Consider the following 144,179-nt stretch of genomic DNA (forward strand, 5'->3'; position numbering starts at 1 on the left):
TAATTGACTGTATGTACATTTGTAAAGTTGTCATGAGTAGTTGTACGTAAATTGTAATAATATTATTTTGGATTTTCTCAAGTAAATTTAATCTGATGTATGTAAATTAATTTTTCTTTAATGGATTGTGAATGAATTTATTTAGCATTATTTTTGAAAATAATTGAGTTGAAAATTGACTTGAATTGTGGAGTTTGGAGAAAATTGTACTGATTTGAGTTATAGTGGTGGTTGTGAGTTGATGAAGTGTTATATTGGAAGTGTTTTCTACAGGTAAAATTTTCGGTTTTCTCAAATACACCTAAGATCAATGAAATTTTTCCAAAATTTACTAAAAATAAAAATGGACAAAAATTTTATCAAATCTTTAAACTTCAAGTAATTGTTTTTAATACCTGCTGAAAAAGCTCACCACTTTCAAAAAGTATGAAAATTATTTTAAAATCCCTTGTAGTGTGTTTAATGGGTTATCGATAGACGGAGTTGGTAATTCGTTAGGTATAGTATGGAATCATGTTATGCCTTACAGAGTGATAAGGTGTGACATTATCAATGGGCAAAGCCAAATCCTCAGCAATTGGCAAAGCCCCTCTCTACAATGTGTGACAGCCCCACTCCATCGATCAAAGCCACTCTCAATGGGCAAGCCACTCTCTTCAATTGGTTAAGTCACTCTCTACGGGTGAAGCCAAATAACTTTTTTACCATTCTCTTATTTATAGTGTTAATTCCCTCAATTTTAATCTGACTAGGAGTCCTACTCAATTTAGGAGTAACACTAACATAAGAGTTCTACTCTATATAGGAAAATGTCTCTCTCCAAATCTCTCTAAGATTTTGAGTCATAATTCTAACATCTTGGTTGTAAATGTTGGAGATGCCTCATATAAAAAGTTTAAAGGAGATAAAAGATTATCTTCAATTAAATTGAAAAGATGCTGCTAACAACTTCTATCATGTTTTTTTTTTTTAATTTTAAATTTCTAATCTTCAACGAATTATTAGAATAAATTTCATTATATAAATGAATAAATTTTAACAACTATCCTTGAACTTATCTAATTGTAACACTAAAGTCCCTAAACTTAAAAATGTAACATAAAACCCCATCAACTTTTAAATTTTGCACAGTAAAATCTCTCTAACCTCAAATTACCAATTTTTAAGTAAGACGCTGACCTGGACAGTTTCAGCATGGAGTTTAGTCAGTATTTCTCTTTTCTCTCTCAAGCCATGTGTAAATTGAATCCTTTTTCTCTCCATAGATAGAATAATTTTTTATATGTAAAGAGAATAATTTTACACTTTGCATAAGGGAGGAGAGATAAATATTGACTAAGTGTCATGTGGGAGCTATTCACATCAGTTTCTAACTGATAAATTAGTAATTGAAAGTCAGAGGGATTTTACTGTGCAAAATTTAAAATTTTAGGGTGTTTTATATTACATTTTAAAGTTAAAGGACTGTAGTGTTACAACTATATAAGTTCAGGGACAGTTGTTGAAATTTATCCGATCAGTTTTGTTCTTACCAGTTTGAATTGTTTTTTCAAAGCTCTTGTGTGAAACAAAGGTAACATCTAATGGCAATAACTTAAATGTCATACGTATCTCCAATAAGCTCTTCCATCCAAACTACAGCATTACTACTTGAAAATATTTCAAAAAGAATCATTAGAAGAACAGCAGCTAAAAGCCATCCAAACCTGCTGAATTTTGACCTAAAAGTTCTAAGTTGAACTTGAATCACATGGCCATACTCAATTAATTGATGAAGCTATTGACCCCATGCAATAGAAAATTGTCATTTAGAATGAATATTACATTAAGTCTTTACCTGATGACGAAACATGATGTACGCAAAGGCAAAGAAAATTATTATGAATGGAAGGAGAGTTGGTGTCACTATTGCATATACAAGACCTAATAGAAAATAGAATTGTACAACGAGGTTCTCCAAAGATGAAACCAATGCTTCTTGATCCGCTGCCTCTTCCCTATCCTTTTCACCTTAACCAGGAAGATCTTCAGGTGGAATATTATTAGTGTTTTCAAAATTAAAACTTCTGCTATTCCAGACCATCCATCAAACATTATGTACGTTAAGAAGGAGGTTACGTTAAGAAGGAAGTTGCCTTCATTGGAATAGCCACACCAATTGTTTTAGGAATTCGACGACTAAGAATCATCAATGAAAATGATGAGCAACTATACATAGAATATTTAATCTAATAAATTTAAAATGGTCGTACCATTATTCAATATGAGCAACTATACATAGAAATAGTGAAAAAAAAAATTAATTGCAAGAAAGCTTATACGTTCATGCTTTGATTACCATATATGATTTGTTTAGAGTTAAGCTTCTCTAGGGAAATTATTGTATAGGATCGAGTATTTATTACTATACTAAAAGTTTAAAATTTTAAATTTATGACTTTAATTTTAATTTCAATTTTAAGATCGAACATTTATCACTGTGTTAAAAATTTAAATGGTTGACAGAGATAACTTCAACTCTTTACACAATAATCTAAGCATCATAGATCAAATGTAAAAAATTTAAATGGTTGACAGAGATAACTTCAGCTCCTTATGCAATAATCTAAGCGCCATAGATTAGAAGAATCTAGGCAAAATGTTGGCCTACTAAGCTATCTCACTTAGTGCTAAAAATTAGAATTTTTTTTTCTTATTTGAGATTGTTCCCACCCTCATTCCATTAACTCATCTTAATTTGTATAAAAGAGTTTATGTGTGATTGGACACTGCAGCTTTTTCAAAGCCTCAAGAAAGCAAGAGAGCTGTAGATGATAATTAAGAAGACAGGAAAAGAAGGTTCATTATTAGTTTGTTATGTTTTGCTTATTTGTTAAATGATCAATTTTTTTTCCCTCACTTTTTTTTTTTTATCTTTTTGTTTTCTTTGATTTCCTCTTTGGACAGCCACTGGTGAGTGTTTTCATTGTTGGCAATCCTTTCTCTTTCTCTTTTTTTTTCCCTTTCTCATAAATCCCATATGCGCACATGTATGGAATAGTTTTTGGATATATCTTCTCAGATTTATCATTAATGATAGATTTTAAGTGAATAAATCTTCATATTTATTTTTATTGATAGATTTTGAGTTTTTGTGGTGTTTTTTTTTTCTCTTTTAATGGAGTTATTATATGTTGTACGAGGTATAGATCTTTCATTCAATAAAAGATCAAAATTTGAAGGTTATTTGACAAGCTCATAAAAAGATTATAAAGTCAAAGGATGGAGCAAGCCCGCTTATTGACTAATTTACATACTTTATTAATAATATTGAATATTTTAAATTCTTTATATTATTTTTTAATGAGTTATTAACTTCATCTATATAAAAATATAATAGGTTAGATCTAATTAATAAAATATTTTTTTTTCTTCTCTTTAAAAAAAACCATTATTAAGATTTTCTATTTTTGCAGTTTCTAATATTAGTGTGTTGATCCTTGCTTAAAAAAATATTAGTTGGTTGATCTTTGTAATAATTTATAATCATTAATTACAAAAAAAAAAATCATAAAGTATGAGTTAATTGAAATTTAAATATCATTATTTAAAAATTATTACAGGCATCATAAATAACTATAAATATTAATTTATTAAACTTCAAATAATTTTATTCTCTTAATTAAAATTGTTTTAGATCGTGAAGTTGCTAAGTTTCATTTTCTATACAATAAACTTTAATTTAATATATGATTTACCTTTGATAATTCATAAATTAATATATACAAATATTTTTAAAAAAGTTAAATCAGGATAAGTTATTTTTTGCTTTTTTCTTTCAGATCTCTTCCTTGAATGGTCACGGGTAAATTTTCCACTTATGGCTATCCATATATCAATTATTTTATTTTATTATTTTTTATTAATTTTTTTTCAATAAATTCTCAATTCTATTTATGTATATGAGTTTTTCTGCTCATATTTATATCCATTAAGAATAGATCTAAAGATTTTTCTTTCCAATATTAAAGTCTTATTCTCACCTTTGTTGGGGTTTTATTCTCTCCTTTTATTTTATTTTTTTTTTCCGTATATAAATAGATTATTTGACAATTTAAATTATAGCGTGGATTGTTGATTTCTTTGATCAAAGACTTTGAATCTTTAATGATATTTATTAACAAAGCTTGATAATTCATCTTATTCTTTTATTAATATTCAATAATTTAATCTTTTTCATAGGTCACATAAATAACAAGTTTCAAAAAGAATAATATTATGAAAATTTTTAATTTTTCAAAATTAAAAAATTACTCGGAAGATAAATAATTCTCGATCCAGGACAATGATCTTAAAATTTTCATCAAATAAATAACAATAGAAACATAGAAAAAGAGAAATACGTCACACCAAAAATGATATCAGGCCTCGTAGTGTAATCAGTAATTTTTATAACTATTTCCTTTCTATAATGTTGGGCCTTAGCCTTAAAATGGCTAATAGTTCAAGTGGGCTTTTGGAGAGAGAGAACTGCTGATATTTTTGAGATTCATGATATTGAACTCTAACTTTGTTTGTCAAAATAGCTAAAGGCCTGTTTGGCACTGTTGTTAAAACTGCTGTTAAGAAAATCACTTTTTTAAATATACTGGTTAGAGAGTATTTAAAAATAATTAAAAATTAAATTTTATCAGTTTTAGTCATAAGAACACTAAAATAACAAAACAGTTTTTTTCAAACTACTTTTCTCGACAGCGTTTAAAATGATGCTTTTATTCAGAAAAACAGTTTCAGATTCTAAAACTTAATGCCAAACAGGGCTTAAATCGTTTGAAGTTTTGCCGAGCTCTATGTTTATGGCCTTGCATCTTTTGGTTTCCCAAAACTGTGCCAAGAGCAGGTCATCAAATTCAGATTTGAGAAAGAAATGAAAGGATATGATGGTGGATTAGAGATAATCTTGCACCTGCTATGCCAATCATCTCTTCAGTAGCTGAAGAAAGATCCACTGGGTCCATTTATAATATTCTGGTTCAATAGTCGAAATTTCTTGATCCCAGTAATAGAAAGCTGGTGCATTCATTTTGAACGCGTGTAATAGAAAGAGGTGAAGAAGAGTTTGTGAGAAGAAATCCCTCTTGCTGATAATGTTTGGCTCTGGCTATTGTTCTTGTTGTCGTCATCCATTTTCTTGATGGGCTTTAACATGTATGATGAAGAGTGAAGACTGATGATCAACATTAGGGGTCCAATATTTAAATTATAATATTTTAAATTATTAAAATTTCAAATAAAATTGGCTTGTTAGTTCCATTTTTTTATAATTATTCCTAAATCAATATGGTAATCCTTTTATTATATGCCATCTAACATCATTATAACAACTCTCATCCTAAGACAATTTACTATAATACTATTTTATTGTAGAATAAGCACTTATATTAGAAAGGTTATCTAGAATTCATATTACTACTTGAAATATTAATAAAATATTAGTTAAATAGGTTAATCAAATTTTATTTGGAAATTAAATTTAATATTTTTAATTATTAAGTTTTAAACTAATTAAATAATGGTTTCAAATTACTTTTCTTATCATAATTAAATAGGTTTTTTTTAAATAAAGTTTAATTACACTTAATTTATCATATTAGTAAATACTAATGAATAATTGAATATTTGTATTATCTTATGTTAATGAGACTTTCATCAAATGATAAAATAAAAATCAAGAGGTCATCTTCTATATCCCACTCTTATTTGTTCTTAATAGATTATTATTTTAGCTATTATCTTGAATCGAAAAACTTGATTATGCTAACAGAGTATTTAAGTTAATTATTTGGCCATTTGACAGGAAATACGCTTCATTTGGTGGTAATCTATCATAGTTCAACTCCATAGTTTTTCTAAGAGCCCAATTTGAAAACCATTAAATCTAATATTTTATGAAGAGAAAATATATACTTCTTGTCATTGCACTCCTATTTAAATAACAAAGCATAACACCAAAATTTCATGATAAAAAAGAAAAAATAGACTAAAGACAAATATAAATTTATTCTGAAATGATAAAGATCTGAGATTGTTGAGAGAAATATAAAATAAATATAAAAATAAAAAAAGAAAAGGTGAGGGGCAACTATCGGTTAAAATACTCATCGGTGGCTACCTCAAATAGCTTGCAAGGGAAAGAAGAAGAGAGAGGAAAGAGAGAATTTATAGAGGCAGTTAGAGTTAAATTTCATTCTTTACATTTTTTTAAAAATTTTGATTTTGATTTAATTATAATTTGTTTGTTCCAACTTTCAAGTTAAAAGCTACTTAATAGTTACTTAGATTTTGTTTAGATGAGGATGAAGAATAGGTAAATAAAGGTAAGAAATGATAAATTAATGTATGTTAATAGTAAAAAAAGGTAAATCATACCCTCCTTTACTCCTCAAATCTTAATTTTTATTAAAGAGGGCATATGAGAGCTATGACTATTTAATTTATTGCACTATTAAATTTACAATTTCTTCACATCTTTCCAAATATAAAAAATTATACATTACTTTTTTGTACCTTTTTATTAATTCACTTCTTTACAAATATGAAAATTATTTTATTATAATTTTTTTTACTCTTCCACTCCTTCCCCTTTCATTAATTACCCTTTGCTCACCCCATTAAAACATAGCCTTCTAAGAAGCCCACCAACTTAATTATTTTACAATTATACTCAAAGGGCTAATCATGTCATTTTATGTAGAGCCAATAAAGACTTAGTTGATGTATTTTGGACTATAAAAGGGGATGCGTGGCTTCCAAAAGAAAAGAATTGAGAAAACAATAGGTCTCCCTTCTTCCAAAAGTGAAGGTCATGAGTTGTGAGGTTCCTCTTGTTGAATGAATGAATGGGAAGGGAGAGGGAGATATACCATACCAATTGCCAAGGTTACAAGTAGCAAAGGTAAAGTTCAATTCTCTTATAGGTAATTTTCATTTTTTTTTTAGTGGAAATTGTGTTTGTCAAAACTAAATTAAATGAGCCCCTATGTTTTTTCTGCTAATCAAATTGTGTTTGAATAGGAGATCAAGAAGATTATAAAAGAAAAATTATAAAGTTAAAATTTTAAAAGATTTTATTATTATTAACTATGAAATTAAATGAGCATTTCATCTACAGAGTATAGAAAACTCAAAATAGAAAAGTTTAGATAAATAATTGACAATATAAAAGTTGACTTTGTTTTTATAAAAGGATGTCCCTTATCCAGGTTTTATTAGGTGCTCTAGGAGCATATGTTCCTTTTCTCACTATGAGATGAGACCCATATCCTATGATCCATGAGATAACTAAATTCTTGTGATTATATGATACACTAAAAACTAGTGCATCAAGAGCACCTTATAATTTTTCATCTCCTATCATCCCATGTCATGTATATTTTGGCTTTATTTCTTTTCAATGGTTTACCTGTCATTGTTAGTGAAGTCAGTTAGTGTTACACTATATTTGGATGAAGTTTTTGAAAATATGATATAGTGTTTTAAAATAATATAAATATTTAAGAGTAAGTATTTTTTTAGGGAATATAAATTTTTTTGAGATTTTAAAATTCAAAAACTCTAATTTTTTCATTCCACTAATTTAATACATCGGAAAGTTTTTAATAGTTTATCTTTCATTACATTTTTCATACTATTAGTATTGGTTTGTTATGTTAAAATATTTTCTTAAATACATTGTTAAATGGTATTAAAAATTAATTTAAAATTAAATTTGATATATTTTAATCACAAAAATTCTAACTCCCTATTGCATGGAATCTTGAATTTTATAAACATTCAATGTAATTAATTTTTTTTTGTCAATTCTCATGTTGGGGATGAAGAGAATTCATTTTTTTACTTATAAAAATTATTTTTAAATAAATAAAAATTAAGTATGATTGCATGAAAATTTAATTTTTTTTAAATGATTTATTCCAAATTAAACTTAAAACAATTGGATAATTTTTTAAATTTCTTTTCTCCATGTGATTTAATTTTTTTTTAAATGTCTTTTGTAGACACCATATTTTATCCGGGTCAATAAAAATTTTTTTAAGACACCATATTTCTGGACCTATAAGAACTTTTTTAAATAATAATAATAATAATAATAATAATAATAATAATAATAATAATAAAATTAATTAAAAATATTTATGCATAAACACAAGTTTAATTGAGTTGCTATTTTTACTCTTACTTTAATTCTAATTTAATTTTCAATTTTAATTTTGATTTCAATTTTAATTTTCTAACTTATTTAAGTTTGTTATTTTAATTAGGTTCCACTTTCATGTTAACTATAATTTGTAATTTAATTTTAGTTTCTTAAAATAAAATGAAAAGTTCTGATGATCAATTTTATGAAGATTTAATTTCATCTAATTTGAAAAATTTGAAGAAAAAAAGTCAAAGTGTTACTTTTAGTCCACACCCTTGATTTTCGTTTTATCTTTGTTTCTCAACAATTACATTTAGGAGAATAAAACAAAATGGTACAATTAAATCTCATCCATTAAAATTTATTAGGGTTTATTTTTTAACCATTAGATTGAAATTAGTTAAATTAACTTATACCCTTTAATTTTTGACCATTCATCTTTTTTTAGGACAAATTTTCCACAATTGAATCAAAATTGGCTAAAGAAATAAAAACAAAGTAATGTATACTTTAATCTTATCCCTTACTTTTTATAAGGATAATTTTAGATCATTTGATTAAAAAGAAATAAAACAAAATTTGTACTTTTCAATCTTAGCCTTTAATTTTTATCTATTTTATTTTTGACCCTTATATTAAAAGTAATAAAAATAAATTTTAGTACCATTAAATCTTAGCCCTTAATTTTTTTTAGAGATTTAATTTCTACCATTAGATCAAAAATTAATTAAAGTAAAATAAAGACAAAATTAATATTTTTTTTGACCTTTACCATTAATTGAATTTGTAAGAAAGAATTCTTGACCCTTGATCAAAAGAAATAAAAACAAAATAGTCCTAATTTAATTTAAATATTTGATCTTTTAACTCTTTAATTTTACCATTAGATTTAGGATTAAGAAAATAATGATAACAAAAAAATAAATAAAAATGAAATTTAATACATTTTAGATCCCAACCCTCCAATTTAAGCATTTTAGATCCACATCCTTAATTTTAGAGTTTTATTTTCCTATAAATACCACCCTTAATTGTTCATTGAAGTGGGGGAACCGTCATTTTTTTTAGGAGAAAAGCTCATTTAAAAGTTCTCCAAAACTCCATCTATCTCAAGAACAGACCCACCTATAAAGGAGACCCTTTTTCTCTTTGGAAGAACCAATCTTCCCTCTTTGCCCAATTCCATAACCTTCATTGAATCATCCTTCCTTCCTCATTGCAAACCTATCCTTTCCATGCTGTATTCTGTTTAATATTGCTTTTCTGCAAATTTTTTTTACACTAACTTTGAGTTTGGTAAAGTTGTCTACTTGATTTTGAGTTGTGATATGGCCTTCTATTCAACCTTTCATTAAATTAATAATGTTGCAACAGTCTATATTTTAGGTCATTGATGGAAATAAACCTTACTTGATTCAATTAATATCGTATAATGATGATTCTCTTATTGTCTTATTAAAACATGTATAGGAGGTGATGTGAGCATTATTATGATTTAAATGAAATATATATTCATGGTTGAACCAAACATGGTGTAACTCGGTTGACTAGGTGATTGAACCCGTGTTATCTAGTTGACCTAGCTAACTAAATTATTCAATAAAATCTTTTTTTTAGTGTTAGTATAGAGAATTAAACTCCAAATCTCATAAAAAAAATCTTTAAAATGAAAATCAATTGACCTAACTTGATAGTTATTTTTTTTATTTTAAGATATTTATTTTTTAACATATATTTAATATTTCATAAATTTTAAAAAGAAAGTTACACATTATATTACTTAATACTTTTATATAAAATTTAAAACTACTATTAAAATTTATTAAATATAACTTAATAAATGTTAAAGTTTTATTTTAAATAATAAAAAATTTAATTAATTAATTAATTTTATTTATTTATTTATTTTAGATGTTATATTTAATTAATTTATATATATTTAATTAATTTTTAATGACTTATTGGTTGAATTATTAACTCACTGGTTGAACCAGTAATCTATTTACCCAGTCTTTTCGCTGGATCAACCTCTGAACCAAATTTAATAACACTGGTTAAGACAAAGGTAATCGATTAGGCTATCCTAATTGATTTTTGACTTTGTTTTACTTTACTTCTTTTTTCATTTTATAATGTCAATAGTATATCTTCACTTATTATTATTCTTAAGTGATAAAAATATTTTTAAGAGATAAAATAAAATTAAGTTATTAAAATAAAGTTTCTTTAAAATAAAATTTTTATATATTTATAATTTTTTACTATTTGAAAGAAAGTGAAGGTTTTAAAACTATTTATAAGTTTTGAAAATAAAATCTTCATTAATGTGGTACATTGAAATTCTTGATCATGTATAGTTTGTAATTATCTTTGTAAAAACCAAAAACATGTATAACAAAATTCAAGAAACTAAGTGCGAATCCAAATAATAAATTCATAATCATATTGATTACAATAAAAGTAGTAAGATAATAATGCAGTTGGAATATTAGATTGAAATTTTATAAATTATCCCATCCAGAAACTCTCTTTAAACAAAGCAAAGCTCATATAATATAATTCCCAATGTATCATTTATATGCCAAACTAAATAAGAAAGGGAAAAAAAATCGCCTGTGTTAAACATTAAATTGATGATTTACATCCTTCAAAACAACTTCAATTAATGTAACAACAATGTTAAAAAATTGGAAAAAAAAGGGAACAATTAACTTTGGCTTCTTTGTTCTTCAGTTGCCACTTTGTGTAGAACTCAATGCTGTCATTGTATCAGTTCTTCTAAATCTTTAATTGCTTCTGCAATTGCATAGATTATCATCTTCTTGATCTGCACTCACAAAAATGTAGGAAAACAACCTTTAGGCTCAAAATGGCATTACCAAAGGTCGCTTGATTCTAAATAAATGATAGCGTAAAGGTGTTACCTCAAGTTTGTCTTCTCTAGCCCCGTGGTTCTTTGGAAGTTGTCCAACTCTTGGGTTAAGCGAAGGCACTCCTGGACATTTTCAGGAGAGACAAAATCTACGGCAACTTTTGTACATGACTGTTTAGATGGAGGAAAAAGATATTAAATATAATCTCCATCTACATATGAAGGCACTATTTCATGAAACATTAGAGGAGGATTTAAAAGAAAAATATGCAAGTCTCAATATTTACCTTGAGATTCCTAACTTGGTGTGGGCAACCAGCAGGAATAAATATGGCTTCTCCAATTCTTTGTTCAAATGTCCAAGGTTCAATACCTAGAAGTGTAAAACAATTCGAGTGTCACAATAATTTTAGAAAGAGAGAAATAGAGAGAGAGAGAATCAGCTTTCTTAATATACTAACCAAATTCCTCCTTCAACTTCTTTTTATGCTTCGAAGTTAAGTAGAAACACTGGTCATGAATTGGATGGACGACCTGCTTATAACAGGTTAGTTATTAGTGAATCATAATCGACTAGTCTGAAAAATAAGTAGTGAGTATAAATTACCTGTTTTACTGGGGAGCAGTAAGTGTGCCTAAATTCCATGGAGTGCTTTCTTAAATATTCTTCTAACTTGGAGACATCCTTCCTTCTAAAAATGTCCCACAATGCACCACACATATTATCTGTTTCACCTTCACTGGGCAAACCAGGGAGTGTAGCTCCTCTCGGCTGATTATGGGAAAGCTCAAGTTGTTCACTGATTTGGGAGGGTTGCTTCTCTGTCTCAATAATCTTTGATACACCCATCTCTTTCCAGCTACCGCTGCAGTCACCAAGTTGTTCAATGGAATGATGGTCTAGCTTATCTTGCTCCAAACGTTCTTTCTCATCCTGTGCCAAATGTTTCCTTTTGAGCTGTTGAATAGCAGTCTGTTGTTCTTCACTTAAAGCTACCTCCGCAGTATGTGTCAAAATATTCACCTAAATTATTGGACAAATTTAAGATCAGTATGAGCTCCCTAACCAACAGTTGGTAAACCACGGGGTGAAAAGGGGCAGCTATTTTCTCGTCTTTAAAAAGAAAGGGAGGGGGGGTGTGGGGTGGTGTTGGTGTTGGTGGGGGAGAGAATGTAGAAGATTTGAAAACCCATTACTTATATAAGCATTTGCTGAAAATGGAAGAGCCCATGTGAAACTCATTCTTGACATAAACGTTTAAGTCAAATTTAAAGAGTTTGTGGAAAGGGTAGAAAAAAATAGGAGACTCTTAAGCAACTTATGCTAGAATACAAGGTGCAAGGCGTAGTAATAACATGGTGGATATTTTAGGCATACCGCATCTGACATATCACAATGAAGTTTGGTTACAGAGTCCCCTCTGCCGAGCTCTTCTGTTGTACCATATGCGATGTAAGTTTTCGGACCCATGTCTGGTTTGAGCAAATCTGGTGGAAATTTCACAGCAAGGTTAAGGATACCAGCCTTGGGATCACTATATTCTTGAAATGGCAATGCACTGATAAACTCATCACAATGGCGTGGCAGAAGGTCTTCAAACTTATCAGATGGGGGCCAATCCTTCAGCTTCAGCATCTCAGGCCAAAAGTTTTCATATCTTCTTCCTTCTGTATAGCCCTTGAAAAATTGAATGGTACTAATTTCCACCTGAATATTTTAAAAATCAGCACTCGTGAGTAAAACTACAAAGAAGATACATCAGCGTAGGATAGATTACTGTAACTTGTAAAAGGAAAATAGAATATCTTTTTGATCACATGCATGATGCAATATTTTTGGGATGGAAAAAGAATTCCAGGTAGGATAATGGCGCCAAACCTCACAAGAAGACAGGCAATCAATGGCCTTCACTTCAGACATATTAGCTCTTGTCTCTCGGTCCACATTTTCGCATAATGCACGCCACATTACCATTGGTTCCCAGCTCAAATGAGTTGTTACCTCAAGGGCATCGCGAACTATAACAGGTTCACCTTTAACCCAATGCTTTTGAAAGTGAAAAAGCTCTTCAACCTCTTGAATGTCATTCATAGCAGGACAATACAAGTAATTGTCCTTGGATCCTTCTCTAGAAGCTGCGCTCCGCAGCATCTCTCTCCCTGCTTCAGAATTGTTGCACATCGAATCTGCCCTTTCCGTGTCAAAACCTACTAAATCTCGCGCCTTCTTTTTCAACTCTGAAATGCATCCCATTTGAAGGATACGCTTTAGCTCCAGTACACAATCACCACAACCACCCATTTCTTTTGGTGCACAAGAAATACTTCCATCATCATTGGCATTCCACAGCACAACCGTTGGTTCACCTTGATCCTCAGCATTTTCAAAATCACAAGGCAGTGGATCTCCACCATGCATGTAATCAGAGCCTCGGTCTACGTATCGAAACTTCATTTCAGCACGACTTGACAAGCTTCCTTCACGAATTTCGTGACAACAACTGAGACACAGTTCATAAGCACATTTTGGGCAGCTGCGGTGGAGGTCAACAATAGAAGTCGCACAATGGTTGCTGCACCAAGACCCAAAAAAATTCAATAAATAAGCTTTAAGTTCAAACAATAAAATCACATAGTTTCCACCCTTCAGCACAATAAGAGATTCTTACCAATAGACACGCTCATCATTATTACAGAAGTTCTCTGCTATCTCAGGGGAGGAACCTGATTACAAGAACAATTCATAATTTATTAGCAGGAAATGAATTTAAACATAAAAACTCATACCTGAAGCTAAAAAGAAAACGAGGATGTACCTTGAATGCTAGCCTCAATTTGCATCTCTTGAGTTTGTTCTTCACAGATTTGTTCCAGAAAGGGAAGCAGAGACTTTATCAAATATTTTAGATGCTGAATCTTCTCACTGTCGGTGATGTCCCTTTTGATGTCTGGACGTGATCAATATTATGAGCTAGTTAGAAGAAATGCTTGCATTCAGAATTTCAGTTCTGTAACAGGGTGCTCCAACTGCCAATGTAATATAAGATGCTTATTTGTCAACTTACAAGTTTAAAAAGCCAACTCTAAATTTCAAAAAACTAGCCTAATGGAGCTTTTGCTTCTTTATTAATGTCCTCACAATCAATAGGATAGAAGAGGGACAGAATAAAAACAAACCTTAATCAAACCACTGGAGTGCAAACACGCATTGCAGTTGCAATTTCTACGACAATAAGGACATTGTTCTGCAATTTCTTCTTCTGTCATCTGTGGATACCTACATACATCACAGCAGAAAATGCATATGCCAATTAAGCTTCTAAGCTTGTTATACTAAAACAATGTCAAATAGTGTAGCCAAAAAATTTACCATTGTTTGATACATTGGACACAATATATTTTGCTTTTACACTTCTTGCAAGGGACAACAATTTTTCTTTCGTTTTTCATGCACTGATGACACTTTGGGCGTGCTTCTATTTTGGCCTGCTTGAAGAAAGAAAAACTGACAACTTTAGTTACCAGAGTAAATAAAGAAAGAAACTATTCCTTTCAATGTCAAGGGAACATGTATAATTCCACTATAGCAGATAAAAAAAAAATGACCAGAGGTAAATAACCTTCAAATTTCTCATTGTACGTGTCCTGCTGCTACTGCCATTACTCTTCATATCTGAAGCTGACGAGGGAGAAGAAGATGAAGTACCTAAAGAAGCATTTGCAAAATCTCCATTTTCTAGCCTTGTATACATGTGATTTCTTTTGACTGCCTCACTATCTGAAGTTCTAGCTCTTTTGCGCGCTCTTATATTCATAATACACGCTTGCTCTAAAACTTCATCTTCTGAATCACCCTCCAAGTCTACAACTACAAAACTACTTCTCTTATTCAGCCGCTTCTTTGGAATTCCATTGCCTTTCGAGAATTCAAAAGCAGGAGTCAGTTTCACTTTCTTGGATGAATTTTTTGTTCTTGTTGGGAGTGACCACTCATCATCATCATCATCGTCCTCTTCCTGTTTCCATATCTTGCCATTAACTCTATTCTTAAGGGTTTTGTGAACTTGTCTCTTCGATGCAAGCCAAGAAACATTCGAGATTCTTCTCATCTTCTGCACATTATGATCACCATCACCTCTGTGCCGGTCTTGCTTAGAAATAAAAGCATCCATCCTCACTGCAAGAAAGAACCAGAGATAAATACCGAAACAAAAATAGAATAAAAAATTCATATTGCATGATTGTTCTTCCACCATGAACTACGATTTATAGGGAAACAGAAATTCAATAAGCAATTAACAGATTAAACGCCAATGAATTACGCATTAAAAACAATAACCATATAGTCGAAGACCATGACCAAAAGAGCTGCGGTTGAATGATAAACTCAGGTGAACTCAGCTAAAACAAACAAAAATCATCCCCATTGAAAAAGAAATAATCAAGACAAACAGAATACATATAAAGCAAAAACCAGAGACTTACAAAGCTATCAAATACAAATTATAATTTGAAAAACATATAAATTCAAAAGAAACAGAGAAACCCAAAAACGAACCTGTGAACTAATCAGGGAAAAAAAATCTCTATAGAAAATTTAGATTGAAGAATCGAACGATGATAAATGAAATCGAAGAAGATTAAATATGTCGATGAGATAAAAGTGCCTTATGAGATAATACATACAAATGGCATGGGAATTTCCCGTTATAGACCTGAACCGACCTCAACTCGTTTTGATGATGTTATCCCACTCTCTTTTGGAAACCGTGTGATGCAATCTTTTTCTCGGTTCCTTTGATTTCAAGAATTAAATTGGGATGAGCATTCGGTTCAAATCAAATCGAATCAAACCGAACAAAATCAAATCATAAAAAACGAGTTATATAGTTTAAAAATCGAATCGAAATGGATGAAAAATCAAATCGAACTACTCTATTTTGGTTATGTTCGGTTCAAACCGATCAGTTTTATTTTTAATTGATTTTTTAAGTTAGACTTGATTTCCAGGTTATTTTATTTGATTTTGACATCGGTTTGAACCTAATAACCATTAATCAATGAAATTAAACAATATTTATATATAAATATATAATTACATATAATTCATAAATTTTCCATAAAAATAAATCAATTCAAAAATTAATAAAACTATTCGGTTTGGTTTAATTGATTTTTTTTTTCTCTTTAAAACCAAACTGAACTAAAATAATTGAAATTTTTATAATATAAAACCGAATCGAATTATCTTAAAAATCGAACCAAATTACTGAATTAAGGTGGTTTAGTTCAATTTATTCAATTTAAACCAAATAATGCTCAAGCCTAGAATTAAACAGAAATTAACTTTTTTAAAAATTAATATTTATTATAAATTAGCAGGGGAAGGGGTGTTCAACTTCAAGTTGCATCACTAGAATATGCTTAGTTGTTAATACTTAGTTGATAAGGATAGAAGCTCTCCTTCCTTATTTTAAGCAGAGTTCAACTCTATTGAAGAGATTCATATTAAATGCATCAAACTTTGACATGATTTGAGAAACCATTTATGAGGAATTTGTTACTTTCTTTTCTAAATTAATTATAATACACTCACTAATTTTTTTATAGATATGTTATAAGATATAATAAAATTTTTGTTGAGATATAATAACTTATTTGGGAGGAAGATTTTATGGGGAAGGTGAGGTTTTCGAGAGCCCAAAACTTTCAGTTTCTCAACTAACTAAATTGGAGTGTTGGGAATATTTTTATATATTAAATATTAGTTATTATCAATCTCTATCTTCTCATGTCTCATCCAAATAAGGTAAGACTAGTAAACCATTATTTATTTAACTTTACCTTACCTCCTTACACTCCTCCTAACGCAGTGTAAGTATTGATTAATTTGTAAATAATTAATAAAATTAGTTCAGTGATACTATTGAAGTAAAAAAAAAAATTGTATACAAATGTTATTTTTCCAATGGTACAATACAAAACAATATGAGAAATGCAAACAAAAATTCTACTTTGTATCATACACTAAAAATAATATATATTCATCCTTGAGTAGATATAACTTTACCACAAAATCCAGAGCTTCCATTTCTTGTTGGCATATTTGAATGATTGTAACTTGGCCTCTTTTCTTTCTCCTTCCTTTAATCTACAGTGTCGCTACGTTGGCCTAGTAAGTTGCAATGTGCCTAAATGTATAGTGAGATTTGAAGTCTCATGTTGTTAAGGCTCTGGATGTTCCTTAATAACATCTGTCAAAGATAATGGTGAAGATGCACCACTAATTCTGCTAGGCATAGGTGTATTTCTTCGAGATTGGCATTTTGTAGGGACTAGCACACTCTCAGTCTCCAATTTTTCACTTATATCTTCATCCTCCTCGTCATCATCACCTTTGAAAACTGGATGCATATATGCATTTTGGAGATAGGTTTTCAAATTTAGGTTTGGCTCCCTTGCACGTTCCAGGGAATCTTTCATCATTGCTTCTTGAAACCCAACAAACAAAGACTGTTAATTTTGCAATTGGAAGATAGCAACAAACCTGTAATGGATATCTTCTAAATGTAGGTTCGTAGCGGCCTTTGCAGAAATTATTGAACCATATAGTGAATATTAGCTGGGCAATGAGAAATGGTATTGACTAAGCAGCTTCCTTTGTACTCAATAATCCAATCATAAGCACCTGTGAGATTATAAATGCAATGATAACGCGTCCATGAACATCGGGCCAAAATGCTGCACCGCTCTAGTACTCGTGTTGTGTACCTCAGAAGCGTGTAAACTACAAAGAAATAATGTAAATACATAAAGCACTAATATTTGCATGGTTCACCCTCTCAACATAGGATTACATCCATGGGCATACCATCTTTCAGTATTATAAATAATAAATCATCAATTATAAGCTCAAAGCTATACCACCCATCATCCCAATTACACCCAAAATAATCCACACTACAAAACTACTTATAATAAATACATTAGTTAGTCTTCTCAATTTTTTCTAGACATAGCTTGATATATTTACTATTTTTACTGCTACACTATAAAGAGTGTCTTCAACTATAATAAACAATAATCCCTTCCTCTTGGATTATGGTTTTTCTATATCTTAGGCCGAAGCCTCTTTCCCTTCATGAGACTGCAATGGGCAAAAGCTCCTTATCAATGGGTAAAGCCAAATCCTCAGCAATTGGAAAAGCCCATCTCTACAATGGGTGACAGCCCCACTCTATGAGCTGAAAGCTACTCTTTTCAATCGATAATGCCACTTTCTATGGATGAAGCTAAATAATCTTATTACTATACTCTTATTTATAGTGTTAATTCCCTCAATCCTAATTTGATTAGTCCTACTCAATTTAGGAATAACACTAAAATAAGAGTTCTACTCTATATAGGAAAAGGTCTCTCTCCAAATCCCATTAGGATTTTAAGTCATAATTCTAACAATCTCCAACTTGACTCAAAATCCATCAATCATTGCATATCTTGAATTCTTGGGTGTCTTCATATCATCAAATCTCCATGCTTGACTTGATCCCTTCAAATCTTCAATCTTCATATTGGGCGTAACTTGCTTCTTTCTTCAAAAAATTTTTTGTGTCATCAACTTTCTTGATTTTGCATGAAGAACCCTACCTTAATTTCAACTATCTATCATCACCATTATTGCATGTGCAACTTTCTACATGTTGCAGCAGCTTTACCGTTAATCAGATTCACCAAGATCATCCTCATGCTCTGACAATAATTATTGTGTACCACGGAAGCGTGTAAACTACAAAGAAATAAAGTAAACGCACAAAACATTAATATTTACGTGGTTCACCCTCTCAACATAGGGTTACATCTATGGACATGCCATCTGCCATTATTATAAATAATAAACCATCAATTATAAGTTCAAAGCTATAATACCCATCATCCCAATTACACCCAAGATAACCTATACTACAAAACTGCTCATAGTAAATACATTAGTTAGTCCTTTCAATCTCCTCTAGACATAATCTAATATATTTACTATTTTAACTGCTGCACTACAAAGGGTGTCTTCAACTATAATGGAAAATAATCCCTTTCTCTTGGATTATGTCCTTTCTCCATCTTAGGTCAAAGCCTCTTTTCCTCCATGAGACTACAATAGGTAAAAGCCCCTTATCTGTAGCACCCCTATATGCATAGCTTGGTATATTTCACTGTTCCGGGGACCGGTGTCAGTTTGGACAATTAAGAGGATTAGAACCACGTTTAAGACACCCAGAAAAGCCTTGAATGAAAATTAATGGTGATTACCAGATAGGTAAGTATAAATAAGAAAAATAATGCATAAAAAGTTAAATGAGCCGAGGATCACAGCATTGGGTGACCTTACCGGGAAGTGACTGCGAGGTCAGTCCTAACCCTAATTTTGAACTGAAAATTGTGACACCGCGGTCCTAAGGATTATTGCGAACATAGTGGAAAAAAGAAAATCACAGAAAAGAATTGTTAAGCAGGCCAAATAATTAGGTCAGAGATCCGGAAGAAATCTTGAATTACTTGCAAAACGGATCAGACTGACGAGGGGCAATTCAGTCAATTCACCCCTAGAGGTGATTTCTGACCTAACTATCCAATAAAATTGGAGAAACCAAAATTTCGGAATCGGGAATTAAGTTAAAGAACTATTAAAAATTAAAGAAAAAGAAAAAAAATAAAATGGGACTTATTACATCATGATGATGACATCACATACGATGTCAAAATTAATTTTAATTTTCCCACATTTTTTTACTAAGTCAAATACAATTATTACACACATAAAAACATAAAAAATTTAAAAAAGCAAAACCATTTCTTCTTCCTTATCAATCTTGGCCGAAACACTCCACCCCATCTCCATTAAAATTCCTCCATTAAAGCTTGATCTAAGCTCTTCATCTCCATAAATTAACCCTAATTTTTCAAAATTTCCCCCAAAAACCTTGTTATCTCAACTAGACAAGAAGATTTAAGAAGAAGAAGAAAGGAGAAATTGAAGAAATTGTGGAAGTGGAACATCAAAGTTAATGTTAGTAGTTTAATTTGAAATTCTAGTTTAATACTTGTGCTTTTTGTTCATTTAACTTAGAAATTAACTTAAAATCAAAAGAAAACAACTATGGGGGACTAGATAGGAAATTCGGCCAGCATTAAGGGGGTATTGAAATTTCATGATTTTAATGGAATTGAAGTGTTAGTTAAGTTGAATTGGGTGTATAGAAGTTGATTATAAACTTTAATTGTTTTAGATTGCACAATTGTGTAATTAGGGTTCTTAAGCATCTTGAAGATTAGGGAAAAATTGGGGAGATGGTCAATTAGTACAAATGACCCTAATTGAAGTGAGAAATGGTCAATTGGGACCATTTGTGGTATGTTTGAATTGGTAGAAACCAAGTGCAATTCGGATTGGTTAGGGTCACTATTCTGGCAGCTTGCACTAGGTCTGTTTCAGAGACTAAAATTGAAAATTTACCAACCCAATGGGTATGAGGTCAATTGGGAATGAAAATAGACACATAATGGCACATTTTTCATTTAGGAACCATGCCCAGAAAATGACATTAGGATAGTGAACAATTAGGTCAAACCCGATTGTAGTGCACTGCCACTGTACCAAAATGACCATTTGTTCATTTGGCCATAACTTGGGCTATACAGGTACAAATGACCTAATGTTTGTGGCATTGGAAAGGTATGACATAGCACTACAACTTCTATGAAGAACACCAACCCAAATTCTACCCATAACCAAATCATTTTGCCACTTAAAATTAGTAGTCCAAAACTGTCAGAACCAAATTAGGTGCTCAGAAATCTAGGTTAGACCAATCCAGCTAGCCATATTCAAATGGCCATATCTTGGGCTACGAAACCCCAAAAGGAGTCATTCAAAGAGTGAATTAAAGATAAGACAATAAGAAACAACGTTTATGAAGGACACTTAGCCAAATTCTCAATGTAACCAGGCCAATGGAATAGTATAAAATAGGGTATAAAAAAACTGAAAATTTGAAATTGTGCCTAGGAGTCCTAAAAATTTGAAGGGGCAACCAAAATCAACAAATTAAGCAACCAAAATATGGTATGTGGGTTAAATTGAAATTCACATACCTATTAAGCATAAGAAAGTCAACAATTTGACTTGAATAGTATCATGAATAGTAACTCCGAAATGCAAAATTCAAAGAACATTAAATTAAGCATATTAGAGCTAGACATAAATAATTATGAATTTATTATTGAATTTATTATACGTTATAATGCTGAAACACTGTAAAATTGTGTGTTTCAATTGAAAAAAATACCGGAAAAGAACCCGAGACATCGAGTCAAGGCCTAGAGGCGACTCGCACAAAGTTTGTGCACAACATAAAATTTTTCTGTAAATTATCTTGACAATTTTATTTTGATGAATAAATTGTGATTTATTTTTATTGCAAATTTGTGAATGAAATAAATATTATGCTTTTGACCTAAATTGTTGGAATTTAATTATATGTGTTTGAATTGTCAATAAATGGTTAGTAAAATGTTAAGATAGTTTTGAAACTACAGTGTCATGAAAGGGAGTTCTCCCGCTTAAGCCACTATGCAGGGAGTCTCCTATCTACCAGCAGAGAAAGATGTAAGAGGTTTGAAACCAGCTTGAAACCCAGTTTAAGGATGCAAGTAGTTGGATTCAGACATAATAACTTCTCTAAGCTCATCTCTCAAGCACTTGAGTTAAAAAGAATTGAGTCAGAAGGGGCACCAATGAAAGAGAAAACAGAGAAGACAGAGAAATCAGAAAAAGAGAAAAGTGGAAAAGCAGTGGATCAAAGTTTCAGTGGCAATACTGGAAAAAGAAAGAAATTTGGGGGATCAGGCAGAGGTGGAAGGTCTGGTAGAGGTAGATTTTCTAGGCAGAGACCCCCTTGGTCTGGTTAGCAGACATCTAGGAGTTCTCACCCTCCCCGCCCTTGTGAGACATGTGGCAAGACCCATAGTGGGATATGTTATTGGGCTTCAAGAGCCTGTTTTAATCATGGGGCACGGGCCATCTCACAAGGATCGCACTGCGTTCGTGAGATTTGGGCCAGCTCCTACCACTGCAGAAGGATCCATTCAGAGTTCTGCTACTAGAGGTTCACAACCAGTTAACAGAGGTAGAGGCAGACGTTAGGGCAGCACTTCAGGCAGTCAGGGTACAGTAAACTAGTCAGAATAAGGTAATGCTCCGGCTAGAGTCTACACTATGAGACAGCTGGAAGAAGCTAAAACTTCTGACATTGTCACCGGTACATTCTCTATCTTTGATCAAGATGTATTTGTGTTGTTTGATCCGAGTTCTACCCACTCATATGTTAGTACTAGCATTGTTAGTTCCCTTACGATTCTGTGTGCCAAAATGGATTTTGAGGTGCTAGTAACAAGTCCGTCAGGACAAGAGGTCAGGGTGAACAGAATGTATAGAGATTGTCCTTTGGTGATCCAAGAACATGTTTTTCTGTCAGATCTGATTGAAATGCCCTTCAGAGATTATGATGTCATCTTGGGCATGGATTGGTTAGCCAGGCATCATGCCATGATTAACTGTAGACTGAAAACAATCACTTTTGGTCTCCCTCTGTACGGTGATGTGGTAATACATGGGGAGAGGTAGTTATTGCCATCAAATATCATTTCGGCTGTACTAGCCATAAAGATTATTAGAAAGGGGTGTGAAGCATACTTGGCACATGTGCTAGACACCCAAGTGGGGAGTCTAGCATTGAGGGACATCCCTACAGTATGTGACTTTTCGGATGTGTTCTCTGATGAGTTGCCAGGGTTACCTCTAGAAAGAGAGATGCAGTTTGAGATTGATGTCATGCCTAGTGTGGACCCAATCTCCATAACACCATATAGAATTGAAAGTGCAATTGCAAGAGCTGCTTGATAAGGACTTTATTTGCCCTAGTGTGTCACCTTGGGGAAAGCTAGGGCTGTTTGTTAAGAAGAAAGATGGCACTCTCCATTTATGTATTGACTATCGGCAGTTGAATAAGGTGATAATAAAGAATAGATATCCATTGCCCCGCATTGATGACTTGTTTGATCAGTTAAGTGGTGTAACTGTGTTCTCTAAAATTGACCTGAGATCGAGTTATTATCAGCTGAAGGTGCAAGAGCAGAGTATCCCTAAAACTGCCTTTAGAACTCGATATGGCCATTATGAGTTCCTGGTCATGCCATTCGGGTTAACCAATGCTTCAGCTGCATTTATGGATCTGATGAACACTATCTTCAGACCATACCTCAATCAGTTTGTAGTGGTATTCATTGATGATATATTGGTCTATTCGAGGAGTGCAGAGGAGCATGATAGACATCTACGGATTGTACTACAGACTTTAGGGGAGAAACAATTATATGCAAAATCATTAAAGTGTGAATTTTGGCTAAAGGAAATATCCTTCTTGGGGCACATAGTATCGGCAGAAGGCATTAAGGTAGATCCCAGCAAGATAGAAGTTGTCCTTAATTGGAAGCCACCCAGGAATGTCACAAAAATTCACAGTTTTCTGGGTTTAGTTGGATACTACCGCCGTTTTGTGAAAGGGTTCTCTATGTTGGCTTCTACACTGATCAAGCTACTTCGGAAGGATGTGAAATTTTAGTGGATGGATAAATGCCAGCAGAGTTTTGATGAACTGAAGAGATGTTTGACAGAAGCTCTAGTCCTTACTTTACCTACACTGGGTAAATAATATACGCTTCTGATGACGCTTCTCATAATGGGTTAGGCTGTGTATTGATGCAAGATCGGAATGTCATTGCTTATGCATCACGCCAGCTGAAACCGCATGAGAGGAACTATCCGACACATGACTTGGAGCTTGCAGCTATTGTATTTGCTCTTAAGATCTGGAGACACTACTTATATGGGGAGAAGTGTTACATCTACACAGATCATAAGAGTTTGAAGTATTTTAGTACTTAGAAGGAGTTGAATTTGAGACAGAGGAGATGGTTAGAGTTGATAAAAGACTATGATTATCTGATAGACTATCAGCCAGGGAAAGTTAATGTGGTGGCTGAAGCCTTAAGTCACAAGACTATGGTAAGTCTGAGAGTTTCTCCTTTGTCTATGGTACATGAGTTGAGAGCATTGCATGCTGGCTTAGAGATTAATGATGAGGGGCAGACAGTAATTGCATGGCATATACAACCAGTGTTGATTGATCAGATTAGAATGGCTACTCAGAATTATCATAAATATCAAAAGCTAGTGGGAGAAGTCTGACAGGGCAAGAAACCTGAATTTTCAGTGCGAGAAGATGGCCTACTACTACACCAGTGCAGAATGTGCGTTCCTAATAACATTGACTTGAGACAGATCATTATGAAGGAAACACATGGGTCTCCTTTTGCTATGCATCCTGGTGGCACTAAAATGTACAGAGGGTTAAAGGAGCATTACTAGTGGATGGGTATGAAAAGGGATGTAGCTGATTTTGTCGTAAAATGCCTAACTTATCAGCAAGTGAAGGCAGAACATCAAGTACCAGTTGGTTTGTTACATCTATTACCAGTGCCTGAATGGAAATGGGAACAAATAACTATGGATTTTGTGATGGGACTTTCGAGGACACAGAAGAGTCATGATGCAGTATGGGTCATAGTGGACAGACTAACCAAGTCTGCTCATTTTCTGCCAGTCCGGATGGACTATAGCTTAGAGAAATTGGCCAAATTGTACATAGAAGAGATTGTGAGACTGCACGAAGTGCCAGTATCAATTGTATCAGACAGAGACCTTAGGTTCACTTCTAGATTATGGGGTAGTCTTCAAAAAGCCCTATGAACTAGATTGAACTTCAGCACGGCATTCCACCCACAGACAGATGGCCAATTTGAGAGGGTAATTTAGATCTTGGAGGACATGCTACGGGCTTGTGTGATTGAGTTTGAGGGAAGTTGGGACACACACTTGCCTCTGATTGAGTTTGCTTATAACAACAACTACCAATCAAGCATTGATATGCCTCCATACGAAGCTTTGTATGGCAGAAAGTGCAGAACTCCCCTGTGCTGGGATGAAGTAGGTGAAAGAAAGATGATTGGGCCAGAGATTGTTCAGCAAACAGAGGAGAAAATCAGACTTATCAGAGATCGACTCAAGGCTGCATCAGACCGTCAGGAGTCCAACATCGATCTAAAGAGGAGAAATATTAAATATGCAGTGGGTAAGAAAGTATTCCTCAAGGTTTTCCCTTGGAAGAAAATTATGAGATTTGGCAGAAAGGAGAAACTGAGTCCACGTTTCATTGGACCATATGAGGTTCTGGAAAGAGTGGGTCCCTTGGCATACCGACTAGCACTACCTCCAGAGTTAGAGAAGATACATAATGTCTTCCATGTGTCCATGTTGAGGAGGTATAGATCAGAACCATCTCATGTACTACCAGCAGAAGAGATTGAGTTGAATCCAGACCTCACATATAAGGAACCTATTGAAACTCTAGCATATGAGGTGAAGCAACTACGGAACAAGCAGATACCATTGGTTAAAGTGCTGTAGAACCATCATTCAGGCCAGGAAGCTACTTGGGAACGAGAGGAGGACATGAGGAGACAGCACCCACAGCTGTTCAGAGATTGATACCAGGTAAAATTTTGAGACAAAATTTATTTTAAGGGGGTAGAATTATAACACCACTATATGCATAGCCTGGTATATTTCACTGTTTCGGTGATCGGTGTCAGTCCGGACAATTAAGAGGATTAGAACCATGTTTAAGACACCTAGAAAAGCCTTGAATGAAAATTAATGGTGATTACCAGATAGATAAGTATAAACAAGAAAAACAATGCATAAAAAATTAAATGAGCGGAGGATCACAACGAAGGGTGACCTTACCGGGAAGTGACTGTGAGGTCAGTCATAGCCCTAATTTTGAATGGGAAATTATGACACCAAGGTCCTAAGGACTATTGCGAACACAGTGAAAAAGCGACAATCATGGAAAAGAATTGTTAAGCAGGTCAAATAATTAGGTCAGAGATCCGGAAGAAATCTTGAATTACTTGCAAACTGGATCAGACCAGCGAGGGACAATTTCGTCAATTCACCCCCTAGAGGTGATTTCTGACCTAACTGTCCAATAAAATCGGAGAAACGAAAATTTCAGAATCGAGAATTAAATTAAAGAACTATTGAAAAATTAAAGAAAAAGAAAAAGAATAAAAATGGGACTTATTACATCATGGTGATGACATCACATATGATGTCAAAATTAATTTTAATTTTCCCATTTTTTTTACTAAGTTAAATACAATTATTTCACACATAAAAGCATAAAAAATTTAGAAAAGAAAAACCATTTCTTCTTCCTTATCAATCTTGGCCGAAACACTCCACCCCACCTCCATTAAAATTCCTCCATTAAAGCTTGATCTAAGCTCTTCATCTCTATAAATTAACCCTAAATTCTTGAAATTTCCCCCAAAAACCTTGTTATCTCAACTAGACAAGAAGATTTAAGAAGAAGAAGAAAGGAGAAATTGAAGGAATTGTGGAAGTGGAACATCAAAGTTGAGATTAGTAGTTTAATTTGAAATTCTAGTTTAATACTTGTGCTTTTAGTTCACTTAACCTAGAAATTAACTTAAAATCAAAAGAAAACAATTATGGGGGACTAGATAGGAAATTCGGCCAGTATTAAGGGGTATTGAAATTTCATGATTTTGATTGAATTGAAGTGTTAGTTAAGTTGAATTGGGTGTATAGAAGTTGATTATAAACTTTAATTATATTAGATTGCACAATTATGTAATTAGGGTTCTTAAGCATCTTAAAGATTAGGGAAAAATTGGAGAAATGGTTAATTGGTACAAATGACCATAATTGAAGTGAGAAATGGTCAATTGGGACCATTTATGGTATGTTTGAATTGGTAGAAACCAAGTGCAATTCAGATTGGTTAGGGTCACTATTCTAGCAGCTTGACTTAGGTCCCTTTCAGGGACTAAAACTGAAAATTTACTAACCCAATTTGTATGAGGTCAATTGGGAATGAAAATAGACACATAATGACACATTTTTAATTTAGGAACCACGCCTAGAAAAGGACATTAGGATAGTGACCAATTAGGTCAAACATAGGTGTAGTGCACTGCCACTGTACCAAAATGACCAAATGAACAATGTTTATTCATTTGGCTATAACTTGGTCTATACAGGTACAAATAACCTGATTTTTATGGCATTGGAAAGGTATGAGATAGCACTACAACTTCCATGAAGAACACCAACCCAAATTCTGCCCATAACCCAGTCATTTTGCTACTTAATTTTAGTAATCCAAAACTGACAAAACCAAATTAGGTGCCCAGAAATCTGGGTTAGACCAATCCGGCAAGCCATGTTCAAATAGCCATATCTTGGGCTACAAAACTCTAAATGGAGTGATTCAAAAAGTGAATTAAAGATAAGACAATAAGGAACAACTTTTATGAAGGACACTTAGCCAAATTCTCACTGTAACCAGGCCAATGGAAAAGTACAAAATAGGACATAAAAAAACTAAAAATTTAAAATTATGCCTAGGAGACCAAAAAAATTGAAGGGGCAACCAAAATCAATAAATTAAGCAACTAAAATGTGGTATGTAGATGAAATTGAAATTCTCATACCTATTAAGCATAAGAAAGTCAACAATTTGACTTGAATAGTGTCGTGAATGGTAACTCCAAAATGCAAAATTCAAAGAACGTTAAATTAAGCATATTAGAGCTAGACATAAGTAATTGTGAATTTATTATACGTTATGATACTGAAATACTATAAAATTGTGTGTTTTAATTAAAATGAATACCGAAAAAGAACCCGAGACATCGAGTCAAGGCCTAGAGGCGACTCGTACAAGGTTTGTGCACAACATAAAATTTTTCTGTAAATTCTCTTGACAATTTGTTTTGATGAATAAATTGTGATTTATTTTTATTGCAAATTTGTGAATGAAATGAATATTATGCTTTTGACCTAAATTGTTAGAATTTAATTGTATGTGTTTGAATTGTCAATAAATAGTTAGTAAAATATTAAGATAGTTTTGAAACCACAGTGTCATGACCATATATCTTAATGCCTCACTAGCATGCCTAGTGGGAAGAATTAGTTTTAAATTTTGAATTCCCTCTCTGGCTGAAGTGTTGAGGTGTGTGCCAGTAGAGGAAGAAATTGAATGGGTACCCATTGATTGAGCTAGCTAGCCTTGAGATTCCTCATAAGCCTCCGGTTATTGAGATGAACATTGTACTAATGGCATGATATAATTGTGTGTTTTTATGAAATCTGTTTTGAGACTTTTGAAATGAGACTGTTTTGACAAAAATTATAAATTATGTTTTGTATTTATTTTTCATTTTCAGTACCATATGTGAACAAACGTGAATTGATTTATGCATAAGATTTTATTTTAGCATGTTGTGCACCACTAAGTCATAGTACTCAGCGATAGCGGTTTATTGCTGTCGTAGATACAGAGACTAGTAGAGCAGCAGAGTGAGCTGCTGAGGATTTCAGAGCTACTTCTGGACCTTTTGTCAGGTGTAATTTTATTCCCTTATTGTACATATTTATTTTGATGTAATTGATTGTATGTACATTTGTAAAGTTGTCATGAGTAGTTGTACAGAAATTGTAATAATATTATTTTGGATTTTCTGCTGTAAATTTAATCTGATGTATGTAAATTAATTTTTCTTTAATGGATTGTGAATGAATTTATTTAGCATTATTTTTGAAAATAATTGAGTTGAAAATTGACTTGAATTGTGGAGTTTGGAGAAAATTCTGCTGATTTGAGTTATAATGGTGGTTGTGAGTTGATGAAGTGCTATATTGGAAGTGTTTTCTACAGGTAAAATTTTCGATTTTCTCAAATACACCGGCACTCTGCTGAAATTTTTCCAAAATTTACGGAAAAATAAAAATGGCAAAAATTTTATCAAATCTTTAAACTTCAAGTAAATGTTTTTAATACCTGCTGAAAAAGCTCACCACTTTCAAAAAGTATGAAAATTATTTTAAAATCCCTTATAGTGTGTTTAATGGGTTATCGATAGACGGAGTTGGTAATTCGTTAGGTATACTACGGAATCATGTTATGCCTTACAAAGTGATAAGGTGTGACATTATCAATGGGCAAAGCCAAATCCTCAGCAATTGGCAAAACCCCTCTCTACAATGTGTGACAGCCCCACTCCATCGACTGAAAGCCACTCTTAATGGGCAAGCCACTCTCTTCAATTGGTTAAGTCACTCTCTACGGGTGAAGCCAAATAACTTTTTTACCATTCTCTTATTTATAGTGTTAATTCCCTCAATTTTAATCTGACTAGGAATCCTACTCAATTTAGGAGTAACACTAACATAAGAGTTCTACTCTATATAGGAAAATGTCTCTCTTCAAATCTCTCTAAGATTTTGAGTCATAATTCTAACATCTTGGTTGTAAATGTTGGAGATGCCTCATATAAAAAGTTTAAAGGAGATAAAAGATTATCTTCAATTAAATTGAAAAGATGCTGCTAACAACTTCTATCATGTTTTTTTTTTTTAATTTTAAATTTCTAATCTTCAACGAATTATTAGAATAAATTTCATTATATAAATGAATAAATTTTAATAACTGTCGCAAGGTATTTTGCAGTCGTCTGAATGAACCCTCACCGAAGTGGGAAAGAGTGAGGAGTCGCCACTTTAATTTTGAGGGAAATTAAAGAAAACCGTTTATAAAGATAAATTGAAATGAAACCACTTCAAGGCAGAGATTCTAGGTTCGAGGTCCGTAAACGGGTGGGGAAGGTGTTAGGCACCCCGCCTCGTCCCTTAATAAGGGTAAGTAGATTTAACTTTGCATTAGTTAGGAGGGCTTGAATGGGGATGTTAATCCTTTTGACCAAAGGAATATTTGATTTTTCACTAAATTTGGATTACCCAGATACATAAGTAAATGAGACAACCTCAGTGAATTGACGTCGCATATCATTTTTGGTTTTGGGATTATTTTTGCGCACAAGTTAAAATTTGGTGTGAGAATCGGATAAGAACTCTCCTCCGATCTCTTTTAAATATTTATTAAAATTCTGATTGGAGATCGGATAAGAACCCTCCTCCGATCTCTTTTGAAGTATTTAGAGTTTTAGGATTGAGAATCGGATAAGAACTCTTCTCCGATCTCCTTTAAGTATTTATTAAAATTTTAGCTCGAAGATCGGATAAGAACTCTCCTTCGATCTCCTTTTAAATGTTTATGGAAATTTTAGATCGAGAAACGGATAAGAACTCTCCTCCGATCTCTTTTAAGTGTCTATTGGAATTTTAAGTTGAGAATCGGATAAGAACTCTCCTCCGATCTCTTTTAAGTTAACAGGGGCCTGAAAGGGACTTTTCCGGTCTCCCAAATCTTAATTTCAGCTACATGTCTTAAAGCTAAGGATTCTGGCATTCAAAGGTGCTGGGGATAAGGCTTCTTTTAGCTAATTGATATCTTGTTACTAGACGGGGGATACTAGACTGAATGTACCGACCTCCCATGTGGTCGCCTTACCAATACTTATTAATGCCCGATCTATTCTATTTAGTTATCCAAGGTTTGGTTTTATTTTGTCTTATGACATCTCGCCTAATGACCTATTGAATTTTCCTCGTGATTTGGCTTCACCATTTTCCTGTCTTATTATTTAGACCTTTTATCATTATAAAAGGACTTTTAAGTTGCCGTTACCTACATTTTGTTTAGTTACTTCTAAGCTATTCGGGACCAGAACTCCTGTGCTAAGAAGTAATGAAGATAAATCAAAGAATAAACTTATTAACAAAGAAGTAAACTCGAGAATGACTGCCTCCGTGTTTAAAATATAGTATAAACTTGGTGAAAATTACAAACAGAAAAAGAATAAATGAAATACGTGAATAAAGAAGAACATTTGATAAAATAACGACATAGCACTCACCTGTTGGGAGTCAAATATACTAAACTAACTATGGAATCACAGAATGTAACAGGACTGCAGGTTGATAGCTGGAGGACCAAGGTTCGCCTCGAAATGAAGAATTCTTTGTTAAAATGTAAACAGGTCAAAATAACCAATCTTGAATGGAGTTGAACTTGGACAATATGAATGGAAATAGAAGATAACAAAGACAAAAGGTGAGAGTGTCACAGGATAATGAACGGACTGAAAATGAAGAATTTCAGCATTCAAAAATCCCTTTGCAAGAAAACACTTCAGAAAATTGGTTTCCAAAGTTTTTCTTATGAAAGCTAAAATAGCAGAGTAACGAACTAAATTAAGTTTCAGAGTTCTTCCACTATGGTCACTGCCTTTTTCTATCTTTTTTCCGTCCCTTGAACAGTTTTTCATGCAAGTATTTATAGGGACCGGGTGTTCTCCTTGAAGGGTCAGGATTTATCCTAAGGGAGATGGAGGGTCAAGATTTGAAGGGACATAATCCTAAGCTCAAGAATTAAAGAGAATCAGAATAGACGGCCGAGATCCATTTCAGAATATTTGTCTTCTTCCTCCTCTAATCTGACGGCCCCAAATTCTCTTGTCCGGGTAGATCCAAGGGCTAGGAGTGAAAGGCGCTGGTTTTGTCGTCTTTTTCTTTGATCCAAGGGCTCGCCTGCCCTTACAAGTTGGATCAACGGTGGAGATTAGGATGTATGCAGTCGCCCCGACGACGCATGTCGAAATGTGGGCGATTCTGGGCGTGCGGTTGAGATTTTACCCGCAATGCTTTAACTACCTCGGCTCGATTATGGTGACGGCAGAGGCGCCTTTCGCTTTCGCTCTCTCTTCCTTTTCGTGCTTCTTAACTTGGTCCTTTTCCGATCCTTCATACCGATCTCCCTCTTCCGATCTCTATTATTCCAATACTTCCCTTAACTGTGCCGGTCAAAGCATTAATTCCTCGATTCCGTTAGCTTTGTTTTCGCTAAGCAATAAATGCTTGATTTCCCCCTATATATACCCCCTGACCCAAAAACTTTCTCCATCTGATTTTCCTCTTTTCTTCTTTACTTTCCTATTCTAGTTATTCTGGCAGTCGTTCCGATCGTTGTTTCGGCAGGATTGCGGTTTTTGATCTTTTTCGATGGACCTTTTTATTCCCGATCAAAACTCATGACCACGTGATCGAATAATCGTGATGACCTTATCTCGATGATGGTGAGAGAATCAATCAATTAACCGACCGATTGCGGACTCGGTTGTGCCGATCTCGAGTCGTTCAATCGCATAATCGGCGAACCGATTTTGATCGAGCAAATTGTCGATGTTCGCCGACTTGACGGTTGCTCTTCCAAGTTTATTCACTTCTCACCACATTGGGTGTTCCGACTTTCCTCCACATTGGGTGTTCCGACGGCTCGCTCGGTGACACCCTTTGATCGATCACAATGTGACATTCCGGTCCCTAGAGATCGCCCAAATGATGTATTTTGTTTTCAATGTAATCCGATCTCTAGAGATCACAGAAATGATGTAATCCAATTTTAATGTAATCCGATCCCTAGAGATCGCCCAAATGATGTAATCCGATCTTTTGAAAATAAAGACTTTATTTTGTCGATTATCATCTTATTATTATTGCATTGATTATTTTCCGATCTCTAATGTGATTATCCGATCTGGTTCTTTACCTGAATGACACTTATCCGATCTGCAATTCAAAATATCCCTTTTAATCCGTCGATCCTTACCTAGCCGATCTCTTTGTGAGGTATCTAGAATATTCTTGGGAAATGTCAGAAACAGCTGGCGAATCCCGTTAACCGATGCGCCGCCTAGGACAGAGTGAGCATTAAATGCTCGGATCAGTATAAATAGAGGAGGGGCCAGCCATTCGCTCTCTTATGTCATTTTCTCGCATGAACAACCCCAAATCCTCTCGTTTTCTCAAGTTCCTCCGACATCGATCAGACTCCGGTAAGGGCTTTGATCTTTATTTTAGTTTAAATTCTTTATTTCCTTTAAAAATGAGCAGTGCTGAGGGTCAGAGAGCGACGAGCCCTCCCTCTATTCAGTTTTCAGGGTCGTCCGATGAGGTAGAGGTAGTCGGGCCAAGCGCGACTGAACCTCCTAGGGTCTCCGTTCCACCGGGACAAGCGACATTATCAAGGCATGCGCCTTCTTCAGGAGAGAGAACCTCCTCGACGAGCCGCCATCGGTCCTTCAAGAAACCGATCCGCGATCGCTCACCAAGAATACAAGATTCGCCCGACTGCAGACGAGCTAATTAAATGCCACGGCGATCTTCGTGCCGATCACTTCTTCGAAGAAAACGATATGATCATGGTCTACGAAGAACAATTAAAGGCCGGTCTTCGGTTCCCTCTGGACGACTTCCTCAAGGAGGTCTTAAAATTTCACCGAGTGTGCATTGCCCAAATTCACCCTAACTCGTGGCGGATCTTAGTAGCCTTCCGAGGCCTGTGCCGAGCTAAGGGAATCAGTCCTACGGCTAAGGTGTTCGCCGAATCAAGACAGGCTAACTCAGAAAGGACGACGAGCACTGGTTCTTTCAGGCGAAGCCTCATTGTGGGCTCTTTACCGATCTGCCCTCCTCCCTTAAGAATTGGAAGAACCGCTTCTTCATTCTGAGGAGCAAAAATCTGAACTGCTTTGAGGGCTTCCCCCGTAGCTGGTGGTACTAGGCGCCCTTGATTCTGAGCATCTCACTCTGAATAGGGAAGAGGGAGCCGTAGTGATGGAACTGAAAGATCAAGCGGCTAGGGAGAAGTTCTCCTGTTTAGATGCGGTGACTGCCGAGCTGCATCATTGCACTATACAGCTGATCACTGACCAAGATCGCGAGCTTCCGCTCTCTGACCTCGGCATTGGTACTTTCTACATCTCAGATCTCAGGACCTTAGCGATCTCACTGACCTCTTCTTTGTGCAGGTATGGCGGGTGGCGAGGGTTCCAAGAAGCGGAAGAAAGAAAGAGAGATTTCCCGGAAGATAAAAGAGATGAAGCGTTCGGAACTACTTCAAACACCCGGCCATGAACCTGGGGAGATACAAAGAGGCCCGCCTCGACCTTCTGCGAGGACCCCTCCTCGTGGCGCTCAAGTGCTGATCGCTTCCCTGGAGAAGAACCGGACTGTTCGGGAGAACCCAGGTTTTGCCAAAGTCTTGGGGTCTTCCATCTGCCTTCGGAAGGATCGGGACCGGCTATCTCCGGACAATCTCGACGACATTCTGACCCGATCCATGAGTCTGAATGTAGAGTGCCTGGTGAACCAGCACATAGTCCAGGAAAAGGCTCACCGCCTGGGTAAGGAGGTCGAGAAGAAGAGTCAAGAAGTGGCATCCCTTCGATCCCAACTCTCATCCGCTCAGGATTACATATCTCAAATTGAAGGGCGTATGAAGTACTATGAGGATAAGCCGCGAACAGTTCATGTTCGCCGGTGAAAGGATTGTGCTCTTGGAGAAGTCCAGGCGCTCCGGGCCAACGAAGCTGCTCAGGTCGCTCACCTTACTAAGGAGCTTAAGGCAAAAGATGAAGAGATGGTGACAGGAATAGCCGGTGCTTATGTGAATGCTCACAAGGATCTCTTGGCCGAGCTCCAGAAGCGTTACCCAGAGGAGGACTTCTCTTGGATGGCCGACCTGGCTCCCGGAGGCGAGGGTGAGGATAGTGAGGAGGAGGCTGAGGGTGAGGGAGAAGACGGACAAAATGTAGATCAGGCTGGGGGTGATCCTCCAGCTGAATAACTTGTACAAATTTTGAAATGAAATGGAATGCCTCTTTTGTTCGATGAATGGTTGTGATCGGAACATTTCTAAATTATTAAACACTTGATTGTTTGAGTATCTTGAAAGAACTGAAAGTGATTATCAACCCAAGTGTGAGAGATCGGAAGACGTAATGAGCATAAGATCAGTAGAGAACCAAGGCTAAACGGAACTTGATTAAAATTAGAAATTTGGCTTGAACATTTAAGATCGGAATCATCCTTAAACCGGAACGGAACCTTTGATTATTCTTAAACTTTTGAAAGGGAGATCGGCAATAAAACTGGTAAGAAAAGATCTAGTGTCAGTTCATTTCGTTTGTCAACAGAGATCAGGAATATACTTGACTGGTCAGGAGATTCGACAATGGGTTTGAGAGATCGGTGAGTGATTTAATAGACCGGTAAGGCCTTGACTGATGTGAGGGCTTAGCATTGATTCAATTCCTTGTGAGGAGAGATCGGAAATGTGGTTATCTAGCACAAAGAGATTTAGTACCGGTGATCGATTTCAGAGTTTATTAATTCTGGGGATCGGCCAAAATATGGTGTCGACAGCTGCCCCTCTTTACATAATTTCTATTAAAGGGAAAATTTTCCCATGTAGGAATTATGTAAAGATTCAGACCCAAATTTTGGACTATTAGGTGTTCGAAGTTAGGGAACTAAGGCATACCTAAGTTAGTGACCTAGAGATCGGCAATAGAAATTAAAACATTAGAAAATTAAAATCAACTTGGATCAGAGGTTGATAACAGGAAATTTAAATTGCAGGAAATTAAAATCAACTTAGATCAAGGAACCAGAGGTTGATAACAGGAAATATAAATTGTAAGAAAATTAAAATCAACTTAGATCAAGGAACAAGAGGTTGATAACAGGAAATTTAAATTGCAGGAAATTAAAATCAACTTAGATCAAGGAACCAGAGGTTGATAACAGGAAATTTAAATTGCAGGAAATTAAAATCAACTTAGATCAAGGAACCAGAGGTTGATAACAGGAAATGTAAATTGCAAGAAATTAAAATCAACTTAGATCAAGGAACCAGAGGTTGATAACAGGAAATGTAAATTGCAAGAAATTAAAATCAACTTAGATCAAGGAACCAGAGGTTGATAACAAAAAATTTAAATTGCAGGAAATTAAAATCAACTTAGATCAAGGAACCAGAGGTTGATAACATGAAATTTAAATTGCAGGAAATTAAAATCAACTTAAATCAAGGAACCAGAGGTTGATAACAGGAAATTTAAATTGCAGGAAATTAAAATCAACTTAGATCAAGGAACCAGAGGTTGATAACAGGAAATGTAAATTGCAAGAAATTAAAATCAACTTAGATCAAGGAACCAGAGGTTGATAATAGGAAATTTAAATTGCAGGAAATTAAAATCAACTTAGATCAAGGAACCAGAGGTTGATAACAGGAAATGTAAATTGCAAGAAATTAAAATCAACTTAGATCAAGGAACCAGAGGTTGATAACAGGAAATATAAATTGCAAGAAAATTAAAATCAACTTAGATCAAGGAACCAGAGGTTGATAACAGGAAATTTAAATTGCAGGAAATTAAAATCAACTTAGATCAAGGAACCAGAGGTTGATAACAGGAAATGTAAATTGCAAGAAATTAAAATCAACTTAGATCAAGGAACCAGAGGTTGATAACAGAATTGTAAATTGCGTAAAAATAAAAACAACTTAGATCAAGGAACCAGAGGTTGATAACAGGAAATTTAAATTGCAGGAAATTAAAATCAACTTAGATCAAGGAACCAGAGGTTGATAACAGGAAATATAAATTGCAAGAAAATTAAAATCAACTTAGATCAAGGAACCAGAGGTTGATAACAGGAAATTTAAATTGCAGGAAATTAAAATCAACTTAGATCAAGGAACCAGAAGTTGATAACAGGAAATTTAAATTGCAGGAAATTAAAATCAACTTAGATCAAGGAACCAGAGGTTGATAACAGGAAATTTAAATTGCAAGAAATTAAAATCAACTTAGATCAAGGAACCAGAGGTTGATAACAGTAAATATAAGTTGCAAGAAAATTAAAATCAACTTAGATCAAGGAACCAGAGGTTGATAACAGGAAATTTAAATTGCAGGAAATTAAAATCAACTTAGATCAAGGAACCAGAGGTTGATAACAGGAAATTTAAATTGCAGGAAATTAAAATCAACTTAGATCAAGGAACCAGAGGTTGTTAACAGGAAATTTAAATTGCAGGAAATTAAAATCAACTTAGATCAAGGAACCAGAGGTTGATAACAGGAAATATAAATTGCAGGAAATTAAAATCAACTTAGATCAAGGAACCAGAGGTTGATAACAGGAAATGTAAATTGCAAGAAATTAAAATCAACTTAGATCAAGGAACCAGAGGTTGATAACAGGAAATTTAAATTGCAAGAAATTAAAATCAACTTAGATCAAGGAACCAGAGGTTGATAACAGAAAATTTAAATTGCAAGAAAATTAAAATCAACTTAGATCAAGGAACCAGAGGTTGATAACAGGAAATGTAAATTGCACTTACAAAGCAAGCCTAATCTGGACACAAGAAGTTCTTCCCCAATGAAGTGTACTTAACAGAATCCCGAAGGCCAATGATGAATGGAGGACGAGTTGTAAGACTTGACCTATGGCCTCATTTCTTCAAATGCCCTATTTCTGTTTCTTTTGACTTTCTCCCGAAAAGCACCCTTGCAGGTTTTCACTTCCCCTTCGTCTATATGACTAGAAGCGCCCTTCCAGGTTTTCACCTCTTTTTTTTTTTTTTTTTTTTGTTTGGATAACTCACTTTTTCAGGATGCCCTTTCGGGTTTTCATCCTTCACTCATTTTGCAGAAGGCGCCCTCTCGGGGTTTTCACCCTCTTTCACACATTTTGCTAGGAGTGCCCTTTCGGGTTTTCACTCCTTTTTTTCTTTTTAGGATGCCCTTTCGGGTTTTCATCCCTATTTTCCTTTTGTGTACCCTTTTCCTGGTCATTCCCTGCAAATCTCATAGTAAAGTATGTGAGGTTATCAATTGTTAAATCCTAATCTTATGGCAAAAATTTTAACTGATTAATAGCGCATTAAATAATGAGATTGCAGAAGGATAATGTTAAAGAATAAATATAAGGGAAAGATAGAAGCATAGGGAATGAAGTATGACTTTATTACGGTTTTAATAAAAACAAAGATAGAGTTTCAAAGAAGAAGGGTACAAGGATAGATCTCACATATTCCTTGTGGTTGGCTTTGAAATCCCTTAACTGCCATTATTTCAAATTCTCTGAAGCCTCATGTCACGATGGTTTATTTCCCTTCTTGGTCTCATGCTTCTTTCCTTATTTCTCCCTTTTGGTTCTTGGGATGCCCTTGCGGGTTTTCACCCCTAGATTTTTTTTTTTTTTTTTTTTGGATAACTCACTTTTTCAGGATGCCCTTTCGGGTTTTCATCCTTCACTCATTTTGCAGAAGGCGCCCTCTCGGAGTTTTCGCCTTCTTTCACACATTTTGCTAGGAGCGCCCTTTCGGGTTTTCACTCCTACTTTTTTTTTTTTTTTTTTTTTTTTTTTAGGCATAGTATCTCTTGACGGTGTCAGCGTTCACAGGCCTCGGAAACTCTTCACCGTCCATGTGGGTCAAGATCAAGGCTCCTCCAGAAAATGCCTTTTTAACCACATAGGGTCCCTCGTAGGTTGGTGACCATTTGCCCCGGGGATCGTTTTGATTCGGCAGCACTTTCTTCAGAACTAGGTCCCCGGGTTGGAATTCGCGTGGGCGAATGCTTTTGTCAAATGCTCTAGCCATTCTCATCTGGTATAACTGCCCATGACATGCTGCTGTTAACCTTTTCTCATCTAGCAAGTTTAACTGATCCAACCTTGACTGGATCCATTCCGACTCATCAATCCCTGATTCCTGCAGAATCCTTAGGGAAGGAATTTCAACTTCAATAGGTGATACCGCTTCCATCCCGTAAACCAGTGAGTATGGAGTTGCCCCGGTTGAGGTTCTTACAGAAGTCCGATATCCGTGAAGAGCATAGGGAAGCATATCATGCCAATCCCTATATGTGACTGTCATTTTCCGGATTATCTTCTTGAGATTTTTGTTCGCGGCTTCCACCGCTCCATTCATCTGAGGACGGTATGGGGAGGAATTGAGGTGTCGGATTTTGTATTGATCACACAATTTCTGAATCTTCGGGCCATTGAGATTCTTAGCGTTGTCAGTGACGATTTCATTGGGGAGACCATGCCGGCAGATGATGTTGCTTCTGAAGAATTTGAGAAACGTATTCTGCGTGATATGGGCGTATGACGTGGCTTCGACCCACTTAGAAAAATAGTCGATTGCTACTAGGATAAATCTATGCCCATTGGATGCCTTAGGGTTGATGGGACCAATCACATCGATGCCCCACATTGCGAAAGGCCATGGTGAGGCGAGGTTGAACAATTTGTGAGGCGGCACATTTATCGGATCTGCATAGATTTGACACTTATGGCATTTTCGGAAATACTCGATGCAATCCTTTTCCATTGTAGTCCAAAAATATCTCCGTCGCATGATTTGCTTAGCCATCATGTGCCCATTGGCATGGGTTGCACAGCTTCCCTCATGCGTCTCGAAAAGGATTTTCTTTGCCTCATTTGCATGCACACATCTCAACAATTCACCGTTGGAGCTTCTCTTGTATAGAGTTTCTCCACTGGGGAAGTATCCCAATGCTAATCTTCGGATCATTCTTCTTTCGTTTCTACTGGCCCCTGGAGGAAATTCTCTGGTTCTGATGTAGACCAGGATATCATGATACCAAGGTTTACCGTCGGGTTCTTCCTCAATCATGAAGCAATATGCTGGCTCACTTCTTGCTTTAATCTTCAATATCTGAATCATCTGACTCTCTTCGATTTGAGCCATAACAGCTAGAGTAGCTAAGGCATCAGCAAATTGATTCTTGTCTCTAATAAGATGAGTGAAAGAGATTTCTTCGAATTTCTTAATCAGCTCCAACAAGTACTTCTGATACGGTATTAGCTTCGGATCCTTAGTTTGCCATTCCCCCTTGACTTGATAAATGATCAAGGCTGAGTCTCCATGTACCTTCAACTTCCTGATTTTCATTTCGATGGCCGCCTGTAGACCTATCACACAAGCTTCGTATTCCGCGACATTGTTGGTGCAGTCAAATCTCAACTTGACAACTATCGGAAAATGTTTTCCATCCGGGGATATCAACACAGCTCCAATTCCATTACCGGACAAATAGACTCACGAAATACATTTCCCATACATCGGCCGCCCTCTTCTTCGCAGTCCACTTCATTAATGTGCTCATCGTGAACTCAAAATCCAGAGCTTCATAATCCTGGATAGGATTTTCTGCTAGGAGATCAGCGATCACGCTACCTTTCACCGCCTTCCGGGTCATATAGACTATGTCATATTGGGAGAGTATAACCTGCCATTTGGCTATCCTGCCTGGCACGAATGGACTTTCGAATACATATTTGATAGGATCCATCCTGGAGATGAGCCATGTCTTGTGATTCAACATGTAGTGCTTGAGGCGGTTTGCTGTCCAGGCTAACGCGCAGCAAGTCTTTTCTAAGAAAGAGTACCTTGACTCACAATCATTGAACTTTTTACTCAGGTAATAGATAGCCCTCTCTTTTCGGCCAGTGTCGTCATGTTGTCCCAAAACACATCCCATCGAGTTCTGTTGGACTGCCATATACAGGATCAGAGGCCTCCCCGCCACGGGAGGAACCAACACTGGTGGGTTTGACAAATACTGCTTGATTGTCTCAAAAGCCTCTTGACAAACTGAATCCCATTGGGTGGTGTTATTTTTCCGAAGAAGTCTAAAGATAGGCTCAGCCTTAGAGGTGAGATTGGAAATAAATCTCGAGATGTAGTTCAACTTTCCCAGGAAACTACGCACCTCCCTTTCTGTTCTTGGGGATGGCATCTCTTGAATAGCTCGAACCTTGTCTGGATCTACCTCTATTCCCTTTTCGCTTACTATGAATCCCAACAATTTCCCTGACCTAGCTCCGAATATGCATTTGGCAGGTTGATTTCAATCGATATTTCCTGAGTCTCTCAAATACTTTCCTCAGCACCTGCACATGGCTTTCTTCTCCCCGGGATTTGATGATCATATCATCCACGTACACCTCCACTTCTTTATGCATCATATCGTGGAATAATGTGACCATAGTGCGCTGATAGGTGGCACCAGCATTCTTCAGCCCGAAGGGCATGACCCGATAGCAAAATACTCCCCATTGAGTGATAAAAGCGGTTTTCTCTTTGTCTTCCTCATCCATTGGGATTTGATTGTACCCAGATGCCCCATCAATGCATGAGCACCTGCCCAATCCCGCAGCATTGTCTACTAACACATCAATGTGGGGGAGAGGGAAATCATCTTTTAGACCTGCTTTATTAAGATCCCTGTAATCAACACACACCCTAACTCTCCCATTCTTCTTCATTACCGGGACAACGTTAGCTATCCATTGGGGATATTTGACTACTTCTATGAACCCAGCGTCATACTGTTTCTTGACCTCATCCCTAACCTTGACCAGTGTGTCAGGATTCATTCTTCTTAGCTTCTGCTTTACCGGGATTGTCCCTGGAATTAGGGGAATTTTGTGCGCCACTATCTGGGGGTCCAAACCAACCATATCATCATAGCTCCAGGAAAATACGTCCAGGAATTCTCTGAGCAAACTGATCATATCTCCCAATTCCTCACTCTCCACAACCTTAAGTTCCCTATTTACTTCTTCCGTGCCTAAGTTTATGGTGCGTGTTTCATCTCCATAAGGCACGAGGGAAGGTTCATCGTTTTCATTACTTTCCTCTGTGAGCTCTACCTCAGAATCACTTGAAGTAATGGCAGTTATGGGGATTTCAAAATTAACCAGAGGAATCTCTGAGTCTATTGGATTATTAGGTGTTAGATGAAAGGTCCTAAATGAACGAAAATAAAATATATTATAAAGATGGAATTCAAATGAAGAGCATAAAAAGGATTTGGAAATAAATGCGCTATTAATTCATTAAAAATTTATGTCATAAGAAAAGGGTCCATTTACAACGTTACACTTGCCACCATGGACAAAATGATCAAGTGTAGATAACCAAAGGTACTTTACTCAAAATTGAGTACAGGGTTGTCCTCTGCCGTCCAGTTGTCCAACTCTTGCCCCTCAGCTATTGGCGAGACCAGAGCCTCATACAAGGAATCTAGGTGGATGACGTCAATGGATGGTTCATCAGGTGATTCTTCAACCTCTGTCGGATTTTCGATGATCGGTTTAGTGAAGACATCTGTGATCCGCGGGACTACCTCCCTTTTTCCCATTTTCCGGTCAAACCTCTGATCCTGAAGTCTATTCCTCATCCAGAATCGCCCATCCATAAGGGCGTCCTCCTCATAACCCAATCCGCAACGGCCTACCTTCTGGATAGCCGATATTGGTTCCACGATTCCTTGCAAAGCGGTCCCCAAGCCTTTGCCCTCTTGATACCCATTCCTTGACATTACTTTGACCTTCCCGGTGTCTTGTAATTCGAGGGCCTGGAAAGAACTTTCCAACGACTCTTCAGCAGCTTCTACATAGGGAAGTGATTGTGGCTTGGTGACTAATATGGCTTCTTCTCCTTTCACCATGATGATTTTGCCGTCCATGATGTATTTTATTTTCTGATGCAAAGTTGAAGGAACAGCATTTGTGAAATAGATCCACGGCCTACCCAACAACATAGTGTAGGCCGGCTCAATATTCATCACCTGGAATGTAACGTTGAAAGTACATGCACCGATTTGAAGTGGTAAGTCAATATCCCCCAGGACTTCTCTTCTTGTACCGTCAAAGGCTCTTACTACCATAGCACTTTGACGTATATCTGATTGGTCAACTGGCAGCCTAGCCAAGGTAGCACTAGGCAGTACATTGAGAGCGGATCCGTTGTCAATAAGTACCTTGGCTACTATGCAACCCTTACATTTCACTGTCACGTGCAGAGCTTTATTGTGCCTTAAACCCGCAGGGTCTATCTCGTCTTTCGAGAAAGTAACAAAACTGGATGCTTAGATTTGCCCTACTATCTTTTCAAACTGCCCCGGTGTGATGTCTGGGTTTACAAAGGCTGATCCGAGATTCTCTGCAAGGCTTGTCGGTGGACTTGAGCTCGGGATCGGTGATATGATGAAATTCGGGCATGTGTCTTTCTCAACCGCTCCACTACATTATACTCACTCTATTTCATTATTTGGAGCAGTTCTTCCTCTTCTTTATGTCCTAGAGCTCTACTTCCTCTGCCTTCTCAACCTCCTCTTACGTATACTTTAGTGACTCTCCCATTTTTACTTTCCCTTTCCTCTTTTCTCTCTCTTCGTTCAGTAACACCTCCCACTTCGATTCTGAACTCGACTTCTTGTTCAAACGAGGAGGATTTTGTGGTAGTGACGGGTTGAGGATTAGTTCGGGAGTATCGGTGGTAGGTCGGCATAAGTCATTCTAAAATGCTCATGAGGAGTAAAACATGGTTTTGGTAGTGCTGGAGGTGAGGCAAGATTAGGAGTTGATGTACTGCTTGACGCTCCTTGGGTGAAGACTTGGAAATTGTAGTTCCAAGGTATGGCGTGGGTGTTGGTAACAGGGAGCTGAGATGGGGCTCGGATAGCAGATTCTTGTGGCGGCGAGCTCTTTGGGGATTGGGGACAAAGTAGGTTAATTTAGGGTTGGGGGTAGAGGTATTTTGGCCAAACCTGGCGGTGTTTACTTTGCCCTCCACTTTTAATCTCCTTTGGCATCTTAAAATTTTGAGGGACAGCAAATTCTGTACCTCTTGACGGAATCCCGCACAGTCTTGTAAATCATGATCACCTGCCCCTCCATGGTAAGGACATCCCGTGCCATTTCCTGATTCGGATATCTGAGGGCAAAGATAACCTTCACTCATTGCCATGGCAAAAATTTCCTCAAAGTGAGGAACTAACTCATCCACCTCTGGTGCCAACCTCTCTCCATCTGGCTCTATCATATTTACTCCATTACCCGCATTATAGTTGGGCAATGGGTTTGAGGTAACATTGGGGAGGGAACCATTTCCCTCAATCTTCAACCACCCATTTCGGATTAAAGCGTGCACTCTCCCTCTGAGTGCGCGATTATCGATTGAATGCCCTTGTGCTCCTCCATGATATTCACAGCAGGCGGTGGCATCATACCACAGGATATGGAGGCTGAATTGGGTCTAGGGGAACTGGTACAATTTGGTTTATACCGACAAGGTATCAGTATATTTCACTGAGTGGGAGGGGAAGAGGTGGATCAGGGTTTCTTGGGGGTCTTGGGTTGTTTTGTGGTGGTCTTGGTTGAGCAGGAGGAGGAGGTGGTCTTGGTTGGTAATTTGTAGGTGGGGGATATTGTGGGCGTGGGTGTGGATAATTAGGAAAAGGAGGTGGAATGTTTGCGATGGTTTGGCCATGAAAAGGGTATGGTCGGTAATTATTTTGGGAGTGGGGAGTAATTATTCTGTAGGGTGTGAAATGCACATCACCCTCTTTTTTCTTGCCAAAATTGGCAGTCTTCTTTGCAGGATTCTCAGCCAACTCTTACAGTCGCCCCATTCTTAAGTTGGCCTCTATTCTTTCACCGGCCTGGATGATGTCAGAGAAGCTGTTGGAAGTGTTTCCAATCATCAAGTTGAAGTAGGGAGCTTTCAGAGTCTCGATGAACAGAGCACGACTCATTGTCGATCCACGGAGGGTGTATACACCGCCTTTTCTCTCCATCTCTGGGCATACTCCTTGAAGCCTTCCCTGTCCCTCTGCACCAGGTTTTGAAGATCTCTCCTTGTGGGGGCCACATCGCAGTTAAATTTGTACTGTCTTAGGAAGGCATCAGCTAAATCCTTCCAAGACCGCAGCTTGCTCCTGTCCAACTGAATACACCACCTCAAAGCTGCCCCGGAGAGGCTCTAATGAAAGAAGTGGACCAGCAGTCTATCGTCCTCTGTCAGAGCAGACATCTTGGCGATATAGGTGGCCAAGTGAATATGAGGGTCTGAATTCCCAGTGTACTTGTCGAAATCAAGGACCTTGAACTTGGGTGGCACCACCACATCGGGAACCAATCTAAGTGATGCCACATCAACTGAGCCATACATATTCAGCCCCTTTATCTCTCTCAATCTCTCTTCTAGAGCAGATAGTTTCTCATTTTCTCTCGTCTTATTTTCTCCTCCCACTGCATGAAATGCTCCCCCAGCTGGGAGATGAAGGGTGGAGTGAACTGGAGGGATTAGAATTGAAGGGTATGGATCGGTGTTTGAAACGGTTGGGTAATGAGAGTAAGGTAGGTCATTATTCATGGTAGCCGGATTGACAGTGATTGTCGGGTCCGGAATAGGTGACTGAAAGGTAAAAGAAGTTGAAGCTTGGTGCGAATCATTTATTGTAGGTGGTGGTGGAGGTAATGGTAGGCTAGGCTCTGAAGTGGGTTTATTTTGGGACATCTCCCTCATTAGTCTCATAAGTTCTGAGACCTGATCTTTCAGCTCGGACACTTGCCCTTGTAGGTTCTGTACTTGTTCCTGATCTTCCATTATCTTCTTTGTTCGGGATCTTGTTAAGTACACTCGTTTGGGTTGAACTGTGTGCCTGGTCAGACTTGCTTTGTTTGAAGCAATGTTGACTTTCTATTGGGGTAAAAAAAGTTTTTAATGAATTTTGAGTTTCGTAAAAAAAACTAAAGGTCCTGGTTCGGACAAAGGATATAGTGGCATTTGGGAGCCAAAATGAAATCTGCGGAAGGATAATCACATAAATTTTATCATGGCATCGTTCGATAGTCTGACTGTGAATGGCTGGATTGAACGCGCATCTATGATACCTGTCCATATGGCACATCCAATTTTTCGCATAACCCTGGCGAGGGGGTTCCTACGGGAGTCATACTATTCATTCACAATTTTGCTAAACCATGGCCCGAACCGCCTCATAGGTTTAACAATGGTTTAGCATTCTGTTCTATCTAAGAACTTCTCCTGCCGACTAACTCGAGAATGCCATGTTAAAAATGGTGCTTACCCTTTTACAGACCTTATTTCGGTGATGCCTGCAGAAAAAAACTTATTAGCAGGATAAATTTAGGTAATCTTGAATTATACTGTTGGCAGAGTGACACCTACACATTTATCAAAGTAGGAAAATGTGTAGGTTTTCTTGACAGTATGATTCAAGATTACCCTTAAAAATAAGAACAAAATAACATAAACAGAATAGGGTAAGAGTAAGTATGCCCCTTTTGTCTTAAAGTAAAGGAAAATCCTAATACCAGCTGGGTGCTATCTAGTTGGACAGTTCTATCTTACAAGGTAGCTTACTACGGCTTTCAGCTATCGTGATAGTTTAGCTCAGGATCTAGTTTTCTAAAAGCCACAGGTTCCCAAATTGCCCCTACTGTAAACAGTTGAGCCTCATTCTATCCCCATGATATTGTCGGGAAAATTCCACAGATATCACAGTGAATAGAACGAGTTTCAATTTGAGCAGAAGCCTTCACGGATACTAACGGGGTAGAACCCACGGGTACCGCTACATGACCCCCTCCTACTTTCCTAAAAGGGTAAAAAAGCCCGGGTATAGGGCTGAAGTGTGTGAGGACACCGTGTGAGTGTTCAGTGTGTGAAGGGACATCTTTACCTCTTCCCAATTCAGGGGGATTTTATTTTTCCCATTTTTCTTTTTTTCCTTTTTTTTTCAAATGAAGAGCACTGTAAGAAGTAAAACAAGCAAAACAAGCAGAACAGTTAGTAGGAATAAACAAAAATTAACGCATAAAATATTACCGGGTGAGCCCACCTAACTATAATTTGATTGAAAAATTAAATCTACTTTTGGACCTCTAGACCGGGGTTAAATCTCAACTTCCCCAGTGGAGTAGCCAAGCTGTCGCAAGGTATTTTGCGGTCGCCTGAACGAACCCTCACCGAAGTGGGAAAGAGTGAGGAGTCGCCACTTTAATTTTGAGAGAAATTAAAGAAAACCGTTTATGAAGATAAATTGAAATGAAACCACTTCAAGGCAGAGATTCTAGGTTCGGGGTCCGTAAACGGGTGGGGAAGGTGTTAGGCACCCCGCCTCATCCCTTAATAAGGGTAAGTAGATTTAACTTTGCATTAGTTAGGAGGGCTTGAATGGGAATGTTAATCCTTTTGACCAAAGGAATATTTGATTTTTCACTAAATTTGGATTACCCAGATACATAAGTAAATGAGACAACCTCAGTGAATTGACGTCGCATATCATTTTTGGTTTTGGGATTATTTTTGCGCACAAGTTAAAATTTGGTGTGAGAATCGGATAAGAACTCTCCTCCGATCTCTTTTAAATATTTATTAAAATTCTGATTGGAGATCGGATAAGAACCCTCCTCCGATCTCTTTTGAAGTATTTAGAGTTTTAGGATTGAGAATCGGATAAGAACTCTTCTCCGATCTCCTTTAAGTATTTATTAAAATTTTAGCTCGAAGATCGGATAAGAACTCTCCTCCGATCTCTTTTTAAATGTTTATGGAAATTTTAGATCGAGAAACGGATAAGAACTCTCCTCCGATCTCTTTTAAGTACTTATTAAAAATTTTGAACTGAGAATCGGATAAGAACTCTCCTCCGATCTCTTTTAAGTGTCTATTGGAATTTTAAGTTGAGAATAGGATAAGAACTCTCCTCCAATCTCTTTTAAGTTAACAGGGGCCTGAAAGGGACTTTTCCGGTCTCCCGAATCTTAATTTCAGCTACATGTCTTAAAGCTAAGGATTCTGGCATTCAAAGGTGCTGGGGATAAGGCTTCTTTTAGCTAATTGATACCTTGTTACTAGACGGGGGATACTAGACTGAATGTACCGACCTCCAATGTGGTCGCCTTACCAATACTTATTAATGCCCGATCTATTCTATTTAGTTATCCAAGGTTTGGTTTCATTTTGTCTTATGACATCTCGCCTAATGACCTATTGAATTTTCCTCGTGATTTGGCTTCACCATTTTCCTGTCTTATTATTTAGACCTTTTATCATTATAAAAGGACTTTTAAGTTGCCGTTACCTACATTTTGTTTAGTTACTTCTAAGCTATTCGGGACCAGAACTCCTGTGCTAAGAAGTAATGAAGATAAATCAAAGAATAAACTTATTAACAAAGAAGTAAACTCGAGAATGACTGCCTCCGTGTTTAAAATATAGTATAAACTTGGTGAAAATTACAAACAGAAAAAGAATAAATGAAATAAGTGAATAAAGATCACCTGTTGGGAGTCAAATATACTAAACTAACTATGGAATCACAGAATGTAACAGGACTGCAGGTTGATAGCTGGAGGACCAAGGTTCGCCTCGAAATGAAGAATTCTTTGTTAAAATGTAAACAGGTCAAAATAACCAATCTTGAATGGAGTTGAACTTAGACATTATGAATGGAAATAGAAGATAACAAAGACAAAAGGTGAGAGTGTCACAGGATAATGAACAGACTGAAAATGAAGAATTTCAGCATTCAAAAATCCCTTTGCAAGAAAACACTTCAGAAAACTGGTTTCCAAAGTTTTTCTTATGAAAGCTAAAATAGCGAATGTAACTGAATTAAGTTTCAGAGTTCTTCCACTATGGTCACTGCCTTTTTCTATCTTTTTTCCTTCCCTTGAACAGTTTTTCATGTAGGTATTTATAGGGACCGGGTGTTCTCCTTGAAGGGTCAGGATTTATCCTAAGGGAGATGGAGGGTCAAGATTTGAAGGGACATAATCCTAAGCTCAAGAATTAAAGAGAATCAGAACAGACGGCCGAGATCCATTTCAGAATATTTGTCTTCTTCCTCCTCTAATCTGACGGCCCTAAATTCTCTTGTCCGGGTAGATCCAAGGGCTAGGAGTGAAAGGCGCTGGTTTTGTCGTCTTCTTCTTTGATCCAAGGGCTCTGGGCTCGTCCTTACAAGTTGGATCAACGGTGGAGATTAGGATGTACAGTGCCGTCCTGACGTACGCTTGTCAGAAATGTGGGCGATTCTGGGGCGTGCGGTTGAGATTTTACTTGGCAATGCTTTAACTACCTCGGCTCTAATTATGGTAACGGCAGTAGGCTCCCTTTCGTTTTCTGCTCTCTCTTCCTTTCCAACCTTCTTAACATGGTCCTTCTCCGATCTTTCATACCGATCTCCCCTCTTCCGATCTCTATTATTCTAATACTTCCCTTAACCAGGCCCGGTCCGGTCAAAGCATTAATTCCCCTCGATTCCCGAAGCATCCGCTTTGTTTTCTGCTAAGCAATAAATGCTTGATTTCCCCCTATATATACCCCCTGACCCAAAAACTTTCTCCATCTGATTTTCCTCTTTTCTTCTTTACTTTCCTATTCTAGTTATTAGCGATCGTTAAATGTTGTTTGGCGAGATTGTGGTTTTTGATCTTTTTCGATGGACCTTTTTATTCCCCGACTGAAAACTCATGACCCTGGTGATCGAATAATCGTGATGACCTTATCTGATGATGGTGAGAGAACTGAATCAATTAACCGATCTGGATTGCGGACCTCGGTTGTGCCGATCTCGAGTCGTTCAACTGGCATAATCGGCGAACCGATTTTGGCTGAGCAAATTGCTGATGTTCCGCCGACCCTTGACGGTTGCTCTTCCAAGTTTATTCGGCTTCTCACCACATTGGGTGTTCCGATTGCGGCTTTCCTCCACATTGGGTGTTAAATGACGCCTCGGTTCTGGTCGGTGACACCCCTTTGGATCAGTCACAATGTGACATTCCGGTCCCTAGAGATCGCCCAAATGATGTATTTTGTTTTCAATGTAATCCGATCTCTAGAGATCACAGAAATGATGTAATCCAATTTTAATGTAATCCGATCCCTAGAGATCGCCCAAATGATGTAATCCGATCTTTTGAAAATAAAGACTTTATTTTGTCGATTATCATCTTATTATTATTGCATTGATTATTTTCCGATCTCTAATGTGATTATCCGATCTGGTTCTTTACCTGAATGACACTTATCCGATCTGCAATTCAAAATATCCCTTTTAATTCGCCGATCCTTGGACTATACGGCTGATCACCGGCCAAGATCGCGAGCTTCCACTCTCTGACCTCAGCATTGGTACTTTCTACATCTCAGATCTCAGGACCTTAGCGATCTCACTGACCTCTTCTTTGTGCAGGTATGGCGGGTGGCGAGGGTTCCAAGAAGCGGAAGAAAGAAAGAGATATTTCCCGGAAGATGAAAGAGATGAAGCTTTCAGAACTGCTTCAAATACCCGGCCATGAACCTGGGGAGATACAAAGAGGCCCGCCTCAACCTTCGGGACCGCCGATCACAGAAACTGTCCGATCTCCTCCTCGACGAGAAGAGCCGCCTCCACTTCCTCCAGTTGCTCCAAGCACAGAAGGGGGTCCTTCTCAACCTTCTGCGAGGCCCCCTCCTCGTGGCGCTCAAGTGCTGATCGCTTCCCTGGAGAAGAACCGGACTGTTCGGGAGAACCCAGGTTTTGCCAAAGTCTTGGGGTCTTCCATCTGCCTTCGGGAGGATCGGGACCGGCTATCTCCGGACAATCTCGACGACATTCTGACCCGATCCATGAGTCTGAATGTAGAGTGCCTGGTGAACCAGCACATAGTCCAGGAAAAGGCTCACCGCCTGGGTAAGGAAGTCGAGAAGAAGAGTCAAGAAGTGGCATCCCTCCGATCCCAACTCTCATCCGCTCAGGATTACATATCTCAAATTGAAGGGCGTATGAAGTACTATGAGGATAAGCTGGCCGAACAGGTTCATGTTCTGGCTGAAAAGGATTGTGCTCTTGGAGAAGTCCAGGCGCTCCGGGCCAACGAAGCTGCTCAGGTCGCTCACCTTACTAAGAAGCTTAAGGCAAAAGATGAAGAGATGGTGACAGGAATAGCCGGTGCTTATGTGAATGCTCACAAGGATCTCTTGGCCGAGCTCCAGAAGCATTACCCAGAGGAGGACTTCTCTTGGATGGCCGACCTGGCTCCCGGAGGCGAGGGTGAGGATAGTGAGGAGGAGGCTGAGGGTGAGGGAGAAGATGGACAAAATGTAGATCAGGCTGGGGGTGATCCTCCAGCTGAATAACTTGTACAAATTTTGAAATGAAATGGAATGCCTCTTTTGTTCGATGAATGGTTGTGATCAGAACATTTCTAAATTATTAAACACTTGATTGTTTGAGTATCTTGAAAGAACTCAAAGTGATTATCAACCCAAGTGTGAGAGATCGGAAGACATAATGAGCATAAGATCAGTAGAGAACCAAGGCTAAACGGAACTTGATTAAAATTAGAAATTTGGCTTGAACATTTAAGATCGGAATCATCCTTAAACCGGAACGGAACCTTTGATTATTCTTAAACTTTTGAAAGGGAGATCGGCAATAAAACTGGTAAGAAAAGATCTAGTGTCAGTTCATTTCGTTTGTCAACAGAGATCAGGAATATACTTGACTGGTCAGGAGATTCAACAATGGGTTTGAGAGATCGGTGAGTGATTTAATAGACCGGTAAGGCCTTGACTGATGTGAGGGCTTAGCATTGATTCAATTCCTTGTGAGGAGAGATCGGAAATGTGGTTATCTAGCACAAAGAGATTTAGTACCGAAGATCGGTTTCAGAGTTTATTAATTCTGGGGATCGGCCAAAATATGGTGTCGACAGCTGCCCCTCTTTACATAATTTCTATTAAAGGGAAAATTTTCACTGTTTCGATGATCGGTGTCAGTCCAGACAATTAAGAGGATTAGAACCATGTTTAAGACACTTAGAAAAGCCTTGAATGAAAATTAATGGTGATTACCAGATAGATAAGTATAAACAAGAAAAACAATGCATAAAAAATTAAATGAGCGGAGGATCACAACGAAGGGTGACCTTACCGGGAAGTGACTGTGAGGTCAGTCCTAACCCTAATTTTGAATGGGAAATTATGACACCAAGGTCCTAAGGACTATTGCGAACATAGTGAAAAAGAGAAAATCATAGAAAAGAATTGTTAAGCAGGTCAAATAATTAGGTCAGAGATCCGGAAGAAATCTTGATTTACTTGCAAACTGGATCAGACCAGCGAGGGACAATTTCGTCAATTCACCCCTAGAGGTGATTTCTGACCTAACTGTCCAATAAAATCGGAGAAACGAAAATTTCAGAATCGAGAATTAAATTAAAGAACTATTGAAAAATTAAGAAAAAAGAAAAAGAATAAAAATGGGACTTATTACATCATGATGATGACATCACATATGATGTCAAAATTAATTTTAATTTTCCCATTTTTTTTGACTAAGTTAAATACAATTATTTCACACATAAAAGCATAAAAAATTTAGAAAAGAAAAACCATTTCTTCTTCCTTATCAATCTTGGCCGAAACACTCCACCCCACCTCCATTAAAATTCCTCCATTAAAGCTTGATCTAAGCTCTTCATCTCTATAAATTAACCCTAAATTCTCAAAATTTCCCCCAAAAACCTTGTTATCTCAACTAGACAAGAAGATTTAAAAAGAAGAAGAAAGGAGAAATTGAAGGAATTGTTGAACTGGAACATCAAAGTTGAGATTAGTAGTTTAATTTGAAATTCTAGTTTAATACTTGTGCTTTTAGTTCACTTAACCTAGAAATTAACTTAAAATCAAAAGAAAACAATTATGGGGGACTATACAGGAAATTCGGCCAGTATTAAGGGGTATTGAAATTTCGTGATTTTGATGGAATTGAAGTGTTAGTTAAGTTGAATTGGGTGTATAGAAGTTGATTATAAACTTTAATTGTATTAGATTGCACAATTGTGTAATTAGGGTTCTTAAGCATCTTGAAGATTAGGGAAAGATTGGAGAAATGGTTAATTGGTACAAATGACCTAATTGAAGTAAGAAATGGTCAATTGGGACCATTTATAGTATGTTTGAATTGGTAGAAACCAAGTGCAATTCAGATTGGTTAGGGTCACTATTCTGGCAGCTTAACTTAGGTCCCTTTCAGGGACTAAAACTGAAAATTTACTAACCCAATTTGTATGAGGTCAATTGGGAATGAAAATAGACACATAATGACACATTTTTCATTTAGGAACCACGCCTAGAAAAGGACATTAGGATAGTGAACAATTAGGTCAAACGTAGGTGTAGTGCACTGCCACTGTACCAAAATGACCAAATGAACAATATTTATTCATTTGGCTATAACTTGGGCTATACAGGTACAAATAACCTGATTTTTATGGCATTGGAAAGGTATGAGATAGCACTACAACTTCCATGAAGAACACCAACCCAAATTCTGCCCATAACCCAGTCATTTTGCTACTTAATTTTAGTAATCCAAAATTGACAGAACCAAATTAGGTGCCCAGAAATCTGGGTTAGACCAATCTGGCAAGCCATGTTCAAATAGCCATATCTTGGGCTACAAAACTCTAAATGGAGTGATTCAAAAAGTGAATTAAAGATAAGACAATAAGGAACAACTTTTATGAAGGACACTTAGCCAAATTCTCACTGTAACCAAGCCAATGGAATAGTGCAAAATAGGACATAAAAAAACTAAAAATTTAAAATTATGCCTAGGAGACCAAAAAAATTGAAGGGGCAACCAAAATCAATAAATTAAGCAACTAAAATGTGGTATGTAGATGAAATTGAAATTCTCATACCTATTAAGCGTAAGAAAGTCAACAATTTGACTTGAATAGTGTCGTGAATAGTAACTGCAAAATGCAAAATTCAAAGAACGTTAAATTAAGCATATTAGAGCTAGACATAAGTAATTGTGAATTTATTATACGTTATGATACTGAAATACTATAAAATTGTGTGTTTTAATTGAAATGAATACCGAAAAAGAACCCGAGACATCGAGTCAAGGCCTAGAGGCGACTCGCACAAGGTTTGTGCACAACATAAAATTTTTCTGTAAATTCTCTTGACAATTTGTTTTGATGAATAAATTGTGATTTATTTTTATTGCAAATTTGTGAATGAAATGAATATTATGCTTTTGACCTAAATTGTTAGAATTTAATTGTATGTGTTTGAATTGTCAATAAATAGTTAGTAAAATATTAAGATAGTTTTGAAACCACAGTGTCATGACCATATATCTTAATGCCTCACTAGCATGCCTAGTGGGAAGAATTAGTTTTAAATTTTGAATTCCCTCTCTGGCTGAAGTGTTGAGGTATGTGCCAGTAGAGGAAGAAATTGAATGGGTACCCATAGATTGAGCTAGCTAGCCTTGAGATTCCTCATAAGCCTCCGGTTATTGAGATGAACATTGTACTAATGGTATGATATAATTGTGTGTTTTTATGAAATCTGTTTTGGGACTTTCGAAATGAGACTGTTTTGACTAAAATTATAAATTATGTTTTGTATTTATTTTTCATTTTCAGTACCATATGTGAACAAACGTGAATTGATTTATGCATAAGATTTTATTTTAGCATGTTGTGCACCACTAAGTCATAGTACTCAGCGATAGCTGTTTATTGCTGTCGTAGATAGAGAGACTAGTAGAGCAGCAGAGTGAGCTGCTGAGGATTTCAGAGCTACTTCTGGACCTTTTGTCAGGTATAATTTTATTCCCTTATTGTACATATTTATTTTGATGTAATTGACTGTATGTACATTTGTAAAGTTGTCATGAGTAGTTGTACAGAAATTGTAATAATATTATTTTGGATTTTCTGCTGTAAATTTAATCTGATGTATGTAAATTAATTTTTCTTTAATGGATTGTGAATGAATTTATTTAGCATTATTTTTGAAAATAATTGAGTTGAAAATTGACTTGAATTGTGGAGTTTGGAGAAAATTGTACTGATTTGAGTTATAGTGGTGGTTGTGAGTTGATGAAGTGTTATATTGGAAGTGTTTTCTACAAGTAAAATTTTCGGTTTTCTCAAATACACCGGCACTCTACTGAAATTTTTCCAAAATTTACAGAAAAATAAAAATGGACAAAAATTTTATCAAATCTTTAAACTTCAAGTAATTGTTTTTAATACCTGCTGAAAAAGCTCACCACTTTTAAAAAGTATGAAAATTATTTTAAAATCCCTTGTAGTGTGTTTAATGGGTTATCGATAGAAGGAGTTGGTAATTCGTTAGGTATACTATGGAATCATGTTATGCCTTACAGAGTGATAAGGTGTGACATTATCAATGAGCAAAGCCAAATCCTCAGCAATTGGCAAAGCCCCTCTCTACAATGTGTGACAGCCCCACTCCATCGACTGAAAGACACTCTCAATGGGCAAGCCACTCTCTTCAATTGGTTAAGTCACTCTCTACGGGTGAAGCCAAATAACTTTTTTACCATTCTCTTATTTATAGTGTTAATTCCCTCAATTTTAATCTGACTAGGAGTCCTACTCAATTTAGGAGTAACACTAACATAAGAGTTCTACTCTATATAGGAAAATGTCTCTCTCCAAATCTCTCTAAGATTTTGAGTCATAATTCTAACATCTTGGTTGTAAATGTTGGAGATGCCTCATATAAAAAGTTTAAAGGAGATAAAAGATTATCTTCAATTAAATTGAAAAGATGCTGCTAACAACTTCTATCATGTTTTTTTTTTTTAATTTTAAATTTCTAATCTTCAACGAATTATTAGAATAAATTTCATTATATAAATGAATAAATTTTAACAACTATCCTTGAACTTATCTAATTGTAACACTAAAGTCCCTAAAGTTAAAAATGTAACATAAAACCCCATCAACTTTTAAATTTTGCACAGTAAAATCTCTCTAACCTCAAATTACCAATTTTTAAGTAAGACGCTGACCTGGACAGTTTCAGCATGGAGTTTAGTCAGTATTTCTCTTTTCTCTCTCAGGCCATGTGTAAATTGAATCCTTTTTCTCTCCATAGATAGAATAATTTTTTATATGTAAAGAGAATAATTTTACACTTTGCATAAGGGAGAAGAGATAAATATTGACTAAGTGTCATGCGGGAGCTATTCACATCAGTTTCTAACTGATAAATTAGTAATTGAAAGTCAGAGGGATTTTACTGTGCAAAATTTAAAATTTTAGGGTATTTTATATTACATTTTAAAGTTAAAGGACTGTAGTGTTATAACTATATAAGTTCAGAGACAGTTGTTGAAATTTATCCGATCAGTTTTGTTCTTACCAGTTTGAATTGTTTTTTCAAAGCTCTTGTGTGAAACAAAGGTAACATCTAATGGCAATAACTTAAATGTCATACGTATCTCCAATAAGCTCTTCCATCCAAACTACAACATTACTACTTGAAAATATTTCAAAAAGAATCATTAGAAGAACAGCAGCTAAAAGCCATCCAAACCTGCTGAATTTTGACCTAAAAGTTCTAAGTTGAACTTGAATCACATGGCCATACTCAATTAATTGATGAAGCTATTGACCCCATGCAATAGAAAATTGTCATTTAGAATGAATATTACATTAAGTCTTTACCTGATGACGAAACATGATGTACGCAAAGGCAAAGAAAATTATTATGAATGGAACGTCACTATTGCATATACAAGACCTAATAGAAACTTCTTGGATCCGTTGCCTCTTCCCTATCCTTTTCAGTCTTAACCAGGAAGATCTTCAGGTGGAATATTATTAGTGTTTTCAAAATTAAAACTTCTGCTATTCCAGACCATCCATCAAACATTATGTACGTTAAGAAGGAGGTTACGTTAAGAAGGAAGTTGCCTTCATTGGAATAGCCACACCAATTGTTTTAGGAATTCGACGACTAAGAATCATCAATGAAAATGATGAGCAACTATACATAGAATATTTAATCTAATAAATTTAAAATGGTCGTACCATTATTCAATATGAGCAACTATACATAGAAATAGTGAAAAAAAAAATTAATTGCAAGAAAGCTTATACGTTCATGCTTTGATTACCATATATGATTTGTTTAGAGTTAAGCTTCTCTAGGGAAATTATTGTATAGGATCGAGTATTTATTACTATACTAAAAGTTTAAAATTTTAAATTTATGACTTTAATTTTAATTTCAATTTTAAGATCGAACATTTATCACTGTGTTAAAAATTTAAATGGTTGACAGAGATAACTTCAACTCTTTACGCAATAATCTAAGCATCATAGATCAAATGTAAAAATTTAAATGGTTGTGAGAGATAACTTCAGCTCCTTATGCAATAATCTAAGCGCCGTAGATTAGAAGAATCTAGGCAAAATGTTGGCCTACTAAGCTATCTCACTTAGTGCTAAAAATTAGAATTTTTTTTTCTTATTTGAGATTGTTCCCACCCTCATTCCATTAACTCATCTTAATTTGTATAAAAGAGTTTATGTGTGATTGGATACTGCAGCTTTTTCAAAGCCTCAAGAAAGCAAGAGAGCTGTAGATGATAATTAAGAAGACAGGAAAGAAGGTTCATTATTAGTTTGTTATGTTTTGCTTATTTGTTAAATGATCAATTTTTTTTTCCCTCACTTTTTTTTATCTTTTTGTTTTCTTTGATTTCCTCTTTGGACAGCCACTGGTGAGTGTTTTCATTGTTGGCAATCCTTTCTCTTTCTCTTTTTTTTTTTTCCCTTTCTCATAAATCCCCTATGCGCACATGTTTGGAATAGTTTTTGGATATATCTTCTCAGATTTATCATTAATGATAGATTTTAAGTGAATAAATCTTCATATTTATTTTTATTGATAGATTTTGAGTTTTTGTGGTGTTTTTTTTTTTTTCTCTTTTAATGGAGTTATTATATGTTGTACGAGGTATAGATCTTTCATTCAATAAAAGATCAAAATTTGAAGGTTATTTGACAAGCTCATAAAAAGATTATAAAGTCAAAGGATGGAGCAAGCCCGCTTATTGACTAATTTACATACTTTATTAATAATATTGAATATTTTAAATTCTTTATATTATTTTTTAATGAGTTATTAACTTCATCTATATAAAAATATAATAGGTTAGATCTAATTAATAAAATATTTTTTTTCTTCTCTTTAAAAAAAACCATTATTAAGATTTTCTATTTTTGCAGTTTCTAATATTAGTGTGTTGATCCTTGCTTAAAAAAATATTAGTTGGTTGATCTTTGTAATAATTTATAATCATTAATTACAGAAAAAAAAATCATAAAGTATGAGTTAATTGAAATTTAAATATCATTATTTAAAAATTATTACTGGCATCATAAATAACTATAAATATTAATTTATTAAACTTCAAATAATTTTATTCTCTTAATTAAAATTGTTTTAGATCGTGAAGTTGCTAAGTTTCATTTTCTATACAATAAAATTTAATTTAATATATGATTTACCTTTGATAATTCATAAATTAATATATACAAATATTTTTAAAAAAGTTAAATTAGGATAAGTTATTTTTTGCTTTTTTCTTTCAGATCTCTTCCTTGAATGGTCACGGGTAAATTTTCCACTTATGGCTATCCATATATCAATTATTTTATTTTATTATTTTTTATTAATTTTTTTTCAATAAATTCTCAATTCTATTTATGTATATGAGTTTTTCTGCTCATATTTATATCCATTAAGAATAGATCTAAAGATTTTTCTTTCCAATATTAAAGTCTTATTCTCACCTTTGTTGGGGTTTTATTCTCTCCTTTTATTTTATTTTTTTTGCCGTATATAAATAGATTATTTGACAATTTAAATTATAGCGTGGATTGTTGATTTCTTTGATCAAAGACTTTGAATCTTTAATGATATTTATTAACAAAGCTTGATAATTCATCTTATTCTTCTATTAATATTCAATAATTTAATCTTTTTCATAGGTCACATAAATAACAAGTTTCAAAAAGAATAATATTATGAAAATTTTTAATTTTTCAAAATTAAAAAATTACTCGGAAGATAAATAATTCTCGATCCAGGACAATGATCTTAAAATTTTCATCAAATAAATAACAATAGAAACATAGAAAAAGAGAAATACGTCACACCAAAAATGATATCAGGCCTCGTAGTGTAATCAGTAATTTTTATAACTATTTCCTTTCTATAATGTTGGGCCTTAGCCTTAAAATGGCTAATAGTTCAAGTGGGCTTTTGGAGAGAGAGAACTGCTGATATTTTTGAGATTCATGATATTGAACTCTAACTTCGTTTGTCAAAATTGCTAAAGGCCTGTTTGGCACTGTTGTTAAAACTGCTGTTAAGAAAATCACTTTTTTAAATATACTGGTTAGAGAGTATTTAAAAATAATTAAAAATTAAATTTTATCAGTTTTAGTCATAAGAACACTAAAATAACAAAACAGTTTTTTTCAAACTACTTTTCTCGACAGCGTTTAAAATGATGCTTTTATTCAGAAAAACAGTTTCAGATTCTAAAACTTAATGCCAAACAGGGCTTAAATCGTTTGAAGTTTTGCCGAGCTCTATGTTTATGGCCTTGCATCTTTTGGTTTCCCAAAACTGTGCCAAGAGCAGGTCATCAAATTCAGATTTGAGAAAGAAATGAAAGGATATGATGGTGGATTAGAGATAATCTTGCACCTGCTATGCCAATCATCTCTTCAGTAGCTGAAGAAAGATCCACTGGGTCCATTTATAATATTCTGGTTCAATAGTCGAAATTTCTTGATCCCAGTAATAGAAAGCTGGTGCATTCATTTTGAACGCGTGTAATAGAAAGAGGTGAAGAAGAGTTTGTGAGAAGAAATCCCTCTTGCTGATAATGTTTGGCTCTGGCTATTGTTCTTGTTGTCGTCATCCATTTTCTTGATGGGCTTTAACATGTATGATGAAGAGTGAAGACTGATGATCAACATTAGGGGTCCAATATTTAAATTATAATATTTTAAATTATTAAAATTTCAAATAAAATTGGCTTGTTAGTTCCATTTTTTTATAATTATTCCTAAATCAATATGGTAATCCTTTTATTATATGCCATCTAACATCATTATAACAACTCTCATCCAAAGACAATTTACTATAATACTATTTTATTGTAGAATAAGCACTTATATTAGAAAGGTTGTCTAGAATTCATATTACTACTTGAAATATTAATAAAATATTAGTTAAATAGGTTAATCAAATTTTATTTGGAAATTAAATTTAATATTTTTAATTATTAAGTTTTAAACTAATTAAATAATGGTTTCAAATTACTTTTCTTATCATAATTAAATAGGTTTTTTTTTAAATAAAGTTTAATTACACTTAATTTATCATATTAGTAAATACTAATGAATAATTGAATATTTGTATTATCTTATGTTAATGAGACTTTCATCAAATGATAAAATAAAAATCAAGAGGTCATCTTCTATATCCCACTCTTATTTGTTCTTAATAGATTATTATTTTAGCTATTATCTTGAATCGAAAAACTTGATTATGCTAACAGAGTATTTAAGTTAATTATTTGGCCATTTGACAGGAAATACGCTTCATTTGGTGGTAATCTATCATAGTTCAACTCCATAGTTTTTCTAAGAGTTCAATTTGAAAACCATTAAATCTAATATTTTAAATATATACTTCTTGTCATTGCACTCCTATTTAAATAACAAAGCATAACACCAAAATTTCATGATAAAAAAGAAAAAATAGACTAAAGACAAATATAAATTTATTCTGAAATGATAAAGATCTGGAGATTGTTGAGAGAAATATAAAATAAATATAAAAAAATAAAAAAAGAAAAGGTGAGGGGCAACTATCGGTTAAAATACTCATCGGTGGCTACCTCAAATAGCTTGCAAGGGAAAGAAGAAGAGAGAGGAAAGAGAGAATTTATAGAGGCAGTTAGAGTTAAATTTCATTCTTTACATTTTTTTAAAAATTTTGATTTTGATTTAATTATAATTTGTTTGTTCCAACTTTCAAGTTAAAAGCTACTTAATAGTTACTTAGATTTTGTTTAGATGAGGATGAAGAATAGGTAAATAAAGGTAAGAAATGATAAATTAATGTAGGGTAAGAGTAAACAAAGGTAAATCATACCCTCCTTTACCCCTCAAATCTTAATTTTTATTAAAGAGGGCATATGAGAGCTATGACTATTTAATTTATTGCACTATTAAATTTACAATTTCTTCACATCTTTCCAAATATAAAAAATTATACATTACTTTTTTGTACCTTTTTATTAATTCACTTCTTTACGAATATGAAAATTATTTTATTATAATTTTTTTTACTCTTCCACTCCTTCCCCTTTCATTAATTACCCTTTGCTCACCCCATTAAAACATAGCCTTCTAAGAAGCCCACCAACTTAATTATTTTACAATTATACTCAAAGGGCTAATCATGTCATTTTATGTAGAGCCAATAAAGACTTAGTTGATGTATTTTGGACTATAAAAAGGGATGTGTGGCTTCCAAAAGAAAAGAATTGAGAAAACAATAGGTCTCCCTTCTTCCAAAAGTGAAGGTCATGAGTTGTGAGGTTCCTCCTGTTGAATGAATAAATGGGAAGGGAGAGGGAGATATACCATACCAATTGCCAAGGTTACAAGTAGCAAAGGTAAAGTTCAATTCTCTTATAGGTAATTTTCATTTTTTTTTTAGTGGAAATTGTGTTTGTCAAAACTAAATTAAATGAGCCCCTATGTTTTTTCTGCTAATCAAATTGTGTTTGAATAGGAGATCAAGAAGATTATAAAAGAAAAATTATAAAGTTAAAATTTTAAAAGATTTTATTATTATTAACTATGAAATTAAATGAGCATTTCATCTACAGAGTATAGAAAACTCAAAATAGAAAAGTTTAGATAAATAATTGACAATATAAAAGTTGACTTTGTTTTTATAAAAGGATGTCCCTTATCCAGGTTTTATTAGGTGCTCTAGGAGCATATGTTCCTTTTCTCACTATGAGATGAGACCCATATCCCATGATCCATGAGATAACTAAATTCTTGTGATTATATGATACACTAAAAACTAGTGCATCAAGAGCACCTTATAATTTTTCATCTCCTATCATCCCATGTCATGTATATTTTGGCTTTATTTCTTTTCAATGGTTTACCTGTCATTATTAGTGAAGTCAGTTAGTGTTACACTATATTTGGATGAAGTTTTTGAAAATATGATATAGTGTTTTAAAATAATATAAATATTTAAAAGTATTTTTTTAGGGAATATAAATTTTTTTGAGATTTTAAAATTCAAAAACTCTAATTTTTTCATTCCACTAATTTAATACATCGGAAAGTTTTTAATAGTTTATCTTTCATTACATTTTTCATACTATTAGTATTGGTTTGTTATGTTAAAATATTTTCTTAAATACATTGTTAAATGGTATTAAAAATTAATTTAAAATTAAATTTGATATATTTTAATCACAAAAATTCTAACTCCCTATTGCATGGAATCTTGAATTTTATAAACATTCAATGTAATTTTTTTTTTTTTTGTCAATTCTCATGTTGGGGATGAAGAGAATTCATTTTTTTTTTACTTAAAAAAAATGATTTTTAAATAAATAAAAATTAAGTATGATTGCATGAAAATTTAATTTTTTTTAAATGATTTATTCCAAATTAAACTTAAAACAATTGGATAATTTTTTAAATTTCTTTTCTCCATGTGATTTAATTTTTTTTTTTAAATGTCTTTTGTAGACACCATATTTTATCCGGGTCAATAAAAATTTTTTTAAGACACCATATTTCTGGACCTATAAGAACTTTTTTAAATAATAATAATAATAATAATAATAATAATAAAATTAATTAAAAATATTTATGCATAAACACAAGTTTAATTGAGTTGCTATTTTTACTCTCACTTTAATTCTAATTTAATTTTCAATTTTAATTTTGATTTCAATTTTAATTTTCTAACTTATTTAAGTTTGTTATTTTAATTACGTTCCACTTTCATGTTAACTATAATTTGTAATTTAATTTTAGTTTCTTAAAATAAAATGAAAAGTTCTGATGATCAATTTTATGAAGATTTAATTTCATTTAATTTGAAAATTTTGAAGAAAAAAAGTCAAAGTGTTACTTTTAGTCCACACCCTTGATTTTCGTTTTATCTTTGTTTCTCAACAATTACATTTAGGAGAATAAAATAAAATCGTACAATTAAATCTCATCCATTAAAATTTATTAGGGTTTATTTTTTAACCATTGGATTGAAATTAGTTAAATTAACTTATACCCTTTAATTTTGACCATTCATCTTTTTTTAGGACAAATTTTCCACAATTGAATCAAAATTGGCTAAAGAAATAAAAACAAAGTAACGTATACTTTATCTTAGCCCTTACCTTTTATAAGGATAATTTTAGATCATTTGATTAAAAAGAAATAAAACAAAATTTGTACTTTTCAATTTTAGCCTTTAATTTTTTTCTATTTTATTTTTGACCATTATATTAAAAGTAATAAAAATAAATTTTAGTACCATTAAATCTTAGCCCTTAATTTTTTTTAGAGATTTAATTTCTACCTTTAGATCAAAAATTAATTAAAGTAAAATAAAGACAAAATTATTTATTTTTTTTGACATTTATCATTAATTTAATTTGTAAGGAAGAATTCTTGACCCTTGGATCAAAAGAAATAAAAATAAAATAGTCCTAATTTAATTTAAATATTTGATCTTTTATCTCTTTAATTTTTGACCATTAGATTTAGGATTAAGAAAATAATGATAACAAAAAAATAAATAAAAATGAAATTTAATACATTTTAGATCCCAACCCTCCAATTTAAGCATTTTAGATCCACATCCTTAATTTTAGAGTTTTATTTTCCTAGAAATACCACACTTAATTGTTCATTGAAGTGGGGGAACCTTCATTTTTTATAGGAGAAAAGCTCATTTAAAAGTTTTCCAAAACTCCATCTAACTCAAGAACAGACCCACCTACAAAGGAGACCTTTTTTCTCTTTGGAAGAACCAATCTTCCTTCTATGCCCAATTCCATAACCTTCATTGAATCATCCTTCCTTCCTCATTGCAAACCTACCCTTTCCATGCTGTATTTCATTTTGCTCATCATGAGGCCATGCAATCTCCATTTGACGAAGCTCGCCTTACCATACCTATGCGCAGAGCAGACCCAAATTCAAGACTAGACCTGTCATTGCCCCATTTTACGAAGCAGCACCAGTGCCTCCATCAAACTCTTTCTGAATTGCATCACAAGATGCCACTTCGGATCAAGTTCCGTTTGCATCGATTATCCAATCTCTCGCTCTCAAAGGACACTAGTCTCCATTGTTCATAACAGCTTTTCCTTCATTCCAAGTTGTCCTTTGTACTGTGGGTAAAGCCTAAACCATAATATATTATCTGCTAAGTTTTTGATTTTAAGCCAATGTTCTTATTTGAATATTGATTCATATTTAACAATGCCTTGCAATGCCTTAATCCTGACTTTTTAATTAATTTTTGGAATAAATTGCGGCATTATTCTGTTTAATATTGCTTTTCTGCAAATTTTTTTTACGCTAACATTGATTTTGAGTTGAGATATGGCCTTCTATTCAACCTTTCATTAAATTTAATAATGTTGCAACATTCTATATTTTAGGTCATTGACGTAAATAAACCTTACTTGATTCAATTAATATCGTATAATGATGATGATTCTCTTATTGTCTTATTAAAACATGTATAGGAGGTGATGTGAGCATTATTATGATTTGAATGAAATATATATTTATCGTTGAACCAAACAAGAAAGCAACCTGTTGTAACTCGGTTGACTAGGAGATTGAACCCGTGTTATTTAGTTGACCTAAATAGCTAAATTATTCAATAAAATCTTTTTTTTTAGTGTTAGTATAGAGAATTAAACTCCAAATCTCATAAAAAAATCTTTAAAAAGAAAATCAATTGACCTAACTTGATAGTTATTTTTTTATTTTAAAATATTTATTTTTTAACATATACTTAATATTTCATAAATTTTAAAAAGAAAGTTACACGTTATATTACTTAATACTTTTATATAAAATTTAAAACTACTATTAAAATTTATTAAATATAACTTAATAAATGTTAAAGTTTTATTTTAAATAATAAAAAATTTAATTAATTAATTTTATTTATTTATTTTAGATGTTATATTTAATTAATTTATATATATTTAATTAATTTTTAATGACCTGTTGGTTGAATTATTAACCCACTAGTTGAACCAATAATCTATTCACCTAGCCCTTTTGTTGGGTCAACATCTGAACCGAATTTAATAACACTGGTTAAGACAAAGGTAATCGATTAGGCTATCCTAATTGATTTTTGACTTTGTTTTATTTTACTTCTTTTTTCATTTTATAATGCCAATAGTATATCTACACTTATTATTATTCTTAAGAGATAAAAATATTTTTAAGAGATAAAATAAAATTAAGTTATTAAAATAAAGTTTCTTTAAAATAAAATTTTTATATATTTATAATTTTTTATTATTTGAAAGAAAGTGGAGGTTTTAAAACTATTTATAAGTTTTTAAAATAAAATCTTCATTAATGTGGTACATTGAAATTCTTGATCATGTATAGTTTGTAATTATCTTTGTAAACACCGAAAAACATATATAACAAAATTCAGTAAAATTAAGTGCGAATCCAAATAATAAATTCATAATCATATTGATTACAATAAAAGTAGTAAGATAATAATGCAGTTGGAATATTAGAATGAAATTTTCTAAATTATCCCATCCAGAAACTCTCTTTAAACAAAGCAAAGCTCATATAATAATTCCCAATGTATCATTTATATGCCAAACTAAATAAGAATGGGAAAAAAATCGTCTGTGTTAAACATTAAATTGATGATTTACATCCTTCAAAACAACTTTAATTAATGTAACAACAATGTTAAAAAATTGGAAAAAAAGGGAACAATTAACTTTCGCTTCTTTGTTCTTCAGTTGCCACTTTGTGTAGAACTCAATGCTGTCATTGTATCAGTTCTTCTAAATCTTTAATTGCTTCTGCAATTGCATAGATTATCATTTTCTTGATCTGTACCACAAAAAATTGTAGGAAAACAACCTTTAGGCTCAAAAATGGCAATACCAGCGTTCGCTTGATTCTAAATAAATGATAGCAGAAAGGTGTTACCTCAAGTTTGTCTTCTCTAGCCCTGTGGTTCTTTGGAAGTTGTCTGAACTCTTTGGTTAAGCGAAGGCACTCCCGGACATTTTCAGGAGAGACAAAATCTACGGCAACTTTTGTACATGACTGTTTAGATGGAGGAAAAAGATATTAAATATAATCTCCATCTACATATGAAGGCACTATTTCATGAAACATTAGAGGAGGATTTAAAAGAAAAATATGCAAGTCTCAATATTTACCTTGAGATTCCTAAATTGGTGTGGGCAACCAGCAGGAATAAATACGGCTTCTCAAACTCTTTGTTCAAATGTCCAAGGTTCAATACCTAGAAGTGTAAAACAATTCGAGTGTCATAATAATTTTAGAAAGAGAGAGAGAGAGAGAGAGAGAGAGAGAGAGAGAGAGAGAGATTCAGCTTTCTTAATATACTAACCAAATTCCTCCTTCAATTTCTTTTTATGCTCCGAAGTTAAGTAGAAACACTGGTCATGAATTAGATGGACGACCTGCTTATAACAGGTTAGTTATTAGTGAATCACAATCGACTAGTCTGAAAAATAAGTAGTCAGTATAAATTACCTGTTTTACTGGGGAGCAGTAAGTGTGCCTAAATTCCATGGAGTGCTTTCTTAAATATTCTTCTAACTTGGAGACATCCTCCCTTCTAAAAATGTCCCACAATGCACCACACATATTATCTGTTTCACCTTCACTGGGCAAACCAGGGAGTGTAGCTCCTCTCGGCTGATTATGGGAAAGCTCAAGTTGTTCACTGATTTGGGAGGGGTGCTTCTCTGTCTCAATAATCTTTGATACACCCATCTCTTTCCAGCTACCGCTGCAGTCACCAAGTTGTTCAATGGAATGATGGTCTAGCTTATCTTGCTCCAAACGTTCTTTCCCATCCTGTGCCAAATGTTTCCTTTTGAGCTATTGAATAGCAGTCTGTTGTTCTTCACTTAAAGCTACCTCCGCAGTATGTGTCAAAATATTCATCTACATTATTGGACAAATTTAAGATCAGTATGAGCTCCCTAACCAACAGTTGGTAAACCACGGGGTGAAAAGGGGCAGCTATTTTCTTGTCTTTAAAAAGAAAGGGAGGGGGGGCGGGGCCAGGGGCGGGGCGGGGGAAGTGGTGGGTGGGTGTTGGCGTGGTGTTGTTGTTGGTGGGGGAGAGAATGTAGAAGATTTGAAAACCCATTACTTATATAAGCATTTGCTGAAAATGGAAGAGCCCATGTGAAACTCATTCTTGACATAAACGTTTAAGTCAAATTTAAAGAGTTTGTGGAAAGAGTAGAAAAAAATAGGAGACTCTTAAGCAACTTATGCTAGAATACAAGGTGCAAGGCGTAGTAATAACATGGTGGATATTTTAGGCATACCGCATCTGACATATCACAATGAAGTTTGGTTACAGAGTCCCCTCTGCCGAGCTCTTCTGTTGTACCATATGCGATGTAAGTTTTCGGACCCATGTCTGGTTTGAGCAAATCTGGTGGAAATTTCACAGCAAGGTTAAGGATACCAGCCTTGGGATCACTATATTCTTGAAATGGCAATGCACTGATAAACTCATCACAATGACGTGGCAGAAGGTCTTCAAACTTATCAGATGGGGGCCAATCCTTCAGCTTCAGCATCTCAGGCCAAAAGTTTTCATATCTTCTTCCTTCTGTGTAACCCTTGAAAAATTGACAGGTACTAATTTCCACCTGAATATTTTAAAAATCAGCACTCGTGAGTAAAACTACAAAGAAGATACATCAGCATAGGATAGATTAATGTAACTCGCAAAAGGAAAATAGAATATCTTTTTGATCACCTGCATGATACAATATTTTTGGGATGAAAAAAGAATTCCAGGTAGGATAATGGCGCCAAACCTCACAAGAAGCCAGGCAATCAATGGCCTTCACTTCAGACATATTAGCTCTTGTCTCTGGGTCCACATTTTCGCATAATGCACGCCACATTACCATTGGTTCCCAGCTCAAATGAGTTGTTACCTCAAGGGCATCGCGAACTATAACAGGTTCACCTTTAACCCAATGCTTTTGAAAGTGAAAAAGCTCTTCAACCTCTTGAATGTCATTCATAGCAGGACAATACAAGTAATTGTCCTTGGATCCTTCTCTAGAAGCTGCGCTCCGCAGCATCTCTCTCCCTGCTTCAGAATTGTTGCACATCGTATCTGCCCTTTCCGTGTCAAAACCTACTAAATCTCGCGCCTTCTTTTTCAACTCTGAAATGCATCCCATTGGAAGGATACGCTTTAGCTCCAGTACACAATCACCACAACCACCCATTTCTTTTGGAGCACAAGAAATACTTCCATCATCATTGGCATTCCACAGCACAACCGTTGGTTCACCTTGATCCTCAGCATTTTCAAAATCACAAGGCAGTGGATCTCCACCATGCATGTAATCAGAGCCTCGGTCTACGTATCGAAACTTCATTTCAGCACGACTTGACAAGCTTCCTTCACGAATTTCGTGACAACAACTGAGACACAGTTCATAAGCACATTTTGGGCAGCTGCGGTGGAGGTCAACAATAGAAGTCGCACAATGGTTGCTGCACCAAGACCCAAAAAAATTCAATAAATAAGCTTTAAGTTCAAACAATAAAATCATATAGTTTCCACCCTTCAGCACAATAAGAGATTCTTACCAATAGACACGCTCATCATTGTTACAGAAGTTCTCTGCTATCTCAGGGGAGGAACCTGATTGCAAGAACAATTCATAATTTATTAGCAGGAAATGAATTTAAACATAAAAACTCATACCTGAAGCTAAAAAGAAAACGAGGATGTACCTTGAATGCTAGCCTCAATTTGCATCTCTTGAGTTTGTTCTTCACAGATTTGTTCCAGAAAGGGAAGCAGAGACTTTATCAAATATTTTAGATGCTGAATCTTTTCACTGTCGGTGATGTCCCTTTTTGATGTCTGGACGTGATCAATATTATGAGCTAGTTAGAAGAAATGCTTGCATTCAGAATTTCAGTTCTGTAACATGGTGCTCCAACTGCCAATGTAATATAAGATGCTTATTTGTCAACTTACAAGTTTAAAAAGCCAACTCTAAATTTCAAAAAACTAGCCTAATGGAGCTTTTGCTTCTTTATTAATGTCCTCACAATCAATAGGACAGAAGAGGGACAGAATAAAAACAAACCTTAATCAAACCACTGGAGTGCAAACACGCATTGCAGTTGCAATTTCTACGACAATAAGGACATTGTTCTGCAATTTCTTCTTCTGTCATCTGTGGATACCTACATACATCACAGCAGAATATGCATATGCCAAGTAAGCTTCTAAGCTTGTTATACTAAAACAATGTCAAATAGTGTAGCCAAGAAATTTACCATTGTTTGATACATTGGACACAATATATTTTGCTTTTACACTTCTTGCAAGGGACAACAATTTTTCTTTCGTTTTTCATGCACTGATGACACTTTGGGCGTGCTTCTATTTTGGCCTGCTTGAAGCAAGAAAAACTGACAACTTTAGTTACCAGAGTAAATAAAGAAAGAAACTGTTCCTTTCAATGTCAAGGGAACATGTATAATTCCACTATAGCAGATAAAAAAAAATGACTAGAGGTAAATAACCTTCAAATTTCTCATTGTACGTGTCCTGCTGCTACTGCCATTACTCTTCATATCTGAAGCTGACGAGGGAGAAGAAGATGAAGTACCTAAAGAAGCATTTGCAAAATCTCCATTTTCTAGCCTTGTATACATGTGATTTCTTTTGACTGCCTCACCATCTGAAGTTCTAGCTCTTTTGCGCGCTCTTATATTCATAATACACGCTTGCTCTAAAACTTCATCTTCTGAATCACCCTCCAAGTCTACAACTACAAAACTACTTCTCTTATTCAGCCGCTTCTTTGGAATTCCATTGCCTTTAGAGAATTCAAAAGCAGGAGTCAGTTTCACTTTCTTGGATGAATTTTTTGTTCTTGTTGGGAGTGACCACTCATCATCATCATCGTCCTCTTCCCGTTTCCATATCTTGCCATTAACTCTATTCTTAAGGGTTTTGTGAACTTGTCTCTTCGATGCAAGCCAAGAAACATTCGAGATTCTTCTCATCTTCTGCACATTATGATCACCATCACCTCTGTGCCGGTCTTGCTTAGAAATAACAGCATCCATCCTCACTGCAAAAAAGAACCAGAGATAAATACCGAAACAAAAATAGAATAAAAAATTCATATTGCATGATTGTTCTTCCACCATGAACTACGATTTATAGGGAAACAGAAATTCAATAAGCAATTAACAGATTAAACGCCAATGAATTACGCATTAAAAACAATAACCATATAGTCGAAGACCATGACCAAAAGAGCTGCGGTTGAATGATAACTCAGGTGAACTCAGCTAAAACAAACAAAAATCATCCCTATTGAAAAAGAAATAATCAAGACAAACAGAATACATATAAAGCAAAAACCAGAGACGTACATAGCTATCAAATACAAATTATAATTTGAAAAACATACAAATTCAAAAGAAACAGAGAAACCCAAAAACGAACCTGTGAACTAATCAATTAAAAGAAAAATCTCTATAGAAAATTTAAATTGAAGAAGCGAACGATGATAAATGAAATCGAAGAAGAGTAATTATGCAGCGGAGAGAAAAGTGCCTTGTGCGTGAAGACACACAAATAGATGAAAAATCAAATCGAATCGCTCTATTTTGATTCTGTGCAGTTCAAGCCGATTGGTTTTATTTTTGATTGATTTTTTAATTTAGATTTGATTTTCAAGTTATTTTATCTGATTTTGACCTTGGTTTGAACCTAATAACCATTAATCAATAAAATTAAACAATATATATATATATATATATAATTACATATGATTAATAAATTTTTCATAAAAATAAATTAATTCAAAAATCAATAAAACTATTCGATTCGGTTTAATCGATTTTTTTCTCTATAAAACTGAACCGAACGGAAATAACCGAAATTTTTATAATACAAAACCGAACCGAATTATCTTAAAAACCGAATCAAATTACTGAATTAAGGTGGTTTAATTTGATTTATTTAATTTGAACCGAATAATACTCACCCCTAGAATTAAACAAAACTTAACTTGTTTAAAAATTAATATTTATTATAAAGCAGCAGGGGAAGGGGAGTTCAACTTCAAGTTGCATCACTAGACTATGCTTAGTTGTTAATACTTAGTTGGTAAGGATAGAAGCTCTCCTTCCTTATTTTAAGCAGAGTTCGACTCTATTGAAGAGATTCATATTAAATGCCTCAAACTTTGTCATGATTTGGGAAACCATTTATGAGGCATTTGTTACTTTCTTTTCTAAATTAATTATAATACACTCACTAATTTTTTTTATAAATATGTTATAAGATATAATAATATTTTTGTTGAGATATAATAACTTATTTGGGAGGAAGATTTTATGGGGAAGGTGAGGTTTCTGAGAGCCCAAAACTTTCAGTTTCTCAACTCACTAAATTGGAGTGTTGGGAATATTTTTATATATTAAATATTAGTTATTATTAATCTTTATCTTCCTATATCTCATCCAAATAAGGTAAGAGTAGTAAACCATTATTTATTTAACTTCACCTTACCTCCTTACACTCCTCCTAACGAAGTCTAAGTCTTGATTAATTTGTAAATAATTAATAAAATTAGTTCAGTGATACTACTGAAGTAAAAAAAAAAAAAAAATTGTATACAAATGTTCTTTTTCCAATGGTAAAATACAAATCAATATGAGAAATGCAAACAAAAAATCTACTTTGTATCATACACTCAAAATAATATACATTCATCCTTGAGTAGATATAACTTTACCACAAAATCCAGAGCTTCCATTTCTTGTTGGCATATTTGAATGATTGTAACTTAGCCTCTTTTCTTTCTCTTTCCTTTAATCTACAGTGTCGCTACGTTGGCCTAGTAAGTTGCAATGTGCCTAAATGTACAGTGAGATTTGAAGTCTCATGTTGTTAAGGCTCTGGATGTTCCTTAATAACATCTGTCAAAGATGATGGTGAAGATGCACCACTAATTCTACTAGGAATAGGTGTATTTCTTCGAGATTGGCATTTTGTAGGGACTAGTACACTCCCAGTCTCCAATTTTTCACTTATATCTTCATCCTCCTCGTCATCATCACCTTTGAAAACTGGATGCATATATGCATTTTGGAGATAGGTTTTCAAATTTATGTTTGGCTCCCTTACACATTCCAAGGACTCTTTCATCATTGCTTCTTGAAACCCAACAAAAAAAGACCATTAATTTTACAATTGGAATACAGCAACAAACCTGTAATGGATATCTTCTAAATATAGGTTCATAGTGGCCTTTGCAGAAATTATTGAACCATATAGTGAGTATTAGCAGGGCAATGAGAAATGGTATTGACTGAGCAGCTTCCTTTGTACTCAACAATCCAATCATAAGCACCTATGAGATTATAAATGCAATGATAACACGTCCATGAACATCAGGCCAAAATGCTGCACCGCTTTAGTACTCGTGTTGTGTACCGCAGAAACATGTAAACTACAAAGAAATAATGTAAATACATAAAGCACTAATATTTGTATGGTTCACCCTCTCAACATAGGATTACATCCATGGGCATACCATCTTTTAGTATCATAAATAATAAATCATCAATTATAAGCTCAAAGCTATACTACCCATCATCCCAATTACACCCAAAATAATCCACACTACAAAACTACTTATAATAAATACATTAGTTAGTCTTTTCAATCTCCTCTAGACATGACTCAATATATTTACTATTTTAACTGCTACACTATAAAGAGTGTCTTCAACTATAATAGACAATAATCCATTCCTCTTGGATTATATTTTTTCTCAATCTTAGGCCAAAGCATCTTTCCCTTCATGAGACTGCAATGGGCAAAAGCTCATCATCAATGGGTAAAGCCAAATCCTCAGCAATTGGAAAAGCCCATCTCTACAATGGGTGACAGCCCCACTCTATGAGCTGAAAGCCACTCTCTTCAATCGATAAAGCCACTTTCTATGGACGAAGCTAAATAATCTTTTTACCATATACTTATTTATAGTGTTAATTCCCTCAATCCTAATCTGATTAGTCCCACTCAATTTAGGAATAACACTAAAATAAGAGTTCTACTCTATATAGGAAAAGGTCTCTCTCCAAATCCTACTGGGATTTTGAGTCATAATTCTAACAATCTCCAACTTGACTCAAAATCCATCAATCATTGCATATCTCAAATTCTTGGGTGTCTTCATATCATCAAATCTCCATGCTTGACTTGATCCCTTCAAATCTTTAATCTTCATATTGAGCGTAACTTACTTCTTTCTTCAAAAAATTTTCGCGTCATCAACTTTCTTGATTTTGCATCAAGAAATCCACCTTAATTTTAACTCTCTACTATCACCATTATTGCATGTGCAACTTTCTACATGTTGCAGCAGCTTTACCATTAATCAAATTCACCAAGATCATCCCCATGCTCAGACAATAATTATTATGTACCACGGAAGTGTGTAAACTACAAAGAAATAAAGCAAACACATAAAACACTAATATTTTTATGGTTTACTCTCTCAACATAAGGTTACATCCATGGACATGTCATCAGCCACTATTATCAATAATAAACCATCAATTATAAGTTCAAAGCTATAATACCCATCATCCCAATTGCACCCAAGATAACCTATACTACAAAACTGCTCATAGTAAATATATTAGTTAGTCCTCTCAATCTCCTCTAGACATAACCTAATATATTTACTATTTTAACTGCTACAACACAAAGGGTGTCTTCAATTATAATAGACAATAATCCCTTCCTCTTTGATTATGTCCTTTCTCCATCTTAGGTCGAAGCCTCTTTTCCTCCATGAGACTGCAATGAGCAAAAGCCCCTCATCAATGGGCAAAGCAAAATCCTTAGCAATTGACAAAGCTCCACTCTACAATGGGTGACAGCCCCACTCCATGTACTGAAAGCCACTCTCCATGAGCAAAGCCACTCTCTTCAATTGGTAAAGTCACTCTCTACGGGTGAAGTCAAATAACTTTTTTACTATTCTTCTATTTATAGTGTTAATTCTCTCAACTCTAATCTAATTAGGAGTCCCACTCAATTTAGGAATAACACTAACATAAGAGTTCTACTCTATATAGGAAAATGTCTCTCTTCAAATCTCACTAAGATTTTGAGCCATAATTCTAATATCTTGGTTGTAAATGTTGGAGATGCCTCATATAAAAAGTTTAAAGGAGATAAAAGATTATCTTTAATTAAATTGAAAAGATGCTGCCAACAATTTCTACCATGTTTTTTTTTTAATTTTAAATTTATAATCTTCAACGAATTATTAGAAGAAATTTCATTATATAAATGCCTCTATAATCAATAAAAGATAGACTATTCAGTCTCAATATATGCTTCTATACCTTTCTTCTACAAAACCAATAATGGTATCAGACCAAATCCATCAGTGAATAGCTAGAGTGACAGATCAAATTTTGTAGTTATACAAGGCATTCTTTGAGATCAGTTTTGTTCTTACCAGTTTGACGTGTTTTTTCGAAGCTTTTCTGTTAAACAAAGGTAACATCTAATGGCAATAACTTAAATGTCATACGTATCTCTAATAACCTCTTCCATCCAAACTACAGCATTACTACTTGAAAATATTTCAAAAAGAATCATTAGAAGAATATCAGCAGCTAAAAGCCATCCAGATGTGTTGAATTTTGACCTAAAAGTTCTAAGTTGAACTTGAATCACATGGTCGTACTCAGTTAATTGATGAAGCTATTGACCCCATGCAATGGAAAATTGTCATTTAGATTGAATATTGCATTAAGTCTTCACCTGATGACGAAACACGAAGTACGCAAAGGCAAAGAAAATTATTATGATTGGAAGGAGAGCTGGTGTCACTGTTGCATATACAAGACCTAATAGAAAATAGAATTGTACACGAGGTTCTCCAGTATTGAAACCAATGCTTCTTGGATCCATTGCCTCTTCCCTATCCTTTTCAGTCTTAACCAGGAAGATTTTCAGGTGGAATATTATTAGTTTTTTCAAAATTAAAACTTCTGCTATTCTAGACCATCCATCAAACATTATGTACGTTAAAAAGAAAGTTGCTTTCATTGGAATAGCTATTGTCCCAAAATAGTCCAAGAGGGGGGTGAATTGGACTTTACAATTTTTCGGCCCTTGCTTGTAGCCTAATGAAAAATTGTGGCTTTGTTCAACTAGGTGCACCTTTATATATAGTGAAAGTGATATGTGTTTTAATAATGTGTCCCTAAATTGCAATTCAAGCTTCAATCAATATTTATAGCAATTTTTAACATAACATGCATCAAAAAAATATTCAACTAATTTCTCAACATACTCAATATATCCTCAAGTATATCAACTCAATCTATTCAATCAATATTCAATATCATGCATAGAAATTAAATTACACAAAAGTAAAGAGATTAAGGTTAGAGAAATCAAACACAATGATTTTTGTATTGGTTCGACTTAACTAGCCTACATCCACTCTTTCAAAGAACCCTCTTTGAGTTTTCTCTTCACTATTTGCTTTTTTAAAGGTAAGAGACCAAAAGCCCTTTACAACTTTTTCAACACCAAGCTTTTACCAAGGTAGCTTGAACCCTTGACAAGTGATATCTCAAGCACTCACACTCTCAAGCTTCAATAGGTGCTTGTACAACCTCTCTTAAATGCAATTTAATGTTTTAACACTCACTCTCGCTCAATACAAATCAAACTATAAAGAAGAGATGAGTTGATTTGCCAATGGTAGCTCAAAGACTTTAAAGCTCTTGAATGAAAACAATAAATAAAAAATCAAGATTGGAGTGCAATTGTAAGCTTTTATCAAGTGTAGAATGAAGTAAAGAAGGTGTATTTAAAGTCCCAAATCATTTTAAACTGTTTGAAACCTTTTTGGAATGTTATACACTCTGTTCTAGGCAAACTAGCCATTATTTTGTCTTTTTGTACGAAGTTGAGCAACTCTGAATCTCTGATCATTTAGCAAACTAATGAAATTTTTTGCAACAGTAGTAAACTAGTTAGCAAACTAATATTTTAGCAAACACATTAGCAAACTAATATTTTAGCAAACAAGTTAGCAAATTAATTTACCAGATGCCTGTTTCAAATTATAATCTTTAAAAATCTAATTTAGACCTTAAAAAAATATATTCCAATAGCAATATCCAAGGTCATGATGAGAGAAAATTTTATAAAGTAATTGAAAGAAAAATTTAATTTTGAGCTCCATTTGACTAAAACTTTTATCTATTCTTTTTACACAAGTCCTAAGACTCAATTTCTAACTCTATGACTTTCATACCTTTACTTTGAGTTTTAGCTTTCATAATCTTGTTCTTTCTCAACTTTAATTCATCTTGAGATGCCTTTTAGTGCTCTTCCTCCTTTGATGCAACCTCAAAGATTCTTCATGAATAAGAGAAAGAATCTACACATCACTTACAATTTAGTTAGATAGATTCTATTGAGTTTTGTTATCATTAAAATCAATGCTCATTTTGAGCTACACGGGGTCAACAATCTCCGCCTTTTTGATGATGACAAAACTCAATTGAATCATCAATCAAGAATAAATAAAAGTGTGAGTAAGTTTATATATATCCAAGCAAGTTAGTATGCGGAAAATACTCCCCCTAATATATGCACACAAGTTCAAAAAATAAAAGTATTAACAGCTATACAAAACTCCCCCTGAATTTATGCTATAAAACATGTTCATAAGATATTCACAATTTCAATATGCAAAATGTTAAACTTAATAGTTTGCATACACATTTTTAAAACATAAACATACTTCCATTTTCAAAGTATAAGCACACATCCAATTTCCCAAAACAAAAGCACATATCAATTCTCCCCCTTTTTGTCATCAGCCAAAAAGGAAACATGAGACATTAATTCAAAAAGAACCAAGTAAGCACAAACTGAAAATCAATAAGATAGACAGTAGTAAACTGAAAAAGCATTCAACAACAGTAGTAAACATATTAGTAAACTAAAAGTGCAGATCATTTTCTAAACATTAAGTCTTTTGCTCCTTTGAATAGCTTTGGAAGGCACCATCTTCTTCCTGGAGGGTTTAGCAGTAGGTGGCTGAGAAACTTGGTCAGCCAAAGGCTCATGCTTCTGTGGCTCATCCTCATCAGATGGGGTTTGAAAGGCAGCAGCCAGAGTCTGGTATGGATTGGACACCGTAGACTTAATTCTTTTCCTGCTCTTCTTAGCCTGAGATGCTTTAGCTGCAGAAGGTTTAGGTGGAGCACTCTCCTGCTAATCCTTTAGAGAGTCTTCCTTCTTTTGTGTAGACTCAACTGCAGGTTCTACAGTTGACTCAACTACAGGTTCTACAATCTGTTCACTAACATGCTCAACAACAGGTTCAACTATAGGTTCTACAACCTGTTCACTTTCATGTTCTACAGCAGCAGTAAACTCACCAAGCCCAGTACCTTCACACTTAACATTACCATGATAAAAAACATGAGCATCATGAGTAGAGGGGTCACCTGTAGGTACATCAGTCTCAACTTTGGTTGCAAAATCAGTTTCTTGTGCCCGCTTAAGATCTGCACTCTGTTTCTTTAACTCCTCATTTTGAGTAAGTAAATGACTTACTTTGTAATCAACAATATCCACAAATTTTCTCAGAAGTTCAATAGACTGATTTAATGCACTGAATTTCTCATTAATGAAAGCTCTTAGCCCTTGAAGCTCACTCATAATCTCACTTTGGGAATCTGAATCAACTTTAGCTTTAGAAGATCCACCTTTTTCAAAACGTTTCTTTCTTCCATCAGTATCAGAATGAATTTCTCTAAGCACCATTAAATCTGCCCTAGAACTCTCCTTAGAGACATTTATCTCCAATTCTCTAAACAAGGCAGTTAAGAGGTGTGCATAAGGTAATTTACCAATCCCATAAGCTTTACACATATTCTTGAAAATCAGATATGCCAAATTCATTCTTACTCTATTAATAATATGCCACATGATGCACATATCCAAGTAACTAAAATATCCATAGCTGCAAGATTTAGGACAAAATATATAATTCACCACACTGTGAATAATCTTAATGTGTTAAAAGGCTTTAGTGCTAGTGGATTTTTCACTAGTGGCAGTGTTGGCAAGAAAAACTTCACTTTCAAATTCAGTCAAATTAAAACCTGAAACTCTAGCAACATCTCTATGAGCAGAGATTCTATTTCCATCATTCGGCAATTTTAAGGCTTTAGTAATAAATTCAACAAAAATGTCATATGCTCTGTTATTTAAAGAAACCTCAAATCTGTCTTCTTCATTAACTACTTTTAAAGTTCTATAGAATTCTTGGACTAGTCTAGGGTAGTAAACATCAATGCATTCACAAACATTCATCCATTCTTGAAATTCAAAGAGTTCCTTAAATTAAAAATCAACCTGATCAAAATTATCCCATTTAATGAACTTACAGTTGAGAAGTGCTTTGTCAACAACAGAACCCGATGATTTTGCAGCACCCTTTTTGCGTTGAATATCAATCCCACGCATTTTCCTTCCCTTTTTCTTTTCTGGTGCTGTCACAGCAAGTTCGACTTCCTTAGATGGGTCGGAGGATACACTATTGGACTCAGTTTCTGGTATTTTCCTCTTTTCCTTCACTTTCTGGTATTTTCCTCTTTTCCTTCACTTTCTTCTTTAATGCGGCAATAGGGAGTTCTTCGGATGAAGAAGATGACGGTGAGGCTGCAACAGCAGGGGATTTTCATTTGGTGCGAGCCATAGATGATGAACTAGAGGCGATGAAGAATTGGGAATTTTAAAATGGCTTCTGGTGCAGTGATGAATGAATGCGGGATTAGCATTTTAGGAGATGATTAGAGAGTGAGATAGGCGCTTTGATGAAAATGGGTTAGTGTTAATGACAAGAAAATTAGTAAGAGTAGTACCATAAACCAATGCAGAGGAGAGAGAGAGTCGGGTATGGCGAGGAAAAAAAAACGAGTTGATAGGTGAAGGTTTCGTGTGGCAGTGGGTAATGCTTCTTGAGTCCCGCGCTTTCCCTCTTCTAGTATACTTTATTTGAATTTTATTTTTATTTCAAATGTATATATATATATATATATATATATATATATATATATATATATCTGACACAACAAAGAAAATGTAAATGGGTAAGTGCATTGATTGGCACGCAGAAAGTTCAAAGCACAATAACTTTTTGGCTTAAAATTTGAACAGTACACATTACAGTAAACTAATTTAAGGCACGCAACAGTAGTATACAACTTAGTAAACTAATTTCACGGGTACAAAAATAAGTTAGCTACTGTTATTTAGAGTTTTCCTAGCAAATTAATATCATAGCAAATTACTCACACATCAGATAATATGCAGAGATATTAAATCTATATGAATTGAATTTTAAGCAAGTGGTTCACTCATGCCAATTTCCCTTTTAATTTTGCAAAAAGTTTCCTCATTGAGTGATTTTGTAAAAATATCTGCAAGTTGATTTTCAGAAGTAACAAATTCAATTTTGATATCTCCATTTTGAACATGATCTCTAATAAAATGATGTCTAATCTCAATATGTTTTGTTCTTGAATGTTGGACTGGATTTTTGATCAAGTTTATGGCACTTGTGTTATCACACCTAATTAGAACAAGATTATATTTTAAACCAAAATCTTCCAATTGTTGTTTCATCCATAAAATTTGAGCAACATAACTACCAACAGCTATATATTTAGCCTCAGCTGTAGACAGAGCAACTGAAGTTTGTTTCTTACTGTGCCAAGAAACTAGTGCAAAACTAAGAAATTGACAGGTACCTGAAGTACCTTTTCTATCCAATCTACTTCCTGCAAAATCCGAATCACTATAACCTACAAGATTGAAAGATTTACATTTTGGATACCATAAACCAATTGAGTGTATGCCAATGAGGTATTTGAAGATTCTTTTAACTGCACTTAGATGGGATTCTTTTGGACATGATTGAAATCTTGCACACAAGTAAACACTAAAATGTATGTCTGGTCTAGAAGCAGTAAGATATAAAAGAAAGCTAATCATACCTCTATAAAGCTTTGTATCTACTTATTTACCTTTTTCATCATTGTCCATTTTAATTGTTGAACTCATAGGAGTGCCCATGCTCTTCAAATCTTCCATTTTAAATTTCTTCAACATATCCTTGATGTACTTTGATTGATTTATGAAGATGCCATCTTTCATTTGCTTAATTTGAAGTCCAACGAAAAATGTGAGCTCCCCCATCATGCTCATCTCAAATTCATTCTGCATAATCTTAGAAAATTTCTTGCAAAGAGATTCTTTAGTAGCACCAAAAATTAAATCATTAACATATATTTGCACAATGAGCATATCATTATGATGCTTCTTAACAAAAAGTGTTGTGTCCACTTTGTCTCTTTGGAAATCATTTTGTAAAAGGAATTTACTAAGCCTTTCATACCATGCTCTAGGAGCTTATTTTAAACCATATAAAGCTTTAGTAAGTTTATAAACATGATTTGGATGCTCATGATTTTCAAAGCCCGGTGGTTGTGCAACATACACTTCCTCACCAATATAACCATTTAAAAATGCACTCTTGACATCCATTTGATAAAGCAGAAAATCCTTGTAACATGCAAAGGCACACAACATTCTAATAGCTTCAATTCTAGCAACCGGAGCAAAGGTTTCATCAAAATCAATATCTTACTTTTGGTTATAGCCTTAAGCCACTAGTCTAGCTTTGTTTCTAACAATATTACCTTTTCATCCATTTTGTTTCTAAAAACACATTTAGTACCAATAATTGAATGATTTTTAGGTTTAGGCACCAAATTTCAAACTTTGTTTCTCTCCAATTGATTGAGTTTTTCTTGCATGGCAAGAATCTAACTTTCATCATTTTGAGCTTCTTCAAAACATTTAGGTTCAATTTGTGAAACAAAGGCAACATTACCAAAATATTTTCTCAATTGTGCTCTAGTCATCATCCTTTGAGATGGATCATCAATGATGTCTTCTTGGGGATGATTGCTATGGAATCTCCATTATTTAGGTAAATCTTCTTGTTGGGGTTCATTTACTTGTAATTCTTCCAAATTTGGCATTTCTTCATTGATTTGATCATTGCTGGCATTATGGACATCTATTGTGGTATCTCCTTGAGTTTCTTTATCTTTGTCATCAATTTGTTTCATTTCTTGACTTGATTTTACATTATCTTTTCCAAACACCTACTCATCATTATCATTAAAAATATCTTTCCTTCTAATAGAAGGGTTAGCCTCATCAAACAAAACATGAATAGTTTCCTCAATAACTAATGTTCTTCTATTAAACACCCTATATGCTTTACTCTTTGTTGAATACCCAAGAAAGATTCCTTCATCGGATTTAGCATAAAATTTCTTCAAGTTATCCTTCTTGTTATTTAAGATATAGCACTTACATCCAAATGCTATGAAATATGAAATATTTAGTTTTCTTCCTTTCCAAAGCTCATAAGGGGTCTTTTTCAAAATTGATCTAATCAAAATTCTATTCAACACATAGCAAGAAGTATTAATAGCTTCAGCCCAAAAATACTTTGGCAAATTATTTTCATTCAACATGGTTCTAGTCATTTCTTGCAAAGTCGTATTTTTCCTTTCTACAACCCCATTTTGTTATGGTGTTCTAGGAGCTGAAAAATTATGGTTGATTCCATGTTTATCACAATATTTCTCAAATAAATGATTTTCAAATTTAGTTCCATGATCACTTCTTATAGATGTGATGCAAAAACTTTTTTCATTTTGAACCATTTTACTAAAAGAGATGAATTTCTCAAAAGTTTCATCTTTGTGAGCAAGGAAGAATGTCCATGTATATCTTGAAAAGTCATCAACAATAAATAAAGCATATGTCTTCCCACCAAGACTAGTAGGAGACACCGGTCCAAACAAATCAAGATGAAGCAATTCTAATGGCCTAGTGGTAGAAACAATATTTTTAGATTTAAAAGATGTTATGCTTTCCTAGTGCACATGCCCTACATTGAAATTCATTTTCATAGTTAATCTTTGGAAGACCTTTAACAAGTTCTTTCTTAGACAATTTTGAGAGTGTATGCATGCTTACATGTCCTAATCTTCTATGCCATAAATAACTAGAATTATCAAAAGATACTAGACATGTACCATGATTAGTTTCAAAGTTATTCATGTCAAGCAAGTAAACATTATTAGATCTATTGGCAATGAACAATGTGTCATTATCTAAGTTATTGATTGTACAAAGAGAAGAAGTGAACTTTACCTCAAAACCTTTATCACAAAGTTGGCTTACACTTAGCAAGTTGTATTTCAAACTTTCAACAAGTGACACATCTTCAATGCAAGGTTTGGTTCCAATTGTGCCATTTCCAATTATTTTTCCTTTTCCTTTATCTCCAAATTTCACATGGTCTCCATCTACCATTGTGATTTTTGAAAACTTGTCCTTTTCACCGGTCATGTGCTTTGAACAATCACTATCTATATACCATTTTTCACTTTCCTTCATCCTTTTGAAACAAACCTGAAATTTAATCATTTAGCTTTAGGTACCCAAGCAACTTTGGGTCCTTGGGGGTTAGTGACCTTAGGTAAGGTTCTCTTTGGCACCCATACCTTCTTTACCTTAAGGAGACCCTTCTTAAGTGCACAAGAACTAACCATATGACCTCTTTTATTACAATAATAACATGTGACATTAGGCAAGGAGGATGTAGATGCTTTAATGAAATGATTTTTGTATTTACCATAGTTCACAAAACCATCAAAACCAATTCCATATTTTTCATTTGAAATTCTTTGGTTTCCAAGAAGTACATCTGGAGTTTCTTTTCCTTTTATAAATTTTGCCAAAGCATTTGTCAAAGATTCTATTTTAGCTTCAAGAACTTTATTTTTCTCAATCAGCTTTTCACAAGTTTCTTTTGAGTTTTTCAACTCCAAATCTAGCTCTTTATACAAAGCAATTTATCCTTTGTAAAATTCATTTTCTTTATACACATTGGACATGGCAATATTTTGTGATCTCAATGATTCAATTTCTAAATTCATTTTAGTGCACTTTCTCTTATAGTTTCTATACTCATCATATACTTTAGCAAATGCAAGTTCAAGTTCCTCTACATTAGGAGATTCAAGAGAGTTTACCTCATTATCACTTTCTTCTTCCTTTTGTGAACTTTCGACTTTCTCTTCAAATGCCATCATACAAAGGTGAGCAGTCTCCTTGTCACTTGATTCATCATTTGAAGATTCTTCACTGTTGCTCCAAACTACTTTCATAGCTTTCTTGCTCCTGTCTTCTTTGCCTTTCTTCTTTTTGAACAATGGACATTTGGGCTTGATATGTCCTGGTTTGTGACACTCATAACATATAACTTCTTCTTTTGGATCTTTGAAACGTTTATCCTTGGGAGTATATTTTTCCAGGAATTTCTTGTATTTACTTCCTCCCTTCTTGAAAGCTCTTTTGAATTTCCTTGCAAGCATAGCCATTTCATCATCATCATCACTTGAAGCACTTGAGTTGTCACTTGAGTCAACTTTAAGTACAACTCCTTTCTTCTTATCTTCATCCTTATTTGACTTGAGAGCAATGCTTTTCTTCTTCTTTTGCTCATTTTTAACTTCATCTTTCTTATATACCATCTCATGTCCAATGAGAGATCCAATGAGTTCATCATAGGTGAATGTTTTAAAATCATTGGTATCTTGGATAACTATAGTCTTTGCTTCCCAAGATTTTGGAAGTGATCTAAGAATTTTCTTCACAAGTTCAACTTCCTCAAATCTTTTACCAAGTGCTTTGAGAAGATTGACAAGATCGGTAAACCTTGTACTCATGTCCGCCATTGATTCTCCTGGTTTCATTTCAAATTGCTCATAATCTCGGATAAGGAGGTTTGCTTTGGACTCCTTGATGACATCCGTTCATTCATAAGTGACCTCAAGCTTTTCCCAAATTTCCTTAGCAGATTGACATCCTGAAACACGATTGTATTCATTAAGGTCAAGTGAGCAATGCAAAATATTAATAGCTTTAGCATTTACAGAAATTTTCTTCCAATCATTGTCATCATATTCATCTTCATTTTTAGGAACTTTAGTATTTCCTTGACCATTCTTTTGAGGAACACGTGGACCATTTTTAATAATTCTCCATGCATCAATATCTACAGATTGTATGAAATTTCTCATTCTCACTTTCCAAAATGAGTAATTAGTGCCATTGAAGAGTGGTGGTCTAGTAATTGAGTAGCCTTCAGCTAGTGGTGCGGGTATACCGACAGTGTTGTTAGATGAACCAGCCATTGGGTATCACTCCAAGGTTGTGACACCTTAAGCAAGAAAGACAGGCTCTGATACCAATTTGTAGTCCCAAAATAGTCCAAGAGGGGGTGAATTGGACTTTATAATTTTTCGGCCCTTGCTTGTAGCCTAATGAAAAACTGTGGCTTTATTCAACTAGGTGCTCATTTATATATAGTGAAAGTGATATGTGTTTCAATAATGTGTCTCTAAATTATAATTCAAGCTTCAATCAATATTTATAGCAATTTTTAACATAACATGCATCACAAAATATTTAACTAATTTCTCAACCTACTCAATATATCCTCAAGTATATCAACTCAATCTATTCAATCAACATTCAATATCATGCATAGAAATTAAATTACACAAAAGTAAAGAGATTAAGGTTAGAGAAATCAAACACAATGATTTTTATAGTGGTTCGGCTTAACTAGCCTACATCCATTCTCTCAAAGAACCCTCTTTGAGTCTTCTCTCCACTATTTGCTCTTTTAAAGGTAAGAGACCAAAAGCCCTTTACAACTTTTTCAACACCAAGCTTTTACCAAGATAGCTTAAACCCTTGACAAGTGCTATCTCAATCACTCACACTCTCAAGCTTCAATAGGTGCTTGTACAATCTCTCTTAAATGCAATTTAATGTTTTAACACTCACTCTCACTCATTACAAATCAAACTATAAAGAAGAGACAAGTTAATTTGCCAATAGTAGCTCAAAGACTTTAAAGCTCTTGAATGAAAGCAATAAATAAAAAATCAAGATTGGAGTGCAATTGTAAGCTTTCATCAAGTGTAGAATGAAGTAAAGAAGGTGTATTTATAGCCCAAATCATTTTAAACTGTTTGAAACCTTTTTGGAACGTTATACACTCTGTTATAGGCAAAATAGCCATTATTTTATCTTTTTGTGCGAACTTGAGCAACTCTGATCATTTAACAAACTAATGAAATTTTTTGCAACAGTAGTAAACTAGTTAGCAAACTAATATTTTAGCAAACACATTAGCAAACTAATATTTTAGCAAACAAGTTAGCAAACTAATTTACAAAATGCCTGTTTCAAATTGTAATCTTTAAAAATCTAATTTAGACCTTAAAAAAATATATTCCAATAGCAATATCCAAGGTCATGATGAGAGAAAATTTTATAAAGTAATTGAAAGAAAATTTTAATTTTGAGCTCCATTTGACTAAAACTTTCATCTATTCTTTTTACACAAGTCCTAATACTCAATTTCTAACTCTATGACTTTCATACATTTACTTTGAGTTTTAGCTTTCATAATCTTGTTCTTTCTCAACTTTAATTCATCTTGAGATGCCTTTTAGTGCTCTTCCTCCTTTGATGCAACCTTAAAGATTCTTCATGAATAAGAGAAAGAATCTACACATCACTTACAATTTAGTTAGATAGATTCTATTTGAGTTTTGTTATCATCAAAATTAATGCTCATTTTGAGCTACACGGGGTCAACAATAGCCACACCAATTGTTTTAGGAATTCAACGACTAAGAATCATCAATGAAGTTTCAAAAGATAAGATGAAACATGAGAAACCTAGACTATGCTTGGTCAAATGAAAGAGTACAAACCACAAAGAAATAAAGAATATGATGATTAATTTGTAAGAGCAACATATTGCTAGCAGACTACTTTATAAGAGAATTGGGTTGTTCAAATGCAGTTCCAGTGATTATGCTCTCAAGGAATACGTTCACAATATTGAAAAATTAATATCGTGCAGCTGATCTCTTTTTTCGACCCCAAATTCTTAGAATAAATGCTTAGTTGAGTTGAGTTGAGTTGAGCTGATCTCCTTTCTAAAGATGATAGAGACGTGAAACCTTCAAATTTAGACATGATCATCAATATTGTTGGCAGGAAGATCAGAAAAAGCTTTAATGCAATGCCTAGTAGAAGACCTTGTATAAGTGATAAGTGCATAATTTATTAATTTTACTTTCATTATATTTAGTGTTTTTAGTGTGTTTTTATGTTTAATTTAGTCGGTTAAAATATATTTATCATTTAGACATATTTTTAGATAGTTGTGGAATAATTGTGTTAAATGGAGAAATTTTTAGTATTTGATATTTGCTGTATTTTTTAGGTGTTTCTAAAGTTGTGGGTCTGTAAATTAAGTGTTGTTTACTCCATTGAAAAGCTAAGATAGAGCACTTCAAATGATAAAGAGGGACCAAAGCCCAAATCAGTCTCCAAGGTTGACAAAATGAGCTATGAATCTATTTCAAAAGCCTAGACTTGATGTATCACGATCAGTTTCAGTATTTATAGTTTCAGATGTCCAAATGAAGCAAGCCCAAGCCCAATTGAGCCTTAAGAGCCACCTCTACAACTTCTATGAAGGGTTGGACGCGAGATGAGGCTATTTTAATTGTCAAAAACGGCAATGAAGTCGTCACTATGGGCTAGACCATTTATCTAAACGAGTCCCAGTTTTTAGGCTATAACTTGGGTTGTAGACCTCGGATTTGGGCAAATAAGTACCCATTGGAAAGCTAAGAAATAGGGCTACAACTTTCCTGAAGAGGGCAGAGGAAGATTCGGAAAGAAAGTCGCTAAAAATCGGCCTTGATTTCAAAGAGGTGAATGCAAGCTAAAAATCTGTCTTTTAAATTTCAAAACTTTTCCTAGTTTTGTTCCTATCTTTGGGGTTATGTTTTTTACTATAAATACGTCTTTGGGCAGCAGCTAAGAGCATCCCAATTTAGACCTTCGTTCTCCATAGAAGGCCTTTGTTCTCCATTCTTTTTAGATTTCTTCTTTATTTTTCTGTAAGCCATGAACATGAGTAGCTAAGTTTTTAATTCAGTTCAAGGGATTCAAGTTCTTATGTGTGATTTGTGAGACCAGGTTCTTAATTTAATTTATGTCTTTTTGAATATCTATTATTTTCTGATTTAATTATTTTTTATCTGTTGAATGATTTGCTAAAAAGGCCTATTAGTTAATTGTTTGATTTGATCAATTGCTAATTCATCTTCATAATCCATAATTGTTGTGTAAGATTGAACATGAGTAGCAATTAGGTTTTATTGATTATGATCCAAGTTTTCGACAATAACTTAAGGAAACAATAGGGTGGATTAAATGATTTATGCTTCATAAATTATTGTTTAGCTGAACTATTTCCTTTTCTTAAAGCAGTTATTAATTTGATGAGGATTGCTTAATACCAACTCAGTTAATAATTAGAGTCAATAAGAGTGTTGGGCTCGAATTGATGAGTATAGGAAAATCAGAGGTTTACCTCGCTGTTTGGTAAATCTACTTTAAGTATTCAATAAGAGATAATTGTATTTGTTTTGTCTATGATCAAATCAATGCATTGGAATGAGAATTACCTTGAACTGAAGTTTATTTAATTCGAGAGTTTCTTATTAAATTTTAGATCTTAAATTTTGGATTTTTGATTTCTTCTTTGGATTGCGAATTACCCCCTCCCACCCTTTGTTTCTTTTTTTTTTTCCATTACGCAAGTGCATGAAATTTAATAATTCAGTCTCTAGGGTTCGACTTGTACTTACCACTTATTGCAGAAAATATTTCACAATTGGTAATTTCAGTTAATTAAATTTCTGGTGGATTCGACAACCATCAATAAGTGATTAGTGATTTGACACATTGTCTGCACAACTAATCAACAAAACAAATAATCAGTAATTATAACAATGGAATATCACTGCCGATTGAAGAGGACTTGTGAACATTACTAACATTTCGACAAGGAGCTATTTTCTCAATTCCCTCAATACTTGCAAGAGCTTGCACAAATGCAATTGGGATCATGAAAAAGAAGGTAAGGGAAAAGAATGCGTGAAACATTAGGTTTTGCTTGGTTATTCCAATATACATCACTTGGCTCTGGAGCCACTCTATTCTCCTCTATTCATATTATCTCTCAATAAAAAAAAAATTTAACTAGAAAATTATGATTTATTTATCTTATGAGTTATAATTCTTATTAATATTGAATTACCAAATTTTATTAAAAAAAATCATTTGAAGTATAATTCAAATATTAATTATTTTTAAGAAAAGAATACTTATATATGTTCAATTTCAGTTTTCTAATTATTTTTATGGATGGCATTATTTTATAGAGAAATTAATAAAAATTTGAGAAAATAAAAATTGTCTGAGATTTGACTATGCCATATTAAATATTGCATTCAGTCCTTTCATTCTGTAAAGGGTTAAGAGTGCTGGCGGTTTGCTGGTTCGGGCGAATGGTTTCCTGGTTTGCGGTGGTTTCCTAGGGCCTGATTCTTATGGGTTTGGGTTGTTTTATGGGGCTTGATTTGATTTTTTGAGTTGGTTTGGGTCTTTGTTCTTTATATATTTAGTTTTATTGTATGCTGTTCTTTGGGCCTGGAATGAATTTGCATATTGAAATAAAAAAATAAAAAAATAAAAAAAAAAAAAAAACTCCATATTTTGGTGGCATTGTATAATTAATTATATACTGATTGCACCTACTTTTTAAATTTTATTAATATATGGTAATTTCATGGCACTTTCTTATCTAATTTGTTAATAACATCTTAAAAGAAGTTAATTCTACCAGTTAGGCAACTAGCTGGAGCAGGTTTATCTTTCACCTCCATCCTATTTTAACGCTTTCTAATAAAAATATAATTTGTTAGAGATGCTCACATCTATTTCTTTAATTACTTAACTTCAATGCTAAAATTTTTTTATTTAGGTTCAGAATAAAGTATATTTTTAGCAAGAAAGCAAACAAAATGAGATCGATTACGATGATTAACATACGTAATGCTAATAATGGCTAATGAGTGTTGTCCGAGTTTGATTCAAGTTGGATATTTGCATCTCTGGATCTTGAAATTAACAGGCAAGACCCACCACTATGTGAGTTGGTGAAAGGATGTACTTGTGTTTTATGGGGTAGCTAAGCAGATCTGTAGTGCTATTTTGCAGGATATGGAACAGTAGTGAGCTATTATCGTGAGGATGTGGCTAATTTGAAGGTTTTAGATGGACAACACATTGAATAAGTTCAAAATTTAACTTAATTGGATCAACCTCCACGTCAAAACCAGGCTGCAAACCGGAAAAAACTGCCTTTAGACATGCCAGAAATTATGGCAATAATTTATCTTTCTATTACCTATGGACTCGCTCTTGGAATGTTGTATGTGGTGCTATTATTGGCTAATACAGAAGGGATCCCTAGCTTCTTGACGTTTTGCAAGGCATATAAATGGCTCTATTCATTTGATTAAGTACAAAACTTATGTTTATATAAGTGTAAGCAAAAGCACGAATTCATCTCCCTCAGTTTTCAGGGATGAACTATTGATTTGAGAGTGACTTCTTTGTCCACTAGTTTAATCTTCCTGTTTATACATAGTAGATTTTGGCTGCTGGCCCTTAGACGAATCTTGAAGAAATAATGGCAGGTGGAGCATTTGCAGATACAGGAAACCTTAAAAGGGCTCATCTTTATGAATATAGAATCACAGGTTATTTCATTTTTGCTTGCGTTATTGCAGCTTCAGGGGGATCCCTTTTTGGATATGATCTCGGTGTTTCAGGTAATTTCTCTTTTGTTCATTAGCTGTGAAGATTTGCCTGTTCTTTGGGTTGCAAATTCAGCTTGGTTTAGATATGTTGCAGCGAGGGAAAAATTTACCTATTTTACTTTTCTTGGATGACTGTACTTGAGAAAATCAAATATGAAAATTTGCAATTCTCCAATACGATATTCCTGATGAAAATGCATGTTACTTGTTGCAAAAGTTAAGTAACTTATCTTGCACACTGGTTCAGGTGGAGTCACTTCCATGGACGATTTCTTGAAGGAATTCTTCCCGTCTGTGTATGAGAAAAAACATGCACATCTTCACGAGACAGATTACTGTAAATATGATAACCAAATCCTCACACTATTTACTTCTTCGCTGTACTTTGCGGCCCTTATTGCCACATTCGGAGCCTCATATGTAACCAGAACTAGAGGTCGGAGAGCTAGTATCCTCGTTGGATCGACCAGCTTCTTCATTGGAGCAGTAGTCAATGCTTTTGCAAAGAACATTGCAATGTTGATCATAGGGCGATGTTTTCTTGGTGGAGGAATTGGATTTGGCAACCAGGTAAGCACAATTGATATTGGGATCCAAGCGAAAAAAAATCTTTTATTGTCGTGTCCTCCCCAGTATTCTTACAGAGAGCTTTCTTGTTGAAAATGGTGCAGGCCGTTCCCTTGTATCTTTCAGAAATGGCTCCTGCAAAGATCCGAGGAGCAGTTAACCAACTTTTTCAACTAACAACCTGTTTGGGAATCCTGGTCGCAAACTTTATAAATTATGGAACTGCAAAGATTCATCCATGGGGATGGAGGTTATCTCTTGGTTTAGCTACTCTTCCTGCTACTGTAATGTTCGTTGGGGGTATTTTCCTTCCTGAGACCCCTAACAGTCTTATAGAACAAGGAAGGCTAGAAGAAGGAAGAAGAATACTGGAGAGAGTTAGAGGTACCACACAAGTTGATGCTGAGTTTGATGATCTTGTCGATGCAAGTAATGCAGCACGAGCGATAAAGAACCCTTTCAAGAATCTTCTGAAACGCAAGAATCGTCCACAGTTGGTGATTGGGGCTTTGGGAATTCCAGCATTCCAACAACTCACTGGCAATAACTCTATACTGTTCTATGCTCCAGTCATTTTTCAGAGCTTGGGTTTCAGCAATGATGCAGCTTTATATTCAGCTGTGATTACCAATGCAGCATTAGTTGTTGGTGCTCTAATGTCCATGGCTTTCGTGGACAAATTTGGCAGAAGAGCATTCTTTTTGGAGGCTGGGGCTGAGATGTTCATCGTCATGGTAACTGGATTTTTAGGATTTTTGCCTTCTAACTCCTCTTTATGGTAACTCTTCTATAGTCCATATATCACTTTGATTATTTCATTTTGCAGGTGGCTGTGGGCATAACTTTGGCCGTGGATTTTGGATATGGGAAACCAATCCCAAAAGGAACTGGCGTCTTCCTTGTGGTTGTCATTTGTTTGTTTGTCCTGGCTTATGGACGATCTTGGGGTCCTCTTGGCTGGCTAGTTCCAAGCGAGATCTTCCCCTTGGAGACACGGTCGGCCGGCCAGAGTATGGTGGTCTGTGTTAACATGATCTTCACTGCTTTGGTAGCACAATGCTTCCTAGTGTCGCTTTGTCACCTTAAATATGGAATCTTCTTGCTGTTTGCTGGCTTGATTTTAATCATGACCGCCTTTATCTTCTTTCTCTTGCCCGAAACGAAGCAAGTCCCAATTGAGGAGATATATCTTCTCTGGCAAAATCACTGGTTCTGGAGTAAAATAGTGCCAGAACAAGGGAAGTTGTCACAAGTCTAAAATATTCTGAAATGGAGAAACACATTGCTCTAGTTCATTTTCCAGGAATCGTTCTATTATGTATTTTAATACATATGATAATAATTTTGAGCCGTGCAATCTCGTAATGATAATATAAATTTTCTGCTCAAAATTTTAAACTTTGGTCATATGAGATATATACTCGGTCAATGAAGTGTGAACAACCAAAATGCCAATCACAAGACATAGCATAGATACTCCAGAAGTTGCCTTGGAAATTTAAAAAAAATTAGCAAAAAAAAAGTAATTTCATTGAGAATAACAACAGGGAATGGACACATGAAAGAATTTGATTAAATTAGCTGCAACTACTCAAAAGACAATGGCAAGTAAAATATGGAAGAAAACATTAAGTATTATGCTAGTAGTTTAGCAAGTTCATCTACTCCTAGGCTTCCCTGCGGTGCAGAATCCAGATATTGTTCACTAGAATCTTTCCTCCTTTTGAGTTTAAAACTTCTTTTCTCCCTTACTTCTGTCTGAGCAACAGTTGTAACTTCTTTAACTTGCAAATCCCCAATTTCTTGCTTCTCGCACTGTTGAATTGATACCTTCTGTGGCCGATGTCTAAAATCTGGACTAGGTGGAGCAGACCTGGCAAAGTCAACCGCTGTTTGATAAACAGTATCAGCATCCAAATTTGCATCAACCAAAACAACTGCACTCCCACTCTCAACAGCTTGTTTCCACAACTGTAGAACTCCAGTTGCATAAGGTACACTCAACTTTGTTGGCTCATTAAGTTCAGGCGAGCCTTCTAAGGCATCTTGGACTTCCTCTGTGCTCCCGACATTTTCTAGCATGGTGTCAGATCCCACTGATGGAGCAACAGACATTTCAATAGCATAGCCCATAGCTTCAGACTCATTAATAGCAAAACTGCCTGCATTATCTGATGTGGGATCATTTTCACACATTTCTCTTGTGGTTGAACTAGTGCCCGTTGCTGCACATGGAACATTTAATTGTACTGCAGATAGATCCTCTGTTTGCTCTTCACATCCCACAGGAGTTGCGCCCGTATTTGGCACACTAAGAACACCTTTGACAGATACCATTTCAATTTTTTGGTCCTCCACAGATGGAACAATAGATGCACTATCAGCATCGGACCCCTTGGCTTCTTTGCTATCATTTACTGGTTTTGTGAAGGAGGACTTCCAATCCCTTCCCCTCCACATAAGTATGTGCTCATGTTCAAATGAGATTAGCACACATGGTACAAGTTCCTGCAATCCAAAGAATTGGGTTAACTGTTTACAATAATTTTGTAACAATCAACTAAAGAAACGAAAGCATTATTAACCAACCATACAAATTTCACAGACCTTGAGTTTGGCACCAACTTTCCGGTAGTCACTTCCATTAATTCCTTGACAATTTATTCTGACCAATTCACATTCTTCAAATGCCTCTTGGACATCTTTTACTAGATTACAGTACACACCATTCTTTGCTGCAACATGTACAAAACACTCAATCAGTTCACTCATGACCAGTACTGATTGATGTTTTCCATTATCATGCTTCATGTCAAGTGTAAAATAAAGAGAATAGCTGCATGCAATCTACCTAGTTTGCATATTGGTATTAGTTTCCGCCCCTTCTTGCGCATTTCACTTGCTTCTTCCAGTGTTAGACCCTTTGGAACCCGTTGAATCAACCTCGGGTACACAGGGGTAATAGGTTTCCACAGCATAAGAGGAAAGCGAGGACGAGTTTTGTGGTTGTAGTTTCTGCCTCGGAAAAGGTACACCACCCCTGCTTTCCTGTAAATAATCTTTCCTCCAGTTCTTTCCTGAAAAAATGAACATAAAAGCAAAAATCAAACAAATTACCAAGCAATGCATAAGTTCATTAGTAATTATTGGTCCAACAACAGAATAGCATCCCACCATTGTAAATGACAAATGTGTTCTAAACGGTCACTCCAAAACAGATGTTCACAACAAAAATTCTGATTATTAATAGTCCAAAAATTTAATGGTGATGCAAAGAGATTTTTTTTATTCAAAATTAAAGATACCACGCTACTATATGACACCCATGCACACACAGCTGAAGACAAAGTTCAATGTTAGAGGGAAAAACACACCTCTAATTGCTGGCAAACGTTGTCCATATCAACTGTACACACTCCTTTGCATTTGATCTTGCACACTCTCCGCCGCTTCCAATGGGCATGAATATTATCCAACATGTTGTGAGTCAGGCCATCTCTACCTGCAATAACAAATGAAAATACTAAATAATTAGCAGGATTCATCCTCAATGCCCACAATCCTTTCATAGCAATCCATCCGTATCCTCAATCTCTATTATCAAAAACAAAACATTACACTAAGATACCAACTAATCTAACAGTCCAAACAACCTTATCTACCTTAAATCCAGTCTTCAGCTAGCAAAAAAGTAACCAACAACCCAAAACTAAAAACAGTATTCAACACTACATATCCAAATTGCAAGCTGAACTACATCGCTAATCCACATTATTAATAACGACTAGGAAACAACAAATAATTACAATACATAAATTCATTCATACCTTGACATCGCAGTTCCTATTAAATTCGCAATCAAACAGAAATTGACGAAGAGGAAGAAATGAAAAAGAATCATACCCATATTCAACTGGCGCTTCGATTTCAAGCACCCATCGATCAAAGCCTTAACTTCCTCTCGCGTCAACGGCTCACCCAGTATCTCCTCCCTCGTATACACATACCTCGGACCTGATCCAGGCAGAAAGGGGCCAGGTGACTGAACTGGCTTCACACCTTTCTTATCCGGCGGGGGCAACTTAAAGGAGTCAAACTCCCTCAACTTCTTCTTACTCGGGGGCAACGGTGCCCGCCCAGTCCAAGGCCGGGCCGTTGTGGTGGGGCCAAACGGCGAGAAAGGCTGCTCTCGCAACTTAACGGGCTTGACCCTAGGTGTCTCGGTGTAGCTGTACTTAAATTCAAACGGCGCCCCGTTGATGACATAAGAGAGACCATCTTCGCTAATTTTGATGTTTGCATTTCTGTCGATTGGTATCTCGTCAGTTTTCGGTTGTGGTTGTTCGGAAATTCTCCATTTTCCCCGAAATGCCGGGTGGGAATTCGAGGTTTCGGGTTTGGAATATTTGGACTTTTTGCCCCGGATTGAGGGATTTGAAGGAGAGGAAGGCGTGCCTATCGATTTGAAAGTCTCGGTACTCGCGCTCACTGTGCCAGAATCGTAATTATGAACGATTTTAGTGGCGGAATCAAAGCGGCGATGCCGGCGGAGGTCGTCTTCGATTTCTTTCTGGGCGCGTTGGCGTTCATTGAATTCCCTGGCGTTAGCGTTGTTCCACCGAGAGAAGCGGACCTCGGTAGGCGGCCGCTGGTGGTGCTGAGATAGGTTCTGACTCGGATTCGGATTCAGCAGTGGTGCAAAGATCGGGAATGGGATCGGAAAAAATTTTAGAGCCATAATAAAATGAATTGGGCATCCCAGAACGCAAAATCCCGGCAAGCAGCCCCCGCACTATCAGAGTAAAAGATATATTTTGGAGGGGGAAAGTTGAGACGACGTCGTTGATGGAGTGTAGCCGTTATAGACTTGCGGTGGTTTGAGTGTAATTAAGTGAAACGAGAAGGGCAAAATAAAGAAAATGTCCTCTTTTTAAGCAAGACAACAGCAAGAGTAGTAAACTGGTTGATAGAATGAAACATCCGAAGCCAGTAACCGACAGCGATTGAAAGCTTGGATATGCTTCTTAGGGCGATTGTGGAAAGCCGCTAGAGGTACTTATCGAAGCTTGGAAACTTTACAGTTCTTCAAGAACTCATTTTCTGGGAGCTACAAGTAAAGGGTACTGTAATGCATAGATCATTGATGAGTTCATATATGCATTTTCGTGTCCTCTATTCTTTTCTTTCTTGTGTTTTTAGAATTTCGATTTGAATAGTTCAGCACCAAACTGAATTTGTGAAATTTTATTCTTTTGCTTTTGATTTGGGCATGCTCTGAGTTTATGATATCACATTTCAGGGTCGGACTGGTGATAAATATGTGATCCTTCTGCTAGCTTATTTTTGCCTTGAATGATTGATGAGCACAATTTTATGAGATGGGTATCGCTGCCCAATTCAGGAGGTTATGTCTCGTTGAAAATCGGAGGTTGCTTATGGTCATTAGTGTGGCGATTATTATTGCTGCTCTTTTACAGTGTTTTGCACTTCCTTACTGGAAAAGATGGTCCCTGTCAACGGCTGATGAGGGTTCATTAGTTGTGCTAATCAGCAATGCCACCTTTTCAAATAATTTAAGACCAAGGCCAGTTAATGTGTCTAATAGTATGGTAAATGATACTTATCCCTCTGATTTGGATGAAGAAGTTGGAGATGGGAATGAAACAAAAGAAACAAGTACAGACAATTTGTCACCAGCTAAGAGTGAACATGGTGAACTCACATTGAACATTGGTGCAATGCTTGGCAAGAGTTTGATAATGGGATATGATGCAAGTACAGGTGACGATTCTATTCAAGCAACAGCTTTAGAAATTGGACATGGTAATGTGCTGCAGGCTGAAAAAGTAGATGACAAGGAAGCAGCCGCTGGTTTAACATTTGGAGGAGTTCAAATTAGAGCTGGCATTGTGCCTGTTGTACTACCAGGAATTTCTGCAAAGAATGGGGGAAAAATGGATACAGAATCGAGCACTTCTAATGCATTCTTCCCTGCCAATGAAACTTCAGCGGATAATGTAAGAGGGATTGCAGAAATACAGCCCCAAATTTCTGTGTCGATCACTCAGAAAAAGAATTCTCCACAGGATAGTATTTCCACATTGAACAGGGGGGACACACAACCAATGTCAATATCCCAGATGAATTCACTATTGCTTCACAATCTTGTTTCATCACATTATGTGGTAAGAATTTGACCTTTTCTTATGATTATGAACAGTCAGGAACATGCTATATTTGATGGACCTTTCACTTATTCCTTCCATTGGTGATAGAGGACAAAATGGTATTCTGTACGTGACCGTGAGCTTCTATCTGCAAAATTGAAGATAGAGAATGCTCCTATTCTAAGGAGTCCTCCTGGACTTTATGCTTCTGCTTTTCGAAATGTTTCCATTTTTAAAAGGTAAGCCTCTTTGAGTGTTCATTCTTCTACACACTTTTTCATATTTAATTTTCTGTTCTGGTCTTTGGTCACCTGATAGCTGTCATAAATATGTGTGATGATTATTAGTGAGTTGTTTGTAGTGCAAAAGCTTTTGGCTGCTCCAACCCAACAGAAGGACACTACGTTGGAACAAAGGAATACTTTGCTATTTTGTTTCATAAATTAGACTCGTATACTAACAGTTACTAGTTTCATTCCATTTTTATAATAATTTCAATTATTTGATAACTTACGAGGAAAAAAGCATTCTGTTAATGAAGAATTCAATATTATTCTGAGCTCTTGGATCTTAGTCTTTGATTTGCAAGCTTGTATCTGCACCCAACTCCCTCTGAATAAGCCCACTATCTGTATCCTCTCAAAAGCTTTGGCTTCATTCTCTTGAGAATTGCCTCTTATTGATTACTGAGCTAAAGCTTTTGTATGTCTTTTGCAGGAGTTATGAGTTGATGGAACGCATGCTCAGAATTTATATCTATAAGGAAGGTGAAAAGCCCGTATTTCATCAGTCTAAGATGATAGGAATATATGCATCAGAAGGATGGTTTATCAAACTATTAGAGGGAAACAAAAAGTTCATAGTGAGGGACCCTAGAAAAGCTCACTTGTTCTACTTGCCATTTAGTTCGCTAATGTTAAGGACCACTCTCTTTGGACAAAATTTACAGAGTCAGAGGGACCTGGAAGGATATTTGAAGAACTATGTGGATTTAGTTGCACGGAAGTATAGTTTCTGGAACAGAACTGGAGGAGCAGATCATTTTCTTGTTGGCTGTCATGACTGGGTATGCTTTCCAATTCTGTGCATTTATTTAAATCTAATTGATAGTTTAATGATTGCTAAATCCAAATCCTGCTTGATCATTTCATTCTTAAAGTGATTATGATAATATGATTAGAAGTAGTTGATAGCTTGTTTCACCGTAGAGATTCACTGTAGATGGCCCATTACTTGACCATGAATGCTAAACTTTAGAGAAATTAATGTGCAGACCATAAGTTATAAGCCACCTTCCATGATATGCTTATGATGCTTATTCTGATAGCTAGTTAATTTTATCCTTCTTGAGAAGTTTGATAATAGTTCTCGGGACAGATTTTAATGCCCCAGTTAGTGGAGGCCCCTGAAGTATGATGATGGCTTTTAGGAAAATAGGATGACTATGAATTGTGATTGGTTTTCCTGTCATCCTCTAGCTATGCCCAGTTCTGAATGTTGCCTTTAGTTTTTCTCTGTAGTAGCTCATTGATGTCCTTTGGAATTTCAGGCCTCTCGGATCACAAGGCAATATATGAGGAATTGCATTAGAGTTCTTTGCAATGCCAATGTTGCTAAGGGTTTCGAAATAGGGAAGGATACTACTCTGCCAGTCACGTACATACGTTCTGCTGAGAATCCTCTGAAAGATCTTGGAGGAAGGCCTCCTTCAGAAAGACATATTCTGGCCTTCTTTGCAGGAGGCATGCACGGTTATCTGCGACCAGTCCTGCTGCAATTCTGGCAGAATAAAGAATCTGACATGAAAATCTTTGGTCCAATGCACCGTGATATTGAAGGGAAAAGTTTATACAGAGAGTATATGAAGGGCAGCAAGTACTGCATATGTGCCAGGGGTTACGAAGTTCACACTCCTCGTGTTGTTGAGGCCATTTTCTATGAGTGTGTGCCAGTCATCATATCAGATAATTATGTGCCTCCATTTTTTGAGGTATTGAACTGGGAAGCATTTTCTGTGTTTGTGCAGGAGAAAGATATGCCAAATCTGAGGAACATTCTACTCTCAATCCCAGAAGAGAGGTACCTCGCAATGCAGTTAAGAGTTAAGATGGTACAACAACATTTCCTTTGGCACAAAAACCCTGTGAAATATGATCTGTTCCATATGATCCTTCACTCTGTTTGGTACAACAGAATATTTCAGATTTCAAGCATGAAGATGTAAAAACTTTCTGAATTATGGCCCTGGAAAAGCCAAAGAGTTGCAGAAAACACAGGGACGGGGAACTCAACCATTGCATGTGATGACATTGGCCATAAACCTGACAGAGATTGTTTAAGCACAAAGAACTTAGGACCATCTCGGTTGGTTTTGCCACAAGTGAACAATAACAGATACTAAAAGATTCATTCTTTAATTTCTTGTGATAACCAAACCAATTCAGGTATGTTTTGGACAGATGAGCATCTGTTCCTCTCCATTTATATAATTTGTGCAATATCATAAAAGATTGAATCTTTAACTACACCACAGTACTTGCAATTGATCTGAACTATCCCCCACTCTACTAAATTAGACCTAGATGATTTTTACTGCAGTGGTAGAGTTGAAAAACAAGACCAGTAGCAAAAATTGAAATTTCAATGATAAGGATCTATTATGTCATTTTCCAGCTTAGCAACTTGGGGATAATTTCCAGTAATTTAAAATTAGTCATTATTGTCCCACGCCAGGATGGCTTCCACAAGCATCTAGGTGTATCCATCCAATTACAATCATGATGAGTTCAATTTAAAATTATAGTATAACCAACCTACAGTTATTGTTTATCTACTTTCTATTGGCTGGACGTATACTCAATACTAAGATATAGGGTTTAATTGGTGCGACATTGAAATTATTGTTAGAAAAATACATTTTTAAATATGGTTGTTAAAATGTAATATTTAAGTGCAAAAATGGTCAATGGTCATACCTATCCTCAAACAGCAACAAAGTTAAAAGAGCGAAACGGTGCCGTGTTGGCTGTTTTTCACGGTCTGGCGTGGTCCAGATGGATAATGTGTACTGGATAAGGCCGGGCCGACTGCGTCAGTATCCAGTGTCTACGCTACACCCCGTGCAGCCACGCTCTCCTCTTCTCTCTCAGCTTCCATTTCTCTGAAGCTGACAGAAATAAAGAACACCACCCCCAACTGCAAATGCGAAGCAACACAATATTTTCAAGAAGAGTAAAAATAATTTTCAAAAAAAAAAAAAACCAGTAAACGATAATGGCGATCTGCAAACGTTGCTGATGAAAGATTCCCTCTAATTTTTTTTTTCCTTTCTAAAAGACTGTTCCTATTTTTTTAATGGGATTAAGTAAAAAAATAATTCGGTTTGGTCTCTGCTGCTACACTGCTGAGCAATTAAAATAAATAAATGCTGTTTTTGAAAGTTAACAAAGCTTGTTAGACACTTTTTGTAAACTAAAGCTGACAACTTTGGCCTTTTCGTTGTCGTCTTCGTCAAGTTACTGAGGTTAGGGTATATTTCTTTTCTTAGCTCTTTTTACTTACTAGTATTGTCATACAGTGCGTGATCATTTTTGTGCGTGTTTGGCTGCCGAGAATGTTTTGCTCAACTCAGTTGAGCTTATTTTACTTCTTTTCAGTTTCTCTGGAAACATAAGGGAATTGCCTTTACTTCTTTATTTTATTTTGGTTGTTATTTTCTGGGCAATCTTTTCTGCTTGCGTTTGTTTGTTCCATTCAATTCAAAATCTATTATTGTGATTTTTCTTTCTTTAACTTTCCTAAACTTTGTTTCTTTTCTGTGTTCTTCTTTGCAGTTGAATTTTGAGCCTGCAAGTACACTTTTTTCTTTGTTATGCTAGTACTCATGTTTTAATATAAATTCATCTCCCTTATGATTTGCAATTGCTCCTTTATCCTTTTGCTTTTCTGATAGTAAATCGAAGAAGGAAATTGAAGTTCTTTTCAATAAGGGAGTGATCTCTGTATTAGTTGGTAGTCAGTGCCTTTTGTGGTATGGAATTCAGGTTTCATTTTCAAAAATTATGCCAAATTGAAACCCGGAGATGGCTTCTTGTGGTGGGGGCAGTGGCTATAACTCATATACTGTTTCAATCTCTATTGCTTCCGTATGGAAATGCTCTCAGGTCTTTATTGCCCAATAGCAATGATTTAACATATGATAAAAGCAGCTTTCCAATCATACTATCTTCTACAAAGTCTCTGATGGTTCGTAATCCTCTCGCCATTGATGCTTCAAGTTTGAGTAAAGGCTCCATCCTTAATGGTGTGGTGATGAAAGATGCTGCCACTGCCGGTAGAAGTGGAGATGGTAGTCATGACAGTGGATTACAGAGAAACAGAGGAGACTCAGACAGTGATTTTACATCTGAGGACGAAGACCAGGATAATCCTATTGATCTTGCAGTAGATAATGATGGAGATAGTGTTGATTTTGTAGAAGAGGGTATGGACAATCCTATCGAGCTTGTTGTGGATAGAAATGTAAATGATTTCCCATCTGGAAATGTCATGGATAGCAATGGGACTTCTTCAGTGGAAAGCATCAAAAGTAAAGAAAGTAATTCTTTAATGGAATTTAGTGGCAAGCGTGACCTTCCCATTGATCAAAATGGAAAGTCAAAACATGAAATTTCAATAGACAATAATCTGCCACAGAAAGATTTGGGGCGCATAAAAATTGCTGTTAAATCATCTCCACTGGAATCAGAGATAGTAACTTCATCAACAAACATCAGTTACCCGAGATCAAATGGAAGTTCCTCTGTTGGTTCTGCTATCCAGAAAAATGGCTTTGCAACTTCAAAAAATGATTCTGCAAAGATGGTTAACCCTGCAGGGAAAAAGATGAAGTATGAGATGCCTCCAAAATCAATAACATTGATAGATGAGATGAACCAAATATTAGCCCGAAATGGTCGGTCTACGCATTCAATGGTATGAACTCTTGAATAATCTTTCCATTAATGCTTTAAGACAGGGAATCTGAACCATTTTTTATCTGCTTGTAGAGACCAAGATGGTCCTCCCATCGTGATCAGGAGATTTTGGCTGCAAGGTCACAGATTGCGAATGCTTCTGTTCCAGTGAATGATCGAGATCTTTATGCTCCTCTCTTTCGAAATGTTTCCCAGTTTAAAAGGTGGGCCTCGTTTATGACATGAAATTTTGAATCAGTATAAATTTTTTGCTTTGCTTTGAACAGCTTTGCACTCGGTTTTAATTCCTGCTCCATCTAACATTTGGTTTGGTTTAGCGGCATGATATAGAAAGCGAATTAGAACATGAAAAAGTAAAGGACTAGTTTTATGGAGTACCAACTAACCTGTAACCTGTAAGCTGCCATAACAATTTTATGGAGTTCATTTGATGAGAGACATGCACGATGTGACATCATTAATTTTTTGATCTGGTCAATGGCCATTACTGTATGTTTCTCCTAGTAGAATGCTCCCAAATTGTTTTAACATGTGGGAAATTTTCTCTCTTCTTTCTCATAGCTTTTGAATGGCAGACAGTTGAATGTATCCCATAGTCTATGTTACCTATACTAGAAGGTTAACCAATTTTCCAAAAGGTCACAGATTTTTTTCCACTTACTTGGAGTGTTCAAGTGTCTTACCAATGTCCTATCCTTATCTCATACAACTAGTTTAAGGTAGATTAAAGAGCTCAAGTAACAATCCCTTCGGTCCACATCCATTTGATTACATTCTGCAAGTTGTTGTAAAAATAAAAAAATTAAAAAAAAAAATTAGGCAGGAAGTGATTTTGTCTGAAATTTTCTTTGTCAATTTTAATTACTGACTTGCTGGGCTAGCTGTATTGAAAATTGATGACTTCTATTTAGACTTTGCAGTTTATATGAGGTATGGAATAGGCTGCTGAGGTTTCCAGAGAGTTACGAACTTCTAATGTTGGGGTTGGGGTTTCGATTTGGATTGAATTTATTGCAACCCAGCCAGCAAGTTAACCTGGTTTAATAATGCTAAAAATATTAAGTTGAGGTAGTACATGATTAGAATTGAAGATCTGGGTAACTTGGTTTTGCCTTTAAGTTGTATCTGATTGTGTATGGTGTGTTGTTTTTGGGAATTAACCGATCACTGATAGTCATTTCTAGTCGTGATCAGACATAAGGTCATCATGGTGACTATTGCAATCTATTGTGGGTTTGCTCTTAGACATTGACCTATTTCTAAGTTCATCATGAAAATGTAGAATATTGCCTAATTTTGTTGAACCTTATGTCTATTTCTCTCAATGTTCCTGTGTAAATTTGATTTGTGTCTTCTGAGCATCAACACCTTGTTTACTGAGTACCTGATTTAGTTGAACTTAGACCTATTTCTTTGACTGCTTTCATTTGTGTCTTAATGAAGGATATAAATGAGTTGAGCTACTTGGACTCAGCCCACAAAAATATTCAAATTCAACCAAGTTTTAATTAAGCTTGAACTAAATTAGCTCAAGTAGCAAGCTGCAAGCTGTGTCAATTTCAAGTATTACAATACTCTACTTAAGCGGCTGGCAAGCCTAATCAACTAATGAAATATATAAACTTCTATATAATTTTAAATGTATTTCTATTATATAATATCTTAATAATAAATGTATGTGACATTATGTAATATTAAAATAATACTTCATGAATTGGTCTTGGAGCTCAAACTCAAGTTTATTTGAACTTTAATTTGAGATTAATATAAAACTTTACTTGATTCATGAGTCAAGTTCAAGTATTTCATTGAGCCAAGTTCATGTATGATAAAAGATTTTTCTGAAGTCAAGTTTCAAGCTTCAAGTCCAAGTAGCACACTGTATTGATTTCAGTCAGCTTGATTATACAGCTAGTCTTAGTGTTTTGATAATGATATTGAACTGCTTTCTGACAGCATATAAGTTTAAACCTGACTTTGTTTCATTCTCAGGAGTTATGAACTCATGGAGCATACACTCAAAGTCTATATCTATAAGGATGGAAAGAAACCCATCTTTCATCTACCAATATTGAAGGGATTGTATGCCTCGGAGGGATGGTTTATGAAACTGATGCAGGGAAACAAGCATTTTATTGTGAAAGACCCTCGAAAGGCTCACCTGTTTTATATTCCATTCAGCTCAAGAATGCTTGAGTACTCCCTTTATGTGCGTAACTCCCATAATAGGACAAATCTACGCCAATATTTGAAGGAATATACAGAGAAAATTGCAGCTAAATATCCTTACTGGAACAGAACTGATGGAGCAGATCATTTTCTTGTAGCTTGCCATGATTGGGTATTCTCTCCATTTATTCCTTTTAATGCTTTCTGTCTTCTTCACTTTCGTAGCTAATGAAGCATATTCCTCTTAATGCTTTCTGTCTCCTTCACTTTTAATCCATTTATTCCTTTTAATGCTCAGGAAGCATATTCTGGTGCTAGAAAAGTGTTGGGATTAATCATGTGGATGTAAACCCTAACCTTGACAGTCCCCAAGGGAACATCTCAATGATAAAAGCTTGAGATATCAATATAGGCTTTGTGAGTTTTGTACGGCCATTGAGAAAGTAAAAGAAAAAGGAGAGTGAACTAGGATCTTTTAGGTTTGTTAAGCAGAGTTGCTTTGATACTATAAACAACTTTTATAAGAGGTGGTTTGAGATGAAAAGACTGCATTGAGTATTCTATTCTTGTGCAAATTTATATTACAGTGAGGAAGGCAATTATAGAAGTAATTACATTGAAAGAATATGTCTAATCTCTAACAATAAGTACAGAAAAACTGTTTAAATGGTCAACTAGGCTTTCTATGATTGATTTGGTTTTCCTTTATTTTAGGCTCTAATTTTGGCTTGTCTGATTCCTTGAAGGGTGAGAGAGATATTCTATCTAATACTCAACTAACTCGCATCATAATATGCACGTCACTGTCATGTGATGATATTGAGGTTGCCTCGGTCATTGCAGTGAAAATATGGGCAAGATGTACTGATATATTAAACTTCATCCATTCAAAATGACTAAATAAATCAATGGTTTTGCCCTGCAGTGATCTGAATAAATCAAAGCACAGTGCGTGTTGCTTCTTGTGTTGTGTGTGTGTGTGTGTGTGTGTGTGTGTGTGTATCCACTCACCAACGTGCATTCATGAGTCATGCCTTCAATTGTTCTTTTACTTTTTGCTAGTTATATATGTCACATGATGCATGAAACTCTTGTAGGCTCCATATGAAACAAGGCCCCATATGGAGCATTGCATCAAAGCCCTCTGCAATGCTGATGTCACTTCAGGCTTCAAAATAGGGAGGGATGTGTCCCTTCCTGAAACATATGTCCGGTCACTCAGAAATCCTCTCAGAGATCTTGGAGGAAAACCACCTTCTCAGAGGCACACTCTTGCCTTTTATGCTGGTAATATGCATGGCTATCTGCGACCGATCTTGTTGAAGTACTGGAAAGACAAAAACCCTTCGATGAAGATTTTTGGTCCTATGCCTCCTGGTGTTGCAAGCAAAATGAATTACATCCAACACATGAAGAACAGCAAGTATTGCATTTGCCCTAAGGGTTACGAGGTCAATAGCCCCAGAGTAGTTGAAGCCATCTTTTATGAATGTGTACCTGTAATTATATCAGATAATTTTGTGCCACCATTTTTTGAAGTCTTCAATTGGGGGGCATTCTCTGTAATCCTTGCAGAGAAAGATATTCCCAACCTGAAAGAAATATTACTTTCAATACCGGAAAAGAAGTATCTTGAGATGCAACTTGGGGTCAAGAAGGTTCAGCGACATTTTCTTTGGCATGCCAACCCAGTGAAGTACGATCTCTTTTACATGACCCTTCATTCTATTTGGTATAATAGAGTTTATCAGATAAAACCAAGATGAGAACATCAATGAACAAGCAATCAGGAAAAGTGAATGCAAAGGTGGAAATTGAAATGACATCACATGAAATGGGGGGTGAAGCTGTTTGTGAAGAAACCATCCCATGTCGTTTCCTGTCAAGCTATAGAGGCTTACTGGATAAATCAGATAAATAATATGTAAAAGCGCTTGTATCATATCATCTCGGTGACTGACAGTTACTCTGTATATAACTGTTCCTTTCTTATAAAAGAAATTTGAAATTTAGGGCTCATTTGGCAATATTCAAGTCTCTGATGTTTCTCCAAAGTACAAACAGCTTTAGGAGCAATCTGCTGTATCTATTTTCTTACCTTGGGGGAAAAGAATCTGCTGCATCTATTTTGCCACTGGGTTTTGTTGAGAAACTTTTCCAGCTAGTTTGTACATGTATCAGTTCTTGAATGGTTTAATGTGTTTATTCCAGCATTGAACTTTCCATGCATACATGGCTTACTTATCAAAATTTTAAATCCTTTTCCAGGTGATCTTCTGATGCATTACTCATTAATCTAGCAATAGTTAATGTAATACAAATATATTTACGTACTAGAATTCCTCAATCTGTCAGGTTGATTCGTTTTTCTGGTCTACAATATAATGACTTGAAAACAGTCCAAGGTTCTTGCAGAGTTGCGGTTGCTGAATTTCCTCGGCAAAATATTGAAATCACTTTTCCAACTAGCTAATCAGAAACCCAAACACCCAATTAAATTTTTTGTGCAAGTGCTTGAAACTTGTGGAATGCCCCACTAAAACAAGTTTTTTTTTTTTTAAGATCACTAAAATAAGTTGTTAGAAGTGTACCAGATCAAGAAAACAGAACTTGATGAAATTGGGAAATTTCACGTTTCTTTTTCCAATTAAATTGGAATCTTCTTCCTTTTGTCCATACCAACTAATGAATTTGTCCCAATACGCCACAAGTCTCTTTTCTTTCCTGAAAAGGAAAAGATAAAGTGTTTTATCCACCCAACAGTTATCATATCATCACATGCGCTGGCGGGTCCTACACTGCACCCTTTGCTTCCACCTTTTAACTTCCACCCAAATTCATACTGTAAATTCAAGAAAGAAAAATAAAATAGAGAGAAACTTGAATGTATAAAAAAAAAATGGCAGTGGGCCATAGCTGATGGGCAGTGAAGGCAAACGGGATAGCTATCATCTATTACTCCCATTGCTCTTCCGTGACTCGGCTCTAATTCGGTTGCTACTATTTCCAACATATTTATTGCCTTTCTTTCATTTATTTTTTTTTTATTTGTTTCTTTTTGTTTTGAATTGCATGTGCTTTTATTCTTCTCTTCCTTTTTCGAAATGGATGCATTTGGATTATAAATTAAATTTCAGTGGGCTTTGATTCTGAAGACTCATCTGTTTCTGAGTTGTGCAGGTTTCGGTCTTTCCTCTATTGTTGGACCTTCCATCTTCTGTTTTCTTATTTCTAAGTCTCTAGATCTCTGCCTTTTCATTTTTACTTCCACCTATAGCTGCTTCTTTGAATTTCTGATTCAATCTGTCGGGTTTCTCTGGTTTGGCTTGTTTTGCTTCTTCATTTTTGGAATAACTAGTTTTAACCGCTTTCCTTTCTCTGGGATTTCGTTATCTTGTTCTAAGTTTGATTTAAGTATTTGGCTGAACTGTTTTATTTTCACTTAATTAATTCGATTCTTGTGCACATGGATTGTGGAAAACGGTTTTGGTTGTGCTTAAGTTTAGTAATGTGCAATTTTGAATATAATACTACTTGTCAAAATTGTCTTTAACTGAAGGTTTGATGAAATTTGAACGCTTTTAATGTCACAGTCCTCTGAGATCCGGCCAGAATTAGAGTTTGGAGTTTTGAATCTAAAGTGTCTTTCAGTAGTCCTGTTCGTTGGGCTTGCCCTCATTTTATTTGTACCTTAGATAATGTCAAGAGTATCTGTATCCATCAAGATTTAAAAATTGGTCTCCGTGAAAATTGATCATATCTAGTCTAGCTTATCAAAAAACTGCATGTATCATGTAAGCGGTATAAAATTTTTATTTGTTGAAGGTGATATTGATATTAATCATCCACCCAAGATTTTCATCTTTTGCATCAAGTTTTGTTTTTTTCTTTTCCTTATTTTTGTATGCACCTGAGTAATGAGCTTCTTTCTTATTGCTACTATCATTTAAATTTTGCCGGGATATCCCTCTAGTAGTGAGCCTACAAATGGACGAAACTGTTCTCATTCTCTAAAATCAACTTCAACTTGCAATCTCAGGATAGGAACATCATATGGGAGATCTATGTATTAGTGGAGATGTAACAAATATTCCTTCAACAGTAAGTGCCAAATTCCATATCAGGAATGACCTTTTTTCCCTATTTCTTTTTGTTATTCATGATGCTAAATCTAATGTTGACTAACTTTGTGTTCTTTTTTTTCATTATTGAAGTCACATCAGGTTAGGCATGAATCAAGTAAATATTACATTATAGAAAGGCACACTCATCACAGAAAGCAGGTGTTTAGACTAATTCTAAGCTATATTTATTTAAATATATGGTATCTACAAGTTTGTGCACATGTTTATATGTGCATCTGCAAATACACATGCATGGAGACGTGCATTTATTATGTTGTTGTGATGTGTCAGTTGAAACTTCCTTATTTTAACTGAACCTCATTCTGTGAAATTAATAATCATTGATCTCTGTTTAGTCAAATGTAGCACTATTTGAAGATATGAAACACTTCTTAGTGATGTAATCTTTTTGTTGTTGACCCATGAAAGGCTTTATTGCGTACTGATAATTGATAGAACAATTTGTATGTTGTTAACTTCCATCATTGACACCTAGGCTGTTGTCAACTAAGTTCAATATGAGAGCTAATTTTTTCAGGTCTAATTTTAGGTCCTCTTATCAGGTCAATTGTGATGCTGTGAGTAACACAAGTCTTCTTGTTAATTCTTTTGAATTCTGCTCATCAGTGGGTGGCATTATCACCAGTCTAGTGACATTGACCACTTACTTACGTCATCGATTGATTCGTTTTATTGGTAAGTTCTTAACTTTCATTACATGCATTTACATTTGCAACTAGCATGTGATTCTCTGCAATTCCCTCTTAATTCATGATTAACTCGGCTTCAATGCCAAACTACTTAGTTATTTCCTACATTTAGTTCCACTTAGGGTTCTCTTTTACTTCATACTTTAGGAAAATTATGGCTGCATTTGACACAATGTTGTTTATGCAGAGGATCTTGTGCTCCAAGATGATGAAGGATGCTCAGAGAGTTTGGCAATCTGTTCCTCTGGACCATATTTAAGATCTTCTAGCCACAGCATTTGTAAATTTGATGGGGAAGGTTGCTCATCATCTCCTAAATTTTATATTGCTGATACAGGCCCTGGAATCCGTGGAAGAACCTTGGACATGAGGGAGGAATTACTTGTAAATACAAGTTATGAAATTACAAAAACCAGTTATAGTCATCAATGTGTCTCCTTTATTATTCAAGGGTATTATTCTTTTTCACTGATTTTCTCCATGATACTAATTCCATAACAAAAGCATACCAATTCAATCCTGTTTATTGCAGTCTGAAATTCCTATTATAAGCCCATAAATTTAGCGTTAATTGAATTAAGTTTTTTTTTTTCTTTTAGCCCTTCTTGAATCACATCCTGCTCTTTTCACTATATTCTCAGTAATTTCAGAGCAGTTTATTGATTTGAACTATTTGTTTTTAACATACGTGATTTTGGATTCTCTGATAAACAAGTGTTGAAGATTTGGTAGTATAAATGTAAAATCATTGCTGCTCTGTTATATCCAGATTCCTCCAATGTTTTTCCCTGCCATTCATTTATATTGCAATATATATTCTTTCGTTTACCTTAACATTTTTTCTTCATGTGGGTGTAGGTTGATGCTTCCATTGTTTGGTTTTCGACTTGCATGGAGATTGGCATTGGCCTCCTTGAGATGCTCATTCTATTATGTCCGATGCGCACAAGTTCAAGTTCGTAGGTAAAAGAAGTTTGTTATCCTCATTAACATTGCCAAAAAAATTTTCTGAGGGGAAATTCAATATCTTATAACCTTGTCCAAAAGAAAGAGACCACATGATCAAATAATTTTATAGAGCTAAAAAAGAATTCATAACTTTAAAATACAAATAAAAGGCAAGAAACCAATTAGAATATATTTTTAAAAAAGAAATTATTGAAATCCAGAATCAACAAGCAGAAAAGTAACGTTCTTCCACGTAAAAAAAAATAAAAAACAAGGACCCAGTAACTACCCTTGGGGAAAGGGCATGAAGGTTATTTATTATTTGGGATGTTGAACTGCTACGGTAGTAATCCAACCTTGGAAATCTCAAATTTGAAGATCCAAACTCTATTTATTTAGTTGATTTTCAAAGCCCATGAAGAATCTTTTCAAGTTGGTCTTCTCTAATATTATAACTTTAGCTTTATGTGTGTGATGCTTGATTTAGAGGAGCAAATTTAGAAGTGTTCTGACTGAATTCAGGTAAATTTGTTTTTCACCTTTCATAAGTGAACTACAAATCTGAAGCCTTTCTTTAGCGAACTACAAAATTCAATGCCCTCTCTTATTTTTTGTTTATAATATGTGTGGTTAGTTAGGAAAAGCCCCCAAAACTTTTTAAGAAAATGGCCACCCTTATTATTTTTTTTTTTTTTAGTTGAATGGAGTCAATGAACTCTTTGGCCTCAGTCTTAGTTTACCTTGTAAATTGGCAGGTTCATAAGTTTGTTGTAGAAGAGTCTGCGAAGTTTTTATTTTTTTCAAATTGTTGAAATTTGGTTGTTTCCAGCTCTATTACAAGTTTTATATATTAGATTTATCATATGATATTAATACTCATTTTGGCATTTTCAGCATTACATCTCGAGTGTGTAAAACTTTGCGTGGTTCATCTGATGATATTGGATGGTTGCAACATACACCTGGAATGGCTCCTGTAGAGGATGGTACCGCTAGATTCCTAGAGCTGCTTGGAAAAATAAGGTAATGATAAATATAGTTTCTTTTCTTTTATTAAATTTGAGAAATTTTTTTATCATGTCAGACAATTCTTTTGATTGCTTTCTTGGAGATTGAACTGTGCAAACACAATGTTGAAGGGCATTTGCTAATATAATACAGAATTATATGGGTTTCACAATAATTTCATGAACTCCATTTCAGAAAACTTGAAATAATTGCTAATGCATCTTGTAATTCTGACTGAAAATTTGTGGTTTTATGCAATAAATACACATTTTCACATCTCTGTTGTCCATTTTTAGTAATATGTGATGATGTTGAATTTTACATGATTATAGCCTATGGTTTGTAATTGAAGTAATCAAATTATATGCAGAGACCAATGAGCAGTAGGCATTGTCTTGTTTCATATGTAAGTATTAATATACCAAGGGGTTATTGAAATTAAATTCCTCCCTCATCTATTTATTTTGGGTTGTGTTCAAAAAGGCCAAAACTGTGCTGATGAGTTGCTGACCAGGTAGAAATTAAAAGCGTAATCTGGGGATTTATTTAGTGTAGTCAAGATGTTCTTTAGATTCATCTTGCAATGTTACCAGCTGCACTCATGTTAGGGCTGTCAGAAGCATGCAGAGCTGTTCTAGACTAGTCATGATTGCTCATTTTTGTTTGTCATTAAGCAATCTAATTGGATGTGGCATGTATTACAAACTTGAATTAAACAGGCGAAGGCAAACTAGGTTGAGGCAACAGTGCATAATGAGTGAGATAGGCTTACTCAGGCTAGGACTAAGCATTGCTAAAAGGTTAGAACTAATTAATTAGGTAGCTAGCTCTTCACCCTTATAAGCCCTTTGAATTCCTTGTAATCTTTCGATGTGAGACTCTTAGCCCTTCCCCTCAAGTGGCAACCTTGAAATCCTCCCCTTTAAACCATGAATTCTGATGCAGCAACAACACTAGAAACCTTGACACTTGAATTAAACCAGGCCAGACCTGCTCTGATATCATATTACAAATTTGAATTAAACAAGAGGGGGCAAATGAGTGGGCCGAGGAAAGAGTCTGTGACGAGTGAGATGGGCTTACTCAAGCTAAGACCAACCATTGCTAAAAGGTTAGAACTAACCAATTAGGTAACTAGCCCTTTACCCTTATAAGCCAGTTGAATTTCTTGTAATTTTTCGATGTGGAACTCTTGATAGCATGTAGTGTTGTTACAACTTTTTGTGGCTAAAGGTAGACATTTCCAACCAAGTTGTCTTAATAATCTGTATTATTTGGTGATGATTTTACATCTAACAGAGTCAACCACCTACTCTGCTCAAATACTTTACCACATAAAATATGGCAAATTGCATGTTTGATTATAGGTAGGAAGTTTTATAGAACTTCTCAATAGCAAACTCCCTTTCTTCTGCCTTCTCATTTTGTGAATCATTGGATAATGCATAAAGACTACAAATTTATTTTCATAATGGCACCTTTTGTTTTCCTTGATTATGCCTCTCCAAGAGTGTTTGTGTGTTTCACTGCAAAGAACCTTTTAATTATGCAGTGGTGTTCACTTGAATGGCAACTACTTCTCTTTGCATGCTTAATGGAAATTTGGATAGTTTGTTCTTTCTTGATAGTTGATATATGCATGGATCTTATCATAGTTGTATAAAGGTTACTACCGCAAAAACATCTTATCGTAGTTGTGTCTTAATGTTCAGGAATGGAGAGCACACACTTCCCAACTCAGTTGTTTATCTGTTAATACCAGGTATAGAAAGATTCCTATTCTGATTTCAAGTCTGGATTTGTTCCTGTTTAGTTGGCACTTAGCATGAACAAAGGCTCACTGAAATGTTAATATTTACCTTTGTCAGGCCTTTTTAGTAATCATGGTCCTTTGTATTTTGTGGGCACTAAGAGATTCTTTTCTAAGATGGGTCTAGCTTGTCACATTGCAAAAATTCACAGTGAGGTAATTGATGATTACTCAGTGGATTATCTAAAAGATTGAATGAATAAAATAGATAATGCGAAGAGTTTGTTCCTTTTTTCTCTATATTTATATTTATCTTTATCTTTTCATGCACCTTCACAAATATGCTATTGCTTCTGGTTGTTTCGTGTTTTTCTATATGAAGGCATCAGTGGAGCACAATGCATGCGAACTGAAGCAGTACATGGAGGAACTTTACTGGGGCTCAGGAAAGCGTGTGATGCTGCTTGGGCACAGCAAGGGTGGGGTTGATGCTGCAGCAGCATTGTCATTGTACTGGTCTGACTTAAAAGACAAAGTTGCTGGACTGGTACTGGTGCAAAGCCCATTCGCTGGATCCCCCATAGCTTCTGACATTCTTCGTGAAGGCCAGATTGCTGACAAAGAAACCCGGAAGATCATGGAACTTTTGATATGCAAGCTCATTAAGGTAACCCTTTCCTGATGCCTAGAAAGTCCATGTATTTGTGTGCGCATGTGAAAATTTAAAGAGGGACAATTTAGTTATCAGGTGTATGTTTTCTAAGCTTTACATGTGACGCTCTTCTTATGTCCCTACAAGACTTCAGTATTAGGCTTTTTTTCCAATATTTTAGCTTATTTTCAACCTTTCTTTCATTTCTTTCATATATTCTAATTGCGGGCAGGTGGGTTGGCTAGTGGGGATTTTCCTCTTTCTGTTGGCTGTTATTTTTTTCATATCTGCTTCCTGATTTCGGTAAAATAGTTAGTTCACCTTTTTGTTTCTATTTGATCATGAATGATCAATTTCTAGGGTGACATTCGAGCATTGGAAGATCTCACTTATGATAAAAGGAGGGAATTTATCATGGAGCACAAGCTCCCTGAGCAAATCCCTCTTATCTCGTTCCACTCCGAGGCAAGCATTGCTCTGGGTGTCCTTGCTACAATGACACAAATAGCACAAACAGAACTTCCTTGGCTTCCCGTTCCAAGACTTGGGGTTGAGGAGCCGGATGTTCTTCAAGCAGGATGTCAGGTGCCAGTTGCGATCCCCATATCTGCTGCCATGGCTGCGTGCGCATTGCACTTGCAGCTTAGGTATGGAGAGAAGAGTGATGGATTAGTAACTTGCCGAGATGCTGAAGTTCCAGGTTCAGTTGTAGTAAGACCAGACAGGAAGCTCGACCATGCATGGATGGTTTACTCTTCAGGTAAGAAGGATCCCGATGCGCCTGATTGCAGTGAAATGTGTGAGGCTCTTTTGACTATGCTTGTGGAGCTTGGCAAGATTAAGGAAGTATGCTAATTGCATGGTTATTTGAGTTATGAAAAACTTAAACGAACAATGTTGGACTCTCTGCAACGATCTTTCTTCCAAATGAAGCTAATTTTATGAAGTTTTTAAGCCTCGACTCAATAGTGTTTTCTGTATTGGAAACCTCAGAAGCAATTTCAATATTTTGGGTCTAACTTTAATTGAGAAATATTGTAAAATTAATAGAATTAAAAGAAGAAATGAATGTTCAAGAATACTGTGTTGAAACATTTTTCATTCTTGAAGAGTCATCTGATTCTTGCTACTCGGTTGGTGTTTGTTCTGTAAATTTGAGAATCAGTGACAAAGTTCTTACTTTTTCATTTGAATTGGAGATGAAACGATATTGAAAATAATTTAAAAAATAAAAATATAATAAAATAGCTCTTCCCTTTTCATTAATTGTCAATATACAATAAACGTTAATTTAATATATGATTTATATTTGATAATTTATAAATTAATATATAAAAATAATAAAAAAAAGGTTAAATTAAGATTAAATCATTTAAAGTATAATTCAAATATTAATTATTTTTAAAAATTGATTACTTTTTTTATAGAAATAAAAAATTAAATATATGTTCAATTTCATTTTTCTAATTATTTTTATTAATGGCAATATTTTATAAGAAAATTAACAAAAATTCGAGAAAAAAATTATATGAAATTTGATTAGGCCATATTAAATATGAAAAATATTGCATTTAGTCCTTTCATTCTATAAAGAGTTATATGTATATACAGATATATGTATATCCCTTTAAGAATTATTTTTGCCCCATTTTTTAAAAAATTTTAGCTTCATCACTGGTTAGAGTTAAATAAAATATGATACTGTAGAGACTTATCATTAAGTTCAAGTCCTCTCTCTCTCTCTCTCTCTCTCTCTCTCTCTCTCTCTATATATATATATATATATATTTTAGAAAATATTTCTATATTTTTTAACATTTGAGTACTAAAAAAGTAGGTTAATAAAAAATATTTTTTAGTCGAAAAAAATTAAAAATTTTTTAGGCAAAATAACTTTTCTTTTAAAAAAGAAAATTATTTTTATTTTTAAATTTTAATAATTTTATTAAAATATAATAATACTTACGTATATATGGTGTAAGCATATATTATTAGTTTAATATTATAATCAAATAACAAAAAATATTTTTTAGAATCATTAAAAATATTTTTCATATATAAAATATTTTTTTTTGCAAAATAAACAGTTTTAATGTGTTTAAATTTCAATAGTAATATAATATATGCATTAAAAATGCTGATCAAAACTATGCATTTATTTAAAATTTTAAACCCACCTCGATCCCAAATCCCAATTAAAAATGTAGATGCCTAATTTCATAGCCATTTAGTTTTAAATGGACTGCTCAAAAGGATCAATTTACATAGCTGGCTGATGATGTATTTATACATGTACTACTCCATAGCCAGCCTACCTCCATTATTCTCATAAAAATTGCAGCAAATTAAGATATATTCTGCCATGGCTAACCTCCTCTACTACCATAAAATACAACCAGTAATTTAATTTTCCCCATCTCTTCTGACATTTCTGTACTCCATTCAGATAGCCAGGAGCCCAGAAGGACTATTCTGAAAAGAAAATGATAAAACTTTTATGAAACCACAGAGGTACATGCAAGATGGAGGTTCAAATGATACACAAATAGAGGTATGTATCGTTCATTGAAGGCAAAGTACATTGTACTGTAGAACATCAAGTAGCTTCTTAATTTTGGCTAATGGTCCCTCCCATGCAAATTTGTTGAAGGGGGAAATGGGTCAATGGGTGAGAAGCTATAACTCCCATGAATTATGGGGGCCTATTCTCATTCTTGCTTTCAAGGCCCATCAATTGTCCTCCATGAATGTACACATTAAATTTTGGTAGGCCCAAAGTGACCCCAGCCCATTAACTAATGCCTTTAAATTCCTACCTTGAAAGTGCCCAACTACCCAAATGTCACAATCATGTGCATAAGTATGACTAGGTTAGCACTTGGCAATTGTGGATTAAGCAAGGCAGATGTTGCAATTAAACCCAACTGGCTTGCCGTTTCTTGATAATTAAATGGAGTTTATCTTCTCTCAAATCTTGATGATGGCAAGAACCAAGGCAGTAGTGAAATAATCAAGGGGCCTAAAGATTGAAGAAACAAATCTTGAGAGGGCCTCAACACCCTTTGAGTATGGTATGGGTGGCCACGAGTGGCATGTGAATGAACCAGAATAATTAAACTCTCTTAAAAAAATATCTTTCATCAAACAAAAATGTAAGAGACATATATGTATCAGATGGCTCCACTCCTTTAATGGAGAGCCAAACAAAGCTTGGATCTTCTTGTGATCAATCATCAAGTACTGTTTCAAAGCTGTGCTTACTAGTTACTAGTTGAATATTAAAGTTACTTGAAATATTTTAAACAGATCTTTATTCCAAAATTAGATATATTTTTTAAAAAATTTTGTTATACCAAAGAAATGGTCAAATATATTTAGCAAGCCAAAGTAGAAATTTAGAAAGAACTACTTTAATTTATGACCTATTGCACCCATAGAAATTTTAATCAAGCACGCTGCAAATTCTAGAATATATTATATATATGTCAACTTCTTCAAGTGTTCTCATAAATTTACTCGTCTTTTTTATCATAAATTTTTTTAATATAATGTAAGGTTAGGATAAAATGTAGAAAAGGAAGGAACAAAGTAGAAGTCAAGAAATCCCAAAACCGACTACAAAAACCACAAGCTCCTCCTCCTGCTGCTGCAGCAACACCACTAACATTTGCTTTATACCCAAAATTAGAAATTCAAAATTACGAAGTTTATCAGACCAAGAAAAGTAAAACAAAATGCAGTCAATAACAGAAGCGACCAGGTTTAGTATTTCATTCTCACAACCTGCAGTATTGGAAAGTTTGGGTATTATACACCACAACTAAATTTTCATTCTCTTCGCCCGAAAATAAAAAAAAATTAAATCTTTAAATCGACTATGTGAATCTATTTTTCTTATTCAGTTTTAATAAATTAGGTTTAAAAGAGAAAATTGATCCAAATTTTATCTCTCACGTGGGATAGCAAAATATACACGTATATAAATCACATCAGTCACTGGGCACATTTGTGCTTAACAATATGCCTAGAATTAAAGTCGCGAGAGCTATTTGGCTGATCAAAAGTTGAAAACAGAAACTCATTTAAAGTGAACCGAAATTAAAATTAACTTGTATGTTTCATACAAATTCCATAGAATTTAATTTCTGAAGCAAATGTGATACAATGCAAAGGGCCCTTGATTGGACTCGGAAATTATCTTGTCTGTACTTAAATGTCGTTGCTCTAAAGTAGAAAAGGACAATACATACACATCAGTAATCAAAAGAATTTTTATTTTTTGATCTATGTGAAAAGAAAAAATTATATATATACATAGTAATTAAATAAAAACAATATGATTTGTAATGCTAAGATCACAGCTGTAATTACGTAAAAGGAGTGCTAATTAATTAGTTGACTCTCAAGTGTCCATGTAATAGAGAAGGACTGAGTTTACTTTCTTGGACTGGCTTAGATGGGCAGCAAACTTTTTTTATCATTTTTTTTTTCAACTTAGGCTATGTTTATTATATAGTAATATTTTGTATAAAAAATTATTTTTTAAATAGAACACAAAAAGGAAATTAGATGAATTAGGACCAACCCATAATAAAAAGAAACAAAAAGAAATCCTAAACATTTACAGATTAATATACAAGAAAGGTGTAGTTTCGTTTTGGCATAAAATCCTAAGGTTGGCAAACTATGGTATGTTTCAGTGGAAACAGGAATGACTATTAATAGTGACATCAACTACAGTGAAGCCTTAGCCCATTCTACCAAGTAGAAATGCCACTGCGCGTTACTGCCAGGCGGCTGTGCCAGCTGTGTACGTGGCGACCTCCACGGCTCTGATTCTAGTGCGACTTCTGTACCCTTCCTCTCTCTCTCCAATCGAAACGCGCACACGGTGTGTACAAGTACACGGTATACAGCTGTATATGCAAGGCCTCCAAGGTAAAAAATCTGATAATGAATGGATTAAAAACGGCAGGGAGGGTGAATGAATTCTTGGCGGCTTTACAACATTATTAGCTCCACGTTTTCATTTTTCCTTCTCATTTTTTACCCATCTTCTCCATTATACCTAAACCTTGTGTTTCTCTCTATTAATGACAATGCCCTCTATAAAGACCCTCCATTAACACCTACCTGTTCTCTATATATATCACACTAAGCATATTGCTTTCTGGGTTTTTATATTAAACCCAACACCCCAACTCCAACCCTTTACTTAAAGTGACTCTCGCGATCACCAAAAATGGCTGACCCCGTGCGAGCTACCTCCAACTCTGAGACTGCGTCCAGTTTTAACTCCTCTCCTCCTCCACCTCCCTGTTCTCCGTCCACGTCTGGATTATCCCCGAATCCGATGGAGAAACCCGACCTGGAAGACAACCCGAGAAAGCCCAAGAGGGCTAGGGACAATAGTAAGCATCCAGTGTACAGAGGGGTCCGAATGCGTACGTGGGGCAAGTGGGTATCGGAGATCCGGGAGCCCCGGAAGAAGAACCGGATCTGGCTCGGCACATTTTCCACCCCGGAAATGGCGGCCCGCGCCCACGACGTGGCCTCGTTAAGCATTAAAGGCAAGTCAGCAATCCTCAACTTCCCGGAACTCGCCGGTGCTCTTCCTCGACCCGCCTCCAACTCCCCTAGAGACGTCCAAGCCGCCGCAGCGAAAGCCGCTTCAATGGACTTCAACATTAACAATAGCAACAACGAACAACCCAACCACGACGACAACAGCACAAGAAACAATAATGCATCATCATCCTCAACGATGACGCAATCTTCATACTCTTCAATCGCAGAGGTGACGTCATCACCGTGTTACGTGGCAACACCAGACGAGCTAAGCGAGATAGTAGAGTTACCGAGTTTGGGATCCATTTTCGAAGAGTCGCCCGAGTTGAGGGACGAGTTCATGTTCGGCGACCCGTGGCTGTATAATCTACCGTGGTACGAAGATTATTGTGGGGGCACTGGGTGTTTTAGTGATCATCAGTTGCCAGTAATGCCAGAAAGTGTCATTACCAGTAGTTTTGATGTTTTTTTGTGGGAAAATTAGTGTGTTTAATTAAGTTTTCTTTTAATTTTTTGTGTGATTTTCAAATTTATATGTATATGTATAATTTATACAATTTTTCTCATTGAAGGGCTGAAAATACCTTTCTTACTCGTCAAGGTGTTGTGTTCTTGTAGTCTTTGTTCTTTTGCTTTCTTTCTTTCTTTTGGGTATTAAACAGCTTTCTCTGTACATGTAGCTGTTTTCATCTTTAATTGGTCAAATTAATCATGTTTTAAGTTAATTAAACACAGAAAATTAACTAATTACAAAACCAATTAAAGCCTCTTGATTCCTTGGTTTGACCCTTTTGCTTTTCTATAACTAATGAATTCATTCATTCTATTCTACACTGCTATGCAAAATTGCCTAATTTCAACAAGATGGATTTCAGTTCATTTCCAACTTCATTATCAGTTTGTCTCTAATTGTGTAGTTGGCTATCTATTAGTACGATTGTACCTATTTTTATTTTTATTTATGTACTTCTATTATTTGTTAGATGGGCTTATTGCATTGATAAATGCATTTCAACTGCCATATTTTCAAGCATGGCGATTGGCCATGGTGTCCTTACATTACATGTCTATTGATACATATTCCTTATTTGTTATATTGTATTTAATTTTAAAGATTTTAAGCATGCAAACTCAACAATTTCAAGTATACTTTAATCAGAAATCATGATTAAACATTAATAAAATTAAATAATTGTATGAGATTTTACATCATAAAAGGATTTTTATAGGGTGGTTATGATTTTCTCTTTTTTTTTTTTTAGTCAATTATGTTTGCTCGTATTTCATTAATCACTATTTCGGCCTTCTTTAAAAGTAGACTTGAGAAGTGTACTGTGACTATTTTTGGACATAGAAAAGGGGCCTAGCTAGTGGGGTGACAGAAATATATATTTAATGAACAATTGACAACCCTTTCTATTTTTTAAAATTTTTAATGATATTATATAAAAAAATAAAATATAGTACAATTTTTATACTCACATTTGATCATTATTGTGAATACACATTTTTATGAAAAATTCACTCGCTAATCATAATTTTTTTATTATACTTTTTTAATAAAAAAATATAATTCAATTTATAGAATATTTTTATTATATTTGTAATTAATGATATTAACATTAAAAATTTAATTTACAAAATAAAATAAATTTGTTGAAACATTATATAAGATTCATTGAGGCAGCTAATGTTATCATGGAGATCAAAGTGAATGGTACAAACCCACCAATGTCTTGCCAATTTTTTTTTTTTAATATTTTATTGAAGCCCCACCAATCACCTCGTACCTGTGAAACATAATTACGGCATCCCTACTTGCTTAAAATCTAGCTCACAGAATTTTGAATGGTTTTCATAATTTCCTCCTTGTCTATCTCATATCCAATATCACAGCATTTAATTAATTTAGATATAATTTATTCAATCCAACAGTCATTTATATCTACAACAATATACTTTAAATGTTGATTATAATAAAATTTATTATAATTAATTATTGTGAACATAATAATTTTATTTTAAAAAATTTCTAAGAAAATAAAAAAAAAAACTCGTAATTTGGTAGGAATCCAAAACATAGAACAAACACAAAATTCTACAAGTCCAAACCAACCCATCTCATAATTTCCATGGCAATATAAGATAATTTTTCTTCTTTGGCAAAATTAATAGAAAAGTCAAAGCATGGTGACCCATTGCCTACCTGTAAAATACTAAGACTAAAAAAGTTTTTCAGGTAAATTATCATTTTAAATATTATTTAAAAAATAATTTGAGAAAAATTATTTTATTATTTTAAAAAAATTTTATAATTACAATATATAAAATTTAATTTAAAATTAATTTTTAATACCTTATTATATTTAAAAAATATATTTTTTCAACAATAATTTTAATAGAAATACTGAACAAATTCTAATTGAGAAGAAAATAGTTTATTTCTAATACTCTTTTATTTATTTATTACTATTAATTTTTTTTTTCCCTATCTCAATTAATATTATTTTATGTGGTTGGAAATTGGGAGACCTTAAATCTAGCAATTAAACAATAAGTCTCTGATACTTAATGGAAAAGATTTCAATTGAAATAAAAAAAAAATTAGGGTTTTTCTTGCATCAGAACTATCATGAGGAATGAAACATTTTGACTCTATTAGAATTACAAATTCATTCTTTTGCATTGCTTGTATAGTCACTCACACGTGCATCTTTAATTACACAATTGACCCTTATAGAATTTGCTCGAAAATCACATCTTAATTAGGTATTTGGTATAATATTTGTGCCAATTCATGTGTTTTTGGTAAATTACTATATTTTGTATTTTAATTTATCAAATTTTTTTACACAATTTATTTTAATTGAGATTTAAATTCAAAAGATCACAGCTTCAAATATTAATGATCGATTTAAGAGGTCGGCAGAAGTCATCACCTCTCCTAAATTTTTAATTTTAATTAAAAGTATTTTTAATATATATATATATATATATATATATATATATATATATATATTTAATACACTTAGATTCCATTTGATTCAATTTTATGTTAAAATTCGTTTCATTTACAATTCATTTACATATAAATTTATTTGTTTGGTATATTTTATATTAAATATATAATTCATTTGAAATGAAATGAATTTTGTGTTTGGAATAAATAAAATAAAATAAAATAATATATAATAAATAAATAATTTTATCACTTGAAATATATATAATTTTAAATTCTATCAATTTTGATAGAATTTAATTTAGTTATAATAAATTTTATAGAATTAATTATTAAAAATTTTAAATGAATTCTCATTTAAACTAAATATTAAAATTTTAGATTTATAAATGAATTCTATAAAATTTTATGGACTTCATTTATACCAAATATTATTTTATATTTTACTATTTAAAAAATATTTTTAATAATTTATTTACTTAATTAAATAAAAAAAATTAATAAACCCACATTCTAAAAATTTAAAACATATTTTTTTATTGGTCCAATTAAATTATAAAAAATTAGTGGTCTATATTTCTTAAATTTCTTTTTAAATAATAAAAAATAATTTTAAAAATATTCAAATTATAAGTGCAGTACAATAAAAAGAGACTAAGTCTATATGTTATTGCTACATCTGTTATTAACCCTTAGGTTTAAATGCAAGACAATTAAGTCCAAACGTGGAGTATGTCGTTGGCTCCCTGTTTGTACACCATTTTAATATTATAAAACTAAAATTCATTAATTTTAATTCATTAAATTTAAATATAATGTAAATAATTTAGGAGTAAATTTATCTATCATTCAGATTAATCTTTATAATTCTCTGAGCAATATTATTTTCAATATAAATAATTTTAAAATATCAAAAACACATTTATTATATTTAAACTTTAATTTTCCATTTTCATATAATTAAACAGATTCTATTGCTCTGCACTTAAGATCACAGCTCCACGTCTAGAAGTCATGTGAAATGTATGTGATTACGCAAGCAAATGTATTTATAAAGCACGTTGCCTGCTCTAGAAATGGAGGACTAATCATTTGTAATTATTTTAATAATTCCTTGATTATGGATTCCAATTTCCAACTTTCCCAATAGAATATTCGATTTGATTTAAAAAAAAAAAAGAAATTAGCAATTCTTTAATTGTCAAATCAATCAACTAATTATTCCTAAATAGTGATTTAATATGTAATCATCGTACATTGAGGATCTAATAAAATAAATCCATTTTTATTTTTTTAGTGTTCCCATGATTTCCATCAAACAACAAGATTAATCAATTAATTGGATTCCATGGCACGTGATGCTCCCTGAACTTTGCACCAAGTCCAGCTGCTTGCTTCAGTAAAATTATCATAATTAATTAAGTCACAGGTCATTAACGATCTAACTTAGTTTACAGATTAATTTAATTAATCATAATTAAATAGTAGCGTTCGAGACTCTACTTAATATAGCCATATTTTAGTAATACGTTAGATAGAAAGTATATATATATATATATATATATATATATATATATATATATATATAAACAAGGAGATTATCGAATTTGGTAATTGGGCAAACATCTTTTTCAATTCTGTTAAAAATTTAGAAGAATTGCATTTTGTCATTTGTTAAAAATTGAAAGAGAAATGTAAATTTAGCCTAATTAAATTATTATCATAAAATAAGCTAAGTGATTGGAGATTTATATTAAATATTTCGTCATTTGCTATCAACAAGAAATCTATTAACTAATATTTAAAATTTTTAACTAATTAATTTTATTAAAATAATGTGACTAAATAATAGTAATTTTTTAAAATATAAAATTTAATTAACTAATTTCACTAAAATAAAGAGATTAAAAAGTAATTTTATTAATATTAAAATTTATTGACTAATTAAAATTTTAATAAATGAACTAAATAGTATAAGAAAGGTAAAGAATAATAATTAAATAATATATATTTTTAAAATAAATAAATTAAATAGTTAATTTTATTAAAATATATAAATTAAATAAGAATTTTCCTGAAGTGACATTATTTACGTAGGCCATTGATAAATTTTAAATTTTAATTTTTTTTATTTTTAATTAAAGTTCAAACGTAAACAGTTTTCTATTTACTTGTGTAAAATAGTTTTTTTTAATTATAATTTTTTTAAATAAGGAAAAGCAAAAAATGTGTTCATCTGTAAATAATAAAAAATAAATTTTTTATTTTTTAAAAATAGAAAATTATTTTATATATTTTATAATTAAAAAAATAAGTTATTGTAAAAAAATATTTAAAAACTTATTTTATTTTTAAAATTTTTTATGTTTATTATTCATTTATTTTACAATAACACGATTAATTTTTTTTATCATTTGTAAATAAATATTTTTCTAAATAATTATTCAGTTTTAAAAATTAAAAAGTTATAGTATAATTTTGGTTATAAAAAAATTATAAACAATTGGAAAATATAATATTTATTATAAAAGAAAACAGTAAAAAATAATTTAAAACTATTTTTTAAATCTTAGTTATATTCTGAAAAATTAGAAAATTGATTTTTTAATTATTTATTTTAAAAACTAGTACATGTGAATACAAAACTTTATTTTCTAATTTAAAAAAAAAAATTAAAAACGATCTAATTTTTTTATATATATAAATGAGCATACCCTAAAATTTTACAGTACTAAAAATAGTTTTAGTTATATTAAATTAAACTTTTCGAATTTACTAATCTAAATGAATTTCACTATTCTAAGTGATTTTATTTCAAATGAATAGAATCTAAGTAATCAAGATATAGACATCGACAAAAATCTGAATTGATTCAACAAAACAAATGTTTTTGTGGTTCATTTAGTTTGGTTTTATTTCAAATTGTGAAAAAAAAAATTTTACCTTTTAAAGAATAAAAAATCTAATTTTTAATTTAAAATCAAATCAAATTAATCAAAATTAATTAAATTTCATTTAAAAAATTAATCAAATATAAATTTAATTGATTTTAATTCCGATTAAATCCGTAGCAAGGCATGAACAATTGCACATGACCACCATATCTTTAGGGATGACATTATATTATTTTATTTTGACAAGAGTCTTTTGTTCCAATTTATTAATACCACCTACTATACTTTTAGATTTCCTTTCTTTCATCAATCACAAAAATACTCCCATAAATATTCTTGTCCCACTTATAATAATCTAATTTCCATATCATGATTTCTTCATATATATATATATATATATAACTGCGAAGTAGCACGTATTCGGAATATACTAGATTATTATTCCGCCTGAAGTATTGATTAAGTGTAGCGGAGAAAGACGCATGAAGGAGCTGCCGGGACATAGCAGCTTAAAACTGATTTTATAAATAAAAGTATAATTTTAGATATTATTAAAAAAAGTAATTTAAAAAAAATTATTTTAATATTTTTATGATTAAAACTTATTAAATTTAATTTTAAATTATTTTTTAATACACTCTAAGTAGTATATCCAAAAAATAATTTTCTCTATAATAATTTTAACAGCAATACCAAACAAGCCCACAGTCATTAAATAAACGTAAAACGATAATTAGTGACCCATGTTCACCAGAAGCCCACAGTCCTTCTGGGTAGACACGGCTTGAGAGATACTAGCTGGGACCCCGCATTTGGTTTATTAAGAGAAAGTCCGGCTTGAGAGACATTCACTGGCAGAGGTTGGATTAAGAGGGTTGTATCGGGGATCAGCTCCCATATATATATATTGTTTGACAGTGTTGAGTTTGTGAGTGCTCCAAATTACTTTTTTTGCTGTTATGATATGAAAATTATGATGATATTGCATTTCACTCCACAAGGTGCATTAGCTTTAGATAGCTATAGAGATTATGGTTAAAATTGATATTTTACTCTCTGAGTTGAACGCTCACTCCTATTCATCTATTTTTCCAGGCTAAAGGAGGATTATTTGTTGTGGCTAACCTACTCTTCTTCTTCGCAGGTCCATTGATAGTATTTAATGTATTTTATACAATTGAGTTAAATTTTAGACTTCGCATGTGTTAGAAGCACTTATTTTTATTTTGGGCCTGTATTATAAAAGTTATGTTGGACCTGTAAAATTTTTAACTGTATGCATGATGGGATTGGATGAGGGAGCTGACCTCCCATTTGAGTTATGACATTTGATTATGTGGAGGGTGAGCTGAGCTCCCCAATTATTATATATTGTGTTTACAGGTCGAGCGAGTAAAAAATTCTCCGTTAAATGGTCCATTTTATTGCTGAACTCTGTCCAGTTGAATTCTTGAAATTGGGCCCAAATGGGCCATAGAGTTGGGTTGAGGAATAGTTAGGCTTACTACGGGCCTCGGGGGCTTTAGGCTGGCCCAGGTCCTAGTGCCAGTCCGGCCCATAGGTTGGGTCGTGACAAATGTGGTATCAGAGCTTAGGCTCCAGATTCATAGAGAATATTTGTTTAAAGTGTTGGGAAGAGTCTAATAGGAGTCACATGCGGAGAATAAGGTCCACATTCGTCTTACATTGTCATCTTTGCTTCTAGTTTCTGCTTTATATAATTATGTGTAAATATAAGTCTATAGAGCTGTGTAACATGCCATTTTTAAATTTTGTGGGCTAATGTAGAAGAACTGCTACTGCACCAGAACCAGATGTGCCTGACGAGGTGTCGGCACAGGATGAGGCGTCTGCCCCGAGGAGGCGGGGTAGGAGGCCTAGAGCTGCTCAAGTAGAAGAGCAGCTGCCACCAGTTCAGGATCAGTCTTTTATGGCTTAGGGTCCCATAGACCCAATGGCAGCTACCTTAGCCGGATTATAGAAAACCATCGATATGATGGCACAGTATATAGTCCACCCTCCCCAACAGCAGCAGTCTACCGCATCAAGAGGGGAACCTTACAAACAAATAATTAATTTCAAGAAGTTAGTGCCTAGTACTTATGATGTGTCAGATGATGCCTATCGATATTTGGATTCCTGTAAACAGGCAGGAACGGAGTTGCAGTTGATTGATAGGAGGCTTATAGAGTGTGTGCAGCATGTCATGGGGCCTGTGCCTAGGCTATGGATGAAAGACTACATATTACCTCGGATTGAAGGTTTGTCTTGGACTCAGTTTGTGAAACTGTTTATCAACAGGTTTGTGCCAGAGAGCTTCAGAGATCAAAAGCAGTGGGCCTTTGAGGCCTTAAGGCAGAATGATAGATTTGTAGATGAATATGCTATAGAATTTCTAGAACTGAGCAGGTATGCCCCTACAGCAGTGGCTACAGAAAGTATGAAGGTAAAAAGGTTCCTAAAGGGGCTGGGCAGGAGGTATGCAAACCCGGCCATGATGTCTGATCATTCTTTTGATATGGTAGTTGATCGAGCCCGACATATTAAGATTAGCTATATAGGAGATGACAGTTAAAGAGCAAAGAAGAATAGAGCAGAAGGTTCTTCAGGTGTTCCCTACACGGGTACCATGGATAGTGGCGGCCAAAGTCACTACAGAGGAAGAGGTAGAAGCAACATGAAGGGTGGTTTTAAACACAAATCTCGAGGATTCAGACCAGGGTACGGATCCAGCAGTGGTCACAGTTCGGGTTATAGCAGTTCTGGGTCTGGTTCAGGATCCTCCTTTGCACCTTGCACACAGTGTGGAAGAGGACATTCAGGACCTTGTATGATGGGTTCAGGAGTATGTTTTCGGTGTGGCCAATAGGGTCACTTTGCTAGAGAATGTCCAGTGTTCAGTGAGCCACAGATGGGGTCACAGGGTTCTGTTGCAAATGTTTCTCGCCAATTGTATCCTGGTGCTTCCAGCATGGCAGGCAGTCAGTTCAGTGGCCAACAGGGCCAAGGATAAGGAGGACGTGGATTTGGAGGCAAGTCAGGAGGTAGAAGTCAATATCAGGGTTCTGTAACGCAGGGTAGGGGTCAAGCTCGGGTTTTCATCTTGACCTACCAGGATACTCAGGCTTCCAATGCAGTTGTGGTAGGTATTCTTCTAGTCTGTTCCTATGAGACTCGTGTTTTAATAGATCCGAGTGCTACGCACTCATTTGTCTCCCCAGTTTTTGCCATGAGATTGGGTAGGAACCCTACAACTTTAGAATGCCCTTTGTCTGTAGCTACCCCGCTTAGTGACAACATAGATGTAGATATGATTTTTTCGGGTAGTCCAGTAGTAGTGGATGGAAGAATCCTCCCAGCAGACTTGGTTTCTCTACCAGTAATGGATTTCGATGTAATTTTGGGAATGGATTGGTTGGAAACTCATTAACTTTAGACTGCAGGAACAAAAAGGTGTATTTCCACATACCTGGTGTGAAAAAGTTTAGCTTTGATGGTGACAGGAGCGTGGCTCCATATAATTTAGTGTCAACAATTAGTGCTAGAAAAATGTTGAGGCGTGGATGTTAAGGGTATTTGGCATTGGTGAGAGATACATCTATAGAAGGTGTTAACATGGAAAATGTTCCTGTTGTCAGAGAATTCATAGATGTCTTCCCTGAGGAGCTTCCAGGTTGCTACCAGGAAGGGAAATAGAGTTCTGTATTGATGTTATGCCGGGTACAAACCCTATATCAATGCAGCCTTACAGGATGGCACCAGCAGAATTGAAAGAGCTAATGGAGCAATTACATGTTTTTGGACAAGGGTTTCATACGTCCGAGCACTTCACCCTGGGGCGCTCCTGTTCCATTTGTGAGAAAGAAAGATGGGTCCTTGAGGTTGTGTATTGATTATAGACAGCTGAACAAGGTGACTGTGAAGAACAAGTATCCACTTCCTTGGATCGATGATCTGTTTGATCAGCTTCAAGGGGCTAGATTCTTTTCCAAAAATAGACTTACGATCAGGCTATCATCAGTTGAGAATTAGGAATGAGGAAGTGTCCAATACAGCATTCAGGACAAGATATGGTCATTATGAGTTCTTGGTAATGTCTTTTGGACTCACTAATGCACCAGCGGCCTTCATGGACTTGATGAAGAGGGTGTTTAGGCCATTCCTAGACTGTTTTGTCATTGTATTTATAGATGACATTTTGGTATACTCTCGAACCAAGGAAGAACACATGTGGCATTTGAGGATGGTGTTGCAGACTTTAAGTTAGCACCAGCTATATGCCAAATTTTTAAATTTTGAATTTTGGCTAGAAAGCATCTCATTCTTGGGACACGTGGTTTCTAGTGAAGGCATTCAAGTGGATCCCAAGAAAATTGAGGCTCTAACTGATTGGCTTAGGCCTACAACATTCACTGAGGTGCGAAGTTTTCTGAGCCTAGCTGGCTACTATAGGCGTTTTGTGCAGGATTTTTCCAGGATAGCAGCTCCCCTAACTAAGTTAACTCGAAAGAATGTTTCATTCATTTGGACAGATGATTGTGAGGAGAGTTTCCAGAAGCTTAAGGAGTGTCTAACCACCGCCCCTGTGTTGACATTATCAATGAGTGGTGAAGGATATACCGTGTACTGTGATGCCTCCAGAGTTGGCTTAGGGTGTGTTTTGATGCAGAATGAAAAAGTAGTGGCTTATGCTTCAAAGCAACTAAAGAGGCATGAGCAGAACTATCCCACCCATGATTTGAAAATGGCGGCTGTAGTCTTCACACTAAAGATCTAGAGATACTACCTATATGGTGAAGTATGCGAGATATACACCGACCACAAGAGTTTGAAGTACATCTTCCAATAGAGGGATTTAAATTTGAGACAGAGGAGATGGATGGAGCTTCTGAAGGACTATGATTGTGCCATCCAGTACCATCCTGGGAAGGACAATGTAGTAGCAGATGCTTTGAGCAGAAAATCTTCTGGCAGCTTGGCACACATATCACCAGAGAAGAGACTGTTGATTCAGGAAGTACATGAGTTAATGGATCAAGGTCTAATTTTAGATCTTTCTGATGAGGGGGTATTGTTGGGCATTTTTCAGTGAGACCAGACCTGCGAGATAGAGTCAGAGTTTCCCAGCACAGAGACTAGCAATTGATGAAGATCATAGAAAGAGTACAGCAGGGTGAAGGTGGTGAGTTTGGATTTGCCAATGATAGCGCCCTTATGCAAGGTTCCAGGATATGTGTGCCCGACTTGGACAATCTCAGAAATGAAATCATGCGAGAGGCACACTATATATTGTACAATGTTCACCCAGGCTCCACCAAGATGTACCATGATGTGAAAGATAGCTACTGGTGGAATGGCATGAAGAGAGACATAGCAGACTTTATGTCTAAGTGCTTGACTTATCACAAGGTGAAGTTTGAACACCAGAGGCCATCAGGGAAGCTGCTAGAGCTCCCTATCCCAGAATGGAAGTGGAAAATGATTACTATGGATTTTGTGATTGGGTTACCTCGCACCATGTGGGGATATGATTTGATATGGGTAATTGTAGACCATCTGACTAAATCAACTCATTTCTTGCCTGTGAAGACCATATATTCTGTTGCACAGTATGCCCGGCTCTATATTCAAGAAATATTCAGATTGCATGGAGTTCTTGCTTCCATAATATCTGACAGAGGGCCCCAGTTCACTTCTCAATTTTAGAGCAAGTTACAGGAGGCACTTGCCACACAGTTGAACTTTAGTACTGCTTTCCACCCTCTGACAAACGGGTAGTCCAAAAGGACAATCCAAACACTGGAAGACATTTGGATTTTGGAGGTCAATGGGATGATCAGCTACCCTTGGTGGAGTTTGCCTACAACAACAGTTATCATTCCAGCATAGGAATGGCACCCTATGAGGCACTATATGGCAGAAAGTGTAGGTCTCCTCTGTGTTGGACGGAAATGGAAGAAGCGAAGGTGCCTGATATAGACCTAGTGCAGTACACTTTAGAGATGGTTCCTTTACTTAGGGAACGATTGAAAACAGCTTTCAGTAGGCAGAAAAGTTATGCAAATCCCAGACGGAGGGATGTGGAGTTTGCAGTAAGCGATTACGTATTCCTGAAGGATTCTCCGATGAAGGGAGTCATGAGATTTGGAAAGAAGGGCAAGTTGGCACCTCGATATATTAGACCTTTTGAGGTTACTGATAGAGTTGGAGCAGTTGCCTATCGATTGGAGTTACCACCCAACCTTTCTCATGTTCATCCTGTATTTCACATCTCCATGCTCAAGAAATACATACATGATCCTCCTCATGTGTTACAACCGGATATAGTAGAGCTAAAGGAAGACTTGACATTTGAGGAGCAACCTGTAGCCATAGTAGACTACCAAGTGAGGCAGCTAAGATCAAAACAGATCCCTATGGTTAAGGTTTTGTAGAGGAGCCAGTCAGTGGAAGAGTGCATGTGGGAGTCAGAGCGGGACACGCATAGCAAGTATCCTTATTTATTTAATGTGTAATTATGATCTTTTATTCTGCCTTATGTAAAATTCGAAGACGAATTTTTTGTAAGGGGGGAAGAATGTAATACCTCTAATTTTTAAATTTATTATTTTATAGGTAATTATTTATATTTTGTTTTATTTAAATTTTGGAAAATTATTTGAAATTTTTCAAATTTTAGAAATTGGGTTCGATTTTTCGAAAATATAAAACTTTGATGATTTTAAAAAATTAATTTAAAGACCTCGTGGCAAAACTAAAAATATATTTGGACTCTACGAATTTTTCTGAGTTTCTTAGAATTTTTTCAAAATTTTTGGGCGTCATTTTTGTTCCCAAGACAGAGTAAAAATTTAAATTTTTGTATCCTAAATCAGACCGGCCAAATCGAACAGGACCGGATGGAACCAGTCGAATCAGACCGGCCCTCTTCCTCTTTTTCTTTCCTCTTCGCGCGTCCCCAACGTCCTCTTTCTCTCTCTCTCTCGTTTTCTCTCTACTCCCTCCGCCCCTCGCCAGCCAGCCCTCCCCCACACTCTGGTGCACCTCCCCCGCCTCTCCCCTACCGCCGGCAAGCCTCCAGGCCACGGGAAACGTCGCGCGAAACCACCCAGTGCACTCACGCCGTTTCACCTTCCCAGGCTGATTCCGGCCAATCTGTCCACCAATCAGACCGGGTCTTGTGCCAAACCTCATCTACACCTCGAGACCTTTCCATATACACCAATAACACAAAAATTCATCGAGCGGTTTGCTCAATTTTTGTTCGGAAAGATTTAGCCCATTTCGACTTTTGGGCTAAATTTCTCGCAAACCATGAACCCCAAGAGAAAACCGAGAGTATCGAAGTGCTCCACTCGTCGAGAGCTTCGCGGCAATACCAATTTCAAAATTTTTCGACACCGTTTTTCTATGGGTCACGTGAAACTTCATAGTATTTTTTCGAGCACTAAATGAGCTTAGAAAATTCCGTAAAAATTATATACTAACCCCCGTGTTGTGGGCTTCGTGTAGGTACCTTCAATTCGAGGAATTTCAATGGTTGCCTAGGTCTGTAAATTTCGGATCAGGCAGACAGGTTACCAAAAAAGTCTTAGAATTGGGTCGAAATTTTGGCTAACCCAACATTGTCAGACGTCCCGAACGTGTTCCCGGGGTCGGAATCGGCATAGGTAAACCCGAACCTTACTTTTTCTTAATTATCTAATGCTTGAATTGGATTAAAAATCCATAGAATATTCATGGTAGCTTAGAAAATTATAATTCCTTTTGCATTAGCTTAGTAATATTGCTAAGGACCGCAGGACAATGTTTTAGAATTTTTAGAGCTCATTTGGGTAGTTTTTGCAAAAGGGTTAATTATAAGGACTAAACTGTAATTTTTCATATTGTGATTGTTGACTGTTTGGATGGGCCCAAGAGGGGCTATGTGATGTGATTGAGTTGTGGATGTGTGGTTTGTGGATATAGAAGTGCTTTTTAAGCCCTTTTGTAGGTTGGGTAGGTCCTAGGTATAGGGGAGACTTTGCCGGATTTTCGGCACGACTTAAAACATCTTTGATCTTTTCTTAGTTTATATTGAGTCAAATGTATTAACTAATTGTAATAAAATTTTCAGGTGAGCCGGGACAGCCTTCCTCCTCCGCCCAGCTGCCACAATGACTTTGGTTAAGTCTGTGAGTAAAATATTAATTTTAAGTGTAATTTCAATATTATTATATGTTTAAGCATGCCCATGCATCACTTATAAATATGTATCTATGTAGTTAAACACTAGGCATGTTTTATATTGCATTCATAATTGTTGAAGTTCCATGGATGTTGTTTGTAGTAATTTGGAGCAGTGTGTGTGCGTGGCGTGCATGTGGTATGGTATTGGATATGGACAGGATGGGTAGATACGGCTTGAGAGACACTCGTTGGGACCCGATCCTTCGGAGTAGACACGGCTTGAGAGACACTCACTGGGACCCCGCATTTGGTTTCTTAAGCGAAAGTCCGACTTGAGAGACACTCGCTGGCAGAGGTTGGATTAAGAGGGCTGTATAGGGGATCGGCTCCCATATATGTATTGTTTGACAGTGTTGGGTGTGTGAGTGCTCCAAATTGCTTTTTTTGCTGTTATGATATGAAAATTATGACGATGTTGCATTTCACTCTACAGGGCGCATTAGCTTTAGATAGCTATAGAGATTATGGTTAAAATTGATATTTTACTCTCTGAGTCGAACGCTCACTCCTGTTCATCTATTTTTTCAGGCTACAGGAGGATTATTTGTTGTAGCTAACCTGCTCTTCTTCTTCGCAGTTCCATTGATAGTATTTAATATATTTTATACAATTGAGTTAAATTTTAGACTCTACATGTGTTAGAAGCACTTAATTTTTTTTTTTGGGCCTGTATTATAAAAGTTATGTTGGACCTATAAAATTTTTAACTGTATGCATGATGGGATTTGATGAGAAGCTGAGCTCCCATTTGAGTTATGACATTTGATTATGTGATTATATATTGCATTTATAGGTCGGGCGAGTAAAAAACTCCCTGTTAAATGGTCTATTTTATGGCCGAATTCTATCCGGTTAAATTCTTGAAATTGAGCCCAAATGGGCCTTAGAGTTGGGTTGAGGAATAGTTAGACTTACTACGGACCTGGGGGGCTTTAAACTGGCCTAGATGCTAGTGTCGGTTCGGCACATAGGTTGGGTCATGATAGTCATTTATCAACATTTACTAAGTCTGATACCCTAAGCTATTGGTGATTCAATTAAGACAAATACCCAACTCGATCTTGGATGATATCATTTTCAGGGTGGTCCAAATTTAATTTCATAATATATATTTTCTTAGTTAATTTCCCAGGAAATATTGTCTATGAGTTTCAAACCTTTTTTTCTGCTTTATCTTTTAACATTATTATTTACTTGTCATTTTCAATCTTTGTGTGTGGACTTCTCAAATTATTACTTGTTTAAAAAAGAAAATGTTATTATATAATTTTGACCTCAACATGTATCTTAATATTTAATTTAACAATTATTAAAATTATTTTTATATGAGTTAAATTTTATATTAAATACGTCATTATTGATCAAATTAACATATATTAATGATTATTAATTTTAATAATTATATAAATAACTAATTATTAACAGTTAATATCTAATAACTAGTAAAATAATTGATAATTATTAAAATGACTAACAATTACTAAAACAGTTAATATTATAAAAAAGATACTTACCTAACACATTAGAAACCCATCCTCTAAAATAACAAGTTAGAAACTCAAATTCATCGTTGAGCTCTGTTTATTTTATAAAAAATATTTTGAAAAAATATATTTTTTTCAAAAATATTTTTTGCCATATTCTAAGTTTTGGATAATCAGAAAAATAATTATCATATAATAATCCATCTCAATCATTTAGCACCTTAATTAGCATATGAAATTTGCATTTTGATGTGATGGATAAAAATCCAAAGCTGCCTCATTAATGCCCGTCCCTTGTAATATAGCTAACTTTAATTTGAAATATCCCATTGACATTAATTATTTTTTTTTTAAATAAGAATATTTGGAATTTATTTAATATTATCATTGAAACTATTATTAAAATTTTTACACATTTAAATAAAAAAATTAAGAAATTTAACTCATAAATTTTAATTTTTGAGCTGAATTAAATTTAAATTGAGACTTTTGAATTAATTTAAATAAAAAGTTAAAAATATTTACCCTTTTATAATTAATAATATTTATAATTAAAAATATAAAATAACATATATATATATATATATATATATATATATATATATATATATATTTATAATAAAGCTCACATATAAATATTTATTAAAAAAATTTTATTGATTCAATGTATAAACACCTATATATATTAAAAAAATTTTCAAAGAAATATCATCTATGAAACAAGTCACGCTTTAGTAACTAAATTGCTTACCATTCGAATTTTTTAAATTAATTATAATTTTATTTAAGTGATAATAAATTTTTAATACTTGAAATTATAAACTTAAAAATTTTAAAAATTTTTTAAAACGTTGTAAAAAAATTTTTAAATAATATTTTTGTATGAGATAAAATTTTGATAGTTGAAATTTGAAAAAATAAAAAAAAATTGATATTTAATATGATAAATTAATTATCTATATAAAAATATAAAAATAAAAAGAGATTGTGCCATATGACACTTTTTTTTATGCATTTTTAGTGACCTAATTGGCACATTATTATAAATCAATTTTGAAATTTTAACTTTAATATATATATATATATATATAATTTCACTAATAATGTAATTTCACTCATATTAATAACAAAATTTTCTTAATTAATTTATATCCGATTTCACTTCCTTATTAATCATGTTTAAGTTAATTAAACCCAGAAAATTAACTAATTACAAAACCAATTAAAGCCTCTTGATTCCTTGCTTTTCTAGAATTAATGAATTATTCATTCTATTCTACACTGCTATGCAAAATTGCCTAATTTCAACAAGATGGATTTCAGTTCATTTCCAACTTCATTATCAGGTTATCTCTAATTGTGTAGTTGGCTATCTATTAGTACGATTGTACCTATTTTTATTTTTATTTATGTACTTCTATTATTTGTTAGATGGGCTTATTGCATTGACAAATGCATTTCAACTACCATATTTTCAAGCATGGCGATTGGCCATGGTGTCCTTACATTACATGTCTATTGATACATATTCCTTATTTGTTATATTGTATTTAATATTAAAGATTTTAAGCTTGCAAACTCAACAATTTCAAGTTTACTTTAATCAGAAATCTTCTTTAAAAGTAGACTTGAGAAGTATATTGTGACTATTTTTGGACATAGAAAGGGGGCCTAGCTAGAGGGGTGACAGAAATATAAATTTAATGAAAAATTGACAACCCTTTCTATTTTTTAAAATTTTTAATGATACTATATAAAAAATAGTACAATTTTTATATGTCACATTTGATCATTATTGTGAATACTCATTTTTATGAAAAATTCACTCGCTAATCATAATTTTTTTATTATACTTTTTTAATAAAAAAGTATAATTTAATTTTTATAATATTTTTATTATATTTGTAATTAATGATATTAACATTAAAAATTTAATTTACAAAATAAAATAAATTTGTTGAAACATTACATAAGATTCATTGAGGCAGCTAATGTTCTCATGAAGATCAAAGTGAATGGTACAAACCCACCAATGTCTTGCCATTTTTTTTTTTAATATTTTATTGAAGCCCCACCAATCACCTCGTACCTATGAAACATAATTACGGCATCCCTACTTGCTTAAAATCTAGCTCACAGAATTTTGAATGGTTTTCATAATTTCCTCCTTGTCTATCTCATATATCCAATATCACAGCATTTAATTAATTTAGATATAATTTATTCAATCCAACAGTCATTTATATCTACAACAATATACTTTAAATGTTTATTATAATAAAATTTATTATAATTAATTATTGTGAACATAATAATTTTATTTTAGAATTTTTCTAAGAAAATAAAAAAAAAACTCGTAATTTGGTAGGAATCCAAAACATAGAACAAACACAAAATTCTACAAGTCCAAACCAACCCACCTCATCATTTCCATGGCAATATAAGATAATTTTTCTTCTTTAGCAAAATTAATATAAAAGTCAAAGCATGGTGACCCATTGCCTACCTGTAAAATACTAAGACTAAAAAAGTTTTTCAGGTAAATTATCATTTTAAATATTATTTAAAAAATATTTTAAGAAAAATTATTTTATTATTTTAAAAAAGTTTTATAATTACAATATATAAAATTTAATTTAAAATTAAATTTTAATACCCTATTATTGTCACGACCCAACCTATGGGCTGGACCGGCACTAGGACTTGGGCCGGCATAAAGCCCCCGAGACCCGTAGTAAACCTTACTGTTCTCAAATCCATAACCAAAGCCCAAAAACTTATGCCCAACATATAAATAAAATAAAATAAAATAAAATATTTTTATTCGGGTCAACCCAATCCGATAACCATCAATAACTGAAGTCAGGGGAGCCCCGCTCAACCCTGTTACCATCACTTACAAATTGTTTAAATACCATACAAATCTTCATTTATTAATCTCAAGAATTTAAATTAACACGATTTCTAACAAGGTCCACACTACTACTAACACATGCGGAGTTCTAGATTTCAAATTTAGAAAAATAATAAAACAATTAAATAACCGACGTTAAACCTGCAAGGAAGAAAGCAGGTTGCTCTGTAAAAGAACTCCTCCTGTAGCCTGGAAAAATAGGTGAACAGGAGTGAGCGTTCGACTCAGAGAGTAAAATATCAATTTTAACCATAATCTCTATAGCTATCTAAAGCTAATGCACATTGTGGAGTGAAATGCAACATCGTCATAATTTTCATATCATAACAGCAAAAAGGTAATTTGGAGTACTCACACACCCAACACTGTTAAGCAATACATATGTGGGAGCTGATCCCCTATACAGTCCTCTTAATCCAACCTCTGCCAGCTAGTCTCTCTCAAGCCAGACTTTCGCTTAATAAACCAAGTGTGGGATCCCAGCGAGTTTCTCTAAAGCCGTGTCTACCTCGACTTATCCATAAAAGACCGGGTTCCAGCGAGTGTCTCTCAAGCCGTGTCTACCCATCCTGTCCATATCCAATACCTTACCACACACACGCCACGCACATACACTGCTCCAAATTACTACAAACAACATCCATAATACTTCATCAGTTTAAAATGCAACATAAATCATGCCTAGTATTTAACTACATAGATATATATATATATATATATATATATATATATATATATATATATATATATATTTATAAGTGATGCATGAGCATGCTTAAGCATATAATAATATCGAAATATAATTAAAATTAATATTTTACTCACAGACTTAACCGAAATCACTGTGGTGGCTTGGCGGAGGAGAAAGGCTGTCCCGACTCACCTGATAATTTTTATTATAATTATTTAATACATTTGACTCAATACAAATTAAGAAAATATCAAAGATGTCTTAAGTCGTGCCGAAAATCTGGCAGAGTCTCCCCTATACCTAGGACCTACCCAACCTGCAAAAGGGCTTAAAACGCACTTTTATATCCACAAACCACACACCCACAACTCAATCACATCACATAGCCCCTCCTGGTCCTATCCAAACAATCAATAATCACAATATGAAAAATTACAGTTTAGTCTTTATAATTAATCCTTTTGCAAAAACTACCCAAATGAGCTCTGAAAATTCTAAAACTTTGTCCCGCGGTCCTTAACAATATTACTAAGCTAATGCAAAAGAAATTTTAATTTTCTAAGCTATCACGAATATTCTATGGATTTTTAATCCAATTCAAGCACTAGATAATTAAGAAAAAATAAGGTTCGGGTTTACCTATGCCGATTCCAACACCTAACGCGTCCAGAACGTTACTATAATATCAACCACGTTCTGAGACGAGCGGCTGGGCAGCCGGATCTGGCTGAAAATGCGGTCCTGACGCCGGTGAGCTATCCTCGATCCGATTGCACTTAAATTAAGTCCAAATTGTGTTAATAATTATCGTAAAATTATTTTTAAATTTTGAGAATAAAAAAAGTACGAAAATCTCACCAAGCGATCTGTATTGTCCAATTATCGCCTTTTTCAAACGATGTCTGATCGAAGCGGGACCGGTCCTATCTCGAAGATTTCGCCGTTCTGAGTCCATCGGTGGTCTCGAATTTTTGATCCGAAGGTCAGATCATCGAGAAAATGGCCGGAAAGCCACTGCCCAATTTTTCTCTCTCCTCTTTCTCTCTCTTCATTTCTTGCAGGAATCTCCACCATTCCGGGCATGGCTGGTTGGAAAATGGGGCTGGGTTCGTGGGGAGTTGGTGGCAGCTTGGATCGCCGGCGTTGGTGGCCAGAATCGGCCAGAAAACGGCCCGACTTCTCTCTCTCTCTCTCTTCTTTTTCCTTCCCTTTCTTCTCTCTCTCTCTCTTCCTCCCTGCCGCCTGCTGCCGTGGCTGCCGCTGCCTGACGTCGTCCTGAGGTGGGGGAGTGCCACCGATGCCTTACCGGCACTGGTGCTGGTGCTGGCTGGAAAGCTAGAGGGAGAAAGTGAGGGGGAGAGGGTGACGTGGGAGAGGGGAGAGGGGGTTGCTGCTGCGTTTTTAATTTTCTATTTTTTTTATCTTTTAATTACATAGCTAGTCCCTCAACTTTTTAGAGGTTTACAATTAGGTCCAACATTATTTTATTATGTTAAAGTTTAATAAAACTCTAGTAATGATAGAATAAATATAATCTAGGAAAATTTAATTATTTTATTCTCATTTAATAAATTAACTTTAATTAAATTATTTATTATTAATTTATTTATTATTATTATCTTTCTTTATTTTAAAATCAATTCAAATAAATCATATAATATTAATAACATAATATAAGGAAAAAGGGCTATTGGGATAAGTGCGAGCATTTACTCCTCCAACTAAGCAAAGATGGTTAAAACGCTTTATTCTCCAAACTCTTCGTGCAGTATAAATCGCATTCCTCTGCTCTCTGATTTTTACCGTAGTGCCATAACTGTCATCATCTTTTACTAGAAATGCTCTTATCTCTTAACTATTCATTGACTATCTTTCTGACATCTCGAGTATTCACTATACCTCTCTGTACTTGACTTGATGTTTCTTAACTTCAATCAATCTTGGCGCTTACCCCTCAACCTTCTGCTTCTCAAGGACATGACTTATGTTCCTTATCCTATAATATTCTATAAGATGTTTTCTGTAGCACCTATCATAGGCATCTTTATTCTAAATCTTTACTCGTCCTTTGACCTTAACGGTTAGTACCAATGCATCTTCTCACTTTCATGATACTTCAAATTTCCAATCTATTTGTGTCATTACTAAGGTACTTAGACTAACCTCTGTCCATCTTATGTAACTAGTCAGGTAGAGTTCCCTCCAAGGGCCAAGTGTATCATTTATCAATATTGGAAAGTGAACTAGGTCTCTCCTTCTAGGTAACAAAAGTGTTTATATTTCCTGACAACTCAGTCTATGCGACTTTATCATTTCCCACTCCTTCTCTGGAACAGAAATATCTAGACTTCTTCCTAAAGCTTCTTAGTATGTGACCTACTTCTGATACATTGGCACTTAGATCGAGGCTCCACTACTCCTTTAATCTATCATCTCATAATAACTGGTTTCATACATCTCTTAATGTGTTCCTAGCATACCTATTCCTTCTTATCCTCATCATTTTAACTAGCTCTACCGAGCTTTCTTCCTGTCATTTGGATCTTATCCACTTCCTTTTCCTATTTCTAGTATTGTTGATATCTTTTCAATCTACTGTACTTATTCCTTAATCTTAGTCCTGTCTCACCCTTACACCTTTTCCTTCAAAGATGTTTATCCCATCATCAACTTTAACTTTCTTTTTATTTCTTAGTCTTATCTTGATTACTAGTTTCATCACTTCGAAAATTCTAACCTTACGATTGACTCCTACCAGCACATTCTTTACATTATATAACACTTGGAATTAACCATAAAAAATTCTTTTTGTATCCCCTTTCCCAACCTAACTATGAGAACATTATCATTCCCTACCAGCCTTAGTAGGAAATTGCTCATCCTGGATGGATAGGAGCCTCAGAAACTATAAGTTCCATCTGAACTAACACGGCTGTGGAAAATGTGTGCCATGCCTTAATTCCAAACAAGATACTTCACGTATTCATTCTCCTTAATATAATCACATATACTTCCCATAGCTTCCCAAACTTTAGCCTCAACTTTTCCCATTAGCAACAATTTCATTCACTGTAACTCATTAGCAAATAACACTTCCTCAAGCTTATAGTTCAAAAGGGCTGTAAGCCCTAGTAACTAGCTCGATTTAACTCCTGTCACCTCTCTGATCATTCTTTTATATTTAACATTAGGTACACCATTATCATCATTTTCGCCTCAAAAGATTGGATATGTGCTAACGCCCATCCAATTTTCAATTAATTGGGTCATTTTGACACGACCTCTCTTCTTAACATAATCTCCTAGAATCGAAACATGAGCTAATTTGGAAAGAAGGAGAAATGTTCTCCCACCATTTATGGTATACCATTGTTTGATAAACAAGATTCAGCTCATACCCCTTAGTCTCCCTTTTTAGTTTCATTATTTCTTTGTAATTATTGTGCTTTATTATAATATATCAGTTGTATCTACCATTTGTTATACTGTTGTCCTGCCAGACATATTATCTTAGAATTTACTATTTCCTTTTTACTCTCTATTTATCTTTCATACTTATAATTATTTGTCCAATACTCCTTATACTTGGTTATATTCTAGAAGATAAAAACACTCACAGATTCTTTCAGATCTACTCCAATCTTACCAACAATCACTCCTCTAATCCATGTACTTCTCAATATCTTATAATTACACCTATACCTATCTTGTCCTATTCTGACCTTTACTAGCGTTCTGCTACATATTATCATACTATTATTTATTTATTTATTTATTATTACTCTTTTTTTTTTATCCTATTGATCACACTGAAAATATCTGTCTAAATCTAATTTTAGACTCTAGGTCTCATCACTCTAAATTTTAATATCAAGCCTCTGTGACATTATCCCTCATCTTTCATATCTATATCCCTTATATTGACTTTTATCCAACTTACTCCTACTGATCTTGCTTCTTTATTTGATAATACAATTCAAGTTACCACAGCACGCTCAACAGCTAATACCTACTTTGATCGCACACCTCACCTAATTTCCATTATACTGTTAACAACCAAAAGGGTTCTTATGTCATTGCCCCATTATCCTACCTTGGGGGTAGAAAACAGATAAGGTCTAATCCAAATCCTGTAACTCTAAGCTCTAGGTTCAAGCTCCTAACACTACATCAATTATGACTTGCTCTGAGTCCTGTACTTCTGGGTTCCATAACTTGACAATGTTCTTCCTAATGCCATCCTTTTCTACGCTCTCTATCTTTACTTTTTTTTTGTTTATCTCGTTTACCCTTCTTAGAACCACATTCACCTCCTCGGTATCTTGGCTCTATTCTTCCTAAACTTATCCTAATATGTTTTTCCAGTTTATTCTTTAGCCAAATCTTTTTAATCTTACCCAAATCCAAACTTTCACTCTTCCATTCTTTAGCTCTATTTTCTTTTTGAATCTGATTGTCATGTCAGAAACTTATACCTTTACACTATCACTACCACGTCATCTATACCTCAATGTTACTCAGAATTGATCCTCTAACTACCCTAGCTAAACTTCTACTGGCATTCAGGCTATCTCTCCTACTGCATTTGAACCGCACTCCATATATATATATACATATTCTATGATTTATCAATGCTAACTTTTGTCCTTTTTCTTTTACTTTATTTGGAGTATACTTTTGTCTTAAGCATTAAGAAGCTAAGGATGAACTTAGGGAATAACAATCATACTTCTCCTTCGTGATCTCTGTCCTTACCCTTTTGGACAACATACTACCCCCTACTATCTTAGGGAGGGGATCTTTAGCAACTCTAATTTTTCATATCCATTTAATTAGCTGAAACTTAAAATACTAGGTATCCAAACTCGTTATTCAATTTAAAGGCTTACATACATCTTAATCTTACATCTTATGATTCCTACATGGAACTTGTATCCTCTCCAGAACACCTGAGCTAACAATTCTCTATCTCACGCAACAGTCCCATTTGGGACACTATTCCATAAGTCATCATTATCAGTAATAACCTTCTATCTCTTTTAAAAAGATAGGACTATACCATAACTTACTGTAACAAAGGTACTACATTTACCACCTTGCCAAATCCATGTCAAATTAATGACTCTCTTATCATATCATAGCTCTATAAATCATCAGTTCATAGTTTGGACCTTCTATAGGTAGTAGGGTTGTACTTTACACCTTGCTGATACACACAAGATATACTATTCTCACTAAGCTCTAAGCAAAACATCTGTCGTACAACAAAATCCATCCAAATTCCATACCGAAGACCAGATGGTCTCACTCTATAGATGTCACCTTTACTTTGCAACTAATCCGCAACCTCTGGTTTGATGGCAACTCTTGATGTAACTCTAGCTCATGCTAGGGTAACCGAGTCGCTGACTCTAGTTATCACCCAACTGTGACCTTTCAATATTCTAACTTTAGACCCCTAACCAGGAGTTCCCAACTCCTCTGCAGATATAGAACTCTGTTCTGGCATAACTGTACCAAAACAAAAGCCATCCGTAAACACCCTCATTATGAAGCACCACGGGGATGCACGCAGCTCTACACAATAATCTCATGTCGGTATTGTAATCTGCAGCTTACAAAGCAGACATCGAGAACATTGTATAGTTACTATGGTACATCCCACATACTAGATTTCCCGAATATCTTATCTCTCTTGAACTCACTAATACTATACACTTACTTTGATGGGGTTATCCACTAATGACTACTAGCAGTGGTATCCTCGCTCCCATCTAAAGCAACTATATTGCCAAAAATCACCTTTATGTGCTCGTGTCTTACACCATATAGGCACGACACTTAAACCCATACTAACAGAAATATAGTATTTATTGGAGTACGTGTTTCCATGGTAGACCTTAATACGTCTGCTAAATCTATTTCACATTTCTATGTACTCCACAAAAATAAAGACACTAACTGAGGCACTCTTATATTTTTCGAGATATAACGCAGAATCTAGAAATAAAGAATTACAGAAAAAGACGAACTAGAATCCTATACTTCGTATGTGACCTCCTAACAAGACTCCTTTTTACACTTCCAATTACATTATTTTCCTTGAATCTAAAGCCTAAGCTCTGATACCGCATTTGTCAAGACTCAACCTATGGGCCGGACCGACACTAGGACCTGGGCCGATATAAAGCCCCTTACTATTCTCAAATCCATAACCAAGGCCCAAAAACTTAGGCCCAACATGTAAATAAAATAAAATAAAATAAAATATTTTTATTCGGGTCAACCCAATCCGATAACCATCAA

General features: G+C 34.6%; 8 protein-coding genes, 1 long non-coding RNA gene and 1 pseudogene across 18 annotated transcripts; 5 read left to right on the top strand and 5 right to left on the bottom strand.

The window, feature by feature from the left end:
- Positions 1-10,730: 10,730 nt before the first annotated feature.
- Positions 10,731-11,147, bottom strand: LOC131170518 (uncharacterized). The gene is made up of 2 exons (XR_009141274.1): positions 11,104-11,147; positions 10,731-11,006 (listed from the first exon to the last, which is right to left on the bottom strand). It is a non-coding gene; the product is annotated as an uncharacterized LOC131170518 (long non-coding RNA).
- Positions 11,148-11,492: 345 nt separating this feature from the next.
- Positions 11,493-17,142, bottom strand: LOC131170618 (lysine-specific demethylase JMJ26-like). Its single transcript, XM_058130089.1, has 11 exons — positions 17,122-17,142; positions 15,374-15,452; positions 14,672-15,228; positions 14,422-14,540; positions 14,225-14,328; positions 13,868-13,999; positions 13,721-13,775; positions 12,931-13,624; positions 12,430-12,759; positions 11,659-12,075; positions 11,493-11,585 (listed from the first exon to the last, which is right to left on the bottom strand). The coding sequence occupies exons 1-11, from the start codon at positions 17,140-17,142 to the stop codon at positions 11,508-11,510; spliced, it is 2,586 nt and encodes an 861-aa protein (XP_057986072.1). The 3' UTR covers positions 11,493-11,507.
- Positions 17,143-65,726: 48,584 nt separating this feature from the next.
- LOC110636367 (lysine-specific demethylase JMJ26) lies at positions 65,727-71,903 on the bottom strand. The gene is given in 13 exon segments (XM_058130090.1): positions 65,727-65,925; positions 66,025-66,144; positions 66,261-66,346; positions 66,455-66,527; positions 66,601-67,017; positions 67,410-67,739; positions 67,911-68,604; positions 68,701-68,755; positions 68,848-68,980; positions 69,210-69,309; positions 69,403-69,518; positions 69,652-70,205; positions 71,855-71,903. Coding segments are annotated over 13 exon segments (2,793 nt in total). The 3' UTR covers positions 65,727-65,859.
- Positions 71,904-72,037: 134 nt separating this feature from the next.
- Positions 72,038-88,372, bottom strand: LOC110636340 (protein OSCA1-like; annotated as a pseudogene).
- Positions 88,373-89,725: 1,353 nt separating this feature from the next.
- On the top strand, positions 89,726-92,011 carry LOC110636366 (sugar transport protein 14-like). Its single transcript, XM_021786033.2, has 4 exons — positions 89,726-90,075; positions 90,311-90,633; positions 90,735-91,364; positions 91,457-92,011. Exons 1-4 carry the CDS (start codon positions 89,934-89,936, stop codon positions 91,886-91,888), a joined length of 1,527 nt encoding a protein of 508 aa, XP_021641725.2. The 5' UTR covers positions 89,726-89,933; the 3' UTR covers positions 91,889-92,011.
- A 127-nt stretch (positions 92,012-92,138) lies between these two features.
- LOC110636362 (CRS2-associated factor 1, chloroplastic) lies at positions 92,139-95,434 on the bottom strand. Its single transcript, XM_021786026.2, has 5 exons — positions 94,534-95,434; positions 94,005-94,132; positions 93,482-93,707; positions 93,238-93,365; positions 92,139-93,138 (listed from the first exon to the last, which is right to left on the bottom strand). The coding sequence occupies exons 1-5, from the start codon at positions 95,366-95,368 to the stop codon at positions 92,266-92,268; spliced, it is 2,190 nt and encodes a 729-aa protein (XP_021641718.2). The 5' UTR covers positions 95,369-95,434; the 3' UTR covers positions 92,139-92,265.
- Positions 95,435-95,456: 22 nt separating this feature from the next.
- On the top strand, positions 95,457-99,299 carry LOC110636365 (probable glycosyltransferase At3g07620). Of its 3 annotated transcripts, XM_021786032.2 has the most exons (6): positions 95,457-95,750; positions 95,930-96,815; positions 96,906-97,036; positions 97,515-97,863; positions 98,347-98,738; positions 98,824-98,987. In XM_021786032.2, the coding sequence occupies exons 2-6, from the start codon at positions 96,009-96,011 to the stop codon at positions 98,843-98,845; spliced, it is 1,701 nt and encodes a 566-aa protein (XP_021641724.2). In that variant the 5' UTR covers positions 95,457-95,750; positions 95,930-96,008; the 3' UTR covers positions 98,846-98,987. The 3 variants fall into 3 exon arrangements, with proteins under 3 accessions (XP_021641724.2, XP_021641723.2, XP_021641722.2); XM_021786031.2 differs by having other exon boundaries at positions 95,461-95,682; positions 98,347-99,299; XM_021786030.2 differs by having other exon boundaries at positions 95,462-95,750; positions 98,347-99,299.
- On the top strand, positions 99,101-105,961 carry LOC110636364 (probable glycosyltransferase At3g07620). Of its 4 annotated transcripts, none has more exons than XM_058129678.1 (5): positions 99,101-99,241; positions 100,750-101,771; positions 101,846-101,976; positions 103,766-104,114; positions 105,040-105,961. In XM_058129678.1, exons 2-5 carry the CDS (start codon positions 100,830-100,832, stop codon positions 105,706-105,708), a joined length of 2,091 nt encoding a protein of 696 aa, XP_057985661.1. In that variant the 5' UTR covers positions 99,101-99,241; positions 100,750-100,829; the 3' UTR covers positions 105,709-105,961. The 4 variants fall into 4 exon arrangements, with proteins under 4 accessions (XP_057985661.1, XP_021641721.2, XP_021641720.2 ...); XM_021786028.2 differs by lacking the exon at positions 99,101-99,241 and adding an exon at positions 100,160-100,326; XM_021786027.2 differs by lacking the exon at positions 99,101-99,241 and adding an exon at positions 100,162-100,320.
- Positions 105,962-106,782: 821 nt separating this feature from the next.
- On the top strand, positions 106,783-114,263 carry LOC110636385 (uncharacterized). Of its 5 annotated transcripts, XM_021786072.2 has the most exons (12): positions 106,942-107,122; positions 107,982-108,043; positions 108,157-108,225; positions 108,630-108,762; positions 108,964-109,002; positions 109,114-109,228; positions 109,635-109,739; positions 110,619-110,747; positions 112,445-112,494; positions 112,601-112,698; positions 112,865-113,149; positions 113,495-114,263. In XM_021786072.2, exons 2-12 carry the CDS (start codon positions 107,996-107,998, stop codon positions 113,987-113,989), a joined length of 1,566 nt encoding a protein of 521 aa, XP_021641764.2. In that variant the 5' UTR covers positions 106,942-107,122; positions 107,982-107,995; the 3' UTR covers positions 113,990-114,263. The 5 variants fall into 5 exon arrangements, with proteins under 5 accessions (XP_021641759.2, XP_021641761.2, XP_021641762.2 ...); XM_021786067.2 differs by lacking the exon at positions 106,942-107,122 and adding an exon at positions 106,783-106,935 and having other exon boundaries at positions 108,964-109,228; XM_021786066.2 differs by having other exon boundaries at positions 108,964-109,228.
- Positions 114,264-118,101: 3,838 nt separating this feature from the next.
- On the top strand, positions 118,102-119,302 carry LOC110636350 (ethylene-responsive transcription factor TINY). Its single transcript, XM_021786007.2, has one exon. The coding sequence runs from the start codon at positions 118,377-118,379 to the stop codon at positions 119,184-119,186; it is 810 nt and encodes a 269-aa protein (XP_021641699.2). The 5' UTR covers positions 118,102-118,376; the 3' UTR covers positions 119,187-119,302.
- The last annotated feature ends 24,877 nt before the right edge of the window (positions 119,303-144,179 follow it).

Source organism: Hevea brasiliensis, chromosome 11 (assembly GCF_030052815.1).
Source record: "Hevea brasiliensis isolate MT/VB/25A 57/8 chromosome 11, ASM3005281v1, whole genome shotgun sequence".
Lineage (NCBI taxonomy): Eukaryota > Viridiplantae > Streptophyta > Magnoliopsida > Malpighiales > Euphorbiaceae > Hevea > Hevea brasiliensis.

Bases quoted from the DNA above. Each gene is read 5' to 3' on its own strand.
- LOC110636364 (XM_058129678.1), top strand. From the start codon at position 100,830: ATGGAATTCAGGTTTCATTTTCAAAAATTATGCCAAATTGAAACCCGG. The intron at 101,772-101,845 runs GTATGAACTCTT...ATCTGCTTGTAG, and splicing joins GTCGGTCTACGCATTCAATG to AGACCAAGATGGTCCTCCCA. The intron at 101,977-103,765 runs GTGGGCCTCGTT...TTTCATTCTCAG, and splicing joins AATGTTTCCCAGTTTAAAAG to GAGTTATGAACTCATGGAGC.
- LOC110636366 (XM_021786033.2), top strand. From the start codon at position 89,934: ATGGCAGGTGGAGCATTTGCAGATACAGGAAACCTTAAAAGGGCTCAT. The intron at 90,076-90,310 runs GTAATTTCTCTT...ACACTGGTTCAG, and splicing joins ATATGATCTCGGTGTTTCAG to GTGGAGTCACTTCCATGGAC. The intron at 91,365-91,456 runs GTAACTGGATTT...TTCATTTTGCAG, and splicing joins CTGAGATGTTCATCGTCATG to GTGGCTGTGGGCATAACTTT.
- LOC110636350 (XM_021786007.2), top strand. From the start codon at position 118,377: ATGGCTGACCCCGTGCGAGCTACCTCCAACTCTGAGACTGCGTCCAGT.
- LOC110636365 (XM_021786031.2), top strand. From the start codon at position 96,009: ATGGGTATCGCTGCCCAATTCAGGAGGTTATGTCTCGTTGAAAATCGG. The intron at 97,037-97,514 runs GTAAGCCTCTTT...TGTCTTTTGCAG, and splicing joins AATGTTTCCATTTTTAAAAG to GAGTTATGAGTTGATGGAAC. The intron at 97,864-98,346 runs GTATGCTTTCCA...TTGGAATTTCAG, and splicing joins TTGTTGGCTGTCATGACTGG to GCCTCTCGGATCACAAGGCA.
- LOC131170618 (XM_058130089.1), bottom strand. From the start codon at position 17,142: ATGGAAGCTCTGGATTTTGTG. The intron at 15,453-17,121 runs GTAAAGTTATAT...TGTTTGTTTTAG, and splicing joins TGGAAGCTCTGGATTTTGTG to CTGAGTTCACCTGAGTTTAT. The intron at 14,000-14,224 runs GTTTTTATTCTG...GATCACGTCCAG, and splicing joins CAGTGGTTTGATTAAGGTTT to ACATCAAAAGGGACATCACC.
- LOC110636385 (XM_021786067.2), top strand. From the start codon at position 107,996: ATGGGAGATCTATGTATTAGTGGAGATGTAACAAATATTCCTTCAACA. The intron at 108,763-108,963 runs GTAAGTTCTTAA...TTGTTTATGCAG, and splicing joins TCGATTGATTCGTTTTATTG to AGGATCTTGTGCTCCAAGAT. The intron at 110,748-112,444 runs GTAATGATAAAT...CTTAATGTTCAG, and splicing joins GAGCTGCTTGGAAAAATAAG to GAATGGAGAGCACACACTTC.
- LOC110636362 (XM_021786026.2), bottom strand. From the start codon at position 95,368: ATGGCTCTAAAATTTTTTCCGATCCCATTCCCGATCTTTGCACCACTG. The intron at 93,708-94,004 runs GTGTGTTTTTCC...TCATTTTTTCAG, and splicing joins ACGTTTGCCAGCAATTAGAG to GAAAGAACTGGAGGAAAGAT. The intron at 93,366-93,481 runs GTAGATTGCATG...TACATGTTGCAG, and splicing joins AATACCAATATGCAAACTAG to CAAAGAATGGTGTGTACTGT.